Here is a 121,896-nt window from a genome sequence, read left to right as displayed (position 1 = left end):
TATCCATAATGGCTAACACGGTTCGACACACTAGTACTACTACTTGGTTGATCACAAAAACGAAAAATAATAAAAGGCCCTTAAACGTCAAAATAAGGCTATGAAGTAATTGAAGTATATACGTGCAAATCAATTTTAACCGCGGACAGTCCCAACTAAGTATAAAAAGGGTTCATTTTTATCTAAATAAATAAATAAATAGACAAATATGCCCATCTTTATAAAGTGGTAAACAAAACTACAGTGTTGGACCATATTACAAGCTAAATTTGGGATAACTTTCTACCTCCGTGTAGTACTAGGGTGTTGTACCGTGTTACATCTTGCCTGAAGAAGGGGCCTGAGTTGCCTCGAAAGCTTGCATATTGTAATCTTTCTAGTTAGCCAATAAAAGGTGTCATTTTGCTTGGCTTTTCTCTACCTCCGTGTAGAAGCAGTACTAGAAGTCTGTCTCCTAAGGCCCTGACGCAAGTGGGCTCTTCACGAACACCTACGTCATCCGCCTCCTCTCCAAAAGCCCGCCTCTGCTCTTACTCGTCTCGCGTGTATTCAAACTTTGAATCATTGCCAACGCTTTTCTTGCAGCCAATCAGAACGCATGAGACATCTGAGTGACAACAATATCGTCCTTAGAAAGAAGAAGGCGTGGATGACGCACTACGGAGGTGCCCTTAAAAACGGCCGTACTTAATAAACACGGGAGTCTTTATTAAATTTAAAAAAATTTTATGACTACATATCAATGGTATTGAATGAACCTTTCCACTAAACACATCTAGAAGAAAAGAGAGATGCGACGAAGTAAGGCCGATGTGGATCGGTACATAGCCTCGGTGCAGGGTGTTTCTCCGTCACCGAAAGCGGTAAGTTAAACTCCTCGTCAAAACGTGCTGCTGTACGGGTGTTGGTTTGACAGACAGGCCCCGAACCGGAGCATCGATAGCGTGCGTACAAAAATGAACGTTTACCAGAGGACTTCGACAGTTTAGAAGTGTTGTTCGTTTTGGTTATCACGACTGGCTCGACGCGCCATTTCGCTCTTGTTTGAACTTTGCGTGAGCGACCGTGCTTCAGCAGTACTAGTAGTAGCAGGAGCGGCACGAGTAGTTAGTTATAGAAGACGCCGGTATCTCTGAACACCAGATCGGGGATAAGAGAAAACAAATATTCGGTCCAGTTTAGTTTTTGGAATATGGGTGCAAATTTTGTGACGGTTTTTTTTTACCAAAAACGAAACTTATGTAATAATGGATTGTGTCCCTTGAGGTTGGTGTCACGCAATACGAAATCGTGACATTCAATAACGAACAGGGCAGCGGTGCTTACTGCCGTGGTCCAGCTTGATTTGGCCACTTAGCTCCCTGCATGATTAGAAAGCATGAGATTAGTACTTTGGCGATTACGATTAAACTAATCCGGGCCATAATTTGAGGGTAAAGCACAGAAACGCTGTTTACTTAGGCCACCATGCCAACTTGCTTATTTAGATATGCGCTGGCATAAGTGAACAAGTACTGCTTTAAAGGACAGCAGCTGCCGGGATTTGGGCTTTTGATTAACATTTTCGTTGTTTTTATTTAGCTGACGTTTTCGGCGTTTCCATAAGCAGGAATGTCGATTTTTAGTGCAAATAATTGTGGTTTTTAGGAGACACTCTTCACCTACTACTTGTGAATTTTAATTTCCCCTTGAGTTAAGTGAAGTATCTATCTACTCCCCCGAGTTATTAGGTTATATAAACTTAATGATCAATTCCAGGAGGAAATTCGGATGCATACAGCAGCAGAAACAAAACAAGGATTTGGACTCGCAGGACAAATAGTGTCGATTAATAAATGTACATTGTGCAGAAATTTAAAAATAAACTTGGAGTACGTCGGGAGAAAACATCTAATTACCTGATAGCAGTGACCAGAAAATATCCCCAGAGGCGATTCTTAGGAATCCGTGGTGGACTGAGCCTGTGGTTAAAACTGCTCCAAGAGAGCACTTCCTGGATAGGATGGAGAGGATTTTTCAGGATGGCATCCAGTTTTGCCACCATCCATTCCCCAGGGTTAGCCCTGGGATTGAGCTGACTTTCCTGATACGTTTGTTCAGGGATTGTGCATCTTTTGACCTCAAGTTGCTTCCCCAGGAAACGGTAGTGTAGAACACATTGTGAATTTCCCCTTGGGATTAATAAAGTATCTATCTATCTATGGCTTCTATGGACCAATAGAACATTTCCAGCTTTTTACTGCATACATATATAAAAAGATTTGAGTCTCCTTAGCAAGTACAGTCTGCACTGGCTGTTTTTGTACAGCACCACTGTGTTGTCGGACCAGTCCAGTTTGTGAATGCCAAGGTACTTGAAGCTCTGCACCTCTTCCACATCTTCCCTCTGAATATAATACAGTAATCCCTCCTCCATCGCGGGGGTTGCGTTCCAGAGCCACCCGCGAAATAAGAAATTCCGCGAAGTAGAAACCGTATGTTTATATGGTTATTTTTATATTGTCATGCTTGGGTCACAGATTTGCGCAGAAACACAGGAGGTTGTAGAGAGACAGGAACGTTATTCAAACACTGCAAACAAACATTTGTCTCTTTTTCAAAAGTTTAAACTGTGCTCCATGACAAGACAGAGATGACAGTTCTGTCTCACAATTAAAAGAATGCAAACATATCTTCCTCTTCAAAGGAGTGCGAGTCAGGAGCAGAGTCTGTCAGAAGACAGAGGAAAGCAAACAAATCAATAGGGCTGTTTGGCTTTTAAGTATGCGAAGCACCGCGGCACAAAGCTGTTGAAGGCGGCAGCTCACACCCCCTCCGTCAGGAGCAGAGAGAGAGAGAGAGAAAAACAAAACAGTGAAAAATCAATACGTGCCCTTTGAGCTTTTAAGTATGCGAAGCACCGTACAGCATGTCGCTTCACGAAGCAGCTGCACACAGAAGGTAGCAACGTGAAGATAATCTTTCAGCATTTTTAGACGGGCGTCCGTATCGTCTAGGTGTGCGAACAGCCCCCCTGCTCACACCCCCTACGTCAGGATCAGAGAAAGTCAGCGCAAGAGAGACAGAGAAAAGTAAGTTGGGTAGCTTCTTAGCCATCTGCCAATAGCGTCCCTTGTATGAAATCAACTGGGCAAACCAACTGAGGAAGCATGTACCAGAAATTAAAAGACCCATTGTCCTCAGAAATCCGCGAACCAGCAAAAAATCTGCGATATATATTTAAATATACTTACATATAAAATCCGCAATAGAGTGAAGCCGCGAAAGGAGAAGCGCGATATAGCGAGGGATCACTGTATTTTAATCTAATTATAAATGATGCCACTGTCATCAAGGTGGAGTCATTTAATTTTCTTGGCACAACTAATACACACAGTTTTCATCTTGGATGAAAACATAACTGTTCTTATCAAAAAATCTCTGAAGGTTTTTATTTTTTTTGACCAATATAAAGTGTGTTTTTGAGGCTGTTGTGCTGTAAGGCACCTGTGATCACACAAGCTGGGGAGCTCAGAAACTTGTCTTTTGATTGGGTTGAGACTGTGGTGTTCCCAGATCTCTTCCTATCGGAGTTTTTCAGTTTCAGTTTGCCTTTGGATTATGTAGGATACTACTGTACTTACTGACATTTTGATTTTTTTAATTTATTTTTATTTTGCAATTTCCCTAAATGAAAGGCCCGTAATGCTCCGCCTCATTTCATATGTTGATTGCCGCTTTCTTGACATTATCACTGGAATATTGCACAAGTAGTACTTTAGACGGCGTAGTAACACAGTCTGTTCCAATTCTGCTTTAAGTCGGGCACAGTAATTTTTAAGTAATCAACTGAAGATGGGACATCTGCGCAAATTGTTTGCTTCAGCTTGCAAGGCTTATTGTAATTTAATTGCTACATAACATCTGTACGTTATAACCTATTAGCTGTTCCATGAAGAAGGCCCGTTTTGTAATATTATGAAAATTTTTTTTTGTTTGTTTTTAGTTTTTGGTAACCTAAACTTTAAATTTATATGGCTGGCAGTTTACTGCTAACCTTTTCACAGTTTTAGGTCATCATTGCATATCAACTGATTAAGTCTGGGGGAAAAAAAAAACCTGAGATGTTCTAAACCTTTAGACCAGTAGTGTATCTTGTTAGTTTCAGATGTAATACTGAGAGAAATTCCTAGCAACTGTGTGTTACCTGGCAATTAAGGTCAAGTAAGTTCTGTTTTTACATTTTAGTAAGGGCTACTGAATAACCCAGAAATTAAGCTGAAGTTAACTACTGAAAGTCTGAAATGGAAAATACTGAATAGTCGTGATTTTGGAAAGTTTGTAGTTAAACACTTGCACTTTAAAACAAAAATATTCCTGATATTTATTCTGACCAAATCCTGGCATACTAGTCAAATTTACTGGCAAAGCTGGAACCCTACTACATCTGTGCTGTGCAAAATATCATAAATAAATTGCACTGTTTAATCGTCTGAGATGACTAAATTGCATTGTGTTTCATTATGTATTCGTAAATAGTTCTTCCATTGTTATGTGTCAAATGTTTCATGTACACCTCAGTTATACTAATTAGACACATTGCCAGATTTGGCCCAATAAATATCTCCAGCGCCAAACAGAACTTGGAAAAATTCTGTATGTGTGGGGTCAATGAATTTGAATGTGAATTTAAATTTTAAAAAAAGCTTGAATTTAACGTGAATTTTTTTTTTTCTCCACCTGTGGTTACCATGTAACAGTGGGAGTAAGTAGCATAATTATCATATAAATTCAGTCTTGTAGCCTTTACGGTGTAAATACAATAGGATTTTTCTTTTTCTTTATATCAACAGACTTTGCATTCAGTCCAATACATGAGGTGCTTTCCCGTTGCAGGAACTTTGCATTCAGGACTCAGTGATTTCCTGTATAATATTGGACCTGAGCTTCTTGTGGGCACTGACCACTTTGGTGTGTTGCTTTCCTTCCACTCAAGAAGAGCTCTGTCCTTAATGCTTCAACAAGCTCTGGATTAGTTGGGGGCCCTCCTCACTTATTGCTTTGATGTAGTGCATTGAGCTGCAAACCAGGAAAGTGTCCGCGAAGAGAGACTCCGTGTGAAGTGTGACACATTCGCGGGTTCCGTCACAAACTATGCCGGTCTGAGGAGAAAAATTTGTGCCTAACATGCAAAAACATTAGTTGGTTTTTCTGTCAGAGCCACTTTTATTATGGTCCTTCTTGTTTTAGTTTTTTTTTTCTATTTTTCAAGACTCTGGCTGAACGTGGGATTCCCCACATGCAAAGCAAAGTTTAGTGTTTTTATGGTCACCCAACAATATGCCTACACGATTTAATTTTGTTAATAAAAAAATGAACAGGTTACGCGTGTGCTATATAGTTTTGCACATTAATATAGAAAAAAAAGGCTTCTTTGTGTCTGGTTATACAGAAGCGTAGTGTAAAAAAAGTGTGTGGGTTGTTTTTGTTTTCTTTTTTTTTTTTTTTTTGGTTTGTTTATTAAAGTTAAAGAAAATACTGGGGTGGGCTGGCACCCTGCCTGGGGTTTGTTTCCTGCTTTGCGCCCTGTGTTGGCTCCAGCAGACCCCCGTGACCCTGTAGTTAGGATATAGCTGGATGGATAAAGAAAATAAAAATTGGTAGCGGAATCTGCCAATCTGGTAACATGAAATTGGCAATTGTAAAGGTTTTTTTGGCCCCCTTATAATACCACATGATTCAACACTGGTTAAGCAGCATGTCACTTCTCGCTCTCTCAGAACATCAAGCACTGCTCGTCTCGAACCACCCTTACTTAAAAGAAGAGGACGACATGCATCAAGACTCTTTGCAGTGTTGGCTCCTCAGTGGTGGAACGAACTTCCTCTTGCTGTACGAACAGTGGAGACCCTCACTGTCTTCAAACGTCGTCTGAAGACACACTTCTTTCAACAGCACTTGGACTAAAGTCCCCATACTTTTTTTTCTACCCTTTTTCTAAAAAAAAAAAAAATTTTGTACTAACAACTTACTATTTTCTTCTAGCATGGTTTTGTGTACAACTTGGTCAGCGGTAACTTGTTTAATGACAGTAGATTTAATCCTAGCCTTAAGGACTGAAGAACAGTCGTAGACTACTAAGCACTGTTGTAAGTCGCTCTGGATAAGAGCGTCTGCTAAATGATGTAAATGTAACACAAATGAATAACTATAATCCTCAAAGGAAACACTAAGGACAGAATCTCCACCTGCTATTAAAATTTTAATTTTGCTCACAAAGCTGCATGATGCAGAAAAAAGATGAAAATGTTTGTCTACATTGATCGCTCTCAGTATTATCACATTCATATTACAGTTGCAGTTTCAATTTTTAAAGATTAACCCAGTATAATAGATTGAATAAACAAGGCATTTGTTTGACTCTGCAATATGAGTTATCAATACAAGTTGTAAACAACGCTTTGTTAGTTTTCAGTATAGTGATTAAACCCACAATGTGGCCTATGCATTTGGAATTGCATTGAACAAATACTTGAAAATAAAATGTAGGGCTTTTTTTTTACCTTTATAATATGATAGACTTTTTGCTGATAAAACATCATATACATATGATTGCCATATTATTCCACCACTACAGAAGCGTCGTCTTATAGTCTGCAGCAATGTTTGAAATTATTACTGAGCTGTACAGTGAGATTGCAATGCTACCTGCTATGAAGAGCAAAATTAAATTAAGATCTGGACCTTAAATTCTCTTGCACCTCTTCATCAGCATCTTTGTGTTACAAATGTATCTCTTTAGAAACATATTGTTACAAAATAAGCTTTAAAGTCTGGTTTTACCGTATACTGGGAACTCGTGGTGCTTTCATTTTCCAGAATGTGTCCCTCCTTAAAGTTTTTTTTTTTTTTTTTTTTCTCCCCCCCCCAACTGTAAGCAGCAATAGCTACAGCAAAATAAACGATAATAAAAAAGGCACTTTACGTTCCTTTTAATGAAACGGCACACTAGCACAACTGAACCTCATTTTGCATATCCATGTATCAGGTAGAAGCCCAGATCCTCCATGATGCTGTATGCTGAGACTGCAGTAGGACAGCGAGTGCCCTCCAGAATTGTAAGAGCTGTTACTAGTTTGATGCATCCTTCTGAAGTGAAGGTTTACTTCACTTTTTACGCCTAGGATATTTGTTAAAGCCTGAGCCTGATGTTTTCTCAGCCAGAAATAACTTTTTGTAGAGGTGAATATGTTCCGCAAGGTACCCTACTGATTTGAATCCGCTATCCCACGTGGTGTTTCCTGCCTTGGGGGTTCCTGGCAGGTTTCATGAGGAAGGCTGACTTTACCCACATCACTAGTGATGCAGCCTCACTGAAATACTTATAGTGCTGCCAGGTCTCTCCCACAAAACTGATTACACGACACAAGCAGGTTGAATGTACACTGTTAGGCGTAACCCCTTTTAAAACTTCCTGGTATGCTTTCAGACAGTATGGTGCATTGTCTGTAACCACAACTAAAATGTCATTAAGATTCAGCTGGTTGTTGTGAAGCGACTGAAGTGCTACCTGTGAAAAGGTGGAAAAGTTGCAGCTCTCCATAAAGATAACATTTACCAAAAATTACTAGTCTTCCTGTAATTATGTAAATTATTTCTAATGATTCTTACACCTTAAATGTTTACAGATTGAAAACATGCATCATTAAATATGTAGCTTCATCTACTGCATATCTTAAAAAATAATCACAAAGCAAAAGCAAACTACTCTGCAAGACGCTAAATCCGGGAATTAAACAGAAAAAAAGAGAGAGACCTACTTTTAAGGGCTCGTTGCATCTGAGGGGAAGCCTGCTCTGTCCAGGTTTGTAGGGGCCGTGTTTGTAACAGAAGAGTCAAATGTGGACCTTGCGTGCCTCATCACTGCGAGGGAAAACATTTATTAAATTCTGAAACATCGTTAATTTTTAAATGGGTACGATGGTATCCTGGCAAAACTTGCAGAAATGTTGAGATTCATTAAAGTCACCGGAATATTATTGTGTCCTCAATTTTGAGGTTAAGCTCGTGTTTTAGTATTTTCAATGTACAGTGGAACCTCGGTTCACGAATGTCTCGGTACACGTACAAATCGGTTTATGACCAAAACTTTTGCCTCCGTTCACGACCACACACTCGGTATACGATCAAGCCAGTTTCCCTTTCGGTTTGTACATGTTCAGTCTCTCCCTGTGCATTTCCTGTGCAGCGAGCAAGAGAGAGACGCGCACACACACGTAGGCAGCGTGAGAGAGAGGAGGCTGGATGCATAAGGTAGGAAGGCAAGTTGAAGAATGCACCGGGCTTGATTTTGTTTTCACTTTTTCTGTTTACAGCGTGGTTTGTAGTGTGCATTGTTGCAGTGTTGCTTTTCTTGGTGGTTTATTAAATTACAGATTTTTTTCAAATGTTAATTTTTTTCCCTGTGCTTAAAACTCATTAAAAAAAAGTGTTTTTAGCCAGTGGTTGGTAGCGCTATAGCGCAAACTATTGCAGTGTTAGTTTTCTGTTGTTCAAGGTTTTCTCAGTGTTATTCAATGTTTTTACATTTAGTTTACTATTACGCTGTGCATTCTATAGTTTAGTTAACTATATTTGTGCTTAAAAACTTAACACAAAAAAAAATATATGTTTACATACAGTTCGTATGGTCTGGAACAGATTAATTGTATTTACATACAATCCTAGGGGGGAAATTGCTTCGGTTTACGACCAGAGTTTTGGAATGAATTATGGTTGTGAACCGAGGTTCCACTGTAGGTGTAGTATCCAATACTGCTCGCTTCGACATTTTTGTCTCATGCAACCAGCTAATTCACGTGCCTTTAATGAGAAAACATGCAGGAAACACATACACAAACAGAGGCACTACTGGATTTCTACACTAATTCCGTTCACTTGAAAAACAACAAACTAGAAAAAAGTACCTGAATGATAACTACTGATTATTCAATTGTTTAATTTATTGGGAAGTTTTGTAACAGTCACCCCTTCCATCTCTAAATTCTGCACATTTCCTTTTTTAAATATAAAATCCATTTTATGCGTTAATTCCTGATTCCGTCCTTGTTTTCTGCATCGCAGAAATCATATGACCGTACTACCCACAGAAAAGTTGAAGAAGCTTAAAGATGGCTACAAAAAACATTTGAGATTGTATCATTACCAAAGGTCATGTAAAGTATCATGGAAAGTTGCATTTAACAGTAGAATCCCTGAATCCTACAAAAATATTCCGAATGCCGGACCACCTTAAATTCCTTTGCACCTCTTCATCAGTATCTGTGTTTTGCAAATGTATCAATCAGCACTGGCACCAGGCAGCCTACTCACTCATGCCCCACTGAGGCAGCAGAGTTTTTGTGGTAGTGAGGTGTCTGGAATTGTATAGGGCAAATAACACTGGTCTACAAAAAAATATTTTTTGTTTACTACTGGGATCTTCAGAGCAGCTATTTATTAAGTTTTTTATACTGATTTCATATATGAAATCGTAATTAAGCTAGCACATCAGATTTTTGAGATGCACATCACTGCCGTTTTGACACTTTTGAATATCAATATATCAACACAATATCTAGAGTTTCAACTCTGTCCCACCAAAATTTTTTGTGAATGTGTTTATTCTGTAAACAAACCAGAAGACGATACCATAGACACTTTAAAACATGTTTGTCAATTTACCTCAATATAAAAGCCAGGTCAGTGTGCTCAAAATTGTCTGAGGCAATTGCTTTTGCACTTGTACTACACATCCATCTCTCTTTGCATGAACCAACAGTAGTCACCCATCATACTCAGAGTAAATTTTCTCTATCGGTTTTCCATCACCTTTGTATCTTGATGAAATCTTTCCCCATGCTTATCTCTGACATCGCTTAGATTTGGTGGAAAAAAGTCGAGAGGAGAATGTAAAAAAATGCATCTTCAGTGACAATCTGGCTCCTGTAAGCTAATATACTTTCAGCACATTCTCCACAAGCTAAGCGTAATTCTCTGCTCTGTGACTGTCAAGAAAATTCTGGACAACCTACACGAATGAGGGTGCTGATTCAGTTGGCTTCAGTTTCCTTTTGAACTTGTCATAAAGCATCAGTTCATGGATTTCAGGGCCAACAAAAACACCTTCCTTAATTTTGGCTTCACTTCTCTCGAGACCAAACTTATTTCTTAAATGCTTAAATTACTAAAAAATGGGGTGTGCTGGATGAAAAACTTTTTTCAGATTTGGAGTTGGCAAGTGAAATTTGTTGAAGTACAGGTGAAAGAATCCCAGTTGCAAAATGCTTGTTGACCAGTGTAATATATCATTATTTAGAATACATACATTTCATATGTTTTGTGTAAGTAACAATCTGTGTAAATGTAGGATAACAGGAAAGAAATGTTGAAACTTCTTGTTATGTGCAAAACGTGTGCTTTTATTCAGGAATATAATCAAAGAAAGTGGCAAACATGTACACAGACTATTACAGACATGAATCAAATGTATGTTTTTGTTATAAAATAGTAATAGTAGCTTACTACTCAAAATGGTAAATGTGAGGAGGACTCTGGATCAAACCCGCAAACTCTTGTATACAAGACGGCAGTTGTTACCTCTGTGCCAGCCAAGCGGACATACCTACTTTGTGTTGATTGACATTTGGGCTTTGTATTTTACACATTAACAGCATTGTATTCTTGAATAGAAGTACACTTGTTTTGCACTTAGGTCTTCACACATTATACCGTCTTTTTCCGAAATTAAGACATCCCCTGAAAATAAGCCCTATCGAGATTTTCGGAACTTTTTGTAATATAAGCCCTCCCCCGAAAATAAGCCTTAGTTAAAATAATGTGAAAAAAAGAATTCGTTAAAAAATGCTGTTGATTTATTAAGTATGTTTAGCTTCCCTAATACTCGTATTTCAGAGAAATGTTTGAATAAAATATTCCGAGAAATTCAATGTTTACCTCTACAGTTCGTTTCAAATTAATTCTTGGAATTTATCTTAAAAAATACAACATAAGGCAGCATGAATACATAAATATTGTGTCCGCTCTGCTCTGCTGTGTTGTACTGCGTCGCGCGTATCGCAGAGTATGGTCGAATGAGGTGGGGAGGGGGTGGAGGGGGGCAAGCATATGCGGAATGCGACGGAACGCGTCGTTGGCGCACACTATAAATAATTGTTCGTTAAGGCAGCAGTCTACATTGAGCGACAGTGCAGATACAGTGTTTGTTCATTTCAGTCTTGTAAGTCTGATTATTTCCTCATACGTAATTTTATTTTTTATAAAGTGAATAATTTTTAACCGCAGTTAAATGAGTACAAAACGAAAGAGCTATTCCGTCGAGTACAAAAAGGGAATTGTGGAAGACTCAGGGGTGTAAATCTTGATTTATGACGATGTTCCAGAAGAAGATGACATGACTGTAATTGAATCAATTTTAATTTCTGTATTCTGTGTAAAATAAATAAATATTAAATAAAAATATATAAATATACTTTTATTTTTGTCCTCCCCCGAAAATAAGCCCTAGTGCGTATTTTGGACCAAAAAAGAAAGTAAGACAGTGTCTTATTTTCGGAAAAAGACGGTACACTTCACATCAGTATTTTGTCATTATTACATGAAAAAAGGTTCTGGTTTAGCAATTTGTTCAACATTTATTGCCTCACATTTCCTGTCATCCTACATTTACACAGATCGCTGTCAACATGGAACACACAGAAAATATATGTGTTCCAAAATAATATATTATTCGCCCTATACAACATCCAGACACTGCCAGATAAAGTGACTTCAACTGAGAATTTTGCATCTGACTTGACTTCTGGTACTGGTGCTGATAGACACATTTGTTAAACACAGACACTGATGAGGAGGTGCAAAGGAATTTAAGGTGACCCAGCATTACAAATATTTTTGTAGGCTTCAGGGATTATGGTGTTAAATGTAACTTTCCATAATACTTTGGTAATGATGACAATCTCTGTTTTATTGCACCATCTTTAATCTGTTTGCACTTTTCTGTGGATAGTTTCTCCCACTGTGCTCCAGGTATTGAATATCTGCAGGATTCATTTACCAACAGCAGATTTCAGTACTTTCCAAAGATTTTCAGTTGAGTTAAGATCAGGGCTCATTGCTAGCCAGCTTAGGTTTTTTTTTTCCCTCCATGTTTAAAGAGGAACACATTTGGAAAATGAGAGCACCAACAGTCTCTGATATACAGTACAACCAGACTTTAAAAGCATATTGTTACAAAATAAGCTTTAAACAGTTAATTTCAATTGCGATATCCTGAATTATCTTGGAATTTACTAATTCAACAGTACATACAGTAGGTATAGAAAAGAATCACCCCCTTTGAAATATTCCCATTTTTTTTGCTTTACAGCCTTAAATGAAAACACACACCAATATTTTTTGCAGCTTTACTTACTCAATGCAATCTATAACATTCAAGTGAAAGAGATTACAGCTACAGTTCAGAAGAATTAACAAAAACAAGAAATACTGAGATTCATAAAGGATCACCCCCCTCCTAAACAATGTTTGTAAACTCAATCAGGTGTAAGTAACTGCCATTTCCATTGCAGACTATGGTCACTGGCTTCCACCTGTGATCAATTGTAATCGGTGCGATTAGTGAAGCATTAATACAGCTGTTCCTGGAGCATTCCCTTGCTTGGTAGTGCAACTGACAGCAAACAGCTGACTATGGATGGCAAGCCACTTTCAAAAGATCTCCGGGATAGAGTTGTGGATAGACAAAAGGCAGGAGATGGATATAAAAAAATCTCAAAGGCTTTATCAATCCCAAGGAGCACAGTAAAGTTCATAATAAAGAAGTGGCAAGTGTTTGGTACTACTAGGACCCTCCCTGGATCTGGCCGTCCCTCCAAACTGGATGGAAGAGCAAGGAGGAAACTGGTAAGAGAGGCTACCAAGAGGCCAATGGCCACTTTGAAGGAGTTACATGATTTTATGGCAAAGAGTGGTCATTGTGTGTGTGTGATAACAATTTCACTAGCTCTCCACAATTGTGGCTTGTTCGGGAGGGTCACAAGGAAAAAGCCACATTAAAGCTCATTTGAGCTTTGCCAGAATGCACCTTGAAGATTCTGATGCCAAGTGGATAAAGGTCTTATGAGACCAAAATCATACTATTTTGCCTCGATACCAAACGGTACACCTGGAGGAAGTCCAATGCAGCTCACCATCCACAACACATCATACCTACAGTAAAGAATGGAGGTGGCAGCATCCTGTTGTGGGGGTGTTTCTCTTCCGCAGGGCCTGGTTCTCTCATTAGGGTAGAAGGAAAAATGGATGGGGTAAAATACTGTCAAACTCTTGAGGAAAACCTACTACCCTCTGCCAGAAAGTTGAAGATGTGCAGCATGTTCACCTTTCAACATAACGACCCGAAGCACACCGGAAAATTGACCACACGGTAGCTAAAGGAGAAAAAGGTGAATGTCCTCGTGTGGTCCAGTCAGAGCCCAGAACTAATTTCCCATTGAAAATCTGTGGAAAGATTTGAAGATCGCAGTCCACCAACGCTCACACTTCCAATTTGACGACACTGGAACAGTTCTGTAAAAAAGAGTGGGCAAATATTGCTCAGTCTAGATGTGAAAAGCTGATAGAGAAGTATCCCACCAGACTAATGGCTTTCATTAAAGCAAAAGGTGGTTCAACGAAATATTAACAGTGGTAATCCTTTATTAATCTCAGTAGGTCTTGTTTTTGATTTTTTTTTAAATATTTTTTCTGAATTGCAGCTGTGATATTTTTCACTTGGATGTTATAGGTTGCATTGAGTAAGTAAAGCTGGGAAGAATTTTTTTTTGTGTGTGTGTGTTTTCATTTTAAGGCTGTAAAGCAAAAAAAATATATATATATTTCGAAGAGGGTGATTCTTTTCTATACCCACTATATATAGTAATGTTTGAATTTTTATATTCAGTATGGATTTTAAGCAGTGTTTTTCAGTTAGTGCATGGGAAATGTCAGAGTAAATTTAGCACATGCTCAGATAAATAAAGCAGTTTATGATGATTTGATTCTTCATAAACCCTATGCTGAAATCCATCAATATTATAAAATTCCCATCTGTTACACTAAGGATATCCCCACCTCTGCCACCCATTAAAGTTCAAGCCCTGCATTGCATTTTGATATTTAGAAATGCAAATACAGTGGGGCAAAAAAGTATTTAGTCGGCCACCAATTGTGCAAGTTCTCCCACTTAAAAAGATGAGAGAGGCTGTAATTTTCATCATAGGTATACCTCAACTATGAGAGACAAAATGAGAAAAAAAAATCCAGAAAATCACATTCTGATTTTTGAAGAATTTATTTGCAAATTATGGTGGAAAAAAAAGTATTTGGTCAATAACAAAAGTTCATCTCAATACTTTTATATACCCTTTGTTGGCAATGACAGAGGTCAAGCGTTTTCTGTAAGTCTTCACAAGGTTTTCACACACTGTTGCTGGTATTTTGGCCCATTCCTACATGTAGATCTCCTCTAGACAAGTGATGTTTTGGGGCTGTCGCTGGACAACACGGACTTTCAACTCCCTCCAAAGATTTTCTATGGGGTTGAGATCTGGAGACTGGCTAGGCCACTCCTTTGTTACCCGGGCGGTGTGTTTGGGATCATTGTCATGCTGAAAGACCCAGCCACGTTTCATCTTCAATGCCCTTGCTGATGGAAGGAGGTTTTCACTCGAAATCGGACGATACATGGCCCCATTCATTCTTTCCTTTACACGGATCAGTCATCCTGGTCCCTTTGCAGAAAAACAGCCCCAAAGCATGATGTTTCCACCCCCATGCTTTACAGTAGGTATGGTGTTCTTTGGATGCAACTCGGCATTCTTTCTCCTCCAAACACGACGAGTAGAGTTTTTTCATCTGACAATATGATATTCTCCCAGTCCTCTTCTGGATCATCCAAATGCTCTCTAGCAAACTTCAGACGGGCCTGCACATGTACTGGCTTAAGCAGGGGGACACGTCTGGCACTGCAGGATTTGGGTCCCTGGCGGCATAGTGTGTTACTGATGGTAGCCTTTGTTACTTTGGTCCCAGCTCTCTGCAGGTCATTCACTAGGTCCCCCGTGTGGTTCTGGGATTTTTGCTCACCGTTCTTGTGATCATTTTGACCCCACGGGGTGAGATCTTGCGTGGAGCCCCAGATCGAGGGAGATTATCAGTGGTCTTGTATGTCTTCCATTTTCTAATTGCTTCCACAGTTGATTTCTTCATACCAAGCTGCTTACCTATTGCAGATTCAGTCTTCCCAGCCTGGTGCAGGTCTACAATTTTGTTTCTGGTGTCCTTTGACAGCTCTTTGGTCTTGGCCATAGTGGAGTTTGGAGTGTGACTGTTTGAGGTTGTGGACAGGTGTCTTTTATATTAATAACGAGTTCAAACAGGTGCCATTAATACAGGTAGCGAGTGGAGGACAGAGGAGCCTCTTACAGAAGAAGTTACAGGTCTGTGAGAGCCAGAAATCTTGCTCGTTTGTAGGTGACCAAATACTTATTTTCCACCATAATTTGCAAATAAATTCTTCAAAAATCACAGTGTGATTTTCTGGATTTTTTTTCTAATTTTGTCTCTCATAGTTGAGGTATACCAGTGATGAAAATTACAGGACTCTCATCTTGTTAAGTGAGAGAACTTACAAAATTGGTGGCTGACTAAATACTTTTTTGCCCCACTGTACTTGTTTACCTAAATGACAGTTGTGTTACTGCGTGATGGATTTAACAGTATTTTAAAGCTGTTGTTACTGTTAACATTTTATATTGTATTAGAGCAAAAGGCATATTATTCACTTCATTGTGAGGGTACTTTAATAAAAAGCCATTGAATGATGGTGGCTAGTCCTGGGTGGTATGACCAAAATTCTATATCAGATTTTTTCAAAATTATACCGGTTTCACAGTATTCGACTGTATTTTTTTCCCCATGCATGAGTGGATGTTAACCACATTTTCCACTGCAATTACTGCAGAAGACTGGCTAAGAATAACTTATTCAACTGTCATAATTGTACATTATACAAAAAATATTTTAATGTGCAAACAAGTATTAATACAGGTTTGCATGGCCCCATAAAGTGATTGTTTTCAGGGGGTGGCACTAATTAAGAAAAGGAATCACATTGCATGACAGTTGCAGTCAAAATATAGAACCTTTTTATTGAACAAATTTTGCAAACAATTTAAACTATAATTTTGACAACATATTTTCAACCATCCAAAGAGGCATTTAGACTTAGTAAAATAACCAGAGGTGCTTGTCAAAAGTTGTATTGCACTGAACATGTCTTAGAAAAGGAATGAATAGTTAATATTTTTTGTAAACAAACTACACTTTCTGTTAATGTTAACAGTCTGTCCACTGACACGTTAAAGTAACTTTTTAAAAAACTTTACCATCATTAAACTGCATAATATTTAAACTAATAATAACAATAAAATAAATAATAGTGCAACTTCCAGTAATAATACTATTACTTCAAGACTTCAAGCCCAGGTGCATTACACAGTATTCACCAAATAAAAATAAAATAAAACAAGTGCAACTTGGTGAGACATCTTTACCAACTGAACCATAATTAAGGCAAATTACATTAATATGGACCTTGCTTCAAGCTAAGCTATATACATAAATAATAAAACTGAAACTTGCATTTATAATGCTATTTGTGGCATAGCCCTATGGAAGTGTATTGGGGCCACAGTGAAGGAAAAAAAACTATATGTCGAGAATAAAGTTGACATGTTGACTTTATTCTTGACATAAGCGTCAAGATTAAAGTCGACATTTCCACTTTATTCTCATAGTTTATTTTCTTATTAAAGTAGAATGTTGTAAATTTGTGTTGTGTTCCCCGACCCAGTTTTCAAAACGCTACGTGCTTCTTAAAATTGACTTCCTCCGCACTAAGAGGAGGCACAGGCAGGGATTGCCACACAGAATACATTCACTTCATGATATTCCTGCTCTCTGAAAATTTAGAATGCTAAGTTAAATACTTGATATCATTTTCATGATGAAATGCTTTAAAGCAGGTATTAAACATGCACGGTAGTGAGGCGGTAGTTCTGCTCCCTCGCAGTAAGGGGTCCCCAGGTGTACGTTCAGTGTAAACTTTATGGCAGGTGTGACGAGGCTTCAAAAATCTGGATGTATGAATGGGTATCGCACAGGTTTAACTTAAATATTGTGTAAATGTTGGGTTCGTGATCTGGTGGTCGGAGATACGAACACGGAAATCAATGGATGTTCTTCTGAGCGGGCTTTCTTTATTGCATCCATACTGTCTCTATCTGATGTACCAAACCCCCCAGTTCCTATCCTTTTTCTTTCTCCAAATAACCAATCACCACACGATAAACATCTTTGTGAAATTAAAACTAGTTATAAACTTAGACCATGGAGTGTTCAGAACTTGAAAAAAATCTTCATTATACATGTTTAAATATGCCATCCATTCAGGAATGCGCCTATCCTGAAATGTCGGGAATAAAGTCAACATGTCATCACACTATTACACCGTACCCAGGTACATTACACAGTATTGAAAAAAATGAAACAAGTACAACTTGGCTTGCAGTATTATCCAGTAGTATAGAAACGGTATTCACACATTTGAACATAACGGTCCACATCCAACCTTTTAAAACCAAAGTATCTCCAGAAAACAGACATGACTCCTTTTTCCAGCAAAAGTTCTTCTGTGTCATCATGTTCAACTTTATCGTCTGCTACAGCTTCAGTTTCGGAATGTTCTGTCCATTTTCACAGTGCAATACCTCCACTACTGCATGTACTCTGTTAAATGCCTGTTTAGCGGTGTAGCAGTGAAAAAGAGCCCCCCGCACAACACCTCCACTAACGCATGTACTCCATTGTATGTGTTTAGCGGTGTAGCAGTGAGAAAGGTCCCCCTTAAACAGTTTCCTGCTGTGCCACGTTCCAAACGTTGTTTAGGCAATTTAAACCGGTGTCGCGGTATAAGAAAAATCCATATCATATAAAAAAATAAACGGTTTTTAGTATGAACCGGTATATCGTCCTAGCACTAATTATGGCTGGAATTTTGTATTTTGCCATGATATCAAAACGTATCAATTATCATAAAATTACATTGTTATGTTTTGTTACATGGTCTGATTACTTTGTAAAATCACAAATAACCTTATTTCTGTACTTTATTGTGTTGAAAAAAATACCTTCATTCCTTGTGTTAAAAAAAAAAAAATGAAATAAATTAAAATTCAGTGATGCCTGTTTATTTGCTCCACTCATGAGGGAGAGAAATAATTAAAATGTTGTTTTACATAAGTATTGTATTTGTTTCTGCAAAAGCATCAATAGCATGAAATCAAGTGAAAATAACTGAACAGAAGTTAAAGGTATGCATTTTTATCTTGCTTATGCTGAGGAATAAATTTAATCTGCCCAGTTTAGGTACACATGGAGCCAGTGATCATCACAGCAGCACTAAGTTTAAGACAAGAAACAAACATGGTATACTTTCAGTCCTTTGTAGGGCTCAGTTTGTCAAGTATAAGAGTACAGTCAAGACTACATGCAGTCTTGCAACATGTTGAAACCATGTTAATCAATAGCGCAGCAGCCAGTGTTTATACCATGAATCTTTCGGGACTCCTTATTGTGGCTCGTCAGGTGTACACACTTTTCCATCCCTATACAGGGCTCAAACCTCAGCCGTCCGTGCCTGAGACGAAGCCTCTGACGCTGTGCCATAGCGGCTGGTTCGCTTATTTGGCATGGTGAAGATCAGAGTATCTCATTCCTTTTTAAGTCTGAATAGCAATCTGATTATTAGGTGGTTACTTACAAGGTCCAAGGTTTGATCTCCATGAGGGGATGCAAAAGTACATACACCTGACAAGCCCCAATAAGGGTGAAATGCGTGTCGTATACACTTTGTATTTGGCAGACACTGTATCTCATATCTATGATCTCCATGTGTATCACGTTGCTCTTTTTATTTTTCCAGGTGATATTGTACATGGTATATCTAAAATACAAGGGTGCCAATAATATTGACCACAACTGTACAAAGGCTTGGTCTCTTTAAGAACTGCAAGCACCCAAGGCTGTGCTTATTAACCTTTTTATTTTTGCAGTCTAGCAGGTGGTCATATCACATTTTAGAAGAACAGGTTCAGTAACAGTTTATAATCCAAAGTGGTGCCGTGAATATCTAATCTCATTTTATACAGATACAGAATCAAAAATTACTTTATTGTGAACTGCACTTTCTTGTTTGTTTTACTGCATTTTGGTACTAGATGTTGTCTCCTTTTATTTTACTCTTATTTTGATGTTTCCAGTGAACTAAATACAGTATGAATGAAGAATCCCAGTGTTCTGCTTACATATACAAATAAATGAATGCTCACCTACTCAAATGAAAGATAAAAAAGCAAACTATGAAAACTGGTAGAAATGTAATTCAAAATTGTTTTTGCTTTGTTCTACAGAAATCATTAAAGGGATTTTTATTTGCAAAGCTATACTTTGAAGCAAAAGAATATGAACTTGCCAAAAGGTGAGTTCCTGTTACTTTGTTATAAGATTAAATAAACCATTTGAAACCCAATAACCTTTTTATATAAATGCTCAATTTATTTGTGTTCTTTTTCCGTAGACATGTATCTGCTTATCTGGCTGTTCAAGACCGGGATCCAAAAGCTCACAAGTTTCTGGGCCATCTCTATGAAATTGAAGAAAATGTAGAGAAAGCTATTGGTTGTTACAAGGTTTGTGAAAGTTTCAAATAAATTAGACCTGCCAAAGTCTGCAAAATATGGAAGAACCCTCAAGTGAAAAATAACTCATGAGTCTGAATACTTTTTACTTTAGAACTTGGTGCAAACTCATACTTGTTACAAAATGAGCAGCTATGACCTTTAAGTAACTATTCCTCTTTTGTGGCAAGTGTGACCATGGCCTTCAATGCTAGTAGTCTATTTTTGGGCAAAAAAGGTTTTCTTGGGTATGTTTGATAATATTCAAAAAAGGCTCACCATTCATGTTTTTTCATTTTAAGTGAGTTTGGACAGTTTGGTAAAAAAAAAAGCCATTGTTAACAATGAATAATTTTTTATTTCGTACTGTAATGAATTATAGAAACAGCTTTGCAAATAAATTAATCAATGTCTGTACTATTCAATTATGTAAATCAATGGTTCTTAGCTTGTGGTATGTGAGGGGTTACTAATTGGTACGTGAGGAAACACATACAAAAAAAACACAATTCCAGAGCTGCAAGTTTGAGGTCAGCATTCCCATGGAAACCCTGTAGGACCTGAATCCTTTTTTTTTATTATTAAACATAGAAACTTGTAGTCTGTGGATATGGACAAACTGACTTTATTAATGTGGTTTTGAGTGGGCAATCAGAGCATAGATGAACATCTGAGAAAATTCTGTCTAAAATATGTTAAGTATGTTACTACTTTAAGGCATCAATGATAAATTATAACAGTAATCAATACTGTTTCACTCTAAAAGTGCATATAGTTAGTAAAGAATGTCTATGATGTGCATGTCTGCATATAATTTTGTCAGTTGCTGCTGTGAACAGGATGAAAACTTGGCAGGGAGCGGTTGGGAATTAGATCAAAAAATGTGTACTGTGCAGCCCTCTAGCTGCAAATACGAACAAGAGATATTGAAGCTTTTGCAATTGCAGTTGCACATCAATCATGAAAATCCTGCAGGGTTTTCAAGACATTAAAGTTTCATTATTAGCACCTTTTTGTCCACCTATTGACTTTTTTTCAGAATAAAAAAATATCCATTTCATGTTTACTTTGAAAGCACAATGATGCGACCAGTCAGTTGTCCATTACAGTAGTGCATCTGAATGAGGGAGTTGAATAGCCCTGATTTAATGGATGTAGGCTCTGATTGTAATGAACATGGTTATAGCAGTGCTACTCATCCATTTTGTAACCAATGTATTCAGTTCAAAATCTGTGGAAGCAGGTGCGTACACCTTAGATGCCATGGGTGAAGCAGATGGTATTGGACAGATCACCACTCTCGCACAATACCTGTAATTTATTAATGTAAGAGTGTAATCTCAGAGACATGAAGTTAGCAGGATTGCAAAATAACTAATATTTAATTGCTGATATTGAATAGTCAAATACTAAAGTTGTCATTTGTAGTGTTTTTGAAGCCAAACTAATGTTCAATAACTGCAATACAGTACACCTACCAACTTGGTGAAAGCACAAGCAGTACATATTTGGATGATAAAGGAGCAAATGCGATGTATTTTCTAGTTATGACTAATTATTACTGTTGAATCGATATAGAAAAGGACAAAGTCTGATCAGTTACATGAGGTAGCATTAAAGCAGAACTAAGGCTGTTTTACTGGAATGCTTAAAAGTCAAGGTTACTTATTAAAACATTTTATTCACAAAGGTAGCCTTAAAGTTTTAAAATACCAGCAAAAAGGGGGATGATTTGGAAAAAATGACACCATGAGTCTGTTATTTGAAATTTTGAGTTAATCTCACTCGTAACTTAAATTTGTGATCCTTATGGTTTCACCAACTAAAGTCTCCTCCATACACTGATGCAATCTTGTAACAGCACATGTCACAAATCTGGCAAAGTGATATTCTGCCTCACCAGTTATAAAATCAGCTTTAAAGAGTTTGTGTCTTTAATTATTTGGTATTCATTAATTCCAATTTTTTGTATTGGTTTTGAGTGGTATTTTTCATTTACTAGACAGATACAGTAAGTTAATACATTTTTAATATGTGCAAATGGGAAAATGAATTTGGTAGTCCAATCATCATTTCATCATTTGTAATGCTTTCACAGAAATTCACCAAACCCGATAACCCTCCCAATCCCTTTGTTGTTATACCTGGAAATAATTCCTGCCACTCTGCCACACATGAAATTTAAACTCTAAACTGTATATTTTTTGTAAATTATGAAAGTGTGCAAATTATAGGCTTTCTAATTTTAATTTCATACTGAACCACACCTCCGGTGTAAATGACTTGGGTCCAGTTATGTACTATGGATGTTAAATAACATTTAATGTTAAAAGTTTTGTTTGTTTTTCCTTTCTGCCAGAGATCTGTGGAGTTAAATCCAGCACAGAAGGAATTGGTCCTTAAGATAGCAGAGTTACTGTGCAATAAATGTGAACAAGATGGACGAGTAGAATTTTGGCTGGAAAGAGCAGCCAAACTTTTTCCAGGAAACCCTGTCATCTATAACTTGAGGGTGAGTAATATAACAGGCTGGAGAGTCTAAATTCAACAGCATTAGATCACTAATATACATCAACATGAGCACTCTTAGAAACCTGAAAACGTACATCATTTGCCACCTACCAGGATCAGAATTAATTACTCAGAACGTTGTCAGTACTTATAGATCAGAGAACATTAATTCTTAGTCCTTAACTTTATTTGTTTACATTTTTTCCATGAATAATATGTTATCAAAAGTGGATATTACAAACAGACGTGCAAGTGAGACAATATTGGTTCTAGTTTCCCCTGTTAATTGCCTCTCATTGTTAGAGTGCTGCTTAGGGAAAACAGAGAATTTGACAAGAGGAAATTCATTTAAGGGATTTGAATCTTGTACAGTAAATGAAAGTAATGTTCTATAAACCTCAGTTGTTAGCTTCTAATTAAGGATCCTGCTGAAATTTTTTACGTTTTATACATTGTACATGGTTAGATTTTGCTCTTAATAACCGCATCATTATGTCCTTTGACAGCATGTGGTTATTTATTTATTTTTATTTAGCTCACATTGCTGCTTTTATATTTGTGGTTAAAATATTTAAATGTTGAAAGCGGGCAATTAATCACCCAAAACGTGCTAGAGTAATAGGGTACTGGTCCTGAGGAAATAAGAAATAAGCCTGTCTATCAGTGTGGTTCCTCTGCTTTTAGTTGCTGTAGGTTTTTGATTTCAGGTATTTTGGGTATTGACAATGAGTTCAATTGTATCTTTTTTTTTTTTTTTTTTTTTTTTTTTTTTTTAAACTGAAATATGTGGAAGAGGAGAGATGAGTGCACCTAATAAAGCGTTTTTTGATAAAAACACATTATTTTTGTTAATATTTTGAGAGGTCATTTAATTGTAGAAAGTCAGGCATCTTTGATTATAGAATGCTGCATTGGCTGCATGTTTTATTTTTGTTTACCTTCTTTTTTTTTTTTGGTTACCTTTTCAGTGAATCCTCTCCTTTAGTCTTAAATATGCAGCTGGGTTAGTTTCTGTGTGGAATTCAGAACAATTTGTTTTTTTAACTGCTTGTTAGTGATGCACTGCTCAAATCTTGTTTCTTCGCCAAAAGGCTGCACAAAATATATTATTACTGTTGTGAAGGCTAGTGGGCACCACAGAGCCCCAAACACACAAACTCAGTCCCAGGCTCAAATAACTTGTGTTTATTTCAAATACCTTGTAATAACAAGCACAAAACAAGTTGTTTCATCTTTCTTCTTCTCTCTCTACCGCAATGCTCTCCTCCAGTTGAGTGTTGCCTTCCTTCCTTCCTTTCCAGCTCCAACTTGCTTGGACAAAACAGTGTGTTCCCTTTTATTGAAGATCCAGAAGTACTTCCAATGCCAGAGCTTTTTGCCAGTTATAGGCATTTCATGATCATACGGAAATCCTGAATAACTTGGAGTGCATCTCCCTGTAGCGCCCTCTTGTAGCATTCCATTCCCAGTATTATCAGCTGGTTTCCGACTGGGCACCAATATCCAGGGCCACTGCCATCTAGTATCCAGGGGAATAAACATTCCCCAGAGACAGTCCTCCCCTGTCCTTTTTCCTTAATACTGGTCAGGGATGATGCTACAAATCTATGTAGTTGATACGCCTGTTCATCTGCCTGGGGCTCCCCATCCAGGTAAGGAATCTTTCCTGGTCGGGATGTTTGTCCAACCCTCTAAGGAGTCTCTTTTGGGTATGGCACCTTTCTCTCCCTTGGCCTGGCTGCCTGTCTGTCCACTTGGAGCCTCATGTCCGGTTAAGGAACCATCCGTTCTCCTGGTCGGGATGCCTGTCCATCCTGTGTGACACTAACAATGTTTTATGTGTAGCTGTGAAACTAATGCTCATAGTATCATAGTGTACCCAAGATTGGACCTTAGTCTTATTTTTCAGCAGATGTTGTACAGTAATAGACAGCTTTGCAGAAAAAAAACAGCAAATTGTTACTAGTTGTACAGTTTTCTCCTTGTGAGCGTTCTAATTTCTTTCCTACTTTCTCTATTTTAATAGTCTTAAATAGAAGATAATAATAAATTATGTGATATTAGTGGTTGGTTCACCTGCCTTAATAGATCCAGTTCCCTGAGTATGAATCCTGCACCTCCTGCACGTTCTCCGAAAGTCTGTTTGGGTTCTTCTCAAGGTACTCGGTAAAAAAATGTGTTAGGTGGCTTTATGTGGAACCAGACTTGGACTGGTGCCAGGTCCTTGTGATCCAGAATGTTGGTAAGTACTGCTGCCTTACCAGTCTAGCATTCTGGGTTTCAATCCCACAACTGATTCTTTTTTTTTCACAGATGCTACGTTTTTGCATGTTGCTTTTGGTTGTTAGTTTGGAGGCATAAGGGAGTAGCTATTGACATTCGACTTTTGCTACTTGCATTTGTAACCTGCCTTTAATCCATCTACAGGCAAAGTTGCTTGGTGCAAAAGGACAGACTGGATTAAATGAACTGTTTGACCTTCTTCAGTCGGAACTACATGCTCGTCCTGCTGATGTCCATGTCAACATCAAGCTTGTAGAGCTTTACCGTTCAGACCAGAGACTTGAAGAAGCAATCAGACATTGTCGTTCTGTAGAGCAGAAAGGTTTCCTGCTGCACAGTTTGAGTTGGTACAGTTGTGTTACAGATACACTTCAGGTTGGTATTCCTGCTGATTGAAACTTTAGGAATGTGAAAAATGAAACTAAATTTGGTAAGCTGTTAAATCTTTAATTTCTGAGTTATTATTTAGGACCTATATTTATACTGCATAAGTGGAGTTTTTCAGTTTAATATCAACATTGACACATTCGTATTATGGAAATTGCAAATAAATAAAAGTACAGCAGTTTTATTTAGTGCGTGTGTGTATGTATATATGTGTTATGTACTTGAAAAAATGTTTTTGTATGGTGTATTGTAGAAACCATTGGGAAATTCTTATTTTACCGAATAATAAAAAATTTATTTCAAAGAACTGCTACTCAGGATTTAATGTGACATCGTTTTATGTTAGAATGTTAAGAAAGAAGCATGTTGTTTATGGCAACCCATAGATTTCATACATGTTTTCCATTCCAATTAATTGGGAAAAACTAACCTGAATTTTTTTTCTTCCCTTTAAATTCCAGGATTATATAAATGGATATGGCAAAGGGCTACCGAAGTCCATAATTAAAGAACATCTTCTTGCTTACTGTAATGTTGTTCGTCTCTCTTTGTCAGCTAAAAATCTTCAAGAATGCAAAACTGCCTTGCAGAGGTTCAATTTTTTTTTTTATATTTACACCTTAAGATTATCTTGAATAATTGCTTTAACCAGTGTTGCATGTTTTCTATTCCATACTTGCAGGAGAGACACCTGTAGATGTTAATATTACTACATTTTTTTTTTGTAGATTTGATTATGCAATGGCTAATGCCAAGAGTTTTGTAAGTGATCCAGCTGATGATTTATCTGTGGCTTTCACTGAAATGAGGGGTCACTTGTATTTGCATGCTGGCACATTATTGCTGAAAATGGCACAACAAAGTGAGCTTCAGTGGCGTGAAGTTACAGACCTAGCAACTTTGTGCTACCTTGTTGCTTACCAGGTAGGTGCATTAAGGATCCCAGATTGTGAAATAAAGTGTTTAATCAATCGACTGTCAAAATGTAACTTTTCATTGTGAAAATAGTATATTTTACTCCAGTGGTATTAAATATCAGCCAACTTCAAAAGAAATAGTTTCTATCTCATTTTAAATATATACAGTGGGGCAAAAAAGTATTTAGTCAGCCACCAATTGTGCAAGTTCTCCCACTTAAGATGAGAGAGGCCTGTAATTTTCATCATAGGTATACCTCAACTATGAGAGACAAAATGAGAAAAAAAATCCAGAAAATCACATTGTCTGATTTTAAAGAATTTGTTTGCAAATTATGGTGGAAAATAAGTATTTGGTCACCTACAAACGAGCAAGATTTCTGGCTCTCACAGACCTGTAACTTCTTCTGTAAGAGGCTCCTCTGTCCTCCACTCGTTACCTGTATTAATGGCACCTGTTTGAACTCGTTATCAATATAAAAGACACCTGTCCACAACCTCAAACAGTCACACTCCAAACTCCACTATGGCCAAGACCAAAGAGCTGTCAAAGGACACCAGAAACAAAATTGTAGACCTGCACCAGGCTGGGAAGACTGAATCTGCAATAGGTAAGCAGCTTGGTGTGAAGAAATCAACTGTGGGAGCAATTATTAGAAAATGGAAGACATACAAGACCACTGATAATCTCCCTTGATCTGGGGCTCCATGCAAGATCTCACCCCGTGGGGTCAAAATGATCACAAGAACGGTGAGCAAAAATCCCAGAACCACACGGGGGGACCTAGTGAATGACCTGCAGAGAGCTGGGACCAAAGTAACAAAGGCTACCATCAGTAACACACTATGCCACCAGGGACTCCAATCCTGCAGTGCCAGACGTGTCCCCCTGCTTAAGCCAGTACATGTGCAGGCCCATCTGAAGTTTGCTAGAGAGCATTTGGATGATCCAGAAGAGGATTGGGAGAATGTCATATGGTCAGATGAAACCAAAATAGAACTTTTTGGTAAAAACTCTACTCGTCGTGTTTGGAGGAGAAAGAATGCTGAGTTGCATCCAAAGAACACCATACCTACTGTAAAGCGTGGGGGTGGAAACATCATGCTTTGAGGCTGTTTTTCTGCAAAGGGACCAGGACGACTGATCCGTGTAAAGGAAAGAATGAATGGGGCCATGTATCGTCAGATTTCGAGTGAAAACCTCCTTCCATCAGCAAGGGCATTGAAGATGAAACGTGACTGGGTCTTTCAGCATGACAATGATCCCAAACACACTGCCCGGGGAACGAAGGAGTGGCTTCGTAAGAAGCATTTCAAGGTCCTGGAGTGGCCTAGCCAGTCTCCAGATCTCAACCCCATAGAAAATCTTTGGAGGGAGTTGAAAGTCCGTGTTGCCCAGCGACAGCCCCAAAACATCACTGCTCTAGAGGAGATCTGCATGGAGGAATGGGCCAAAATACCAGCAAAAGTGTGTGAAAACCTTGTGAAGACTTACAGAAAACGTTTGACCTCTGTCATTGCCAACAAAGGGTATATAACAAAGTATTGAGATGAACTTTTGTTATTGACCAAATACTTTTTTTCCACCATAATTTGCAAATAAATTCTTCAAAAATCAGACAATGTGATTTTCTGGATTTTTTTTTTCTCATTTTGTCTCTCATAGTTGAGGTATACTTATGATGAAAATTACAGGCCTCTCTCATCTTTTTAAGTGGGAGAACTTGCACAATTGGTGGCTAAATGCTTTTTTGCCCCACTGTATAAACAATTTTTATTTTTTTATTTTTTTTTCCACTGCCTGCTATATTAAGAAGAAAAAGTACTGGTTCTTGGTTAAAAACATATATTACAAATGAATCCTTTTTGTTTTAATTGTTTTTCTAGTTAGCAGCTTGGAAAATTCCAAATTGGTGGATAATGTAGCTTGTCTGTGTCATTCTGCACCGAGTTTGTGCTAAGATATATGGAGGGTACCATATGATTTTTGGGTATGCTGCAATTTTTGCTTCCCACTGATTTGGTGATTTTGTTAACCAAGTATGTAATACTTTGCTGTTTTCCATTTATTTCCTTTTGTGGCTTTGTTTCAATTTTTTACCATTAAACAGTTGTATCATTTTATTTTGTAAATTTTTTTTTTTTTTTTTTTTTTTTTTTTTTTTTTTTTCCCCCACCTCAACTTTCTTTGGTAGTAAAACCTTAAGCGGCATTTGTGAGGTCTGCAAAAGTAATATGCATAGTTTGATTTTGTTTGTGGAGAGGTGCATCTTGTTGACTTTAATAAGGAAAACTTTGAAAGCCCATTGAGGGTTGTTTTATTCTAACATGTTGTTCTTTGAAACTTGAACTATCGCATGAAAACAAACCACTTTTAGCTTGTTGGTATTCCCAAAATCTACTAATAATAATCTGAATTTAACCACTTCTCTTAGCTACATCAATGCAAAAAGTAACACTTGTGCCAGTGCCAACCTAGGGGCTGTCTGCGGGGTTATATGGCATGAGAAAGCCATGGTATTTTAGAGTTTAATTATGCATATTCTTGGACATAGGACATTTCCTAAATGGTATGCATATTCTTTTGGTGTTTCCTTCATAATATCTAATGCTTTCAAGGATAGGCATTGGCTCCCAAGGCTCCCAAAAACCATGCTTTAGATCTAATCACTTTATGGTTTAAAAAAAAAAAAAACTGCGTTGACACATAAAAACCTTCATCTGCATCTTTTGGTAAAGGCTTTTTATAATTTTTCTGGCTACTGCTCAGCAGAACTCTCCTACTTAATCTGTCAAACCACATCAGTCTATTCAAATAATGCTTGTCTTACTTTTTGTAAGACTTTTTGTAACTTATTGTTGGAGAAAGTGCATCAGAATTCTTTATTGGATTACTTGCTTTTGTCTCCCAACTATTACTTACTGCCTTTGTCTCCCATCTGACCCCCGCTGTTAAATTTAAATCCGAGTAAATTAAAGTACACCAGTTTTTAAGCCACTTACTCGCAAGGTGTCCTACTGTTTGTGTCCGTTGCAATGCATGCAGTTTTGCAGCTCAAATGTCATGGATTTTAACATTGTACCTTGGTGCTGTCTGATGAAAGATCTTAGTTTTCTGTGCTTTAACAATTTCAATTTGGAGTACCAGAAGCATTTCTCAATGTACCACTGAGTTCTGTTATGTTGCACCTGCATCTCTTGAAGTTTCATGTAAAGACCCCATATTGTAACACCCAGCCCCAAGAAATTTACATGTATCACACTGGTTGGGTTGCAACACAATATTGTTGGAGGTGGATTGGGGAGGGGGATTTGGAGGGGGTTGGTATGTGGTAGGTTGTGTTTGAGATGTTTCAGCTTCTTACTTGTCCACAGTATTATCAACCTAAATCCCCCGAAGAGATCAACTGTGCTGTTGGGATGGGCGTGTGTGTGTTATACACACAGGTGCATCTTATTAAATTAGAATGTCATCAAAGTTTATTTCAGTAATTCAATTCAAAAAGTAAAATTTGCGTTAGATTCATTACACACAGTGATATTTCAAGTGCTTATAAGCTTTTCATTTTGCTGGTTATGGCTTACAGGTAATGAAAACTCAAAAATCGGTATCTCAGAAAATTAGAATATTACAGAAGACCTATAAAAAAAGTTTTAATACAGAAATGTTGGCCTACTGAAAAGTATGTCTGTGTACACATTCAATACTTGGTTGGGGCTCCTTTTGCATGAATTACTGCATCAATGCAGCGTGGCATGGAGACGTTCAGCCAGCGGTAATGTTGAGGTGTTATGGAAGCCCAGGATGCTTTGATAGTGGCCTTCAGCTCATCTGCATTGTTGGGTCTGGTTGGGTCATCTTCCTTTTGACAATACTGGTTTAGGAGGTGAGCTTGCTGGCCAATCAAGCATGGTGATACCATGGTCATTAAACCAGGTATTGGTACTTCTGGCAGTGTGGGCAGGTGCCAAGTCCTGCTGGAAAATGAAATCAGAAGGAAGCATGAAGTGCTCTAAAATGTCCTGGTAGATGGCTGCACTGAATGGATTCTATGCCTCTCCACTCATCTTCCAGACTCTGGGACCTTGATTTCCAAATGAAATGCAAAATTTTCTTTCATCTGAAAAGAGGACTTTGGACCACTAACCAACAAGTCTATCTGTCTGTCTGTTTTCTCCTTAGCTCAGGTGAGACACTTCTGACGTTGTCTCTGGTTCAGGAGTGGCTTGACACAGGGAATGCGACAGTTGTAGCCCATGTCCCGGATACACATGTCTGTGTGTGGTGGCTCCTGAAGCATCGACTCCAGCTGCAGTCCACTCCTTGTTAATCTCCCCCCAAATTCTTGAATGGGCTGTGCCTCTCAATCCTCTCAAGGCTGCGGTTATCCCTGTTGCTTGTGCACCTTTTTTTCCCCACTAATATGCTTGGATACAGGACTCTGTGAACAGCCAGCTGCTTTAGCAATGACATTTTATGGCTTACCCTCCTTGTGGAGGGTGTCAATGACTGTCTTCTGGACAACTGTCAAGTCAGTAGTCTTCCCCGTGATTGTGTGGCCTACTGAACCAAACTGAGAGACCATTTAAAGGCTTGGGACACCTTTGCAAGTGTTTTGGGTTAATTAGCTGAATGGAGTGTGACACCATGAGTTACAATATTAAACCTTTTCACAATATTGTAATATTTCTGAAATGCTGAATTTTGGGTTTTCATTAGCTATAAGCCATAATCAGCAAAATGAAAAATACATGCTTGTAATATATCGTGAGTGTAATGAATCTATATATTATGACTTTTGCTTTTTGAATTGAATTACTGAAATAACTTTGTTTTATGCATGTATATACATTTTTTATATATGATAAAGAATGTGTGTGTGTCCTTTTGCAGCTCCTTAACTATATAAGCAGAGTAGTAGCTGTTTGTTTTTGGGTATGTAATTGTTTTAGTTGTGTGTTCATGTATTTTTTTTCCTCCAAGTTGAGAGTGTCAATTTTTATGTATCGGATTCACTCCTCAGCCTCCCTGGAAAAGTCTATTCAGGGGTCCTGGAGAGGAGGGTCCGTTGGATAGTCGAGCCTCGGATTCAGGAGGAACAGTGTGGTTTTCGTCCTGGTCGCGGAACAGTGGACCAGCTCTATACCCTTAGCAGGGTCCTGGAGGGTGCATGGGAGTTTGCCCAACCAGTCTACATGTGTTTTATGGACTTGGAAAAGGCATTCGACCGTGTCCCTCGGGGAATCCTGTGGGGGGTACTCCGAGAGTATGGGGTACCGGCCCCCCTGATAAGGGCTGTTCGGTCACTGTACGATTGGTGCCAGAGCCTGGTCCGCATTGCCGGCAGTAAGTCGAACCTGTTTCCAGTGAGAGTTGGACTCCACCAGGGCTGCCCTTTGTCACCGATTCTGTTCATAACTTTTATGGACAGAATTTCTAGGCGCAGCCAGGGCGTTGAGGGGGTCCAGTTTGGTGGGCTCAGGATTGGGTCACTGCTTTTTGCAGATGATGATGTTCTGTTTGCTTCATCAGGCCGTGATCTTCAGCTCTCTCTGGATCGGTTCGCAGCCGAGTGTGAAGCGGCTGGGATGAGAATCAGCACCTCCAAATCCGAGACCATGGTCCTCAGCCGGAAAAGGGTGGAGTGCCCTCTCAGGGTTGGTAGCGAGATCCTGCCCCAAGTGGAGGAGTTCAAGTATCTCGGGGTCTTGTTCACGAGTGAGGGAAGAATGGAGCGTGAGATCGACAGGCGGATCGGTGCAGCATCCGCAGTAATGCGGGCATTGCATCGGTCTGTCGTGGTGAAAAAGGAGCTGAGCCGCAAGGCGAAGCTCTCAATTTACCAGTCGATCTATGTTCCTACCCTCACCTATGGTCATGAGCTATGGGTAGTGACCGAAAGAACGAGATCGCGAATACAAGCGGCTGAAATGAGTTTCCTCCGCAGGGTGTCTGGGCTCTCCCTTAAAGATAGGGTGAGAAGCTCAGTCATCCGGGAGGGGCTCAGAGTAGAGCTGCTGCTCCTCCGCATCGAGAGGAGTCTGATGAGGTGGCTTGGGCATCTGATCAGGATGCCTCCCTGGTGAGGTGTTTCGGCCACGTCTAACGGGGAGGAGGCCCCGGGGAAGACCCAGGACACGCTGGAGGGACTATGTCTCTCGACTGGCCTGGGAGCGCCTTGGGATTCTCCCGGAAGAGCTAGAAGAAGTGGCCGGGGAGAGGGAAGTCTGGGCATCTCTGCTCAAGCTGCTGCCCCCGCGACCTGACCTCGGAAGACAATGGATGGATGGATGGAGATTCAATAAATAAATGCAGCACACATTCATATGCCTGTTTTGTTACTTGGACAAAACTATTTGTTGGGTTCATAGCTTAATCAATAAAATAATGGATTTGATTGGTCATTTAGAAAAGTCATTTGTGGCATCACTAGACCTTCTTGTATATATATAATATATATATATATATATATATATATATATATATAAATAAAAAATATACACACACAGTACTATGCAAAAGTTTTAGGCAGGTGTGAAAAACTGCTGTAAACAAAGAATGCTTTCAAAAATGGAAGTGTTAATCATTTATTTTCAAACAACAACAAAATGCAGTGAATGAACAAAAGAGAAATCTAAATCAAATCAATATTTGGTGTGACCACCCTTTGCCTTCAAAACAGCATCAATTCTTCTAGGTACACTTGCACACAGTTTTTGAAGAAACTCGGCTGGTAGGTTGTTCCAAACATCTTGGAGAACTAACCACAGATCTTCTGTGGATGTAGGCTTCCTCACATCCTTCTGTCTCTTCATGTAATCCTGACACACTCAATGATGTTGAGATCAGGGCTCTGTGGAGGGCCATACCATCACTTCCAGGACTTCTTGTTGTTCTTTACGCTGAAGATAGTTCTTAATGACTTTGGCTGTATGTTTGGGGTCGTTGTCCTGCTGCAAAATAAATTTGGGGACAATCATACATTTTGCATGATGGATAAGTATCTGCCTGCATTTCTCAGCATTGAGAACACCATTAATCCTGACCAAATCTCCAACTCCATTTGCAGAAATGCAGCTCCAAACGTTCAAGGAACATCCACCATGCTTAACTGTTGCCTGCAGACACTCATTATTGTACCGCTCTCCAGCCCTTCAACAAACAAACTGCTACAGCCAAATATTTCAAATTTTGACTCATCAGTCCAGAGCACCTGCTGCCATTTTTCTGCACCCCAGTTTCTATGTTTTCGTGCATACTTGAGTTGTTTGGCCTTGTTTCCATGTCGGAGGTATGGTTTTTTGGCTGCAACTCTTCCATGAAGACCACTTCTGGCCAGACTTCTCTGGACAGTAGATGGGTGTACCTGGGTTCCACTGGTTTCCACCAGTTCTGAGCTGATGGCACTACCGGACACCTTCCGATTTCGAAGGGTAATAAGCTTGATGTGTCTTTCATCTGCTGCACTAAGTTTCCTTGGTCGACTACTGCATCTACGATCCTCAACGTTGCCCGTTTCTTTGTGCTTCTTCAAAAGAGCTTGAACAGCACATCTTGAAACCCCAGTCTGCTTTGAAATCTTTGTTTGGGAGAGACCTTGCTGATGCAGTAGAACTACCTTGTGTCTTGTTGCTGTGCTCAATCTTGCCATGACATGAAACTGTCTTCCACAACCTCACCTTGGTAGCAGAGTTTGGCTGTTCCTCATCCAGTTTCAAGCCTCCTACACAGCTGTTTCTGTTTCAGTTAATGACTGTGTTTCAACCTACTTGTGACATTGATGATCATTAGCACCTGTTTGGTATAATAGTTTGATCATACACCTGACTATAATCCTACAAAATCCCAGAATTTGCAAGTGTACCTATAAGAATTGATGCTGGTTTGAAGGCAAAAGGTAATAACACCAAATGTTGATTTTGGTTTAGATTTTTCTTTTGTTCGCTCACTTTGCATTTTATAAATTGATAACAATAAACAATCATTATTTATATTTCTGAAAACATTCTTTGTTTACAGCATTTTTTCACACCTGCCTAAAACTTTTGCACAGTACTGTGTGTGTGTATATAATATATATATAATCTAATTTATATAATATAGGTGTGTGAGAGAGATTTTATATATATAATATATATATATCTATATCCATCCATCCATTTGTACTCTGCTATTGGTGCCTTCTTCTGATTGAACAGCATGTCTGTTTCTGTGGTTGGGTCTGAGCCTGAGGTCTTTGGTGTTTAACCATGCTTTATATGCTTAGCAATTAGTTTATTTAGCCATTTACCCAAAAACCCAGTGCTTTTCCTTCTCTGTAGTTAGTCCCATGAAAGGAAGCAAGAATATCTGGACCGATCTGATTAGTGTTCAGCAAGCTTCTGAAAAATTGACTCCATTGGCAGACTGATAGCATACCGGTTCCTGCTAGGTGCAGTAGATTTCATAAATTACTTTAAAGCCCATTGTTCACACTGTAATAGTGTATGAAAAAGTGTGAATGGGAACTTGAATTGGAAAATGCCTTTCATAGTAAGCTCAATTTGCAGTGTGTGCTGCCACAAGCCCTAAACCCACTTCTAAACAAAGGGTGTGATAAAATATAAATCTATGGCACAAGTTTTTCCATAGTTCAAACTTTTGTTTTAATAGACTGAAAAAAAATTTGTTGTTTCAAACTGCCTTTATAGTTTAACAAAATATTTTGTGATCTCATATCAACATGTTCTCCATTTGGTATAACAAAGCATTGTTCCTTTTTTCTAGTTGTAGTTAAGAACATAACAGAAATTAAGTCTTTTTGCCAGTTAACTATAAATGTACAGCTCAATAAACAGCCACATTTGGGATCAAAGGCCAGACATTGTGAGGGGCAAACAAAAATAAACAAAATAGCTTTAACAAAGAATTGATAACAGCCAAAACCAAAAGATTTCCTGTTTAAAGTAATCAGTGACTCCTTAAAGATTGTGATTCATTGATCTCGAGACAAAACTCCCTTTAGTATTAGTACATATATTTTTATAGATAATGTAACAATACAATCTTCTTTCAAAATTTCACCAAATTCTAACTCTCTTCCAGATATCACGTCCAAAGACTAAGCCAATTAAGAGTGATGAACCTTCTCAAAAACTGATGGAATGGTTTGCATGTGATCGACAAAGTCAGTCAGGTAATTTGACTTATTTATAATAAATTGCAATTTTTCAAATAATCCATTTTGGGGTTTATCCTGCTTTGCACATCTAGTTCTTTAACTGTAGAGGAAAGGTTCTAAAGATTTTTAAAATACTGCTACATTAATTGTTCTGATGGAATACATTTTGAATTCCTGATAATTCTCATTGTAGTTTATTTGAAGGAGTAGTATTGGTAATTGGGCAGTGCAATGCCTTAAAAGGTCACAACATAACCATCACCTGTGTGTGTGAGTTGAGAGGTGCTTGTGGATTACAAATACTCTACCCCTTGCACCACATATAATGTCTACACAACTGTTGATGTTGGGTTCTTTAATTCGCACACTTCCTGCTGTGAATATAGGCATTTTCACAGTTACTTCATTTGGACCAATTTTTTCAAACTCCTGGGGTGATTTCCAGAAAAGTCTGTTTCTTTAAGATAGATGTGAAAACTCTCACTCGAGCCAACTAAAACTGTACCAAGACATTTTGCAAAGGGTGGTCTCAGTGCAGTACCCTGGGTGCGATACACATTGGGTATGAAAGTGGTCGACACAAGACCAATCTAACTACTGTGTTTTACATGAGTGAAATTGTGCATTCTGTGGTAGTTGGGGAAATCTCATTCAGAGCCTAATGAGTCAAATTAACATGGAACATTTAAAACAATTAAGATACATTTGTACCTGACATTTTGTGTAACACAATTCACATAACTTGCACAATTACCAGTCAGTCAGAGCAAGCCAAGCACCTGATCCATCTCATCTGTTCTCTCTAATGCACAGACAACAGTTGTAACTTCATTTGTGATTTGGTTTGATCAAAACACACACAGAAATGTTGAGAAACAAAACAGCAGTGCCCTATGAGACTGATCAGCAAACCACCTAATCCTACCATACTGTATTAAAGTGATGTGTGCAAATGAGGTGGGGAGTCCTCAATGTACATACTAACTTTGATGTAATTAAATGTTAATCAAGCAATCAAAATGCAGACAATCCAAAATGAACATTATGTACAAATATATACAAGAATTAAGACGGCATATGATTTGTAAAACTAAATTGAGGTTATGTTCATATAGTGGCTACTGAAAAGTAAATACAAAACATTTGTATATTTAAGACACCTACTACATCTACCACCCTAAAACTGAAGCACATGCTCTCAGTAGAGCTGGATTTCTTTTGTAAACTTGCCTATCTTCAAATGTGTCCTTTTCGTATCAGGTGTACTAATGGTTAATTTTCATGCAGTCTACTTCTTTGATAGTGGGTGTTTTGTTCCTACACATGTTTGGTAAATTAACCAAATAATTAGGTGAAAATGCGGCAGTGCATCAACACAATTCTGGAAACTCCATGATATTTTTTGGGGGGGGGGGGATGGGCACAGAGAAATGTTTGATATGGTCACAGTATGTTTATTGAGAGGTCTGGTTGCATGAAAGGTTGCAGTGTAAAGCACAAACGGGAAGTTGAAACAAAGAAATGAGTCCTCCCATGATTTGGAACAAAGCAAATGGGACTGGGTGTGAAAATACCTTATGAGTGCTTGACAGCTTTCTTGCCAGCACCATTTGAATAGTCAAGTTTCTGGTTCTATTTCCAACTTTAATTTAACAGTACAATTTACTGTTCTAATTATAAACTGCAAAGAACAAAAGTACTGTCAGCATTTTGGAGCAGTGTGTCAGGCAGAGTAAGGATTATGAAGCTGGAAATTGGAGGTGTGATGATGAATGTTGTTAGTGCATATGCACCACAAGTTGGGTGTGCAATGGGTGAGAAAGATTTTTGGATTGAGTTGGATGAAGTAATGAACAGTGTACCCAAGGGACAGAAAGTGGTGATTGGAGCGGATTTCAATGGGCATGTTGGTGAAGAGAACGGTGGAGACAAGGAGGTGATGGGTAGGTATGGTGTCAAGGAGAGAAATGAAGGTCAGAGGATAGTGGATTTTGCCAAAAGGATGGACATGGATGTGGTGAATATGTATTTTTAAGAAGCGGGAGGAACATAGGGTTACGTACATGAGTGGAGGAAAATGCACACAGGTGGATTACATCCTATGCAGAAGAGTTGATCGGAAGAAGATTGAAGACTGCAAAGTGGTGGCAGGGGGAAGTGTAGTTAAGCAGCATAGGATGGTGGTCTGTAGGATGACGTTGGAGATCAAGAAGAGGAAGAGAGTGAGGGCAGAGCCAAGGATCAAGTGGTGGAAGTTGAAAAAGGAAGACTGCGAGGTTGAGTTTAGGGAAGAGGTGAGACAGGCACTGGGTGGCAGTGAAGAGTTACCAGACAGCTGGGAAACTACAGCAGATGTGGGAAGGGTGCTTGGTGTGACATCTGGAAAGAGGAAGGAGGAAAAGGAAACCTGGTGGTCCTGAGGAAACACAGGAGAGTATACAGAGGAAGAGGATGGCAAAGAAGAAGTGGGATAGTCAGAGAGATGCAGAAAGTAGACAGGAGTACAAGGAGATAATGTGCAAGGTGAAGAGAGTAGTGGTGAAAGCTAAAGAAAAGGCGTATGATGAGTTGTATGAGAGGCTGGACACTAAGGATGGAGAAAAGGACCTGTACCGATTGGCTAGACAGAGGGACCAAGCTGGGAAAGATGTGCAGCAGGTTAGGGTAATAAAGGATAAAGATCGAAGCGTACTCGCAAGCGAGGAGAGTGTGTTGAGCAGATGGAAAGAGTATTTTGAGAGGCTGATGAATGAAGAGAATGAGAGAGAGAAGAGGTCGGATAATGTGGAGTTAGTGAATCAGGAAGTTCAACGTATTAGCAAGGAGGAAGTAAGCATAGCTATGAAGAGGATGAAAAATGGAAAGGCCGTTGGTCCAGATAACATACCTATGGAAGCATGGAGGTGTTCAGGAGAGATGGCAGTGGAGTTTTTACCCAGATTGTTTAATGGAATCTTGGAAAGTGAGAGGATGCTTGAGGAGTGGAGAAGTGGTGTACTGGTGCTGATATTTAAGAATAAGGGGGATGTGCAGGACTGCAGTAACTACAGGGGGATAAAACTGATGAACCACAGCATTGAAGTTATGGGAAAGAGTAGTGGAAGCTAGGTTAAGAAGTGAGGTGATGATTAGTGAGCAGCAGTATGGTTTCATGCCAAGAAAGAACACTACAGATGCAATGTTTGCTCAGAGGATGTTGATGGAGAAGGCCAGAAGGAGTTGCATTGTGTCTTTGTGGACCTGGAGAAAGCATATGACAGGGTGCCTTGAGAGGAGCTGTGGTATTGTATGAGGAAGTCTGGAGTGGCAGAGAAGTACATAAGAGTTGTACAGGATATGTACGAGGGAAGTGTGACAGTGATGAGGACTGCGGTAGGAGCGACGGATGCATTCAACGTGGAGGTGGGATTACATCAGGGATTAGCTCTGAGCCCTTTCTTATTTGCAGTGGTGATGGGCAATTAGACAGACGAGATTAGACAGGAGTCCCCGTGGACTATGATGTTTGCTGATGACATTGTGATCTGTAGTGATAGTAGGGAGCAGGTTGAGGAGACCCTGGAGAGGTGGAGATATGCTCTAGAGAGGAGAGGAATGAAGGTCAGTAGGAACAAGACAGAATACATGTGTGTAAATGAGAGGGAGGTCAGTGGAATGGTGAGTATTCAGGGAGTAGAGTTGACGAAGGTGGATGAGTTTAAATACTTGGGATCAATAGTACAGAGTAACGGGGATTGTGGAAGAGAGGTGAAAAAGAGTGCAGGCAGGGTGGAATGGATGGAGAAGTGTCAGGAGTGATTTTTGACAGATGGATACCAGCAAGAGTGAAAGGGAAGGTCTACAGGACAGTAGTGAGACCAGCTATGTTATATGGGTTGGAGACGGTGGCACGGACCAGAAAGCAGGAGACAGAGCTGGAGGTAGCAGAGTTAAAGATGCTAAGATTTGCATTGGGTGTGACAAGGGTGGACAGGATTAGAAATGAGGACATTAGAGGGTCAGCTCAAGTTGGACGGTTGGGAGACAAAGTCACAGAGGTGAGATTGCGTTGGTTTGGACATGTGCAGAAGAGAGATACTGGGTATATTGGGAGAAGGATGCTAAGGATCGAGCTGCCAGGGAAGAGGAAAAGAGGAAGGCCTAAGAGAAGGTTTATGGATGTGGTGAGAGAGGACATGCAGGTGATGGGTGTAACAGAAGAAGATGCAGAGGACAAAGATATGGAAGAAGATAATCTGCTGTGGCAACCCTAATGGGAACAACTGAAAGAAGTTGTGCTGTATCCCGATTGATTCTCTTTAAATAAAACATTTCTCTTTCAGGGCATATGCTTCTTAATTTAGGCCAAGACAAGCAAAGTTACTTCAAGGAGGTTGTAGAAGCTTTTGGTAACAAGAATGGACCGAAGGCATTATTTGAAACACTCTTTGGAAGTTTTTTTCCTCCTGATACATCTTTTATTGCCAATGATGATATCCAGAATATTGGGGTGCAGGCTCCAGATTTCGGAGAACTTTCCAGATGTGATATTGGTATGAACACAACTTATTATTCACTTTTTTTTGTTTTGTTTTGTTTTTTTTTAAGAAAAAAAAACCCTGTTGTATTTGTTAGATGTTTGTACTTCCCATAGTTCAGTACTACAAAAATAAGGTTATAAATAAGCACTGGAGTGCCGTTTTTTTTTTTTATATATATAAACAAAGAAAACATCTAATATATCAAATGGTTCTTGCTAATTTTTTAAACATGTTTGAGTATTACAGTTCATTCAAATGCGTCTGAAAACAAAATGAATTTGCAGTTTTAAAGCAGACTTGACATGATGCCACATCTGACCTCCCTCACCCATCTGGGTCTCTGACCAACGCGGGAACTGGTACTTAATGTTTACAGCTGATTCCTTCAACCAAACCCCCAGTCACCAAAAAAATAAAATTTGTTTGTGTAGTGGTGTTATGCGCAGCAAAGTCCTAACATATAAATGACAAGTCCTGGTGGTATATTACCAAAGGGTGAAAGGAGCACTAACTGCTGCACAGTAGTTCCAAACTGCTTTGCTGTAGGAAAAATGAGCAGTATGATAACAGCTGCATGACAATTCAAAAGTGCTGGGCGGCACGCAGTAAAAAGGTCACACCTATACAGTTTAGATGAAACGTAGGCTCAGAAGCTTATTGGCATTGTTCTTGCTACACATGTGCATTACTCACCATGTTTGTAGCTCATTCTCTTTGTAAAGTAACATTTTATAATCAAAATGCAGCATCATTGGTGGAGACTGAAAGCTTGGTGTTGCTAGTTGTGGATGTTGCTGTGCACAAAAGTATTAATTACCTACAGGATATGTGTATAAGGCTATATGAAACCTAAATAAATGTTTAGACTTTGGTCCGATCCCCAACATATCTCATTATGTATATACATTTCAGATTAGGGATGTTCAGCCTGTAGATTAACTGTGTTCTTCAAACCTTAACGCTCATGTTTACTATCTCACCCCTCCATAGGATCAGTTAGCATGTATGATGGTAATTTACAGCACCTTACTTGGTTGGGCTTACAGTGGACTTTGATGTCTAAAACAGCAATGTACAGGAATTGGTTAAAAGAACTGTTTCCACGATTACCCCAGGAAACTTCAAAGCTCGAAACTAATGCTCCTGAGTCAATCTGCCTGTTAGATCTTGAGGTAGGTATATGTAAAAAAGATGTTAACACCATTTTTCCCAGTATAAGAAAGATAGATAGAATAACTGTTTTTTTTATTTCAATTTCACAGGTTTTCCTCTGTGGTGTTGTATTTACATGTCATGCACAGCTGGAGATGAGTTCCAAATTTCGCTACTCACCACTGTCTCCCGAGCCTCGATGCTGTCCTTTTCCTCTCATGAAGCTACTTTGTACAGACCAACAACGATCTTGGTGGGATGCTGTGTATAGTCTCATTCATAAGAAAGCACTGTGAGCAAAAAATTTGTGTGCCTTAACTGCTCGATCTTTCTTAAGATGCTAATATTTTTACTTTTGAAGAGCCATGTTTATTACAAATGACTTTGTGCATCTTGTGAAGTGTCTTGTGTTTAGCATTGAACTGGGGTAATTTCTAGCATAGACGATAACAGGATATTACAGAAGAGGAAGAAGTTTGTGGTTTCTTTTCTGCATTTGTACATCTTTTCTAATGTCATGTAATTTTCCAACCCACTTAATCCAGACTAGGGTTGCAGTTGGGGGCTTGAGCCTTTTCCATCTAGCAAAAGGGTGCAAGGCAGGAACAATCCCTAGGCAGTATTCCAGTCCTTTGCAGGGTGAACACACACACACACACACACACACCCTGTGGTTTAGAATTGCCATTCACCCAACCTGCATGTCTTTGAACAGATGGATAATGCTGGAGCTCCCAGTGGAAACTGGGAGAACAAACTCGATGCAGGGAGAATCTGGAACGGCTGTGTTTTAGACGGCATTGTTACCTCCTGTCCAGTTTTAAACTTGCCATTTTTGAAGGCAACTTTCTCGGCATGACTCATTAGCCTTTACACCTTCTCTTGCATCTCACATTCACACTTTACCTTTTGTTGCATCACCAGAGCCAAACTGACTAATCACTTTGCTCAGACGGACTGGACACACGGATGTTTTTTATTATATAGTAGATATCTGTGCGTGTGTGTGAAACGTACTGTACATTTTCCACATGAACACCCCATTATGTACATTACAGAAAAACTCCCTACACACAAACCTGCTCCCCACCCTGTTGCATAGCAGCCAACCTTTCCTGCTTCTTAATTCAAATAAAAATAAGACATACATGCTTCAAGTGGTAGCTATTTCTTATATAGCCCAAAATCACACACAGAATGTCTCAATAGGTTTTAACAGACCGTTTTTTTCCACTACCCCCAAGCCTTCCTAATAAGAAAAGAAGAAAAACTCCCAAAAAAAAACCTTGTAGGGGAAAGGCAGTCCAGAGAGAGACCCCATTTCACATAGGTTTAGTACACATCGAGTGTTAAATAATAGGTTAAATACAATACACAAAACGAAGGAGCTAGATGGCCAATCCTTTATTGCCATGTCAGAAATACAGTACAGACTACTTTATTCTTGCAGAGTGCTTTTCGCCAAACGCAAATGCAGAACGTCGCAATAACTCATGACAAAATGTAAGAATAGATTTGTACCACTCACTACAGTAAATACAGTTATCACATACAGATAATTACAGATTTGTTAAAAAACATCAATATCAAATTAGGAACTAATTAACATAACCGATAGACTTATATAGTTGTTTTTCATTTTAATTGTAGAATCACTGTCCTATTGTAGAAAAGGAGTTAGATGAGCCAGACACAGAGTCCAGGGGACCTTGGCCAGCAAGCCGCTTTAGTCGTAATAGACATTTCTGCAACTGAGTTAATGCTGTGTTGGCCATTCTGATGAAAGGACCCTTCTACTCTAGGATTCTAGTGCTAATTTATCTAAGATGACTTTTCCATGACAGGCAAACAACTTGGCAGAAGAGCAGTGGCATCAAGTACCATATGAAGATAATGAGAAGAGAAACGGATGTGGAGTTTGGAGTTTATTTTCTTACTCCAATGCATCTTTAGGATTGTGATCACCAAAATTATATAATTGGGAAGAGTGTTTTGATATTATGATCCCCATCTTATGACTCTAATTGCCTACACGTGACAGGAAAGAACTCCAATGGATTCCCCTCCCCTAACTCAATAACTGGCAGAATTATCTAAATAAAATGTATTATTAATGAATGAGACAGTAAATCATTTTCTTTTTGTATTTCATTCGCATGAGTTTGCTTAACTTTTTTTTTCCTTTTCTCAAAGTGATATAATGTTTTGCTGCGAATTGTCCTCCTAATCACTACTTGCCACCTTCTGTTATTGAAATAATCCTTAGCCAGAAAAATGATAACTATTAGCTCAAAGGTTTTTTTTTTTGTTTTTTTTTTTTTCCCCTTGAGTTTTAGGTTGCATGATTTAGAGATCTTTTATTTCCGATTTTTAGGCCCCAAATAGAATAACATGCAGTGGTACAAACAAGGAGTGCACACACATTCTGTCAATTTTTCATGGAGCTCAGGCTTTTTCTTTAAATGTTTAACCACCTGTCTGTCAAAAAAGATTGACAAGTTTCTCAAAGAATTATTGTAATTTCTTGGGCTTGCAAGCATACACATTTTTAGATGGTAGTTATTGTATTGGTTTGTCCAATATCCTTTGCAAAGATGTGCTTTTCATCATTTGCCTTGCTCATTAATTTGGGGTGGCATCAGTATCTTCTATAAACCACAGCAATGTCAAATTTTCTTTTGGTAACAGTTCCCTTATTAAATAATGAGAGCGGTACAACTGCCATATTTGACTTTATATATAGTAGACTAAATGTACCAAAGGCTTCCATGGAGCAAAACATATATGAGTGTGTTGTCCTTTGTAGTTTTATAAGGAATTCATACTTCCCAGTACACTAGGTGCTCAGTTTGAGACACATTTCTGCTTAGCAAACATTGAGTTAAAATAAAGGTCTGCTTTCTGATGTTCATTGGGAAAACAAAATTCTGCCCTGTTGCTACAAGGTGGTGACATATAGTCAAGTCAAATGACTTTGTTGTCATTCCATCTATACACCGTATTACAGCATACAGTGCTAAAAAATACCATTCCCCAGGACCGTGGTGTAGCATATACATAAACATGACAAGTGCAAGACATATAAAGAACTATACTAAAATTGATAAATAATAAGTGAATAGTCTTGATTTGAAATACTAAGGAATAAATGACAAATAGTTAAAAACAGTAGTAAGAAGTGTAAGTAATGTACTGCATACAAGTAAGCCACTAGGAGCAGATCTGAGGGCAGGGGAAGCCCAGAGGTTAGAGTCTGGACAGCCAAGGTGTAGAACCTGGCAGAACTGATTTGAATGCTACAGTACCATCTGCCAGACAGAGGTGGGACAAATGCCATATGTTGTGAGTGGTCCTTCTCAATTGTGTAGGCTTTGCAGATGCGTTGCTTTATAAAGATATCTTAAATGGAAGGCAGTTTGGTCTTTTCTGCTGTGTGCACTGTCTAGTGTAGGACCTTCTTATCGGAGAACATTGCACCTCCCAAACCAGACCTTGATACAGCTGGTCAGAATGCTCTTAGTGATGCCCTAGTAAATTGTGGTGAGTGTGTTGGAGGTAGGCTTGCCTTCTTCAGATGTCGGAAGAAGTGGAGACGCTGGTGTGCTTTCTTGCTTATGGAGGTAGTGTTAAGTGACCAAGTAAGGTCACCTGCCAAGCAGTTTGGTGCTCTTGACCAATTCCACCAATGTGGTTTGAACAGCATGAGCCTTCCTGAAGTCAATAATCCTCTTTTGTATTGTCCACATTGAGACAGATTATTGAACATTCATCAGTCCACCAATGTTCATATCTCTGTTCTGTAATCTGACTCAACCCTATTGCTGATGAGACCCACCACCATAGTCCTCTGCAAATTAATGCTAATGTACACAGCCATTCAATCGTGAGTCAGCAGACTGAACAGAAGTGAGCAGAGTGCACAGTTCTGGAGGTCACATGGGTTTGGAGTGATGGCACTGAAGATATGTCCAATAAGGACTGTCTGGTTTCTCTCTGTCAGTTAGTTCAGGATGTGATCCAGTTGCTAAAGGAAGAATTGTAGCCAAGTAGACTCGACATCCCTATGAACTTCTCAAGGATAATGATGTTGAATGTTGAACTGAAGTCAGAAGTGTCTCTTTAGTCCAGATGAGAAGGGGCAATATGAAGACCAGTGGATATGGTATCTTCAGTTGAAATTTCCGGGCAATTGGCAAACTGGGGTGGGTCATGTGATGTGGGAAATCCAGCTTTCAAGTTGCTCAATAATAGCCTCTTACAGCACTTCATGATGACAGTGCGAGTGCTGTAGGGTGATAGACATTTGAGCAGTACAATACACATTATTACATGTGCACTTCACTTAGCCTTTTAAAATATAATCGCCTGGTAAATGTCATCTTGCTAGTCCATGTATCAGCTATGTGATATTGGCAGCTGAATTTAGATGTCTCACGATGTTATCAAATAAAATAATTGACTAAAGTCGGCTTTTCATTTTTTAGACCTGGCATGGCAGTCAAACTAAGGCTTGTGATCCAACTGGAGATGAGCACTTTGAGAGCTGGAGAGAAGCATGGGTTACAGCCAGCCTTAATCATCAAATGGGCCAAACATCTCCAAGAAACGGTAAATCACAAGACTTTAACTTGCATGTATAATTATCTTACTAGCTCTGATTCCTTTAGTCACATTCTGATGTAATTTGTTTTATTTTTAAATTCCGCTTATTTGCCACAGTATAATTGTATTGGAATGTAACAAATTAACATTTGAACATCAAATTAATCCTTTTGTGCCATTTAGCATTATAGCATGGCAAAATCACCATATAGATTTTTAAATGATGTATTCTTTTTCTGAAGAAGTGATGCAGTGTGATTATAAAAATCTGGAAGTAATAGCACGAATAACTTGCAAAAAATTATTCTCTAATTTTAGCCAGCTCTAAGTCATAGACAAAGCATTTGATCTGTATAAAACAATAGACATACCAAATCATGACATTGTCAAAGAAAAGGCAAATTGAGCAAAAAACAATTTTTAAAAATGTGAGTAGTAAGGAAATTACATATGATGTTCTTAGTATATGACTTGAGTGTTCCAAAAAAGTCACCTTATCTGCCATTGCAGAAAAGATATTAATAACTATACACTTCTTGCGTATGCCAAGCAAGTCTACTATATGTAATATGCTTTTGATTAAAATTTAGATAAGTACTAATGACCACTATTTTGTCTAGTTAAGAGTTTTAGTTTTTATTCAAGTTTTTGTTTCAGCAATGCCCTTTTTAGTTAAATTTTTTAGTTTTGTATTACTTGCCAAAAATGTCCACACTGACAGTTTTACTATTTTATAAAAAGTTTTCTTTATAGTTGTCAAATTGTATCATTTATGTTGTACCTGACAACATAACGCATACAATTTTACTGTCTGTCACAGAACTCTGTTTTCTCCTGTATATCTGGCAGAATCAAATAAACGTGCTCTGATGTAGTTTGTTACCTTAACCTTCAACAAGTTTAAGCAAATATTTAATTTCATAAATGCTTTTTTTAAGTGCATTTGCATGTTGTGCGTAAAGCATCCTAGTTCAAAAGCCCATTTCTGTCTCTGTCCACGTGAAGCGAACAATTTTGCCAGAATACTTCAATATAAGTTTGTATATCTTGAGCCAATTGTGCTGTACGAAGATTTAAAATTTCAAACTTTCCATATTGAAAAGTATTAGTGAATTTACAGAATTGTCTGTGTTAAAACTGAGAAATGTTCTGTGTGATTTCAGCTATGGATTAGTTTACGGTTTCAATTTTACCTTTATAGCGGTTGCTGAACATGTTTTATTTTTCATATTTTTCTTGTACTCGTCTGACAACCCGTCAAATCCCCTAATGCAAGTGAGTCAAACACCGGGCAGATGGAAGGGAAAGGCAAATTGTGTAATCATGTACAAGCCTGAATTGATTGAACTAATTATCTGCAGAAAGTTATTGTAAAGAATACTCGTATGTTATTTTTGATAATCTCCTGATGTGGACTGTATGGCTGGACTATATGTCATCAATCCATTTCGAAACTTTGAATTTTTTTTTGTTAGGATTTTTTTTAAAGCTACCATTAAATTCATAAATTTGATATAATCTGGCCTAATGGGAGCACATCGTTTTTGAAAATAAAAGCAGGCCCAAAATAAATTTTTGTGGTACAACATATAAAATGTCATGGTTCTCTGAACTACAATTACCACAATGAACAATGGATTTTTTACTTGTTAAATAAGACTGAAGTCGATTTAAAGCCCTGCCTGAGAGACTTGTCCTTAGACACTTTAGTCAATGGTGTCAAATCCTGCAGTCAGGTCACATAGAACAATAATAGATATGTGGCCTCTATAATTAACCAGCAAGTTATTTACTACTTCAACCAGTGCAGTTTCTATATTATGATATAAAATCTGACTGAAACTTCTAATGAGTAGAATGTTTATTTAAATAGTAATTTAATTGCTGGAAAACTTTTTTTTTTTCCATATTTATGACTGCATGGGTTTAAATATTTAATACATATACTGGCAACTTACATGTACATTGTGTAGAAAGACTAGTGTGATCAAAATTAAAAATACAAACTTTTTTCCTTTTAGTTCTTTTTTTGAGGATTTTTTTTTTTTTTTTTCATTTTTATTTTAGTTAACTACCTTTTTTTTTTTTTTTTTTCGTTAGCAACATTTTGTTTCAGTTTTGTTAAAGGGAATACCACTGCTAATGAAAAATGTATAATAAAGATTTTATGTCTGTTAAAGGGATTTGGCCTTCACTCATTTTATGACCAAAGGGACTACATTGGTCGAAGTGTTCATTATTGGATGATGACTCTACCACTACTGGAGCAAATAAAGGGAAAAAGGAGTATTCCTGAGCCTGTGAACCCACTGTTTATGCACTTTCGCTCTAAAGATATAAAGGTGTGTTGTTTACTTTCAGTTACTTGACTTCTAAATAAGCTTAGATAACTTTTTTTGACTAACTTTAGAGGGACCCAAGTAACCACTTGTCAGATAGGCTTCTGTGATGCTGGTGGTCACTCTGTTGCAGAAGTCGGTGAATGCTGTTGGAAAGGATGTTCATTGCTCAAAAGTCAGCTAGGCATTGCAGTAAAGTGATTTTTAAGCAAGAAAGCAGTCCTGGGTGAAAAAAGAAACTGTCCTTGCCCAGAAATAATTTGTAAAATATATTTGGAAGATTCTGCAAATTTTTTTCAACATTTTCTGGTCTGATGGGCCTTATTAACTGGTCCGCTAAGCCAGCCGTATACAGTGCCCTCCTGTGGCTGTTTGGAACAAAGACACATTTTTCCTTTCTTTACCTCTGCTCCCTAGTTAAAAATTACAAATTAAACAATTCAAACGTGATTAAAGTGCACATTGCAGACTTTCATTTAAGGGTATTTGCATACATTTCGGTCACACCATGTAGAAATAACACTTTCTATGTGATTCTCCTGTTTCAGGGCATCATAATACCTGAAAAAATTGGTGCCACAGGTGTTTGATTCCAGGTGTAGTGCATTGCTTCATTAGTGCATCAGTGAGATACCTAGACTTGCTTATACCCTTTGAAAGATGTAGTTGCTATTCTTCAACATGAGGATAAGAGCAGTGCCAATGAAATCCAATAAGCCATTATGAGGCTGAAAAACAAGAATAAAATAATTAGATCTTGGTAAAATTTTAGGATTACCTATATCAACTGTCTAGAATTTCATTGCACACTGGTGTGCTCAATAATTGCAAAGGTAGGCTAAGGAAGACCTCTACTGCTGATAACAGAATAATCCTCACTGTGGGAAAGAAAAAACCCCAGACGCCTGTCCAACAGATAACAAATAGCTTTCAGGAGGCAGCTGTGTATGTGTCAGAGATTACTATCCACAGAAGACATCATGAACAGAAATAGAAGTCACAATGCAGGATGCAAGCTACTAATTAGCCATAAGAACAGGATAAACCTAATACAGTTAGCAAAAAAGATATTTAAAAGATCCTGCAGAGTTCTGGGAAAGGTCTTGTTGTCACTCTGATTCAGGTTCGTCTGTGTCTCATCTGTTCACAAGACCAGAGTGTGGAGAAGGAAAGGATTTGCCCAAGATCCGAAGTATACGACCTGATCTGTTAAATGCGGTGGGGGTGTTGTGGCATGGGCATGCATGGCTGCCATAGGTACTGGCACACTTCATTGATGATGGAACTGCTGATGGCAGTTACAATTTGAATTTTAAACTGTGGAACAGAGGGCTAAATCAAGGAAAAAAGTGTCTTTGTCCCAAACATTATTGAAGGTACATCGTGTCACATAAATCTAATGCTGTATATCACCCAGGAGTTAATATCCTCAATGTAAAATGTGATGTGTATACTTTCCACAACAGAATACCAGTATGATCAGGATTGTTGCAAGATAAATGCTATGCCATATACATTGATGACAGAGGAAAACCTGCTTCACTCTGCCTGAAATCTTAAACTACACTTTTTCATTTGGGCAATGAACATAATCACGCTGCCAGTATACTGGCATAAAAAGAAAAATATGCATGTCCTTTGAGTGGAAAAGTTAGAGTCCTGACATTAACACCATCAAACATCTAGCTGTAATAGCTGAATGATGGTACAACCAAGCACTGAATGGGAGATGCTGACAATTTGGTTTTTTGAGGTTTCTTTTTTTTTTTTTTTGTGGGGTAGCACTATGATAGAGCATGATTTACAAATATAAAATTCCCATTCAAATTGATCAAGCTTGTGATAATCATTTATGTGAAAGGTACTTGCATTAGCATTAAATGAGATAATTTCCTTAGATGTTTGCAGTTAACTCACTTTTATGTATACAGTTCTCCAGAATTGTTTTCCTTTGAATTTCTGTATATTCTTTTTAATGTACATCTCTCTTCCAGGAAGCTGATGTTGCAGATTATGAAGAGCAGGCACAAATAGCTTTCGCTACTCTGTGTGATGTGGAAGGAAAGATGGATGATGCCATAGCAGCAGTTGAAACTATTAAAAGTGTTCGTTCCTACTATTTTCTTGCTCTTGTGAGTAGTAAAAGGTTCTTAAGGTTCAGAAATTGAAGCACCCTGAGTAGTGTTTTTAATTGAGAGCTTTTGTTTAGATTTATCAGAGGAAAGCAGAAGAAATTGGAAACCGGGATGATGATGACGACGATGAATGCCTTCCTGTTTTCCTGCAAAGGTCAAGAAGTTATTTATCAAAAATCTTGCAAGAATGCAGCACAAATCCTGGAGAAATTGAAAAAGTAAATTTTCTTAGTCATTCTCTTTTCCATTGCATTAGTGAACAGATTAAATTATAATGAAGGCCATATTGGTCACAGTTGGCAAATGATATAACTTTAGTGTTGAGTCTGCATTTTAATTCCCTTTGTCTATTTTAAAAATGTGATTTCATGCAAATATAAAATCTGTTTTAATCTTGTTTTTACAAGCTCCCTGTATGTATTGAGGGTATTGGTCAAAAGCTGCAGGATGTGAATCAGCTTCTTCAGGAGTTTGGTGAAATGGCTGATACAGAGGATGAAATGGCAATGGAAAATGTCATTAGAAGCCCAAGCCACACCTCGGAGTACGAGATCACTGCTCGAATGAAGTCTTCAACTCCATCACCAACAAAGAATATATCCGCTACCCTAAAGAGCCCAAAGGTTTTTTTTTTTTGTTGTTTTTTTATTTGGTCTCCAAACCCCCCCCCCCCCTCCCTTTTGCATTTATTTATGCATAGGTTTACGGTTGCAAGTTTCATTGACCATAGTTTTTGCAGTTCTCTCCTCAGACGCCACCACACTGGGCTGAAGATCAAAAGTCTCTATTGCAGATGCTTTGCCAACAAGTAGAAGCCCTCAAGGTAAATGTGTGTTTTGTATTTATTTAATACTAGCTGTCCCCCACATATAAGTGAAACAGGGCAAACTTTAAATATCAATGTGATTCTGGCCAAGCGGAAAGTAGGTATGCTTCAAACATTGGCACTGTTCAGCTCTGACGGGAGAGCGTCCCCTACATGGGGAGAAAAGCATGTGGCAGTGATGTCTCTGTTAATCAGCAGCTACCCTGTAAAACACACATAGCTCTGATCAATATCTCTCTCTCTCTCTGAAAAATATTCCTTTATAATCTGTAGATAATGTCCGTTGAACAAACGGGTATCGCTAGCTAAGCAGAGGCAAGGTTTTGCTGCAACACGTGGCGAGAGGTACACCGACTTGAATGGAGGCTGGCACTTGAGTGAGGAGGGCCTTGACCCACAGCCACTCTCTGATTTGCGCAAATAAATTGGTACTGCACAATGAGAGAAGCCGCAAAATCAAATGGAATGTTCAAGCAAATTATAGAAAAAAAGATCTACACTATATATATATAATATGAAAGTTTGTTTAATGAACATTATAATATTTTCTAATTATTGGCTTAAAGCAAACCGGTCATAGGTTGACCACTAATGCTGAAAATGTTCAGAAACTGTAAGAAGCAAAAAAAATGAGATCCAGTCAAAATGTTACTGAGGTTTGAAATATAAAGGTAGTGTCTTTTCATAAGTCAGTGTTTTCTCTTATGAGCAAAGCAACAATTCATTCTAAAAAAAGAAGGCACGTAAATAACTGAGAACTGTGGTTCTAATTATGACTTAAATGCTTAAAACTCATAGCAAATAAATTTGGAGTTCATTTTGACATCATGACGTCAAGGACAACTGTGTGTCCCCACTACTACAGCTTTCTAGCCTTTCTGGAAAGAATATGTGATTTGCATTATTTTGAATGTTTGTCCAACAGGGTTAGTTCCTTTTGGTCAGTGCCAGAGTTTGTCATCTTTGAATCCCTTTTAGAACCCTTTTCAACTGATCCATTAATCAGCATTGTGACTGGAATGCTACAGCTTACAGCTATTAAATATATTTTTTTTATCCTCAAAGTAGCTAGCTTTTGCTGATATAACAGCCAAACACACACATCACATTCTTTCTATAAGGGAAATCAAATATTGATCAGAAATATCTTTTCAACACTGTTGCAGAAGTTCCTACAAATATGTTGCACTTATAGGTTGCTTTCCTTTTACCCTTCTGTCCCAATTCATACCAAACAAACTCAATAGTGTTTAAGTCATTCCATGTTTTGTAGTGCACCTTCTTGTTTTCATTTAACATAGTTCTGACATAGTCTAGAGGTATGTTTTGGGTCATTGTCTTGCTATAGGATGAACTATGGCACAGGAGACAAATTCACACTGCTGCATGTACTCTATGACTGATTGACATAGTATGATCGAGCAAGTAGGAATTTTTAAAGGTCAAGGCTTCACACCACCACTATCATGAGTCTGTTATGCTAGCTCGTGGGCACGTTTTAAGAAGTTGAGTTTCTTTTTGGACAGCCCTCATATGTGGTGTAATAATCTAGAGCCATTCATATACCAGCCAGCCTGGTAAAGTTTACACATTTAATTGATAAAAAGCTTTAAAACCCCCTCATCCACACAAGGCAAAGTCCGTGATTAAAATAAAATAAATACACTAATATAGGGGATAAATAGGTGATCTAAAATAGATAATGTGGAAATGCCATATTTTTAAAACAATCTGCATATTGTGACAATGATTCTTGTATTCCAGTGCTTCGAAGTGTAGTTTTATAGGCCACCAGGAATTCACAAAATCCCTATTAGGTAATATGCATAAAACATGTAAAGTTGGAGGTAGAAGTTAAATTATAATGTTAGGTATATCTGCTTGGTCACAAATTTTCAAGTATGAGCATAGTACATTCCCCTTGCAGTGCATGTGTGTGTGTGTGTGTGTGTGTGTGTGTGCACATGGCATGCAACAAACTACAAATACTCAAAACCACTAGTGAAAATGTAAGTTATACTAGCTGACCATCTGGAACTTCGAAACATCCCAATGAACTTCTAATTGCCCAAATAGTGCATTCATTGCACTAAAATTGAACCACAGACATGGACTTTGTGTTGAGAACAGCTTAAGTTGCTTAAGATTCAGTTTGTCTTGCATTTCACCAACAACCCCATCAAAAAGAAAGATGCAGGTAATGTACCTTATTCAGGACTCCATGAGCAACTGCTCAGTCGACACAAAGTTGAACCAGTGGTACCCAAGGATTCTGTGAAGAGACACAGTAAAAAAGGAGTCCAGTGTTCGTCTCGGGTCACTGGATAGCGTCCATGTCTCACAACCATATATAGCAAGACAGGAATCACCAGGATTCTAAAGACATGGATCTTTGTCCTCTTGCATAGATATCAGGAGCGACACACACCTCTTTCTAGCAATCTCATGACCCCCCACCTATGCTCTCTCAATCCGTCAACTGACTTCATAGGAAGAGTCACCAGAGAGGTGAATGTCAATGCTGAGGTAACTAAACCTCTCGACAAGGTTGACACTCTCTCCGCAGACACACTGCTGATGGATGTGCCTAAGAGGTCATTAAATCTTGGTTTTTATCCAGCACACTCGCAAGCCCAGGCACTCCAATTCCAACCAGCTCTGTACAAGGTTTAGTTTACTGCAAGCTAAATACTCATTTAAAATTTTGTAATTTTCTTGAATATTTATGGTTTTTTTTTGTCTTTTATCACACCTCAGAGATGAATGATTACAAAACTTGCCTCCTTTTATGAGAAGAAACCAAACTTTTGGTTACTATAAAACTCCCTTATACTCCGCATGAAGACATTGTCAACAGATTTAGTTGTTTAACATTAGAACGGGTAATAAAAATAATTCATTACATTTATATAGCATTTTTCTCACTACTCAAAGCACTCAGGTACGATTATAAGATATAATACTTTGACAATGGTTTAATTGTTGCTGAAGGTACTGGTTTCAACATGTCTGAAACTTCTGTGCTCTTGAACTTTCATGTAGTCATGTAATCTATCGATGAGCGGTAGTTCTGCAGGTAGAAACAGATTATTAGAGTGGCCAGAGGATCAGGATCAGAACAATACATGTTGAGTGCTGAAGAAGTACTTAAACATGTACCCTTAGTATAACTGTAGATCCAAGAGCGTAGCATTGGCGTTAAAGAATCTGTCAGAGAATAAAGCTCCTTTATAATGAAGTAGACCTAAAACTACTATGGTACTTGTGCCATTTTAAGTACCTGTCTGCTGTAGCGCTGTGGAAGTTATTACTCAACCTCCCTACACGCAATAATAATTTGTCATTTGATAGTGTGTATATTGTGGAATGCACGCTTATTATTCATGAGTTTGGTAGCATCTGCTTTAGCCTGTATTGATGGCCCCTTTAAGAGGCCATCAACCCCTAGCCCCCCACCCTAGTTCTGCATTCTGACATCCATGTATAAATGCGTGAAAACCAAATGTGTGACTTACTGTGTACGTGCCTGTGTTTTTGTTTATTTTGCAAGTACTGGTGTTTTTGACTGAAATATTTTTGTGTGTATCTGTTAAATTAGAATGAAGTTCATGACTTAAAGCACAACACTTCTGGTACCACGATATCTCCTCGTCCCCGAATTTATTCGGAAAGCTACTCCCAAGATGGCATGGCTGATGGGTTCACTTCAGCACAGAGCTTCCATGGTGCACCTTTAACAGGTAACATTAAGGTTCTTGGGAAAGTAAAAATCAAGAATCTTTCAAATGTTTCGGGTCGTGTAATTTAAAAGCCCTCTAAGGATAAAAACTGGCAAATGTTTCTAGATAAGCTGGTCTTTCTAACAGCTCTGTCTGCAGAGGTGATATCTGAAGGGCAGTCAGTTCCATAATAAATACTTAATTCCCTGGCTTGAAAATTGTTAATTATTACTCTATGGAAAATTCCGCCTTGATTTTTTTAATTTATATATATATTTGGGGTTTGTGTATATGTGTATGTATGTAAGGGTTATAGAAAGAAAGAAAGAAAAATATGAACTATGTTCGAGTTACATGTTCTAACTCAATCTTTTTTTTACATTTTTGTGACTGAGATTAAGCTCTAGAAACTTTCCTTGCTCAGGGTTAGCAGCTGCTGTTTGATTTGACACACATAGCAGCATAGTTTTAAGTGATAGAGGGATCTTTTTGAGAACAAGAGTATTTCTGTGTACCTAAGCAATTAGAATTCAAAACACTGTTAATATAACTTTTAATTTGTGTATTGCAATAGCCTTTAGAAAGAAATGTAGATGTAGCACTATCAACACCAAACCCCCTGCACCCATGTCAACACTTCATGGGCAGAACGGTGGTGCAGTGGTAGTGGTAATGCCTCACAGTAAAGGAGGGACCAGGGTTCATGTCCTCTCTTCGTGGAGTATGCATGTTCTCCCCATGTCTGTGTGGGTTTCCTCTGCGTGCTCTGGGTTCCTCCCACAGTCGAAAGACGTGGTATAAGTGAATTGGCCATCCTAATTTGCCCCTAGTGTGTGGTTAGGGGTGTGTGTGTTTGCTCTGAGATGGAATGGTGCCCTGTCCAGCTTTTGTTTCCTACCTTGCGCCCTATGCTACCTGGGATAGGCCCCAGCAGACCCAGTGACCCTTTTCAGGACTAAGCAGGTTAGAATAATGATTGACTGAGCATTTCATCCATTGAAACTTTACAAGGATGTTTTTCTGTGTTTTTTTTTCTGTTTGTGACTCCAGTGTTGGAGCAAGACTTTGTTGTCCTCTTGATTTTATGCTACGATCCATCTGGGTCTAGCTGAATATTTACACCAGAGTTGAAAGGTTTGTGTACTTCTTTGTTTAAAGAGAGTAGAATCTTAACTGATCAAACCACATCTCACATTCTGGGCCTGCAAGAAGCAATCCTTTATACATCTGGATCTAATGGTTAGAGATTGGACAGTAGATTTCCTAGGTAGTAATTTTTGAGTCTAAGAAATTCCCTTTATTTTAGTATCAAACTCTTCAGATGTATCTGCAAGAGGTTGAGCCTTGGGTGGTTAATGTTTGGACTATGTGTGGTAAACTTTTTAGAAGCATCTAGGGGAGAATTTTTGCCCGCTGTAGCTTCCTATTTGGGGGCAAATGGGACAATGGCAGAAGAGGACATGGTTTTGTTTTAAAAGCTCAGCAAATTCATATCTTGCTGACTGTTTTCTTGGAGAAAGCTCAGTTTGCCACTGAAAGGCAGGATAGAAAGGGAAGCTTCCCACTACTGAGTACACTATGATTAGCAGAGACTCGTGGATGGTACAATAAGTTCTCATTAGAGACTAATATTTGCATATGTTTTAAGTGCTTGCTTTACTGTACATGCTTAAGTTTGAATTTTTGGTACAATACACCACAGTGTAGTTCATGTCAGTAAGGTTTTTTGGGTTTTATAAATCAAGCAATCTGTGACTTGTTGTGTGTACATGTTATATAGCCAGTGGGTGCTGACCATGTTGTTGGTTTCTTTCTTTCCCCCCCTCCAGTTGCTACAACAGGTCCATCGGTATATTACAATCAGTCTCCTGCTTATAGTTCTCAGTATCTCCTCAGGACGGCTGCTAATGTTACTCCAAATAAGGTACATTTTTAAACTGTAGTTAAAAAAAACAAAAAAAATCATGCTTTTTGTTCTGAAAGTTTAAAAAATCATGATGTAACTGGCCTTTTGTCTTTCTCTTTGAGCCTTCTTGTACTAGAGCTAAACTATTAAGCTGAGCATTCACTTATTTTTTTCTCTCTCCCCTCCCTGCCAGGCTGCAGTTTATGGTATAAACCGCCTTAATCCTCAGCAGCACATGTATGCTTACCAACCACCAACTCACACACCACCTCTGCAGACTTCCTCATCCTGCATGTATACTCAAGAAGCTTATGGGACTTCATTGCGATCCAACAATCCAACAAACATACTGTCTCCTTACAGTGACCACTCTGTTCCTCAAGCTAGCACCAATCCACAGCTGCCTGAACCTGGTTACTTTACAAAACCACCTACAGTTGCACCAGTTACTAAGCCTTCTGATGCAAAGATTGCAGACTTGGGAAAGATAAACTTTGGGCAGCAAATTCCATCAGAAACACCAAAAGCCGGTGGTTTTGGAACCCCATCAGTCTCTCAGTCTGCTTCAAGTGCAACTTTCAAATTCAACTCTAACTTTAAATCAAATGATGGAGATTTTACTTTTACTTCTCCACAAATAAGAAACACCAGTGAGAGTCTCTTGGAGCTTTTGACTTCTGAAATGCCTTCTAAATCAGAAGTCCATGTAACACCAAAAGCCACTTCCAAGGACTCTGTGTCTGGACAAGGAAATCTCTTCAGTTTCGGTAATAAGCAAGTATCTGATTACTCTTTCTGTGATCTTGCCCAAAATACAAGTAACATTTTTGGCAAGAGTGATCAAGTATTCAGCTTTAAAGATGCTAACAAATCTACTTTTCCAGTGTCTGGCACTGAACTGGAGGAAAAATGTCCTGAGAGTGATCATGAAATTTCACGCACTGAGGAAGAAGAAGATGGGCCTCATTTTGAGCCAATTGTACCTCTTCCGGATAAAGTGGACGTTAAGACTGGAGAGGAAGATGAGGAAGAAATGTTCTGCACTAGAGCTAAGCTGTTCCGTTTTGAAACAGAGGTGAAAGAGTGGAAAGAGCGTGGTATAGGAAATATAAAAATTTTAAGACACCGCACCTCACAAAAGGTCCGAATACTAATGAGGAGGGAGCAAGTGCTGAAAATATGTGCTAACCATTACATCATGCCAGACATGACACTAAAACCTAATGCTGGCTCTGATAAATCATGGGTATGGCATGCTATAGATTATGCAGATGAAATGCCAAAATCTGAGCAGTTGGCTATTAGATTTAAGTCTGCTGAAGATGCAGCCCTCTTCAAAGAAAAGTTTGAAGAAGCACAGAAATGTCCAAGTAAAAGTGCATCACAGCATGAAATCAAAAGTGTTAAAGAATCTCCACAGAAAAGCACTGTGATTCAACCTTTTGTAAAAGAGAGGGGATTTGGGGCCCAATTTGCAAAGAAAGAAGGTGACTGGGACTGTGATGTATGCTGTGTAAGGAATGGCCCCACTGCTGTATGCTGTGTGGCCTGTCAAAGCCCTAATCCTCAAGCTAAGTCACAGCCATCCAGCAGTGGAGCAGAAACTGTTAAGTCCACAGTGTCATCATCTGGTTCATTTGGTTTTAATTTTGGGGTGGGTAAAGTAGGAGGAAAAAGTGGTAACCTCTCTGGTTTCACTGCTCATAACATTCCCTCTTGTTTTACATTTGGAACAAGCAGTAATACAATTAGTGTGCAGCCTGAAGGCTTTGGTGTTCAGTTCAAGAATACAGATCAGTGGGTCTGTACTACATGTGCACAGGGAAATGAAGCCACTTCTGACTGCTGCTGTTCTTGTCGGAATCCAAACCCAAAGAATAAAGGTTCAATGGCTGCCCCAGCCCCATTTGTTGTTGGCATTGAAAAAAGTGCACCACCTGTATTTGCAGGGTTTGGTGACAGATACTTTAAGGATGGTCAGTGGGACTGTACTACATGTTTAACACGAAATGAAGCAGTTGCTAGCAGCTGTGTGTCTTGTCTGAGTCCAAATTTAAACAAACCTGCAAAGGAAACATTTGGTCCTTCACCTTTTGAAAAAGGGGTTGCACCCAACCTCAACAAAACGTCAAAGGTACCTTTTGAAGGAAACAAAGTGTCTGCACAGAGTAATCTGGCTGCACTGTTTGGAAAGAAGGAAGGACAGTGGGAGTGTTCCACTTGTTTGGTTGTGAACGAAGCCACATCTTCAGCTTGTGTTGCCTGTCAGACACCCAATCCTAAAGCTGGTGATGGGAAATCTGCCACGCCATCTGCAAACACTTTGGCTTTTGGTTCTAGTCCGATATCTGGGACTGGTTTTAAAGCCAATTTTGGAGGTGGCAGTATCGTCAACAGTGGTTTTAAGTTCGGCATTAGTGACAAAAGTGTACCTTCTTCCTTGAAATTTGAGGCACCCTTTTTTCAGTCAGGGAGCACTCCCAAAAGCACACCTTTTACATTTAATATGCCTTTTGAGACTACAGGAAACTTTAAGTTTGGGACTGAAGAACCCGCTAAAGAAGCTGAAAGCCACCCACCTCCATTTGGCTCTGCGTCTCTGTTCCTGAAGAACTTTGCTGAGCAACAGCAAGAAAAAGAAAAGGCTGCAGGGTTTAGTACTGGAGAAAGTGTGACCACAGATCAAAGAGAGATTGAAGACAATCCTCTGTTTGCTGGAAAAGCCAATACTTTAACTTTTGCTGATCTTGCTAAATCTAGTGGAAGCGGTTTCCAGTTTGGTGAAAAAGATCCTAATTTCAAAGGCTTCTCTGGGGCCGGTGAGCAGTTGTTTAGAAGTGTGAAACCTGATAAGCTCGATACCTCTGTAGAGCAGCATGATGAAGATGAAATGTATAATACCGAGGATAATGATGACATTCAGTTTGACCCAGTAGTCCAAATGCCAGAAAAAGTGGATTTGGTTACAGGGGAGGAGGATGAGGAGGTTCTGTACTCACAGAGGGTTAAATTGTTCCGGTTTGATCCAGAAACAAGTCAATGGAAGGAAAGAGGGGTTGGCAGTCTGAAGCTTCTGAAAAACCGGACAAATGGAAGGCTAAGAGTGCTCATGAGGAGAGAGCAGGTATTGAAAGTTTGTGCCAACCATTGGATCACTACAACTATGAGCCTGAAATCTCTGTCTGGCTCTGACCGGGCTTGGATGTGGCTTGCAAGTGATTTTTCTGATGGTGATGCAAAACTTGAGCAGTTGGCTGCAAAATTTAAAACCCCAGAGTTGGCAGAAGATTTCAAGGTTAAATTTGAGGACTGCCAGAGGCTTCTGTTAGACATACCTTTGCAGACACCTCACAAGCTGGTTGACACAGGGTCGTCTGCTCTCATTGAAAAGGCAGAAAGGATGAAAAGTGATATCAAAAACCTAAAGAACATTTTCACAGAGATGACCATAAAGAAAGAGGAGGACGGCAAAATAAATATTTCATCTGAGAGCAACACGTCTGGCTTAATAATTAAGCCCCATGCTGACAGCACAGGCCCAACATTAGAGTGGGATAATTACGATTTACGTGATGATGCACTAGATGACAGTGCTGCTACCTCTGTGTATGCCTCGCCAATCGCTAGCAGTCCGGCACGAAAAAGCTTATTTCGATTTGGTGAATCTACCACTGGTTTTAACTTTAGCTTTCAGCCTATCCTGAGCCCTTCTAAATCCCCAGTGAAACTAAACCACAGCGGTGTTTCAGTTGGTACTGATGAGGATTCTGAAATTCATCAAGAGGAGGACACCCAAAACTTTGAGCCAGTTATCCCTCTTCCAGATCTGGTGGAAACTTCTACCGGTGAAGAGAATGAGCAAGTAGTGTTTATTCACCGAGCCAAGCTTTACCGATATGACAAAGAGTTGGCCCAGTGGAAAGAGAGAGGAATTGGAGACCTAAAAATCTTGCAGGATTATGACACTAAGCAAGTACGCGTCATCATGAGACGAGACCAAGTCTTAAAACTCTGTGCTAATCACTGGGTGACAGCTGATATGAAACTTGAACCTATGAAAGGGACTGAGAGAGCTTGGGTTTGGAGTGCTCTGGATTTCTCAGAATCTGATGGCAAAGTGGAGCAGCTAGCTGTCCGTTTTAAACAGCAAGAAGTAGCAAATTCTTTCAAGGAAATATTTGACGAAGCTAAAACAGCCCAAGAGAAAGATTCATTAATCACACCAATGTCATCAAGAACACCAACTCCAAGAGAGTCTCCTTGTGGTAGAGCTGCTGTAGCGGTGCTAGAAGAAACAACCCGGGAACGGACAGACCTGCCACCACCCGTGTTTCCCTCACTGGTTTCCCCTCCTAACTCTGACAAAACATCCAGCCCAGACAGTGCAGCAAAAGCTGTTGTCTCTCCACCCAAGTTTGTCTTTGGATCAGAGTCACTTAATAACATTTTTAAAAGTACTTTCACTTTTGCTTCTGCGCCCTCGAAACAACTTTTTGGCTTCAGTTTCACTCCATCTAAGGACCAGGGTGACGGTACATCAACACCCTTGAAAATGTCGGGGGATGCAAAAGTCTGCAGTCGTCCATTTTCTTCTCCGGCAAAGAATGTTGTGGCCTCCGCATCTGGGGATCCAGGCAGCACTTTTAAGATTCCTGAAAAAAGTAAGTCTTGGATAATTTATGCAGAAGCAACAATATACCCATCGGGTACAATTAGATTATTACAGTAGGTAACTGCTGTCTTAAGCTAGTATGTAGTGGTTTGGCGGCAGGCAAATGGAAAGCATAAATGTATGTTAATTTTTCGTTCAAAAAATGAAAGACCTATTTTTGTGTTGTCAGGTTACACATTTTTTTTTCTTCTCTACGGTGTTCTCGGGAGAGTCTTATTTTTATGTCTTGGTATGCTGCGAGTTGTCATAGGAAAAAATCATTGTGGTGACTTTTATAGTATCGAAAAGAAGTCCGACATGCCCATTAACAGTATGACATAAATATATTCAGTACATAAAAGGTGTGTTTGTAATGTTCAATCAAAATACTTAATGATCATTATCTTAATCAGCTATACATTTTAAACCTTCTAAATACACAATTATCATTATCCAAGAATATACCTCTAATTCATTTTTGTGCAACTTCTCTCTGTGGGCACAGAATTGGGGCACTTACACATTTTTATAATAAATTGTATTAAAAGTCAATTATCAAGCCATGCAACATTTGTATACGTAAGCACAAATTACATTAAATAAACAAACATACTGTAGTGAATCAAAAGTCTGAAAATATTCTGTTAATTTTAGATGTGGCCAACTAATAACAGAGGAGAGGAAAACCAACTTCCATTAAAAACCTCTCTTGTCCATGGTCCGTAATAATAAATCACAGTTTTGGTTTCATCACACATTCTCGGAAACTTTACATTAAATGATATCAAACTGCCTGTCAATGCAAGGCAGACTGCAGAATTATTGCGTGTATTATTCACTTCGAACCTCGTGAGAGGCCTTGCAATTATCATATACCATTGACTGTGAAAAACATCACCTAGAAAATACTAAGTGATACATCTAATGCTGTATTAGTATGTTCACCATTTAAACTGAGTAGCACTAACCAGCTGGTCTGGAGTCTTTATTTTACAATGTCGCATCATTCAAGTGACACATCATTAGGAAATTCTGTCGTTTTCATGTCTGTGTGATTTATGCAGGTATTCATTAAATAAAATTCACACTTGTACTTACTTGTTTAGATCTGCTTACGAGGTGGTGCAAGTTAGTACACAACTTTATTCCCCTTCGCTGCCTCCAAGATGCACACTGCAATAGCAGTTAATGTTATGCAAAACTAATCTTGATCCACTGCTAGTTGGCAGTTCAAAAGCACGTTACAACAGAGCTAAACCCAACAGATACTACATATTTATGGTTAAAATTAAGACAAGATAATCCTGGGTTGATCCAGTGCTAAATGCATACTGCAACTGACCCACAACGTCCAAAATTGAATAGAATTTTTGTCTGTTGACGTGCTCGTGCTTCTCTTCTGTTCTGGTCCTAACAAAATGCCTTCATAATTTTGCAAAGCATATACCGTAACATTCTCAGCTTTTGTATATATTTTGTAAACTCTAAACCCAAAAGATGTGTGTTCAGTTTTGAATTATTTTTTATTCCATACTTAGCTAAATTGAACAGGAATATATATATTCTTTGGGGAGTTTCTGTCCCTGTATTGTAACCAAACAGATCTTCCAATTTGTTTTTAGCGTAGAGTTTTACAATTGTGCAGATATTGAAAGACTAATCTCTAAGTCAGTAAATAGCACAGAGACATGGACTTTATACAGCCCTATAGATAACATATAGTTCTGGCTGGTTGTATCAATATGAACTGATTGTTTCATTTGCAAGTAATCACGTAATGGAAGAAATGCTTGTGGACCAATTTATATAAAAGAAGGCAGAGGGCATCTTTTCATACTATGTGAACATTGCAGTTTATGTCCTCTTACACTAGTAAGTGAATTATTAAAAAAAAAAAAAATAGTCTTCAACATCATGCAGAGGTAGTCAGTGGGCCAGCAGAAGAACCTTGTGGCTGGAAGATGACTACCTCTCTGCTTTTGTCAACATACTGAACCTTCATGTACTGCTGTGTTCTTTTGGGGCTTGTTCACCCAAAGCAAAATGTCTCCTGGTTTATGATCATCTGACTCTTCTTACCATCCATTCCTCTCAAAAGGATGTGTATAGCTGTGTCATTCGTAATTATTTTTTGTGCGTATCTTGTGAAATTGACTTACTTTTGATTGAGATTTGTCTCATTTTTTGAGCTATCTCTAACTGATTATAGTTTTTGCAGTTCCCATAGAAATGCTGATCAAGGATGATGAATAACTGTTTTTAACCTATTTTCCATGCTGACTTCTGCATGTTAAATACTAACCAGACTTTGAGGTACAGCTAATTAATGTGATACTGTTTTGCCTTATACCACGTGCACTTGTGTATAGGCCCCTTAAATTAATCAAGAACTTTATTTGTACATTTTTTGACTTTTCTATCTGTTGTTGAGCCAACTGGTGATTTAAACCTGTTTATTCTTTGTATTTTGTATTTAAATATCCATGATAAGCCTGACTCATTTAATGATGGTCAGTCCAGAATCTTACATCTAAGCATGGTGACAACTCTTGTGTTCTCATTAGATTTTCTTTTTGACAACATGGATTAATGATGTATGTTTGCTACAGAACTGTTTTTTTACTAATGATTTTTGAGATCCTTAGCCTGTCAGTAATCCAACCTTAGCTTGAAATGTATGAATTTGTCACAGTTTCACAAAGTAGTGATGGTTTTATGGATTCAATCTTGGAACAAAAGATGCTAATATATAATTTCCTGAGAAGCACATTTTTTTATATCCTGTGTTAAAAAATCTTTGGGGAATGAGTGGTTACATGGCTGGTATTCAGTCTGCTCGTTTTCATATGTTGTATTATGGAGTGCATGTCCTATGTGCTTTATTCTGTCCCTCCTCCCTGCTCTAATTAAATTTTTAAAGAAGGTTGTAGTCTGGCTCCCTTAGCTTCTGACCCACATCATTGTTTTTTAGGCTTGGATTTTAGACTTTTCAAAGATAACCCAATGGCTTTTTGGACCTGCACATCTCCCACAAAGTTTGAAGCCAAAGGTACTTTGTCACTGCACTGTGTGTACTGTGACACACCTTGCTGGGCTTTCACTCACAAAGCATCCTGACTGGATGGTGTGCGGTCTTTAGTTTGTGCTAGTGCCTAACCTGCTGCATGCAGCTCAGTTTTGTTAACTGTTCCAGACAAGCAGTGCGTCAGCATTTCTTTACTGAATGTGTGGTGGATATTGGCTTTTATAGTTAAGTTGATATGTTAATTTCTTTGCATAGTTTTAGCTTAGAAACCTGATTTGTAAGTCTTTAAGAGATGACAAAAAATAAATGCCTCCCACCCATTCCCTTAATTCTATAGTTTACATGTTAAAGTTTATAACCAAAGGTTTCTGCATGCTTTTGTATACTAACCTTCCTAGTATTTTTTTTTTTCTGTAGATGTTAGATTGTGGGTTTTTTTTTTTTTGTTTAGTGAGCAGATAAGTAGTCTTTTACAATACATTTTTATAATGCACTTTTGCAAGGGTCATTCCATGTCAACTAAATTATTAGACCTTGAAAGTGGTCAGTTCTGGTAGATTGCAGAATTACATTAGATTATGACATATTCCAAACACAATGTCTACAATGCCATTGGCAGAATGTCAGATTTTGGTAAATGTGTAATTTCTCCAGATCAAAGGTGGTTTACTTTTATAGGCCCATCACCAATTTGTAATAATTAAATAATTGTGTTAGTCTTGTGATTAGTCAACTAATCAAAAAAATAATAAATAAATTGTCAGGGAAAATAGTAATTTTGGATTACTTCATTAAAAATCTAAGATATCAACAAGCAAACATAAAAAAACTTTTATTATTAGAATATCTACACTGCATTGTAAAGTACAAGAAGGAATGCAAACTCAATCTTCTCAAATCAAAGTAATTTCAGTTTACAAATAAACGTTTGATTACAAAAGTAGTGTAGTTTGGATTTGGTATTATAGGTGAGACCTGCTTAGCAGTAAAAATAAATGCAAAAATGCATGATCAGATAGTGGAGTTTGAATCTTATTTCAATAACACACAAACCTATAATCTGTTTAGCAGTCCAATATTAGTGCAAAGATCAGTTTACATTTGTACACAACTTATCGATTCAAGTAAAACTTCAGATTATATAACAAACTAATCTGATCAACACACAAACCTTTTATTTATTTGTTTGTGTTTTTCCCCACCCTTTCTCCATTAGCCTGTCTCTGAATGTGCCACATAAAGCTGCCCTGAGCCATAGAGACATCGGGGGTCTACATGCTCTGCAGTCAGACTTGCTCTTTTCTTTGACACAATATTCCCTGCTACTAAAAAAAGGCATTCCAAAGGAGTCACTGGGATAGACAAGTATGACTTTGCCAATAGAGCCAAGATGGGAAACCTTAATGAATTTTTCTTCCACCCTTTGAGTGGGCTCTTATGTTTTGAAATGGAATGCTGTCCAAAGTACAACACTACCTCATTCCTCACCTTTCGCTGTCCACAGCATTTACATTGGCATTGCCTTCCACACTACTTAGCTAATCAGTCTAAATCAAGTAAATTCTGTAATAAGGACATTGGATTCCCCTGTGGATCTTGTGATTGGACACTGACTGAGTCATTCTATTTTACACTTGCTGGCTGAAGAGGGTTTACTTGAAATGCAAGAGCTTATACTTTTAGGACATCCTCTGGTTGTAAGAAATTGACTTTCTGGAATCGTGGGTCAAGGGCAGCAGCAGTGATGTACACATTTTTACCATTATCCCTGAATGTGGTTTCCCTGGCCCACCTTGATACCAAGGGACTCAGGGTGTACTTTGTGTGTACTTGTAGAGGCCCTTTATTAGTGGAGGTAGAGCAGAACCAGTGACCCAAGACCCAAGTATGGTGGCTTGCTCAAAGGGCTTTCGTACATGCTCCAGCAATTCCAGTAGGCTCTACTCATCACTTTTCAAATCCAAGTAATGCTTCCCTCGTTGTGTAATCCTTTGGGCTATATAATCATAGGGGTTGCAGTGACGGGTCATCTCTGCTGCAAGAGGCAACTTACCATATAGTAAGAACTGTTCTACCTAAATGCTGCATCTTGCACCAGTTTATGCTTTTGGGTGTTTCTCACTGCTGCTGCTTTGCTTTCAACTTGCTGCTGGCCACTGGCACTTTTCTCAAAATGTTCTGCAAGACATTTTGCAGCCCTCCAAGTGTCTTGCTGATCTGAGAAATACTCCAGAGAATGGTTGACCACTAGTTGAAGTATATGGCCAGCACAATGGTGAGATGTAACTTCATGCTTCTCTTCCAAGACCCTTGGAGCTGCTACATTACTGCTTTATCTTGTACAATAGCCAATACACTTTTGAGGGAAAAACCAAACTTCTCTGCTGTCTTTTCCATCCAATATTTTGTGCCATGTGATCTTGAATTGGCTTTGTGGTCAGGCTATATGAAGTCTGCTCCCTGTCCTCTCTGAAATGGCAGGTGATAACAAAGTATGCCTTTGTTGAAATACTGTGGCGAGTGTGATTTATTTATTTATTTTTATTTAATTTTTTTTTCTTCACTTTTTTCAGTTCTGCTTTCACACACTCTCTGTTATCCTTACTTTTTCCATCAAATTTGTAAAGTAGTGCCTGGAGGGTAGTGTATGCTCCGAGTGAAACCTTCACACTTCACAGTCGCAAGGGTTTCATGTCCTTGATAATCATCTGAAAGATGCTGTTGGAGAGCTCAGCAGCAATCTGTGGTGTATATGTGGTGTTTTTTTTTTTATTTTTTTAAAGGAAAACTCAACCACATTGCTTTGCCTTGTCCTTATAAAGAAGTATAAAATCAAAGCATATTAGTGGCATATTTTACAATTTCTGTTCACGTCCATGTCACTGGAGTTATATATGTGTATGATTTATATTGATAATAGCTAACTAATATAAAGTGAGAGTGAAGTAACCTCTCATAAACCTCGCAATAATCACTACCTAACAATATGTTCTCCTGCTTAATATACGCAATTTCAGTCACATCATACGTAACTTTTAGATAATGTTTTATTCTCCCTTCTCTTAAATAATTGTACACTTCCTCTGGGGGCGGGGAAAGTCTCAGAGGCAGCCTACTAGCCAGCTAGCAGTGATATACCAATTGGAACTTACAGAACTGTCTTGTCTGCATCTTCATAGAAAACTCAGTCAGTCATTCTCCAGCCCGCTATATCCTAACACAGGGTCACATGGCCTGCTGGAGACGATTTAGGATCACCAATGCACCTAACCTGCATGGCTTTGGATTGTGGGAGGAAACCGGAGCACCTGGAGAACATGCAGACTCCACGCAGGGAGGACCCAGGAAGTGAACCCAGGTCCCCTTACTGCGAGGCAGCAGCGCTACCACTGCGCCACCATGCCGCCCTAGAAAACTCAGGAATTCGGTATTTGGCTTTTGCTTAAAGTTCTCCCGTACTTCAGAAATCTGCGGTCTTTTACATAAAGGACCTGCAGATGAACTAGGCGCTGCCATGTTGATCTCTTGAAAGATGATAAAAATGCAATGTCTTGACGTATGCCACACCCTCTGGTGTATTTAAATAATCGATTATGTTGACATGCCATAACAGTACTAATTGTGTTCCAATTATATTTTCAGCTTTTGCCAATAGTAGTAAATTGGTTTTAATTATTGTAATTCATTTGGCGCTCAAACTCTGAACAGCTATTATGCATTTCCTTTAAGCAGGAACTAAAGGGGCTTGCCTGTGTTTGATCTACATATAGAGTATCTCTGATTAAAAGTGAAAGATGGGACCCCTTTCTCCTCAAGCTACAATGTAAAGAGATGTTTTGCAAAAAATATTAATATTGACAGTACAAATTTCAATCCATAGTGATATTGACAGTACAAATTTCAATCCTTAGTTGTTTCTCCAGTTCATTTAAAATTATTTTGTTTTATTAAAATCTGTAAATCTTGTTAACCTTTTTTTGTCACTGTAAGGTCCTAGAGTGGCACTGTTCCCCTTTATACATTTTATTATATAGACCATAAGAGAATGTCCTGAATCCTATACTCTTGCCACAATTTGAGGTTTGAGTGCTACTTTAGTTCAACACTTCCCCCTTTTTTCTTTTACTTTCTGTAACCCCAAGCAACTGTAGTACCACAAAAGGTATGAGAGAAATTTACACATTTATTCACTCATAAATTAAAAATTCCAGTTGTTTCCAAATATAAGCACCGAAAATGTTTTAGTGCAATAATAATACCAGTACCACCTTGTTAGATAAATTGTACCAAGTGTGTGTCAACATGTTTGTATTCTAACTTTTTGATCCAGCAAGCCATCTGCATGGGGCCAAGCAGTATGACTTGTCTGAATATTGTCGCTAAGAAAGATGGTCTTAGGATGGAAAATGAGTGAGAGAGCTATAGTTGTGTTTTGTCCCATCCCCAGCCAGATCGTGCATTCATCTCCTCCACCTGTATTTCTCCCAGGTTATTTGGCCAGTCAATTCCTGTTTTGCATGCAATACTTTTATCTGGATGACTGGTTTAAACATAAAATGAAAGTATAAAAACCATTTTTTACAAAATAAACAAAACTAGATATTACCAATTTTACCATGGTAGGATTAATCAATGTGATGTGCATGAGAATAAGAAGCTCTGCAGTATTGCATTTCTTGCAAATTGTTGAACTGAAATGACCCTAAAAATGTACGTATGCATGCATTAAACTATTTTTTGGGGGCAATTTTGTTCATTGTACGTTTAACAGAGTGTGTTTTGCCTTGATGTAGCTTGTATGTGTCAAAGGAAAAGTGTTGTAACAAAGAGAATAACAATAATGCTAAAGACCGGATCCTATTAGTCTTATTAACAATACATTAACTATGTTTTTTTTTTTTCTCCCCCCCCCTTTTGATCCCTCAGAAACAGATCCCATTAAACCAGTGGCTCTTTCATGGGATGATGTGCAGATTGTCTTTGTCCGAACTCCAACCGCTGCACAGCGAGCTCTAGCAGAAAGCTTACTGCTGCCTCCAACGTTTTTCTGCTACAAGAATGAGCCTGGCTACGTTAGCGATGAAGAGGATGATGGTATGGTTCTTTATTTTTAAACGTGCTCTTACTAGTAAAATTGGTTTTATTCATACTCTGAGTAGATCAGGCCTGTGTACAGAGAAATTAGAGATCACTGTGCTCAGTATTGAGTTTCCCTGAAAGGAAGGACTAGTAAAAAGTGTTCCTTAATTTTAAGAATGCTTTCTTTCAGTATTTTGTGTACTTCTCAATTATGCCATTGAATTTAAAAAATAGATTTGCATCATTGATTCCTCACATTTTTACTAAAATTGTGTTATGATGTTTAAGGAAAATAATGTAATTTTTCAAACAGACATGAAGCTTTTTCATCTGTGGTATGCACACTTTATTGGTATTCATTTATATGATTTAATTGATTATCTGGTATTTTGTCCTGCTGAGTCCTATAGTGACCCTATTTTCCCCTTTATACTCTTTATTATGTACACCTTAATAAAACGTCTTAAATCCCATACACTGCCACTCTGGTCTGGTAATTTGGCACAGTCCCAATCCTTCAACCCCCTCCCCCTTTCCCTTCTGTATCTATAACCTCAGGTAATTAGACAGAGTAAACGAATCAGGTAGGACTTGAGATACACATTTAATTATATATTGGTAATGTACCCAAAAAGTAAATGTTAGCAAACCATAGCATTACAGCCTAGGTAGCAGTGCATCTTGCATTCATAGGCAACTGTCAGCTTATCTTCACTTTAATTGCTTTTCTACCACATGGCCTTTGAATGGAGTATTGAAACAAGCCATATACCTCGCTCAATATGGCTTCAGAAATAGTTATCTACATTATGGTCTTCACGGATAGATGATGAGAGAGAGAGAGAGAGAGAGAGAGAGAGAGGTAAAGACAAGATGACCAACTTTATACAATTCTTATCACAAATCACGAGCCAATGGGGTGTCATGGTACAGAATGGCCTTGTGATGGTGAGGGTCAACTCCCAGTCTTATTTTTGGAAGCCTCTTGAACCTGACAGTGTCAGTACTGTAACTGAGATGAGCTTGACAGATGAGGACAAACACACACATTACAAGGGGATGGTTAAAATGTAAACAGTGCTTTTGTTAACAAACAAATCAAACAAGTGTACAAATAAATAGTGATGGTTAAAATCTTCTTAAATTCTTGGGGGTTGTGCCCCTTGCTCACTTCACTTGCCAAACCCCGGGTATGGGTAACCGGATGTACAATGATTTGTTTATGGCAGCAGACTCTGGACAAACCAGGCATATTAATTCTGTTAGGCCTCAGTGCAGCATCTGACACTGTCAGACATGACATTCTACTGTCCAGAATGGAAAACATGCTGGGTGTCTCTGGCACTGCCCTCCAGTGGTTCAAGTCCTATCTGACTGATAGGCAAGAGTTTGTTAGTCTTGGCAACAGAAGGTCCAACACAGCGCCAGTCATACAAGGAGTTCCTCAGGGCTCTGTCCTCGGCCGTCTTCTCTTCTGTATTTATATGCTTCCCCTTGGCCATATTATTCATAGCTTTGGACTGAGTTATCATTTTTATGCAGACGATACTCAACTCTATTTCAGTGTTAAAAGTGCAATTCATCAGAGCTTTCTCGGCTCACAACCTGTCTCATTGAAATTAAAACCTGGATGGAGCAGAGCTCTTTAAAATTAAATTGCAACAAAACTGAACTCCTGCAAATTGAGACTAAAGTGCAACTTAATAAAATGCGCTCCTTCCCAATCAATCTTGGCGGTGATCTCATCAGACCTGCCTCTACTACAAAGAATCTTGATGTCATATTTGATTCCTCCCTTTCTTATTCCGCTCACATAAATCATATTAAACATTCTTACTTTCACCTCCGTAACATATCCTGTGTTCACTCCTTCCTCTCCTTTTCTAACACTGAGAAACTTGTCCATGCTTTTATCACATCCCACATCGATTATTGTAATTCCCTACTGGCAGTTGCCCCTTCTAATCCAATATCACAGCTCCAGCTTATTCTAAACTAAGCTGCAAGAGTCCTTACACGGACTAGCAGCAGCGAGCACATCACACCCATCCTGCTTCGCCTTCACTGGCTCCCTGTGTCTTACAGAATTGAATATAAAATCCTACTAATAACCTACAAAGCCTTAAACGACCTTGCGCAAAACTACATCAGTGACCTTCTCCATCACTATGTGCCTGTCCACCCACTAAGGTCCTCTGATTCTGGCAATCTTTTTGTGCCCCACAAAAATCTACACTCCATGGGTGACAGGGCCTTCTGCTGTATAGCGCCCAGACTCTGGAATGACCTACCGAAATTAATCAGGTCAGCTGACTCCATGAATTCTTTTAAAAAACAACTCAAAACTCGTGTGTTCAGGAAGGCTTTTAGCTCTACCTGACTTTGTTACCTTTCTTTCTGTTTACCTCTATGTCAAGATGCTCATGTAACCTGTGTGTTTGTGCTAGACCATCAGTTATGTTGTCTCTTAGGCTTTTCTCTGAATTTACTATCTTACTCTTCTTTATTTATCTGGTTTAGTACAATGCTATACACTGTATACCCTGCCGTTCTTTCTTAAACTCTGTGAAGTGCCTTGAGCATGGGAAAGCCGCTATATAAATAAAATGTATTATTATTACAGTTTAAAGCGATTATTTTCATGGGAACTGTTACATATGCATAATAGAACTAACTATTTTACTTTACAGCGAGTAATTAACCTAGTTAAAGATAGTAAAACTCAATAAATTGAAAGAAATTTGTTTCACGTTGCATTAGAGATTTGTTGAGTTAAATGTTTTCATTCTGTTTGGCTTTGAAATTAACATGCAAATACTTTTTAAACTTGCACTTTTACTGTAACACTTCAGTAAAAACAATATTTAGAATTAACTTTTCGTCAATATCGCATTGAATTTTGATTCCATGTTTGGACTTGCATCGTGACAATGCAACGTATAACTGCCAGTGAGTGATTATAGTTTTTCTCTCTAATAAATAAACGACTTTTTACATTACAGTGAGTAGTTAGATATTTACTGTGTTTTTCATGCCTTTTGAATTTTACTACTTTCATTATCTTTAACCTGCTCTGCATGTGAATCGTGCCAACGTTTTTGAACCTGTTTACGACGTTCTACTTTGTCTTATAATTTTTGTCTTTTATTTCCGTCCCCGCTTGGGCCTGCTAGGTTTTCAATTCAGCTTGGTCTGGGTGGTTTATTACTGTCCTTATTTTCCGATTTGTGCGCTTAGATTATTATTGTTCTACAGTGCATCCGGAAAGTTTTCACAGTGCATCACTTTTTCCACATTTTGCTATTATTCCAAAATGGATTAAATTCATTTTTTTCCTCCAGAATTCTACACACAACACCCCATAATGACAACGTGAAAAAAGTTTACTTGAGATTTTTGCAAATTTATTAAAAATAAACAAATTGAGAAAGCACATGTACATAAGTATTCACAGCCTTTGCCATGAAGCTCAAAATTGAGCTCAGGTGCATCCTGTTTCCCCTGATCATCCTTGAGATGTTTCTGCAGCTTAATTGGAGTCCACCTGTGGTAAATTCAGTTGATTGGACATGATTTGGAAAGGCACCCACCTGTCTATTTAAGGTCCCACAGTTGACAGTTCATGTCAGAGCACAAACCAAGCATGAAGTCAAAGGAACACGCGGCACAAATCTGGGGAAGGTTACAGAAACATTTCTGCTGCTCTGAAGGTCCCAATGAGCACAGTAGCCTCCATCATCCGTAAGTGGAAGAAGTTTTAAACCACCAGGACTCTTCCTAGAGCTTGCTGGCCATCTAAACTGAGCGATGGGGGAGAAGGGCCTTAGTCAGGGAGTTGACCAAGAACCCAATGGTCACTCTGTCAGAGCTCCAGAGGTCCTCTGTGGAGAGAGAAGAACCTTCCAGAAGGACAACCATCTCTGCAGCAATCCACCAATCAGGCCTGTATGGCAGAGTGGCCAGATGGAAACCACTCCTTAGTAAAAGGCACATGACAGCCTGCCTGGAGTTTGCCAAAAGGCACCTGAAGGACTCTTGGACCATGAGAAAGAAAATTCTCTGGTCTGATGAGACAAAGATTGAACTCTTTGGTGTGAATGCCAGGCATCACATTTGGAGGAAACCAGGCACCGCTCATCACCAGGCCAATACCATCCCTACAGTGAAGCATGGTGGTGGCAGCATCATGCGGCAGGGACTGGGAGACTAGTCAAGATAAAGGGAAAGATGACTGCAGCAATGTACAGAGACATCCTGGATGAAAACCTGCTCCAGAGCGCTCTTGACCTCGGACTGGGGCGACAGTTCATCTTTCTGCAGGACAACGACCCTAAGCACACAGCCAGGATATCAAAGGAGTGGCTTCAGGACAACTCTGTGAATGTCCTTGAGTGGCCCAGCCAGAGCCCAGACTTGAATCCGATTGAATGTCTCTGGAGAGATCTTAAAATGGCTGTGAACCGACGCTTCTCATCCAACCTGATGGAGCTTGAGAGGAGCTGCAACGAGGAATGGGCGAAACTGGCCAAGGATAGGTGTGCCAAGCTTGTGGCATCATATTCAAAAAGACTTGAGGTTGTAATTGCTGCCAAAGGTGCATCAACAAACTATTGAGCAAAGGCTGTGAATACTTACTGTATGTACATGTGATTTCTCAGTTTTTTTTATTTTTAATAAATTTGCAAAAACCTCAAGTAAATTTTTTTCATGTCATTATGAGGTGTTGTGCGTAAAATTTTGAGGAAAAAATGAATTTAATCCATTTTGGAATAAGGCTGTAACATAACAAAATGTGGAAAAAGTGATGCGCTGTGAATATTTTCCGGATGCACTGTGTGTATAACAATAGTGTCCATAAAAGCTTCTTTAAAGGATTAAACAGAGGACTTTTCATAAACGACTTAAAATGAGGAAAACATAAAACTTTGAGAGCCGAGAGCGGATGAAGTGTGTCTGACAAAAGCATTCACACAAATGAGAGGTGATTGGACCATGGGCATGGTTGAATAAGGTTGAGAGGAATGTGGGACTTGAAAAAATCTCCTAGCAAAAGTCTCGTCTCGCAGGACTTGAAATGATCTCTTTAAAAAAGTCTCATCCCAGGATTTCCTTTTATAATAGAGAGAAATCCATAAAACATCCATAAACTGTTCAGAAGAAACAAAGATAAAATCCCAACGCAAGTAAAACCACAAACACCTTTAAAAAGGTAAAAGCTGTGTACAGGTGTATTAGCACGGATGCTTCCTTCTCTACAGAGATGTCTCCTAGACTCGCCCTCAACAGATCAGTCAGCCTGATGAGACGTTGCACTGACAGGCACAGCCACACCTCAGTCCAGGCTCTCGACATGAGTGCATCCTTCAGCGCATCTGCACCATGTCGCTACAAATCATACTTCACTCCTAGTCTCTCTCACTGCCTCTCCTCAGACTTGCAAGGGAGTCTGCCACGAGGAAATGGGTTTACTGTGGCTACCTGTAGTCCTCAACTCAGTCAGGCCTCTTCAGCCCTGCTCTTCTTCCCAGCTGCCTGCCTTCAACCTCTCGAATCTGCTCGCGCACCTCCTTCCACCTCCATCATTACACTGCATATGTCAACCTGTCTTTTTACTGTTGCTCGTTCTTCCATCTCTCTTGTTCTTTCACTGGCCAGTCTCTAATCGTTTTTTCTTTTTTTCCTTCCCTCTGTCCTGTGCAGCCTGATTTTTCTTTTATCTCAATGAACGCGGCCCCTGAATGAATCTCTCATTTGCACGTGTATGTGCATGCACCCAGGCACCTCAATCAATTTAGAGAAGCACAGCTGACAGACCTCCAATTTGAAACCTATCATAAACGGCCATACTTCAGACCAATACACTAGTTTACCTGCCTTTTCCTGGGCCATTTACCAATGAAAGTGCTCAGGTTCAACTCATTCCCCAGTTGCTTTGTTTAGTCAGCCTTCCAGAGGGGGGGTGATTTGTAGGTTAACACAAGTCCAAACATTGTCATCTTTTCCAAACCAGTTTGATACATGCTCCATTTACCTCCCAGCTTCCCTAATTAGTGGATATTTCAAGTTTGACACACCACTGAACTTGTACTTTGCTTAATATTGACTGATTGTTACGTAGAACAGGAAATTTAAAAGTATAATTTAGGTGCCAATGTCACATTTCTATCTAAAACCATTCGCTAGGTCACTGAATTAACTTCAATTCAGACATCTGTGATATTTTTGTGCATGAGTTTGACTCCTAAATATTAAGGACTCCTAAAGTAACACAGAAAGTTTGTTTCTGCAGTGACTCCTAAATATTAAGGACTCCTAAAGCAACACAAAATTTGTTTCTGCAGTGGAAATTGTGTACTGTTCTGCGATGCAGTGTTTTTTTTACTTACAGTGGGTATAGAAAAGAATCATCCCCTTTGAAATATTCCCTTTTTTTTGCTTTACTGCCTTAAATAAAAACACACACAAAAAATATTTCTTCCCAGCTTTACTTACTCAGTGCACCTATGACATCCAACTGAAAGAGATCACAGTTGCAGTTGAGAAAAATTATAAAAAATTAAAAACAAGACGTACGGAGATTAATAAAGGATCACTCCCAATGTCAATATTTTGTTGAACCACCTTTTACTTTAATGACAGCCATGAGACTGGGTGGATACTTCACTATCAGCTTTGCACATCTAGATTGAGCAATAATTTCCTACTCTTTACAGAAATGTTCCAGTTCGGTCAAATTGGATTGGGAGCGTTGGTGGACTGCTATCTTCAAATCTTTCCACAGATTTTCAGTAAGATTTAGGTCTGAGCTCTGACTGTGCCACACAAGGACATTCACTTTTTTCTCCTTTAGCTACTGTGTGGTCAATTTTGCTGTGTGCTTCGGGTCGTTGTCGTGTTGAAAGGTGAACATTCTGCCCATCTTCAACTTTTTGGCGTAGGGTAGCAGGTTTTCCTCAAGAATTTGACGGTATTTTGCCCCATCCATTTTTCCTTCTATCCAAACAAGAGCCCCAGGCCCTGCGGCAGAGAAACACCCCTACAACAGGATGCTGCCACCTCCATGCTTTACTGTAGGTATGGTGTGTTGTGGATGGTGAGCTGCATTGGATTTCCTCCAGGTGTACCCTTTTTATGTAATTGAGGCCAAGTAGTTTGATTTTGGTCTCATCTGACCATAAGACCTTTTTTTCACTTGGCATCAGTCTTCAAGGTGCATTCTAGCAAAGCTTAAACGAGCCTTAATGCGGCCTTTCTTGAGAAGTGGCTTTTTCCTTGCGACCCTCCCAAACAAGCTACAATTGTGGAGCGCTAGTGAAATTGTTGTCACATGCACACAATGACTACTCTTTGCCATAAAATCCTGTAACTCCTTGAAAGTGGCCATTGGCCTATTGGTAGCCTCTCTTACCGGTTTCCTCCTTGCTCTTCAATCCAGTTTGGAGGAACGGCCGGATCCAGGGAGGGTCCTAGTATTACCAAACACTTGCCACTTTTTTATTATGGACTTTAACTGTGCTCCTTGGGATTGATAAAGCCTTTTGAGATTTTTTTTTGTATCCATCTCATGCCTTATGTCTGTCCACAACTCTATCCCCAAGGTCTTTTGAAAGTGTCTGTCCACCCATAGTCGGTTGTTTGCTGTCAGTTGCACTACCAAGCAAGGGAATGCTCCAAGAACAGCTGTTTTTATGCTTCACTAATCACACTGATTACAATTGATCACAGGTGGAAGCCAGTAACCATGGTATGCAATGGAAATGGTGTTTAGGGGTGGGGGTGATCCTTTATTAATCTCAGGATTTCTTGTTTTTTTGTTTTTCTTTTAATTCTTCTGAACTGTAGCTGTGATATCTTTCACTTGGATGTTATCGATTGCTTTGAGTAAGTAAAGCTGGAAAAAATATTGGTTTGTGTGTGTTCATTTACGGCTGTAAAACAAAAAAAAATTGGAATATTTTGAAGGGGGTGAATCCTTTCTATACCCACTGTAAATTGAATTCTCTTTGAACATGTATAGTGTAAAGCAATCCTCTGAACTATATATTATATTCACAGTACCACTCAACTCCAACTGTTACAGTGTTTTTTAAAAGTACGTTTCTATTGCTCTATGATGAAGTATCTGTATAGTTGAAAATGCATTAAAATCTATATGAATATATAATCAGTTGAAGCATAGTTCAGTGAATGATTTTATTTTAGAAAGTGAAATACCCTGTGAAACTCAAGGTACAGAAATTATGAAATGTTAATGTTTGCCAGTGACTGGCAAAATTAAGTACATGACTATCTTATGGTGAATCTGTTCTTTCTCACATTTTATTTCATGGCATTCTTTTGAAGACTCAGCATTACATTAAAATTGTACTCTCCATACTCCAGTTTTTCTGTTACATTTGAGATACTCGATGGAAGCAAAAATGGTGTACTTAATTTTAATTTTAATCTACATCTTTCAGATGAAGATTATTTGACAGCAGTGAGAAAACTGAATGGAAAACTATACTCGGATGATGTAAAGGCAAAACAAGGACAGGATTCTCAATGTAAGTCGAAATACGAAGTTCTCTTGTAGGCATTTGTATAGGTGGCCTAAATCAAATAAGAAGCCTTAGTATTCTCTCCTGGGTTATTGTTTTGTCATGTTAGAGTCATTGGGTGACCATATTTTTCCTAGTATACTGTTTATTATGTAGACCTTAATGAAATGTCTCAAATCCCATACTCCTACTGTTATAAAGTGTTCATTTCTTAACCCCTTTCTACTTTTACATTTATAACACCAGGCAATTACACTAAGCTAAAGAATAAGGGAAAGACTTGCTCTTTTAATTATTATATATATATATATATATATATATATATATATATATATATATATATATATATATATATAATATAAAATTCACTAAGCCGGAAAACAAGTAGCCACCCATGGAAAGCACACCGGAAGGGGCGTGGATTCACTAAGCCGCCGACAAGTAAGCCGCCAATGGCGCACGCAGGAAGGAACCACACCCACCAACTCTAAAACCATTGGATTACGACAACAACTCGCAGAGCCACGCCCACCAACTCGGACGCGTCGACTGGGAAAAAACGCTGTCATTTATCTTCATCTGGGCTATAGTACACATGTACCTCTGAGCCTCGTTGACTTTTCGCTTACGATGCACGACCGCGTGCACCATAGCAAACTGTTTTACACGCTACATGCAGCAATTCGTTTCCGCGACAAACATGCATCTTCTTAGATGTTCCTGCAGGAACAGGGAAAACGTTTCCCGCCCACCAATGCAGGGACCATGTAAAAAGAGGCATGTTTGTCACGGATGTGAATTGCTGAATGCAGCGTCTAAAACAGTTAATAGGCTACAAGAAAATTATGAAAGTACGGGCGCATTTTTTCACACAAGCTGTGTGTGGGTGGGTTGGTGTTAGTTAGTTAATTAGTTCCTCGAAGGATTTCAACATTTAATATGCACAAGCAGTAATACTACAAAAGCAGCCCAAACCAGAAAAGACGGCTGGCAAAAAATGGCCGATAAATTAAACACGTGTGCATTGTACTTGCTGAAAGCAGCGTTACGGATTCTGCAAATGTTCATTTTTTTCCCTCTGCTTAAAAACATTTAAAAAGCGGCGTGATTATGCAACGTATACTACACCGCGGCTTGGTGTGCAGCGTTTATAACTGTTTGTCGTGGATAATTTGCCTTTTACTATATAAACGCGTGTGCATTGTACTTACTGAAAGCAGCGTTACGGATTTTGCAAATGTTCATCATATATAATCCACCAAGTCGTCCGACCGTGTGGGCGCATTTTTTCACACAAGCTGTGTGGGTGGGTTGGTGTTACTTAGTTAATTAGTTCCTCGAAGGATTTTAACATTTAATCATCATCATATATAATCCACCAAGTCATCGGACCGTGTGATACAAACGACAGAGCACCGCCCATGAACTCAAACCGCTAGAGAGACACGCCCACCAACTCTAAGAGCACCAATTCTATACGCCTGCCCGCCTGACAGTTACCAGCATTCACCGCAATGTGCTGGAGTGTAAAACCATCACAACTATGATAGTTGTATCATCAGTTGAACTATCAGACACTCTCTATATCTAAGAAGATATATAGATACTCATTATATTGATATATATTATATAGATACTCATTCATCCGGCACGCGTCCACCCACGCTCTCAAGGCATTCACAGTGTCTGCTCATATGCTCGAACACAACAACTCGCCACACACAAATCTTGCTTTATTTGACTCAACATGGGAAACCTCACCCTGCCCGGACACGGAGAGGATTAACAGATTGATAGCTCTTTCTCGAATTGTTCCCCGCAAACGAGGAATACCCACTGAGTGTGGGTTATACGCTCCCTCTGAATACGTTCCTGCCCTGTGTACGCTCCCCACCCCCCTTCTACTACCGTGGTCGGGTGACTTGGTGGATTATATATAGAAAAGCAGCCGAAACCACAAAGGACAACGTGGCTCAGAGGTGCACAGACAGCGACTCAGGTGAGGAGTTGGGGGCAGCAAGTCTTTGATAGGCTGCAACAAAATGATAAAAGAACCGGCGCATTTTTTTTCACACAAGCTGGGTGGGTGGGTGTTAGTTAATTAGTTACTCGAAGGATTTCAAGATTTAATATGCACAAGCAGTAACACTGCAAAATTAGCCCAAACCTGAAGAGACGGCTGGCAAATTAAACGCGTGTGCATTGTACTTACTGAACGCACCGTTACGGATTTTGCAACTGTTCACTTTTTTCATTCAAAGCGCTATCCACACAGGGAGGAATCAGGAAGCGAACCCAAAATCTTCCACGGTCTCCTTACTGTTAACCAGAAACACTACCACTGCGCTACAAGGCAGAAAATGCAGTTAAAGAATGCACCGGGCTCAATTTTATTTTCACTTCTGTTTGGACAACTGTGTCGTTCAGGAAGTGTGTTCGCCCATCAATACATAATTATGCGGCGTATGCTACGCTGCAGGTTGGCTAGTGTACTATATTATAGGTGTATACCCAAGATGTTGAAGTACAAATATGAGTGTTGGCAATCACATCTAGCAATGAGATTGTATGTAGTTTAAACCTGCGTCCAAATTTCTAGTTACACTTTCTTCTTTCTAGTCAGCTCATTTTTGATTAGCTGTCTTCAGGTCATCATCTCCATAGGGCCAATTACCCTATCTGAGTATGGCTGGCAAGAGAGCGGTCTTTCCAAGATGGTGGAGAGAGGATGAGAGAGACTGGACCAGTGGTAGACAGTGGCCCTCCTTATTCAGTGACCACAGTTCTCAACCAGCACACCTCAGTCCTCCAGGCCCTGCTTCATATCAATTCTTGTTTCAATAATAATAACTGAAGATGCTAACGTTCCATCCTGCTAGATTGCCCTTTCATGTTAGACTAGCTGACCAGTGTATTGACTAGCTAGAACTTATAGACTCTCCTGCACTGAGTTATAACATAGCACCCTTACAAACTGGTTGCAGCATTCCTTTAAAACTTCAACTTGCCTAAATCATTTTTTTTCTATCCTTAATGATAAAAATAGTAAATGTTCATAATACCATTTTGGGTGGTTAGCTATTGTGTCCTGTAAAGCTTCAGACCTATTCATTGTTGTCTCACCATCAATTCATTTCTACTTATTAAAAGAAATAAGAGCTTGGCATTACTCAAAAGAGAATTAAAAAGTAGAAAGAAAATATGCCCTTGAAATATGATGGCAACAGTTTGCATCTTTGCAAGTTTAAAGGATATCAAAGTTCAGATTTCTTTCTGAGAGAGCAGATGTGAAGCTAAAGCAAAGCTAAGAGTTTTTTTTGTTTGTTTTTTTAAGTGTTAACTTTCATTTTTGTTGTTATAGCAAAGGTGGTTTTCATTAAGAAGTTCTTCCTCTTTTATAACCTGAAGTTTAAATTGTTAAAATGAGGAAAAAATTAGATTGTTTTACACATCCATTTTTAAATGTCACACTTTAGCTTCTCTGGTATGAACACTGCTAATGGTTACAGTGTTTAGAAATTAAAACAGCTATGTTTGTTTTGTTTTTTTTGTTTTTTTTTAAGCTGTCAAACCAATTTCTGAAAATGAGCAGGACTCTGATTGTGTCATTGTTTGGGAGAAAAAACCAACACCAGAAGAGAAGGCCAAGGCCACAAGCCTGCAGCTTCCTCCTACATTCTTTTGTGGAGTCAGCAGTGATACTGATGGAGAAAAAGATGAGTCAGATTATGAATCGGAAGTCAGCAAAGTTAAACAGTCAAAGGTCAGTACTGATGTGTGTGCAAGTTTTGAAATACTTGTGAAATGTCTGCTGTACTGTTTAGTACTGTATTAAATCATTGATCTTTGTGAATGTGTACTGCACACTGTCATTAACATTAAGTGTATGGTAGGGTACTAATAGGCAACACTGCATTCTTTTATGAATAATGGACACATCTGCTTGCATTTATGTAGCTAAAAAATATAGCTTTGGGAATACCACTTTTGATTACAGTAATCCCTCCTCGATCGCGGGGGTTGCGTTCCAGAACCCCCCGCGAAAGGTGAAAATCCGTGAAGTAGAAACCATATGTTTATATGGTTATTTTTATATTCTCATGCTTGGGTCACAGATTTGCACAGAAACACAGGAGGTTGTAAAGAGACAGGAACTTTATTTAAACACTGCAAACCAACATTTGCCTCTTTTTCAAAAGTTTAAACTGTGCTCCATGACAAGACAGAGATGACCGTTCCATCTCACAATTAAAGAATGCAAACATATCTTCCTCTTCAAAGGAGTGCGTGTCAGGAGCAGATAATGTCAGAGAGAGAAAAAAAAAAGCAAACAATCAAAAATCAATAGGGCTGTTTGGCTTTTAAGTATGCGAAGCACCGCCGGACAGAGCAGCTGCAAGGAAGAGAGCAATGTGAAGGTAGTCTTTCAGCATTTTTTAGAAGAGCGTCTGTATCCTCTAGGCCACAGGTGTCAAACTCTGGCCCGCGGGCCAAATTTGGCCCGCCGTGTAATTTCATTTGGCCCGTGGGGCAATATCAAATTAACATTAGAGCTGGCCCACCGGTATTATACAGCGGCGGTGTTGCTGTAACACCGCATTCACTGCGAATACTACAAATCCCATAATGCTCTGCGGTTGTTTTGGCGCGCCAGCTTTGTGTCAGTAGATTTCTAGCAAGCAGCGTTCTTTCCAGACGTGCTGCGGCCCAATACTACAACTCTAGGTGTCACTGTTTTACCCCTACCAAAAATGACGAAAAGGAAGGGAGAAAACAGAACTTTTCGGGACAGGTGGGAGACAGAATATATGTTTACGTATCTGAAAGACAGACCTGTTTGTCTCGTTTGTGGAGCCAACGTGTCGGTACCTAAGGAGTACAACCTTAGGCGACACTATGAAACGAAACATCAGGACATGTACAAGGACCTGGACACGACTCAAAGGAGCCAGAAAGTAGAGGAGATGAAGAGAGGGTTGGTTTCACAACAAAATATGTTCAAAAAAGCCACAGCACAAAACGAGGCTGCTGTAAAGGCGAGTTATATCGTGGCAGAAGAAATCGCCAAATCAACCCGATCCTTTAACCCTTTAACCGCCAACTCCCTAAATATTCCCCAAGCCAGGCGAAATCTGAACAATTTTTGTTTTTTTACTTTTTTACATTTTTTTTACATTTTTTACATTTATTCAAGCAGTATTGACCACTAAATGTTGTGCAAGTTGCCAGTGTATACACGAAATCTATAAATGTAACCTGAATTCTCAGCTAAGCAAAACATCTTGATACCAAACCGTGCCCTTTTCAATGGTAGATACTGTCGAAACTGTAAGCGGCCCTTCCACAACAATAAACTTTCATCAACTGCAACTGACGGTCCTGGCATGTAGGGCAACTGAAATGCTTCAAATAAATGATCAATCAAAGGACGTAGCTTGAACAAGTGGTCGCGGTTTGGATCTTTCTTATCTGGCTCGTTTCTGTTGTCATTCAAATGAAAGAATTTCAGCAGCAAAGAGAATCGGTTACGTGTCATGACAGCTGCAAAAATAGGTGTTGCATACATAGGATCTGTAGACCAGTACATCTCAATATCTGGTTTTCTGATTATTCCCATCAACATCAAAATCCCAATGAATTTTTTCATTTCGTTTTCATCAGTGTCAAACCAAGCACGAACACGGGAATGTGGAGGTAAATTGGGATTTTTCTCAATAAACTGTGCTGCATACAGATTTGTCTGATGAACAAAATGTCTAATCAAATCAGGTGACACAAACAGCTCATAAAACTGCTCAGCAGTGTAATTGTTTACATCAACAATAAAGCCACACGTTCCCTCAAACGAATGCAGAAAAGGTAGTTCACCACGGGCAGCAGCCCAGCTGAGATGCTGGGGATACACCCACTCAGCGCCGTCATCCGATGCGTCTTCATTCACAATATCATGCAGCGCACGTTGCTGCTCATCACTGTCACTAAAATCTTCTTCAGAACTGCTACAATCATGATCAGAACTGTCCAAAATCGCCTGCAAAGCCTCACTTGAAGTCAGTTTACGTTTCGCCATATTCACAGCTGTTACATGCGAATCACGTCACATGACCGGCCAAAACAACCACAGACTTGTCGAAATACAACGTAGTAATAATACCCACGCCAAACCGTCAGTTATACTACTTGCCAGGCATTCATATAACCACAGGCAAATGTGCCGGATAATTCCGGCAGTATGGCGTTAGCATTAAAACAGCGGTGCCGGATATATCCGGCAGAGGGCGGTGAAGGGGTTAATGAGGGAGAATTTATTAAAAAGATAATGCTGAAAGTTTGTGACCAAGTGTGCCCAGAGAAAAAACAGGCCTTTTCAAACGTAAGCCTGAGCAGGAACACAATAGCGGAGCGCATATGTGATCTTGCCACCAATCTGCATGACCAGCTGATGGAAAAGGGGAAAGATTTTGTTTCTTTTTCCCTCGCTGTGGACGAGAGCACTGACGCGTCTGATACTGCGCAGCTGTCAGTCTTCATCCGCGGTGTCGACTCAAAAATGTGTGTTACGGAGGAGCTTTTGGGATTTAAATCCATGCATGGCACAACCACAGGGACGGACATTTTTGAGGAGGTTTGCAAATGTGTAACTGAAATAAACCTGCCGTGGGATAAACTCGTGGGATTAACCACTGATGGTGCGCCAGCGATGAGTGGTAAAAAGAATGGTCTGGTGGGCAGGATGCGTGAAAAGATGCGGGAAGAGAACTGTGCAGGTGAGCTATCGGTTTATCACTGCATTATACATCAAGAGTCACTGTGTGCTAAAGCCCTAAAGATGGAACATGTTATGACCACAGTAACACAAGTTGTTAACTTTATAAGAGCCAAAGGTCTGAATCACCGCGAGTTTAAGTCTTTTCTGGAAGAGTTTGGTTCGGAACACACAGACGTGCCGTATCACACAGAGGTGAGATGGTTAAGCCGCGGAAAAGTACTGAACAGATTTTTCGAGCTGCGTGAAGAAATATGTCAGTTTCTGCAAAGCAAAGGGAAGGACACAGCAGAACTCCAGGAGCAAAAGTTTATGTGTGAGCTGGCCTTTCTGTCTGACATCGCAAGCCATCTTGATGCGCTGAACCTGCAGCTACAGGGGCGGGGCCGCATCATCACCGAGATGTACTCGTCAGTGAAAGCTTTTAAAGCTAAACTCTGCCTGTGGGAGAATCAGCTGCTGCAAGGAAACCTTGGCCATTTCCCCTGTTGCCAAACCATAAATACGCAGATCTCTACCGCCATGTGCGCACAGTTTGCTGAAAAACTCAGTGTACTCGGCGCTGAGTTTAACCGACGATTTGGCGACTTTGATGGTCAGAAATGGAGATTTGAACTGCTTAGTAATCCCTTCGCAGTCGATGTGGAAAAAGCACCAACTAACATTCAAATGGAGCTGATTGAACTCCAGTGTGATGACACGCTGAAGTCAAAGTATGATGCTGTTGGCGCCGCACAGTTTCCACAACACATCCCTGACACAATGCCTCAGCTCCGCACCCAAGCTGCTCAATTGCTCTCCATGTTCGGCAGCACTTACCTATGTGAGCAACTTTTCTCCTCAATGAAGATGACGAAAACATCTCACAGGGCACGTCTCACTGATGAACACCTTCGTTCGATAATGAAGGTTGCCTCAGCTCAAAGCCTTAGCCCCGACACTGATGAACTAGCATCCAAGAAAAGATGCCAGGTGTCTGGCTTGAACACACCATGTTAGATCAGTGTGTCGCAAACTGAACAGTAAAAAGGCCTGAATGATTGATTTATGTATTAGCCAGTGGAAAAAGTTAATGTTGATATTTAGCAAATTGAAAAGAGGCATTCATTTTTTATTTAAATGTTATTTAATATGCCATTGATGTTTCTTCGTTTGTTCTTTGACAGTTGATTTTGCACTATTAAGTTAAGTTAAGCTATAAGCATGGCTTGTTCCATATTCAGTGTTAAAGCAAATCAGTGTAGCAAACTGAGCAAAAACATTTTATTCATGCACTCTTCTCTTGCTACTTCAAGGCTTGAATGTTTGATTCATTCATTATTGTTATTTTGTTTTCAAATGTATTTATTAGCCTGTGGAAAAAAGTTTATTTTGATATTTACCTCAGAAGGCTGCAAATAGAAAAGAGGCATTCAATTTTTATATTTAAACATGAAACTCGGGTTTGCATGTCATTATAAAGTTATATAAGCCTTGCTTGTTCAATTTTCAACGCAAAACTTGTTTGGGTGCCTATTAAAAGGTAATTTTTTTCAACCTTGGCCCGCGGCTTTGTTCAGTTTTAAATTTTGGCCCACTCATTATTTGAGTTTGACACCCCTGCTCTAGGCCATTGTGCGAACAGCCCCTCTGCTCACACCCCCTCCGTCAGGAGCAGAGAATGTCAGAGAGTGAGAGAGACAGAGAAAAACAATCAATCAAAAATCAATACGTGCCGTTCGAGCTTTTAAGTATGCGAAGCACCGTGCGGGAAGTATATCGCTTGACAAAGCAGCCACATGTAAGCCCAGCAAGGAAGGGAGCAATGTGAAGGTAATCTTTCAGCGTTTTTTGAGGAGTGGCCGTATCCTCTAGGGGTGCGAACAACCCCCGTGCTCACAATATATTTGGGGAGTTTTATTTAATACGTAATACGCGCTCTGGTTGGGTAGCTTCTCAGCTATCTGCCAATAGTGTCCCTTGTATGAAATCAACTGGACAAACCAAATGAGGAAGCATGTACCAGAAATTAAGACCCATTGTCTGCAGAAATCCGCGAACCAGCAAAAAATCAGCGATATATATTTAAATATGCTTACATATAAAATCCGCGATAGAGTAAAGCCGCGAAAGTTGAAGCGCGATATAGCGAGGGATTACTGTATAGCTTTACGTCATCTTGGGTCATAACTGCATTATTGCAAAAATATGAGTGAAATGTAGTTTTAGAAAAGTATAAATGTTAACCATAACAACCTGATCAGTGTTAGTAAAGATTGATACCAATCAATAAATCTCTTCTCAACCTCTAATTTTCCTGCTTAACACATCATTTAGGCATGGCATGTGGCCCATTAATGACTAAAGTATTTAAGTGAAAAGTACAATGTTGACTTTTAAATTTCCTTCGCTGATGACCTAGTAAAGTAATTTACTAACATTCTTCAAATTCCAGAAATTTGGGATTTACTTTCTGTAACCTTTGATTTGTTATTCACTTTATTTAGGAGTGGGCATAAGTGTAATTCCAAATTAGCCCATTATAATAGACCGCATCATGTGAAATAACAGTTTACGTTACAGTTACACTGTATTTAGTTCTCCTGCCTTAACAAATGCAGCATCCTGGGTTCGAATTCTATGCTCCATCAATGTCCATTTGGAGTTTGCACATTCTGAACATGTGTACATAGGTTTACTCTTGCAGCCTCAGGACCAATGGCAAACTGGTAGTGAGTGAATATGAGTGTGTGCATGTATGTGCCTATGATTGACAGGAGGTTTTCTGTTTTAAGTATTGGCATACCACTTGGGGTCAAAAGATACCATTTGGAGTCCTACAGAATATTTTTAATATTGTAAGAAATTTTATAAATGAGCATCATTTGTTTAGTACTTTATGCTTGTTTGGCTAGTAAATAGTCCTCCTATTCCTCATAAGATCAATAAAATGGCATAACATGGTAATTTTTCATCTTATGTTTTAGGAACTGTGCTCTTCAGTCACTCAAATCTCAAGCAGAAGTGACTTAAGTCATGCTATAAGTCATGAACCACTTTCAGCTTCCTTTAAGACTGAAGGACTGCAGGAAAAGCTGCTTAGTTCTAGTGACAACAAGCCAATAGATTTATCTACCAAGAAAGAAAATGAGGCAGATTCTACAATGCAAGGTATGCAATAAATTAATGTAACTTGTAAATTGAAATGTTTAATTGATAAACGTGTTCAAGGGGATAAGAAGACCTAAGTAATCTTGCCTATATTTTATTATTTTTTAATTAGCTTTCAAAGAAAAGAAGAAAGCAAATAACATTGTCATATAAAATATAGTAGTAACCCACTAGAGCCTATCCCTCCCCAGAGCTATACAAGGGGAAAAAAAACTAGAGTAAAATTTAAATTAATAAAGCATGTAGGTCACTTACAAAGCCCAGAGGTTCACAAATTAAGTTGGATCGTACATTTGCTGTCATCCATGACTTAATCATGGAAACCGTGTCTCAGCATTCGCTAGTAGTTTGAGCCCCAGTACACCATTGATCCATCACTGCTGAGAGTTCTAAAAAAGAACAAGGTTATAAAAAGAGAACATCCAGTTAAAGTAACATCAGATTTTTCTGTACTATTGCTATAAAATGCTATTGATGGGGTGGGGGAGTAAAAAGGCATAAGAAGTAGAATGCTAGGTGAGCAAGGGATAGAGATGGAATGGAGGAGAATAAGAGATGGTGTAATTGAGGCCCAGAGAACTGCAATAATGCGATGTTCCTGGTACATGTGGAAATAGTGCTCCGCCCATTAAAGGAACACTGATAACAGATTGAGTCGGAAGCTGAACCCATCAGGAAACATTTTTTTAGAACAGTGATAAATCTATGAATAACTTTGGATGTGTTGATAATTAAAATTTCTAGAGGAATTTTTGATGTTTTTCAAAATTCTGTTCCAGCACAATAAAATTGATAGGAACAGGTCAATTATCCACATCTGAGTGACTGGGACAGATATAATGATGGAATCATGAAGGTTGGTAAACAAAAGAGAAAGTATGTTTGCTGAAGAGGGATGAAGAAAAAACATAGTCGTCTTACAAATGGTTGGGAATGGGGGCAAAAAAAATAATCATCTCCACATGTCCTGAGAGTAGCTCTAATGTGTAAAAAGTAAGAAGGAATTTTAATGTTTCTTTACAAAAAAAAATAGAAAGAGGCAAGCCCAGTTCTGTCAAACAAATCAGTTTTTAGATACCTCTTGAATCCTAATTTGGATAGAAGATGGTTTACCCACCATTGTTCTCAGTTATTTTAAAATTGTTCTGTAAGGAGCAGCCAGTGCAGAATAGAACCAAGGTGTCTTTCTACCCCGCGCCAGAGAGACACAGCATAATTTGTAAGAGGACTCTATTCATCTGCTCTTTTTTGTTTTTAAACCAAGTAAGTAATAACTGCTGTAAATTATAAAGAGGAGCTTTTTCTGTAAGTAGCCAGAATAGTGGGGAAAGTGAAAGATTTAACCATAGGCAGACTGGACATACGTAAAACATGCCCAGTGATAGATAAAAATCAGGAAGAATCCTGGCTTGAATCAAAATGGAGTGTTTGGAAGCTGGTGTTTTAGCACTCAACAGAAAAGAACTCATGTCAGACATGATCCAATGCCAAAATGAAGGAGGTGGGTGAAGCATTGACAAACAGTTTTCAAACAAGAGGGAATGTTCATTTCAATGCTTGCCAAACAAAACTAAAAGGGGAAAGAGTGAGGTTATTCCAGGACAACCTTGGTTGTATTACCATATTGATCAAGAAGTGGAATTTTGACTTTCCAGTATTATTTAATTAAGGTTGTAATGGTAATCTGTAAATATTTAAGAGTCAACGGGAATAAAGGAAGGGAAAAATTAAAGATTGACAAGCACACTTTAAAGGTGGCAATGTGGATTTTCTCCATGTAATTTTAAAGCCTGATAAGGATTTTTAGGTCTGAGCTAGTCTACAAATTAGCACATATTGAGAATGTCATTAGTATATAAGGATACCTTATGGCTGTATTATGAGCCAAAATAGGTGTGAAGGTATCAAATCCACATAGATTTAAATAATAAAAAGCAGTGGCGATAACTGACATCCCTGTCTAGCACACCGAGCACAATCATAAACTGATTTAATTGGATTTTACCAATATTTATCCATACATGTCACTCTCTCAACTGTCCGAAATCAGTTACAATCCATCCATTTAAAAGCCTTTTCTGCATCAAATAAGAAAAGCACTGAGAGCAAAGGCACCATTTTTAAAATGTGAAAAAGCCAACACATGCTGTGAGCTCCGTAACAAGATGCCACAAAACCTATTTTGCCAGTGTGAATTGGTTTCATCACAGATTTGAGCCGGAGAGCTAGAATCTTCGCTAACACCTAAGGGACAGCAAGTAGAGCAAATTGTGGAATCTTGAGGGAGTGATACAATGGAGGAGATTTTATTACAATCTATTAACATTGGAGTGAGTCACGTTAATCATTTAGAAAATTAACCTTGGATACTTGTTGCCAGAATACTAAATAATACAGTACTGTGCAAAAGTTTTAGGCAGGTGTAGAAAAAATGCTGTAAACAAAGAATGCTTTCAAAAATGGAAGTGTTAATCATTTATTTTCATCAATCAACAAAATGCAGTGAATGAACAAAAGAGAAATCTAAATCAAATCAATATTTGGTGTGACCACCCTTTGCCTTCAAAACAGCATAAATTCTTCTAGGTACACTTGCACACAGTTTTTGAAGGAACTCGGCTGGTAGGTTGTTCCAAACATCTTGGAGAACTAACCACAGGTCTTCTGTGGATGTGGGCTTCATCACATCCTTCTGTCTCTTCATGTAATACCAGACACACTCGATGATGTTGAGATCAGGGCTCTGTGGAGGGCCATACCATCACTTCCAGGACTTCTTGTTCTTCTTTATGCGGAGGATGGTTCTTAATGACTGGCTGTATTTTTGGGGTCATTGTCCTGCTGCAGAATAAATTTGGGGCCAATCATACGTCTCCCTGATGGTATTGCATGATGGATAAGTATCTGCCTGTATTTCTCAGCATTGAGAACACCATTAATCCTGACCGAATCTCCAACACCATTTGCAGAAATGCAGCCCCAAACGTTCAAGGAACCTCCACCATGCTTCACTGTTGCCTGCAGACACTCATTATTGTACCGCTCTCCAGCCCTTCGACGAACAAACGGCCTTCTGCTACAGCCAAATATTTCAAATTTTGACTCATCAGTCCAGAGCACCTGCTGCCATTTTTCTGCACCCCAGTTCCTATGTTTTCGTGCATACTTGAGTCGCTTGGCCTTGTTTCCATCTCGGAGGTATGGCTTTTTGGCTGCAACTCTTCCATGAAGACCACTTCTGGCCAGACTTCTCCGGACAGTAGATGGGTGTACCTGGGTCCCACTGGTTTCTGCCAGTTCTGAGCTGATGGCACTGCTGGACATCTTCCGATTTTAAAGGGTAATAAGCTTGATGTGTCTTTCATCTGCTGCACTAAGTTTCCTTGGCCGACCACTGCGTCTACAATCCTCAACGTTACCCGTTTCTTTGTGCTTCTTCAAAAGAGCTTGAACAGCACATCTTGAAACCCCTGTCTGCTTTGAAATCTTTGTCTGGGAGAGACCTTGCTGATGCAGTATAACTACCTTGTGTCTTGTTGCTGTGCTCAGTCTTGCCATGACATGAAACTGTCTTCCACAACCTCACCTTGGTAGCAGAGTTTGGCTGTTCCTCACCCAGTTTTAAGCCTCCTACACAGCTGTTTCTGTTTCAGTTAATGACTGTGTTTCAACCTACGTGTGACATTGGTATAATTGGTTGATCATACACCGGACTATAATCCTACAAAATCCCTGACTTTGTGCAAGTGTACCTATAAGAATTGATGCTGGTTTGAAGGCAAAAGGTAGTAACACCAAATATTGATTTGATTTAGATTTTTTTTTTTTTGTTCGCGCACTTTGCATTTTGTAAATTGATAACAAACAATCATTATTTATATTTCTGAAAGCATTCTTTGGTAACAGCATTTTTTTCACACCGGCCTAAAACTTTTGCACAGTACTGTACATCTAGCGGTATACCATCTGGACTGGGAGCATTCTTTTTTGTAAATAAATTTTAAAGCAGATTTATTTTCTTCTGTTAAAACTGGTTCCTTTAGCAGGGTATCATCATTTGGAGAGATGTGGTAAATGAAGTGTTTTGAAGTGCCTAACAAAAAGGGGTTTACTGAAGGTGCTAAATTGGACACAAAAGCAATAGTCAGGCTTTGACTATGACCCTGAGTAGCTAACGAAGCAAAATTTGGATCCTAAATGGAGTTTAGTTAAAATTATAATGTAACCAATTGTATCATAAATAAGTCGCTTTGGATTAAAGGCGTCAGCCAAATAAGTAAATGTAAATGCCTCATGGCTGTTGATTCTCAGTAAGACCTTGGAGCACTCTGGTTTAATGGACCAGTGTCTAGAAGTGCTCCAGGACAGTGTCTCATGATGAGTTGGGCTGGATAAAACCATGTGGTTACGTTAATTTCTGTCACTGTCTCCATTGAGTCCAGAGTGAGTCATAAAATACTGTTGATCTTCCTGACCAGTTTAGGCCATTTTTTTTTACATCGTATGAGCTGGTTTTACTCTCATTTCAGACCACAGCATACAATAATATACTAATGGTAGTAGACTGGTAAAGCAGTTTTGATGTATACATTAAATGCCTCAGTACCCAGTGTACATAGATATGCGCTTTATGTGAACAAATGAAACTGCTAAGTTTTCAACATGTTAATGTTTTTCTCCTCCCTCCTTGCAGGAAGCACATTCATAATCGGGTCTGCAGCTACTTGTGGGTTTTCATTTGCGGACTTGGCCAAAAATGCAAGTGACTTTGCTTTTGGAGTACAAGGTGACCTTCAATTTTTTCTAATGCTAAAAACCGGAATCCGTTTACTTGTATGTTTTGAATATTGTTGTTCATTTTTTTTTTGTGTGTGCATGTGAAGGGTTGGAAGTATTTTTTCCCCACCAGCTGTTCTTGTAGCCAGATAAGTGAGGTGTTCTCTGATACCTGGACTCAGAATGAAGCTCTTTAATGGTCATTGGAGCAGTTCTTGGCATGAATAAGATCCAGTGACCCTGACAAACAAAATGCAGCTTAAGAAATTTTTTTATTTATTTATTTTTTTAATCTCTTATGGCCTCTTTTAAGCTTGCTAGATGCAGCTTACTCATCCTAGCTCTTTGCCAAAAAACAGCTGGCAATAACTCTTGTTAATGTTAAAGCAAAAATTTAATTACTTGGACTGCATATTACTCAAAAGTTTTGCTTGACCTGTTGGAAAAGTTACCTAATTTTATAACTACAATTACATTCTTATTATATTTAAAGGTTAATTTTCTGATTGCTGGGATTTTTTAATTTCCTGATGAATCATTACTTCAGAAATACTTTCTTCTTCCACATAAACTGGACATGTACCGCCATTTTTCAGTTCACAAACTGCAAACAAAATAAGTATACTCATTTTCCATTTTTGCCAAAATATGATGATGGGTACATGCTATGTAAAGAGACAAAGGTCAGTATGTGGCATGGCAACTAAGGCTGTGAGGTTGGCCATCACAATAGGAATAGCCATGATCCTAATGCATTAGACCAGAATTCTTCAAACTTCCTCTCTTTGCCATCTTTGTGTAGGCTATGTCAATCAAATACTACTTGGATATAAAATTGAGCCGGTCTTTCTTTAGCATCACTGTTTACCTCAATTGGGTTTGTTTTCTGAATGTGCAAGTTCACTCTTTGAACACGGCATATATTTGAGTGCAATTTTATCTCAAGTTTCATTTATTTTTGTTATAAGAATTGAATTTATTTTTAATAGTATGCTAACAGTGGCACACCATTTACTCCGTTTTTATTTTTTTTCTCTTCCTTTGGTGATGCATGGTAATTTATGTGTGTACCTTTTCAATTAAAAAAAAAAAAAATAAACAATTAGCTTTGGAATATGTGCAGAAAATATGTGCATTTTGTTGAAACTGGCAAAGTGTATACTTGTTCAAGTCCTAATTCTGTGTTTTGAAAATAGTCAACTTGTGAATGGATTTTGCGTTAGTTTTGTTTTTTGTATTCTTCTGACTATTGTTGACATTTTGAGTTTGTTGTGCCTTACTTTTTATTCTTGTCACCCTTATCAGATCCCAACTTTTCATGGGCAAATGCGGGAGCCTCTGTCTTTGGAAGTTCTAACATAAACAGAAATGAAGAGGATGAGGAGGTCAGTGATGATGAAGAGACTTCAGCTAATGATGAAATTCACTTTGAGCCAATCGTGTCATTACCTGAGGTAAGTTTGTACAAAGCTCAGCATGAGAATTTTTAGTATGAGAGATTGATTTTACATAGTTTGTTTTAAAGCTGGGGGAAATTTACAAAAGGAAGAAAAATCAGGGGAAAATTAAAGCATGGTTTTGTGACATCAGAAATTAAATAATATAAAATTTAAAAAAAAAATTAAATTGTACTTATCTTTTAATTATTAACCAGCTTAAGTCTCTATACACATTTGTAAACATACATTTCACACAGCAAATGTCACCAAGCTAACAAAACAATTTTCTGATACATCTGCTCTGACTGTCTGTTTTTAGAAAAGCAGCTTTTGAATCATTGAGTAAATGAAAATATCCGGAATTATCTTGGTATTCACGGAGTATAATATTTGAATGTACTTGTTTTAGTATTGATTTCAGACAGCTATTTATTTTTAAGGTTACTGGACAGAATTTGGGCGTTTGATGTGGTTAAACAAGTCTTTAATTCAGTTGCTACTGAAATGCATTCAAGTGGACTTAACTTCTACAGCTAGCGCCAAAAATATTTTAAATATAGAAGATTGTGTATGTAGTAGTTGCTGCTAAACCAGAGTTCAACAGTAATTTTTGAGATCCTGCCTTTTACAACAGAGAATATAAAGGGTTTTGTTCAAATATTTTGAGTTCAAAACTTGCAAAACAAAATATGAGCATCAAGCTTTATGTAGATACTGTATATACTGTACAGTGGATTCAGAAAGTATTCAGACCACTTCTTTGTATTGCAGATTTAATATTAATTGAGTACATTTGCTATTTTAGCCTATCAATCTGCACTCAATAACCCATAATGACAAAGTGAAAACATGTTTTCAGAGAGATTTGCAAATATATTAAAAATCAAGAACAGATCTTTTTCACAGAAGTATTTACACCCTTTACTTTCAGTGTATGCAGTTTGCTTTAATTGCCCTAGAAATATGTCTAGAACTTCATTGGTATCCCTTTCTGGCAAATTGAGCTAATTGGTATGTGTTATATTGGCACCTAATTTATTCTTTCCTCTTTTATGCAGCTAATCCTGGGATTTTTGTTATTTTACAGGATTTTTGAGTTCAAGGAATTAAGCTGATGTTTCCTGGTTATGAATCTTTGCAACTTTTTCCCCCTTTCATTTTTACAATTTCATACACTCATGTATGCATGTGTCTTCATACGGGCACAGCCATTTGTTTAACTGTTGCATGGGTTACCACCCAGATATGCACAGCATATTATTTCATGGGGGCTATGGGATAAAAGATGGATAGTTAGGACACACCTCTATCAGAGATTGTGGATATCGCTTCTTGTTCCTGCAGTTTCAAAACTCTAATCTAATTTAATAACAGCTTTTCGATCTCCTTTTTGACTCTGGATTTTTGCTTCATGTTTTGTGGCTTTTGTACTGCTAGTTATGATCTTTGCTTGCCCCTCAAATATGTCTATTCTCTTGATTCCTCTTTCTTAACTGTAAGGTATTGAAAATGAGAGACTGTAAGTTTTTTTTTTTTTTGTTTGTTTTTTTTTAATTTGATTTAATGCAGAAATCCACATTACTAGAGGTACATGCTGCATCATAATAGTTACAATTAAGATAAAAATTTAAAAGCACCCTGTGTGTGAACACCTTGCTATTTTTCTGTTTGTTCCTCAAATGAATTAGAACAGCAAATGCTGATTACTACAAATGTCTGTGTCATGTTTTTTCCCCTTCTCTCATCAGCACACCAACCCCTACCCCCCAACATACACACACTGAAAGACTGACCTTTCTTAAATTTGCTTTAAGGTGGATGTGAAGTCTGGAGAAGAAGATGAGGAGATTCTTTTCAAAGAGCGAGCAAAGCTTTATCGGTGGGATCGAGATGCTGCTCAGTGGAAAGAACGTGGTGTTGGTGACATTAAAATACTTTATCATCCCCAAAAAAGGTACTACCGTGTGCTAATGAGAAGGGAGCAAGTCCTGAAAGTGTGTGCCAACCACATCATTACTAATTCAATGGAACTAAAGCCTTTAAATACATCAACAAATGCACTTGTCTGGACAACAACCGACTATGCAGGTGAGGCTTTTGGCACTGGATCCCTTTTGCTTCTTTCCTTGGTGGCTTATTGAGAGCGATCAGATTTTACTGATTGGAATTGATTACCTAAAAAGTATTCCAGATGTTTATATGTAGAAACTAATTAGATGTTCTTAAATTTATGATATCATATCTTCCTTTTAGTGCTTTTTGTCAACATTGCTGTTGTTGGAGCAGAAGGCTATTTGTCACATAGTGCTTGATCATTTATTATTGTAATTTAGTTTTTTCAAAAATTATCATATCCTCATTAGCACACTATTTTACTGTAAGGAATGTAAATGACTCTATACAAGTAAGTTGTATCTGACTGTAAAATTGAGTTCAATCTAATGTTGGATAGGATAAAATTAATTTAAAATGTTAACATATTTCAAAGTTAAAAGAAAAGAGAATAATATGAAGATACTTTTTCTAGAAGTAAAGTATTTAAGTTTACTTTCACTTTCCATTAGATGGCAATGCAGTTTACTAGTGGACTTCTTCTCCTTTACCATCTGTTGGAGTGATTTTCTCATTATATGGGGCAAAAGATGCGCTTACCTTGAACTGTTTAATGTCTTACTGTTCACAAATTGCATTTAATTAGCATAGTGATTAACATTTACAGAGTTTTTTTTTTGTCCACTTACCTATGAGTCTAGTGTCAAAATCTTTTACTTAACTTAAAATGTTTGTAGAAATAAGTGATATTATGACCTGATTTATGGAATAGTCTAATACAACCCTGATTTTCTACATTCATTCCTGTGCATTGTAGCATAGTATGCGCCTTTTGATATGCTGGTAAATTGACTTGTGAATATGAAGGATCACAGGGCTGACAGTAAAGTATGTTATATTAAGAGACATACGACTCACTTAAGCCATATTTTACCATTTCAAAGTGAAGTTATTTCAGTAGGCTACATTGTAGACATGAATAACCACTTTGATGCTTTGTAAATGTTATTAAGCCCAAGAGCAGCCTTTGTTAAGGTCTTGTTCCCTAATCACGTATTAGTGAGAAGTACATTTTTTGCAGTGCCTAAACTTTACTAACCTATTTAAATATTTAATTTTTTTCTTTTTTGTTAAGACGGAGAAGGAAAGGTGGAACAGCTAGCAGCAAAATTCAAAACTTCTGAGCTGACAGAAGCCTTCAAAAGAAAATTTGAGGAGTGTCAAGCTCAGCTTTTACATCTGGACTCTGCACAAATGTCACGAGTAATGGAATTGTCGAGGGAAAGTAATCCAGTAGTCTATTTTGACATAACCATTGAAGACAAATGTATTGGGCGGATTACAATGGAACTTTTCTACCATATTGTTCCTAAAACGGCAGAAAACTTCAGAGTTTTATGTACAGGAGAAAGAAATTTTGGGTATAAAAACTCTGTATTCCACAGAGTCATTCCGGACTTTGTTTGTCAGGTAAGTAATTCACTAAGACTAAACCAAAGTGCTCTTTTAAAGAAAAAGGAAAGCACAATGGTGGTTTTGTGATACATCTGTACAATATGAATGAAATTGCAGCAAGTGCACATTACTGAATTGTGATTTATGCACATACAGGTTTTTTTTTTTTATATAAACCTTGAAGATATATTCCATTGGTAAGGCAGATGTGTTATATTAGAAAGACATAGTAATGTGTGTAACAGAAGTACTGTCAACAGTGAAGCTGTGTTGTGATATAATTCAGCATATAAAGTGGATTCAGAAAGTGTTCAGACCCCTTTATTTTCTACACATTTTGCTATGTTGCTGCCTTGTGCTAAAAATCGCATTGATACAAGTATTCAGACCCTTTCTTCAGTACTTAGTTTGAAGCCCCCGTGCCTGTGATTCTAGCCTGGAGTTGTCATGGGTTTGATGCGTCAAGCTTCACACAACCAGATTAGGGGTTTTCTGCCATTTTTCCCTGTAGATCCTCACAAGCTCTGTCAGGTTGGATAAAGACCATCAGTGAATAGCTGCTTTCAGGTCTGTCCAGATATGATCAATTGGATTCCGGCCTGGACTCTGGCTGGGCAACTCAGACATTCCCAGAGGTTTCCCTACGTACTCATTAGTTGTTTTTAATTTGTGATTAGGGTCACTGTCCTGTTGGAAGGTGAACCTTTGGCCCAGACTAGTAGCGTGTGGAACAAGTTTTCATTAATGATATCTTTTACTTTTCTCCATTCAGCTTTACCTCAATCCTGTCTCATCTTCCAGTTCCTCCCACTAAAAACAAACTCACAGCATGATACTGTCACCACTATGCATCACCATTGGAATGATATTGCATAGGAAGGTCACGAGGGGTGCCTGGTTTCCTAAAGACATCCTTTCATCACACTAGAAAATCTTGTTTCTCACAGTCTGAGCCTTCAGGTGCCTTTTTGCAAACTCCAAGTGGACTTCCATGTGTCTTTTACTGAGGAGAGGCTTCTGTCTGACTGCTCGGTCATAAATCCCAGATCGGTGAAGTGTTGCAGTGATGGTTATCCTTCTGTAAGTAACTCCCATCTTCACACAGGTTCTGTGGAGATCAGCCAGTCAGTTTCTTGGTTATCTCTCATATCCAGGTCCTTCTCACATGATAGCCTGCTCTAGGATGAGTTGTGGTTGTTCCAGACATCTTCCATTTTAGAATTATGGATGCCACTGTGTTCTTGGGAACCTTCAACAAACCTGCAGATTTGTTTTTGTAGTTTTCCCTAGATCTGTGCCTTGAAACAGTTCAGTCTCTAGGCTCCACAGGCAATGTCTTTGACCTCATTGTTTTGGTTTTCATCAATCCTCTATAGATGGGTGAGTGCCTTTCCAAATCGTGTAGAACAAGTTGACTTTGACCACAGGTGGCATCCAAACAAATTATAGAAACATCTCCACTATGATCAATAATATGGGATGTACCAGAGACAAATTCCAAGCGTCATTGTAAAGGGTCTGAAAATGTGGGGCAACTGGATATTTGTTTTTTTTTAATTTTTTTTAGTATATTTACAAAAAATTGAAAAAATCTGTGTTCACTTTGACTTTCTGGGGTACTGAATGTTCCCTGATGGGGGGTGGGGGGAGGGGGGGATAATGATCTTAGCACAATGGTGCAACAGAGCAAAATATGAAAAAGTGAAGGGGTCTGCATACTTTCTGAATCCAAAGTATTTTCTATTCATCTAGGGGGAGAAAATGTTTAAATATATGACTGCAACAAGTAATGTTTTGTGAAAATTCCTGCAATGTCCAGTTGTGTGACAACTGTACGGCTCTGTGATAGAAAGTGTTTATGTACTGTAAAGCTTTTACATAACAAAAAAAAATTCTTTTTTGTTTTTGGTAGCTTAAGTTTTGGCTACTAAACCCTTAATTTAATGTTCCTTGTTTAATTATTATTCTTTAATTTTTCAGGGAGGTGATATCACAAAACAGGATGGATCTGGAGGCAATTCTATCTATGGGGACTCTTTTGAGGATGAAAACTTTGAGGTGAAACATACTGGACCAGGCTTGCTGTCCATGGCAAATCGTGGCCGTGACAGCAATAATTCTCAATTTTTCATCACTCTGAAAAAGGCAGAACACTTGGACTTCAAACATGTTGCTTTTGGCTTTGTCAAAGATGGGATGGAAGTTGTAAATGAAATGGCAGCATTTGGCACTAAAGATGGCAAGCCAGTTAAGAAAATTGTAATTTCTGATTGTGGACAAATTAATGTGTGAGCCTCGCAAGTTTAAATAGGTCAAATGTTAAAGTTATTTAAAAAAATTGATTTCTGTGTATAAATGTAAATTTATGACCATTTTTTATGTGTGATTTGGACTGGGGTAAGTGCATGTTTACAAATAAAACAGAATTACTGGCAAATGTGAGGGTTAATCCTGATTTTAAATATCAAAAATCTGAAACGTTCATTTGTTTTAAAGGGGCATACTGTCGTACTTCCTGGGCTTTAACGTAACAAGGAAGAAGTCAGAAGTTCTTTGCGTTCTGCCTTAATGTAATATTTGTTTACAGTAACTTACATTTATGGAATTCTAGTCTAGAATTAATAACCAATTTATTATCTACAGTGACCAAAAATGGCAAACACTGGATTTTGTTTTTTGCAGTACAGTGCAAACAGAGCACACATCTCCCATGGCATAGTTGGCCATGTGGGCAGTTGAACATAAAAATATTGTTGGATTTTTGACAACAATTAATTTTTGACATTGATTAATTAACAATGTCTGGGTAAAGTTTTGCTTCAGACAGTGAGTGGGCTGTCACCCAAACTGATGCATATAGCACATACTTTTTGTAAGTTCAGTATTACAAAGCAGAAGAGTTACAGTTAACAAAATAAATTAAAGGCATTGCATACCAAAAAAAAAGTATAAATGTATGTGTGCATTTGTATAGGTATGTGTCTCCAGCAGAGAGCACTTTCTCCTTAGAATGTGTTTCTTTTTGCAGAATTGACTAGAACCCAAATACTTTTTGTACCTGGCGGAAAATAAATTACAAAAGAGAGAAATATGGTAGAAAAGAGATGTATTTAACTTGCTTTAACAGGTAAGATTCATTCCCAGAAATATAATGCATAACTCAATATACATACATTTTTAGGCTGGAGAGAAGCATTGGGACATCGCAGCAAGTGGGAGAATGCTGACAAATCAGATGTCCCATCCACCAGCGGGAATGTCTGTGGCATAGTGACGCTTCTGATGTCACACTGGATCTTCGTCATTATAAACACAAAATTACATATTCATAATATTAATGTCAGAACTGACTGGTTTATTAATACCTTCATTAACACTGGGTTCTGTAACTTAATTGGTTAAGCAGGCATTAGCACTTCCCAAAACAACCTGCTTGTGTCCTTCACATGTTTTCTGCTTATGTCCCCAACCTGACTTACAGCTGTCATTTGTCACTCTTACTCTCACTCTCTTGCTCTCTCTCAGCTGAATTGCCTGGATTTGTGAAGTAAACATCACACAGTATGTGTACATCTTTTTTTTTCCAGAACCAAGTCAACACAGATGTTAACCACAAAATCGTGTACAAGCTGTCATTGAATTTGTAATGCTGAAGAGCAATATGCCTTCAGAAATGTATTTTTTGTCTAGTAAATCTGCACCAGTACAACTCCGCTTCATTGGCTACAGTCTAAAGGTGGGCTGCAGAATTCCAGCATGGTGGGGTGTCCCTTAAAGGTGATTCATTGCAATGAGCACCACAAGAAATCATTTCCAAAGAGCGATGGTGCCTTAGATGGCAGACTCTAAATTTTAAGTCAACTGAAACGATTCTTCATGAATTTTCAGTGCGAGTCAAAACAGTGGAATAGTGATGATTCTCCAACACTGAAGAAATTCAACATTCAAGCAAGTGACAGGAAGATATTGTACTCCTGCTTTGCTTTTAAGATGTTGAGGACGTAGTCTGTATTGATTTCATCCCTTTAAAGGCCCTTGTCAACTGACAATATTATGCTGATTTGCTTTGACATAGGCAGTGGTTGGTGAGGGGTAAAAGCCTAAAGGAAAGTACCAACCATTCTTCATAAACGTAGCCGTGCTCATATCTCACAGGGTTCAAACTACTCTCCAAAACTGCCTTTGAGGAGATGTCATATCCATCCTAATTCTGCAGAACTGGCATTGTGTGACTATCAACTGTTCTCAAATCTGAAGGACAGCGTCCATAGGCTGAGCTTTGTTAATAATGAAGATGACAAGATCAGGAGCAACACAACATTTAATACAAGTGGTATGGAAAATGTTAACAAGTGCCTTAGTGTTCACAGGGTAGAGTCATGGTGAGAAAAAGACCGGTCTTGTTCAACTGCGGTTTCTTAAACTTTTTTTAATCACCCCTCATGGATATATAAATATTTAAATATACAGTAATCCCTCCTCCATCGCGGGGGTTGCGTTCCAGAGCCACCCGCGAAATAGGAAAATCCGCGAAGTAGAAACCATATGTTTATATGGTTATTTTTAGAATGTCATGCTTGGGTCACAGATTTGCGCAGAAACACAGGAGGTTGTAGAGAGACAGGAACGTTATTCAAACACTGCAAACAAACATTTGTCTCTTTTTCAAAAGTTTAAACTGTGCTCCATGACAAGACAGAGATGACAGTTCTGTCTCACAATTAAAAGAATGCAAACATATCTTCCTTTTCAAAGGAGTGCAAAGCAAGCAGTCAAAAAAAAATCAATAGGGCTTTTTGGCTTTTAAGTATGCGAAGCACCGCCGGTACAAAGCTGTTGAAGGCGGCAGCTCACACCCCCTCTGTCAGGAGCAGGAAGAGAGAGAGAGAGAGAGAGATAAAAAAAATCAATACGTGCCCTTTGAGCTTTTAAGTATGCAAAGCTCCGTGCAGCATGTCCTTCAGGAAACAGCTGCACACAGCCCCCCTGCTCACACCCCCCTACGTCAGCGCGAGAGAGAGAGAGAGGGAGAAAGTAAGCTGGATAGCTTCTCAGCCATCTGCCAATAGCGTCCCTTGTATGAAATCAACTGGGCAAACCAACTGAGGAAGCATGTGCCAGAAATTAAAAGACCCATTGTCCGCAGAAACCCGCGAAGCAGCGAAAAATCCGCGATATATATTTAAATATGCTTACATATAAAATCCGCGATGGAGTGAAGCCGCGAAAGGCGAAGCGCGATATAGCGAGGGATCACTGTAGTTTGAAATGCATATCATTTAAAAAAATTGTCTATAGCTGAAGATTTACATGGTAACTGTTTGGAAATTAAAGTGAGATGAAAAACTTTAAAAATACTCCCGCAGATACTATATTGTAATGTTGAGTCTTCAGCAATGTCCTCTTAAATGTTTTCAGTTTGATGTTGAAATGTGAGATTTTTAGGTTTTGTTTTAAATATAAAACTTTTTTGATTAGAGAGAATCAACATTATGGTGCCCTGAAATGGGGGAAACCATGTACTGTACATAAAGTGGTGTCATTTCTACATGGTGTGACCAAAATGTATGCAAATAGCTTTAAATGAAAGTCTGCAATGTGCACTTCAATCACGTCTGACTTGTTGGATTTGTAATTTTAAAATAAGAAGCAGAGAAAAAGGAAAAATGTACCTTTTGGTCCCAAACATTTTGGAGGGCTGAAGCACACTCGTTTTAAGTAACAAAGTAAATAAAACTGATTGATAAACACAAGAATTGTAGAAATATAACTGCATATACTGTATATGTTGCAGGTAGACTAGACAGATTAACATTTAACATTAGATGGAGAACAGAACTGGCACCCTGTCCAGACATTGTTCCTGGCAAGTGCCCTTTGCTTACTCGGTTAAGTTTCAGCTTCCCCACATCCCTTCTCTGGGTAAGTGGGTTTAGAAAATGGATGGACTGACAAAGTTGAAACATTTTACATTTTTTTGTATTATCTTCATCAAAGAAACATTTTTGTTAATTTTGTCACAAGGGTGCTGACATTTCCTTAAATCAAGGCAGTACATTCAAGCAAAAAACATACAGTGGAACCTCGGTTCACGACCGTAATTCATTCCAAAACTCTGGTCGCAACCCGATTTGGTCGTGACCCGAAGTAATTTCCCCCATAGGCTTGTATGTAAATACAATTAATCCTTTCTGGACCGTACAAGCTGTATGTAAATATATATATTTTTAAAGATTTTAAACACAAAAATAGTTAATTATACCATAGACTGCACAGCGTAATAGTAAACTAAATGTTTACTTAATTGTTCTGGTCACTCCAGCTCCTTGATCGCACAGCTGGAGCGACCGCTTCCTTCTGCCCCACCGAGTGTCGGCCAAAACACCCCAGCTTGGGCTTTCTGTCTCGCTCGCTCGCTCACTTGCTGCACAGGGAGAGACTGAACACGTGTGGAAATCATTGGCGCACACGAACTTGTTCGTCACCCGAGTGTGTGGTCGTGAACAGATGCAAAAGTTCGGCGAAATTTTTGGTCATAACCTGATTTGTACGTGGTCCAAGACGTTCGTGATCCAAGGTTCCACTGCACATGCACAATTTGGTTGTCATTTAAATAGCCACTTGAGGGTCTGTTTGCTGGCAGAGATGATATGACGTATATTTTTATACCATATTTTTCTCTTTTACAAGTAGAAGTGATCTCTCTCAAGCTAAATTTGAAGTCATAAACTAATCTGTTTTCTATGGAATGGTCCTCTATTTTAAGGTTAGATGGCGTGCAAGAAATAGTAGTCAAGATGAATTTATCATCTTCATTGATTATTAACATATTTAACTTAGATGTGTCCTTAAATCTTTTGAGAAAAAAAAAAAAAAACAACCCTTTATTGGAAATTTTATTAACATAATGCATCAGTTTGTAGGGCTAACACATCTCATCAGGGTCCCTTCTTTGTCTGTTACACAGACAGCTGTCTACACCAGCACATCACACCTCTGCTCCATCGTTTAGAGGCCCCAAGCACCACTTGTCTATTGATGCCCTTAATTTTGTGTCCCATAAGTAGGTAAGCCCAACTTTGCAGTCCTAGTCTACCCTCCCGGTAAGCTTAACTATTTCTTATTGTTATTCCTTAAATAGTTAAGCCGACCTGACTCCTGAGTAATGCTGTGTTTCATTTACCATGGAAGTTGGATTTTGGAACTGGGAATGATGTCACATCTGAGTTGAATGCATTTCAGCAAAACCATACGGAAAAGCAATATGGAAAATATACCAGTAGATTAACAATGCGATAAATGGTATTTTGCACAACCAAATAATCATAGCAACATTTGCACAGATAGAACTTGGACAGTACCGTGTGTATGACTGATTTAATGAGACATAAATACAGTATAATACTATGGCTTTTTGTAAAGTTCACGGTGTACATAGTCATTCTGGATTGATGTCATTATTTGAAGTTGGACAAACTTGGTGCTTACAAACCAGCTCCGAGTTGGAAATCTGACGTGTGGGGATGTTCCAGGTAAAAATTCTGACTAGTAACTCAAATTCTGACTTCCCTCTTAAAATGGAATGCAATGTTACTCTGTGAGGTGCAATATAGGAAGCACCCTTTAGTAGAACTCCGATTCCATCACAAACCTACGCTCATAATTTTAGAGTTCTGAACAAGTTTGTGATGATGGAGAAGAAGCTGGAGCAAAGGGCGAGCACATGAAAACTCTAGACAGTCTGTGACACGCTGAGATCTGAACTGAGGAGCTGTGAAACGTGTGATAACCACTGTGTCACCTGTCTGATTCTAGAAGAAGTTGGAACTTTTTTTTTTTTTTTTTTTTTGTTCTTTATTTCGTCTTATATGATTTCTCGTATTAGAAATTTGTTAGTTTTCGCATACCCCTTGGGGACAGAGCGCAGGGTCAGCCATTGTACAGCGCCCCTGGAGCAATTACAGGTTAAGGGTCTTGCTCAAGGGCCCAGCAGAGTAGGATCTCTTTTGGCAGTGACGGGGATTCGAACCGGCAACCTTCAGGATACCAGCGCAGATCCTTAGCCTCAGAGCCACCACTCCACCCAAACTTTATATATAACTAGCAAAATACTCGCAGCGGAGAAGTAGTGTGTTAGAGGTTATGTAAACATATATATACACACACACATATCAACATATATATACACATACATATACACACATATACATATACACATACATACATAGTGCGTTGTAACACGGGCTGTGATTGTTACATGGGAGGGAGATGACAAATCACAGCTTCCCGCTTTCTAATCGGGCCTGTGATTGGTGCTTTGACTGATGCCCAGATCCCACAGTATGTCCCCTTAGGAGAGGCGTTAGGCAAGTGTAATTGAATAGCGGTGCTGCAAGTTTAGCTTTACACCTGTTTTTAAGGCTTATTGACTGAAAGGGGCTTTCATGAAAAAACTTAGGGCTTTGCTACAGGATACACCCTCCACAAGTTAAGGAAGTAAAAATAAAGGTATATATTTCTGTTTTATTTAAAGCTTTTAAGTTTGTATGCGGGCAGTATGGTGGTGCAGTGAAAGGTGCCAGTTAGGAGATCCGGGTTCGCTTCCCTGCGTGGAGTTTGAATGTTCTCCCCGTGTCTGTCTGGGTTTCCTCCGGGTACTCCGGTTTCCTCCCACAGTCCAAAGACATGCAGGTTAGGTGCATTGGCGATTCTAAATTGTCCCTGGTGTGTGAGTGTGTGTGGGTGTGTGCGCCCTGCGGTGGGCTGGCACCTTGCCCGGGGTTTGTTTCCTGCCTTGTGCCCTGTGTTGGCAGGGATTGGCTCCTGTATTTAGGATATAGCGGGTTGGATAATGGATGGATGGACATTTGTATGCATAGCCCCATTTACCCGTTTTCGTTTTTTTTCATTCTTCAGTAATATTTCAGCAAACCCGGAGCTTGTCAGTTCAAATCCTGGTACTGACACCACTGTGTGACCCTGAAGAAGTCACTTCACCTGCCTGTGCTGCAAAAAACAAAAGTAATGTAACAAATTGTACCTCAGATGTTGCAAGTTGCTGGAATAAAGGCATAAGTCAAATAGATAAATATGTATTATACACATAGGAACTATTCATTTATTTTCAGTTAAGTCATCTGCAGCAAACCTTTATAAATGAGGGTTTCTCCTTTTTAGATAGTGCAAACTGTTTCTTCTTCATTGAGGTTTTCTCTTGGAGAGCTTTTTTCATTTCATTGAAAATTAAAGCAGCAGCTGCCAAAATATGTAGCTTTCTTATTAATTTTTCAACATTGTGTAAAATAACTTTATAAAGTAACATAAAAGGTTTAAATACTGGTTATCCTTTTACACTAAAATATTACTAAAGAGATACAAAGAAAGTAAAATGCATATGTTGTTTTTCTTTAAGGAGATTAAATATTACTGAAGAAAGAAAAAAAAAACTAAAACAGCCAAATGGGGCTATGCATACGAACTAAAAAGATTTAAATAAAACAGAAATATATACCTTTTATTTTTACTTCCTTAACTTGTGGAGGGTGTATCCTGTAACAAAGCCCTAAGTTTTTTCGTGAAAGCCCGTTTCAGTCAATAAGTCTTAAAAACAGGTGTAAAGATATTGACAATAAGCTACGCAAACACACCAAGACATGCAATCGTTTAAATCAAGGCGCGAGTCGAAAAACACCATCCCATACTATTAGTTAATGATTAACACATTTCTATATGTATTGTAAGCATACAATACAACTGATAATATGTTGCGCTTATTTATCTGGTGTACCGACATTTTTGCTTGTTTAACTGCTGAAATCCAACGTGGTTTGTGCCCTTCAGAATGAAAACAGTTTGCATTTACCTCTTTAATTAAAGGCGAGCTTTTAAGCCTGAGAAATCACCCCGTAAATGCACACGTTTAATTGCACATGTGTTAATATGTATGCTTACACACTGTTTCTTCTTCATTGAGGTTTTCTCTAGCATGTAGATCGGAGTAATTACATTCACGGCATTCGTACTGTGAATCACAATCTGATTGTATGGGTGGTTACCTACCAGGTAACGCTTATGGTTGGCCAGCAAGTCAGCTAACATCAGAGATAAAAAAGAGAGGACACAGAACACAGCCCTGAGGGGACCCTGTGCACAAGGTCAGTGGTCCTGACTGACATTCGCCCATCTTCACTGTCTGACGTCTGCTCCTTAGAAGGTCAGATTAGAGACACATCGCATAATTCACACTCCTACCGAACATACAGTGCATAAGTTCTGGTATGATTACGTTAAAATCAGGACTGAAATCCACAAATAAGATCCTGACAGAAGCAGCTCAGGTGTCCAAATCCGGGGTCTCCAACTCTGGTCTCGAAGGGCTACAGTGGCTGCAGGTTTTCATTCAAATTTTTTTTTTAAATTAGTGACCAGTTTCTGCTGCTAATTAACTTCTTCTGCCTTCATTTTAATTGACTTGTGATGTAAGACTTGGATTCCTTAATTGTTTTCATTTTTCCTTAATTAGCAGCCAAACAATGAGATACAAAAACGATGACCAGCTAACACGTGTCCATCATACAATATCTGAAAATAAAGAAAGGTGAAGTTCTCGGTAATATTGATCTGCTCAGGTCCACAAAGCATTTTGATGGTGCTCTTGAAAATTTGAGTTTGACTTAGCTGGATGTCTGTTGGCTCACTCAACTTCTCACTTCTGTTTAAGGCAAAAAAAGAAGCAATTCAGATGACTGAATCGTAACAAACAAGCCAATTAAGAGGAAGACCGAAGAAGTTAATTAGCGGCAACAAATGGTCACTAATTAAGAAAAGGCTTAGAATGAAACCTGCAGCCCACTGTAGCACTTCATGACCTAAGTTGGGGACCTCTGCTCTAAGTGTTGCAAGATGTAGTGGAGAATCGTGTGACAGACTTGAGATGCTGAAGAACCAGATGTTGAAAATGACTTCATTATTGCAGAGCTCAATGTTATTGGCCTGTCTTCACCTGAAGGTCACCTGGTGGCTTCTTTTATTTTATTGATTTGATATACTTTATTAATCTATCTTTTCACATGAAGCTGGTCTGAGGTCTGAGCGTCAAGTCTGCCATTGTACAGCACCCAGGTTAAGAGCCAAACAGAGCTAATGTTTGGAGCACTGCCTTGACATGCTATACTGTAGGTGTTCTTCCCACGTGCTGGATTAGATGACCACATCATCCAGGTAGGCAGCACTATAAGCATTGTGGATCTGGAGCACTTTATCCACCAGACCCTGCAAGGTCATGGGGGCCTCATTCAAGCCGAATGGGAGAACACGATACTGGCAGTGTCAGCTAGGAGTACTAAACGTGGTCTTTACTTTTACAGACTCTGTTAAAGAAATTTGCCAGTACCCTTTCCTCACATCCAGTGTGGTCAAGAATTGTGCCTTGACAAGGTGTTCGAGGAGGTTGTCCACTTGCAGCAAACTTGGGGACTTGATTAAGCCAGCAGAAGTCGTTTCATAACCTCCAACTTCCATCCAGTATAGGGACAAAGACAATAGGACTAGACCAAGAGCTGTGGGATCCCTTCTTGCAGTACTGGCAACCTTCCAGATACCAGCACATACTGTTATCCTCAGAGCCACCACTGCACACACACATTACTTGCTCCACAGACTTTACCAGAGAACATTCAAGATGGTGCCTTTGCTGTCACTGCTCCCAGCATTGAAATCTCATCTGAGAAGCCAGTTTTATTTCTTTTGATTCTGATCCTACCTTTTCTAGTGTATCTTGTATTATTATTTGTTGTAGTATTATTGTATGTATTTCTATATCCTGTTTACTGTGTTCAGCACAGCTGTCGTTTTAAATGTGCCTTGTAAATAAGAGACAGTACTTGATTTTAGGGTGTAGTGCACAATATTTAGGAGAACGTGATTTATGGACTTTACACCGAGTGCGCCAGTACTGTAAATGGCTTTGTTAGGCTCTGTTTGCTGACTGGGCTCTGCTGCATGTGAACATGAGATAAGAAAGACAAACAGTGCAGGGCACAAAAGCTGATATTCTTTATTTTTTTCATCTAGAGGCACAACAAACAAAGACTGGAAGGCGACTGTCGAGGGAAGAGGCATCCCTTTGGATCTTTCATTTTTTCTTTGGTCTCACACCAATCACAGAGTCAGACAAGATGATGACCAGTGGCTACATCTCTCTTGTTTTTCTCCTGACCTTCGCTACTCTCATATTGGCAGGACCTCTGCCACCTCCTCAGGATGCTGATCCTAACAGTACCGACGTACAAGACTCGGCCGCTTTCGCAGTCGAGTCCTTCAATTACTTTTCCAAAGAGGAAAACCTGTACAAAATTGTGAAGATAGTAAAGGTCCAACAAGAGGTGAGGTGGAATTTCATTTTTCTCTCCCTTTCCCCACTTTGCGGAGCAGGCAGTTTGCTTACACCCATACATCACGCAGTTCGGGGGACCAGAAATCTGTAAGTGGGTGAACTTTATTCTGAACCTGCTCTCAAATTTAATCATAAGTAATGTGTGTGAAAGTGAAGCTGACATGGTGAGAAGGCCTCCATCCCTTCTAATATCATCTTTGATATGCCAAATGTACTCATGTCACCAGTGGGCAAAAACCCAGCAGCCTTTTTCTTTATTGTACCTCCTGTGAACATACCTGGAACAAGATGCAGTTTCTGTGTGTTTTCACTCCTTGCACTTACATATTTGGCTTACGCCTTTATCTAAGACAAATTCTAGTGTATGAGATACAATCAGTTACATTTCTTTTTTTGTTATTTCCCCAATTGGAGGGCAGGCTGTGTAGTCACATGGTGTCAGAAGTGGGATTTAAACCCACAACCTCAGGGTTTGAAGTCTGAAACCTTAACCACTGCACCTCACTGTACTTGCCACCACTGGGGGAAAAATAGGTAGCAGCTGTTTCAGTTAGTCCTGCTTTTTTATAGCAGTATTGTGATTTGTGGGGAGTGAGATGAATTTTATCTCAGTTAATAAATTATTGGTTATGCCTCTGGCGTTGCCAGTAATTATTAAATCAGTGTTTCTTAAACTATGGGTCGCGGCCCAGATGTCTATAATTGGGTCACATTGAGACGTGAATTACTCCAAGGAGGACCAAACAGGTGACATTCAGTTTCAATTCTCTAAGGGAAAAGGATATGATAGTCTGTAATGACTCTCTAAGGGGGAATGGCACAACGATCAACCGCTGGTCTATGGAGATTATGGGTTGCAGAGACATGCAATAGGCAAAATTGTGTCACAGAAAAAAAAAAAAGTCTAAGAACTACTTGTTACCTTTGTCTGTTGTAGGAGGGGGTTCTCCAGCCATTAGACTTGTATCAAGGTAAGTGAAGTCGACTCGTTTCAAGAAACACAAGAATACAATTTAGTGATTAAACAAAACAATTATAGAAATATAACTGCATATATTGTGTGTATATATATATATATATATATATATATATATATATATAGGGCGGCACGGTGGCGCAGTGGGTAGCGCTGCTGCCTCGCAGTTGGGAGATCTGGGGACCTGGGTTCGCTTCCCGGGTCCGCCCTGCGTGGAGTTTGCATGTTCTCCCCGTGTCTGCGTGGGTTTCCTCCGGGCACTCTGGTTTCCTCCCACAGTCCAAAGACATGCAGGTTAGGTGGATTGGCGATTCTAAATTGGCCCTAGTGTGTGCTTGGTGTGTGGGTGTGTTTGTGTGTGTCCTGCGGTGGGTTGGCACCCTGCCCAGGATTGGTTCCCTGCCTTGTGCCCTGTGTTGGCTGGGATTGGCTCCAGCAGACCCCCGTGACCCTGTGTTCGGATTCAGCGGGTTGGAAAATGGATGGATGGATGGATATATATATATATATATATATATACACACAGTGGAACCTCGGTTTGCGAGCATAATTCGTTCCGGTAATGTGCTCGTAGTCCAAAGCACTCGTATATCAAAGTGAATTTCCCCATAAGAAATAATGGAAACTCAGATGATTTGTTCCACAACCCAAAACTATTCATATAAAAATGATTAATACAAAATATAAAGTAAAAATACATCAAACAAATTAACTTGCACTTTATCTTTGAAAAGAATCATGGCTGGTGTTAGTGAGTTTCTAAACTCTTGTGGGATTCCACCCAATGAGACGACACGCGGAAGAGCGTCCCAAAGCAATCGCAGTCTCTCAGCGCTGTGGCAGTTCTCCGTAAAAGCGAATCCGAAAAGATTGCGGACATGCTATAAGCACCTGCCGTCGATGGGTGATACAAGGAACATTATAAATGTGCAGGGCCCTGCCTGACTGCTGTGTCTGTGTATAAATAACCGCGCTGTTGCCGTTTCAAGCTGAATAAAGCTTGTGTTGCTAAAGTATTGAGACTCAGCTTTGTGTTTTAGGGTGCAAGACGGGGACTCACATGTCACAGCACACACATGAGCGCACGCGAGCACACACACACGCGCACACAGTCACAATGCTAATACTGTAGTAAACAGTATACGCTCGTACGGATGTTGACTATATGAGTGAGGCACGCTGACTCAGACGGAGAATAGGAGACGATTGCCCACAATCCTGCAGTTTTGCTTTGGTTGTCAAATGCGATTGAGACAGGAAGTGCTGGGCAAGGGCGGTTGACACAAATGAGAATACTGTGGAAAGCACAGGAGGAACACTGTGAGTTGCCTTCAAAACATGAGAAATATAATTAGGTCCATAAGTATTTGGACATTGATGCCATTTTTGTCTGTTGTTCAAGGTTTTCTCAGTGTTATTCAATGTTTTTAAATTTAGTTTACTATTACGATGTGCATTCTATGGTGTAATTAACTATATTTGTGCTTAAAAATCTTTAAAAAAATATATTTACATACAGTTCGTACCGTCTGGAACAGATTAATTGTATTTACATACAATCCTATGGGGAGAAATTGCTTCGGTTCACGAAAAAATCGGTTTACGACCAGAGTTTTGGAACGAATTATGGTCGTGAACCGAGGTTCCACTGTATAACATAGGCTTTTTTGAGTATTTAGAGGTCTCCTTTATCTGGCACAGATTTTACGGAACCAAGCATTTATGGGTGATGTCCAATGTTGTAAGGAGTTCCTGCTTGGGTGATCACCCACACTAGGACCTCTTTACCTGTACCTCAAGTGTATCATCTTGGAAGTTCCTTTGTCTATTATTTTGGTTCCCTTATCCTTTTTATCCATCCATCCATCCATTTTCTAACCCGCTGAATCCGAACACAGGGTCACGGGGGTCTGCTGGAGCCAATCCCAGCCAACACAGGGCACAAGGCAGGAACCAATCCTGGGCAGGGTGCCAACCCGCTGCAGGACACACACAAACACACCCACACACCAAGCACACACTAGGGCCAATTTAGAATCGCCAATCCACCTAACCTGCATGTCTTTGGACTGTGGGAGGAAACCCACGCAGACACGGGGAGAACATGCAAACTCCACACAGGGTGGACCCGGGAAGCAAACCCGGGTCTCCTAACTGCGAGGCAGCAGTGCTACCACTGCACCACCGTGCTGCCCTTATCCTTTTTAGGATGACATTTTGTTTTCATGGACAGGACTATAAAATGGTGAGATCACAGGAAACAGCCATTCATGACAGTACAGTCCCAGATACGCTAAGTACCAGCACTCTTGGGTTAAATCACCCATCCACACACCCACAGGGTACATTGGAAATTGTTGTCCCATTGGACAACCTGCCGTGTGCCATGGGTGCTGCCAGGGGGACCAGCAGGGGAGAGCCAGAAGTACTGTCGCTGTTCATTGCTGTGGCACCAGAAGTACTTCTGGGTCCAGGATAAAAAGGGCCACCTTACCTTAGGCTGGGAGAGAGGAGGTGGTGGATGACGAGGCTTGCTTGGGAGGAGTGGAGGGTGAAGTGAAATCATTGTGTATTCTGTTAAGTCAAAGGTCTTTTGAACTTGGAATTTGTGTTTGCGCTGTTGTGTCTGGGGTTTGGGGTGCTGTTACACCCCTGGTGGTCACTGTATGAATACTAGATATAGCTGCTTTAAAGCACCCCATTTGTACAGCTTTATCTGAAAATGGATAGCATCCTCGAACAAAGAGAATTGCTAGCTCAGCATAAGCCCCTCTGACGACACATCACTAACGACGTGGTTCACTATCCTAACGACGGTCCACCATTGGGTCCCGTTCTATCAAAAGCTTTTTCTCCATGAAAACATTCGATAAATTTTTTTCCGCAGTGACCACTATAAACTACATGGAGTAAGTAACATCTAAAAACAAACATCATTTTTGTGGTTGAGTGTTCCTTTAGTAGCACCCAGGTGTTACGTGCCCATTTCGCTTAACGTTTGGCGCATTGTGAATAACGTCGGCTTGACATGACCTATCTTGTCACGCTCAGGGGCTGATGTCCATGTTGTAACCACAGAAAAACAAACTCATTTTGGTCTTTCTTCTCTAATGCCTTCTTCCATATCTGCCACTTGGCACTTTCCAGATTGTTGGAGGAGCAAAGTATACGATGGAGGTGAATCTTGGAAGGACGAGATGTCTGAAAGAAGAAGACAGAAATATCGAGTCCTGCCCTCTAATGGCTGATCAGCCCAAGGTATATTTGGCCCTTTGAATTTTGATGAAGTGTAGAATTCGGTTCTTCTTCTTATGTAGCACACATATTATGTAGAGTAACAAACAAACAAGTAAATATATTTACAATACAACACACAAAGCCATGCAATCTAGAATATAAATATTTATTGTAAGAGGGACCAATCTTATAGCACTTCACTTGCATACAGAGAGAAGATGACAAAAATGGCATCAATGTCCAAATACTTATGGCCCTAATTATATTTCTCATGTTTTGAAGGCAACTCACAGCGTTCCTCCTGTGCTTTCCACAGTATTCTCATTTGTGTCAACTGCCCTTGCCCGGCACTTCCTGTCTCAATCGCATTTGACAACCAAAGCAAAACTGACCAATCAGACTAAAGCCAATGTGGCCAATCAGATTGCTTGGAAGAACCAGACAGACAGACACAAGAACACACACACACAGTAACATTTTGTTATATAGTAGATAAACCTTTGGGTGTCAACAGGCTTTACAGAAAGTCTATTAACCTCCTTGGTGCTAGAACTCATTGTCACTTTGGCTGTTGTAGAAAAGGCGCTATATAGGCGCCTGACCCGGCACAGAATGACACAGAGGCACGTATGAAACACAAGGGCTTTTACACAGTCCCAAAAGCACTCCTTTTCCACACAACAACAATACACTCTTCTCTCCCACCACTCCTCCACAAGCTTTGTCTCCTTCCTCCCAACTCTGGCTCCTTGAGTGGTGGTGGCTGGCCCTTTTTATACCCCACCCGGAAGCGTTTCAGGTGCTTGACCACCTGCTCCTAATTGCATTTCCGGGTGGGGCTGCAGACTCCATGCAGCTCCCCCTAGCGGCCATCCGAGCTCCCAACCAGGCTGTGGAAGACTCCATCTCCCATGGAGCCATGCGCCAGGTTGGAGAATCATCGTCCGCCAGGGAGGCTGCCACCAAGTGTGCCGGGGGAGGTATTGAAGTGTCCATGGCTGCTCCCCCGGAACAGATGCAGCAGGGGCGTCCCTGCCGGGCACGGGACCCAGCTGTCCTTTACATGGTAAAAAAGGCGCTAAAAGCATTATTCACTTGGGCACTGGTATAGACGTGTCTCGAGTAAAATCCGAGGATTACTCGGGCTGTGAAAGTGTAGAGAGTTACACGAGACATGCCTACGCTGTTACCTGGAGTAAGGAGTCCGGGCCGAGCGTTACCTGGGTAGCGGTGTTGACGCGTCTTCTCCTAGCTTCGTAATGGCGTCTCTTAAGAAACGCCTCTCATCAGCAGTGACGACGAAGTGAATCCGTCTTCAGGCGGTGAAACTGAAAGCTGAAAGTGATTCTGGGAATCTACTGTTCATATTATTATTATCAGTATTATTATTATACTTTCTAAACTTCTGACTTTGTACTTTTAGTTTTTTGAATGTTTTACAGTTGAAAGATGAGATTTAATAGAAATGTTTTTCAAACCAAAAAATGGGCTTTTTACATTTTTGGGTTTTTTTTGAGATGTAATGCTAAGTAGGCGCCCACTCCATCTTTGTCCTTTTTCTTAAATTGAACACACGTTTTAATGTGCAATCTCAGGCCCTAGATCATGGTGTATACCCTTATGTCACCATTCAGTGAAATTCTTTATGTCAATCATCACAGCAGGATACCAAATCAAGAAGCGTTAGTTAACAGACATTCACTCTGATTGTCACAATTAATGTCCAAGGACAGGCATGATCACCCTCACCATTAGCCCTGAGAAGAAGGTGTAAATCCCAACTTAAGAGACCCACTATAGCGTCTTCCTCCTCATGGTGTGGCTCTGATATTTGGTACCATGTAACGAAAACATACATTTACGAGATGTGAATAACCTAAACCAAAGGCCAAGAGGGAGGTTTAAGAGGTGAGGAAGCTGCATCTCCAAGAATGAACCCACTCACAAAGCCTACAGGGCCTAAGGGGTCTCCCCTTTCCCAGGAGGAGATGCGCAGGTTACTTGGTTCTCTTTCTAAAGTTGCAAGCTCGACATGAAGGATGTTGCTGACTAAACCTATTTTGTACTTTTTTTGTTTTCTGTCCCATTGCAGATGTTGCAGTGCACCTTTGTCATCTTGACGGTACCATGGAGAAATGAAAGAAGGCTTCTTCAGAGCTCATGCATGCCAAAGAATTAACCGGCAGTCTTCACTCTATGACCAAAATGAGTGCAGTGTGCAAAACTGGCATATATATACATGTGACACATTTTCATTTGTCCATATAATAAATTACAATTTCACTTTATTGTGTAACTTATCGACATACTTGGTTTAATTCAGAGTCAGTAGGGCCGAGGCCAGCAGCCTATCAGAACCAGTAAGCAACTTCTGGCTGAGGGGATTGGGCCCACCAAGCTCAAGCTCCACATTTATGTAGTACTAGCTGTGTAAGGCCGTGGTGTAAAAAGCCCTGTTGAAATCGTCAGAAAGGGCAGAGTCAGCCGTTTTGTTTTGTGGATGTGCTCGCCCCCCTCTCGTTTGTCTTTCCTCGGCGGTTTCACTTTGGCAATGGAGTCGCTTTCTTTCAGCTTCATGCTGCAGCCTCGTACTTCATTCTTCTTCTGACTCGTTAACTTGTGGCCGCCTTGCTGGCTCTTTCAGCTTCATGCTGTAGCCTCGTATGTCTTCCTTCTTCTGATTCGTTAACTTGAAGCCGCCTTACCGTGTCTTTGAACTTCGTGCTGCAGCCTCGCACTTCCGGGCCGGACAGACAGACAGTTCTACGCGTAGACATTTATATATAAGATTATAAGCAGGATTGAAATGAAGGCCGGTGTCACCCTCCACAACTCCAAGTTAAAGAGCATCTCGCATTTGACTCCTGTTGCCTTGAGGGTGCCCAGTTCCCTAAAGATATTTAAAGTATTTGTTTAATTGTAATTCTATTATATGCTAAAGATTATTTTGAAATGGTGTGACCTGCTAGCACGGCATCCATACTTCTCCAGGCGGCTCAGACTGAGGATGGAAAAAAGGGGATGGATGTTATTTACGTCACAAATTGAACAGTATTACTGACATCTCCAGTACGCTGTGTTAAAACAGGTAGTCCAACTCCGTTAAACACACTCACTAATATGGATCAGTCTAGTAGATAGATACAGTACTTTATTAATCCCAAGGAGAAATTCACAAAAATTATAAAAATAAAAAATGTCCTGGACACTTTTTACTACTTGTTACTACTAGTAATGCACAGGCAAAACATACAAGACTCATACAGTTGGCACTGCACGCCAGAAATGCCATGCAGAACAGCATGAACCAAATATGTGTGCTCACAATGCTGACGACGGCACTTCTTTAATGGTGCTTACCAGGATTAAAAGCAATAAAGCCATAGAAGACATTCTTGAAGGGCGGCACGGTGGCGCAGTGGGTAGCGCTGCTGCCTCGCAGTTGGGACACCTGAGGACCTGGGTTCGCTTCCCGGGTCCTCCCTGCGTGGAGTTTGCATGTTCTCCCCGTGTCTGCGTGGGTTTCCTCCGGGCACTCCGGTTTCCTCCCACAGTCCAAAGACATGCTGGTTAGGTGGATTGGCGATTCTAAATTGGCCCTAGTGTGTGCTTGGTGTGTGGGTGTGTTTGTGTGTGTCCTGCGGTGGGTTGGCACCCTGCCCGGGATTGGTTCCTGCCTTGTGCCCTGTGTTGGCTGGGATTGGCTCCAGCAGACCTCCGTGACCCTTTGTTCAGATTCAGCGGGTTGGAAAATGGATGGATGGAAGACATTCTGGAAACCCAATCATCACCTCACAACATGACAACAGCTCTATAAAAAAGAAATGTCAAAAATAATAATTCTTTACCTTTATATGGGCTTTTCTCTCTACTCAAAGCGCTTCATCCACCTGTATGTGGCGACGGCAGCCATTTTTGTGCCAGTGTGCTCGCCACACATGAGCTGTTAGGTGGTGAAGTGGTGAGAGAGACAGAGATAGCCATTTAAAGATAGGGGATGGTTAGGGGGCCAGAATGACAAGGCTGTGGTGGGCAAGTTAGCCTGGACCTCAGTATACGCCCTGCTCTTTACAAAGGATGCCCAGGGATCTTTAATGACTACAGAGAGCCACGATCTTTGATTTTACGTCTCATCTGAAGGACGACGCGATTTCGTACAGCACAGTGTCCCGTCACTGCACTGGAGCATTGGGATCCCCATTCAGACCACAGGGTAGCCTCACTAACATCTCTGCCAGCAGCAGCCCAAGCTTTTCCTAGATTAGGGGTCCCCATCTCCAGTCCTGGAGGGCTGCAGTGGCTGCAGGTTTTCATTCTAACCCTTTTCTTAATTAGTGACCTGTTTTTGCTGCTAATTAACTTTTTTGGAATTAATTTTAAACTTTTTTTTTTTTAAGATTTGTTCCACTGAATTCCTTCATCGTTCCTCTGAATTGCTTCATTTTTTTCCATAAATGGCACCCAAACTGAAATGAAATGTGAAGTGAGGGAGCCAACAGCAGACCAACTAAGATCAGGGCCTCAAACTCCAAACAGTTGCTTAATTAGGCGCCGAGTCTTGTTGTTAATTAGACCCCCTGTTCTTTAATTCCATGGCTTGTTGCTGCTCTCATTGTACAATAGCAGACATTTCTGAAATAATTGCTTTTCTCTTTTCTAAGAGCACTGGTCAAAATTTTTGTGGACCTCAGCAGAGACCTTCACCTTTCTTTATTATCCAATATTGTATGATGGTCACAGTTTGCTGGTCATGATTTGATTCATTTTGCTAATTAAGGAAAAGGAAATAATTAAGGGGTCTGAGTCTTCAAGAACAAGTCAATTAAAATTCAAAATAAGTTAATTAGCAGCAAAAACAGGTCACTAATTAAGAAAAGGGTTAGCATGAAAACCTGCAGCCACTGCAGCCCTCCAGGAGCAGAGTTGGGGACCCTGTCCTAGATGGTCTCCTCTCCAAGTACTGGCCGGGCCCAAACATGCTTACCTTCAGGTGGATGTCCTCTGTTGGGGTGCAGGTGGTATGGATGCTAATAATGGCTGTCAAATTTTCTCTGCAAAAAACATTTCTTTGAGAATGCTGGAGCAATGCTTGACCTGAAAAACGTGCAAAAAAACGTTAAAAAGCTAAAAAAAAAAATACTAAACAAACGCTTGAAATTTACAATGCTCATTCGTGAATGGGCTCTAAGGATCTTGATCCAAATTTGTATTTTCCCATCTATTTTGATAGCCAATGTCTGTTTCTAGTACAAATTCTGCAACAGCTGCACATATTTTCCATCAATGTCCAAGTCAGCATTTGAAAAAGCTTGTAGTGTTTGACATTAAAGGCTTTGGTAGGCAATATATATACAGTACTGTTCAAAGGTTTTAGGCAGGTGTGAAAAAATGCTGTAAACAAAGAATGCTTTCAGAAATATAAATAATGATTGTTTATTGTTATCAATTTACAAAATGCAAAGTGAGCGAACAAAAGAAAAATCTAAATCAAATCAACATTTGGTGTTATTACCTTTTGCCTTCAAACCAGCATCAACTCTTATAGGTACACTTGCACAAAGTCAGGGATTTTGTAGGATTCTAGTCAGGTGTATGATCAACCAATTCTACCAAACAGGTGCTAATGATCATCAATGTCACACGTAGGTTGAAACACAGTCATTAACTGAAACAGAAACAGCTGTGTAGGAGGCTTAAAACTGGGTGAGGAACAACCAAACTCTGCTACCAAGGTGAGGTTGTGGAAGACAGTTTCATGTCATGGCAAAATTGAGCACAGCAACAAGACACAAGGTAGTTCTACTGCATCAGCAAGGTCTCTCCCAGACAAAGATTTCAAAGCAGACTGGGGTTTCAAGATGTGCTGTTCAAGATCTTTTGAAGAAGCACAAAGAAACGGGCAACGTTGAGGATCGTAGACGCAGTGGTCGGCCAAGGAAACTTAGTGCAGCAGATGAAAGACACATCAAGCTTATTACCCTTCGAAATCGGAAGATGTCCAGCAGTGCCATCAGCTCAGAACTGGCAGAAACCAGTGGGACCCAGGTACACCCATCTACTGTCCGGAGAAGTCTGGCCAGAAGTGGTTCATGGAAGAGGTGCAGCCAAAAAGCCATACCTCCGACATGGAAACAAGGCCAAGCGACTCAAGTATGCATGAAAACATAGGAACTGGGGTGCAGAAAAATGGCAGCAGGTGCTCTGGACTGATGAGTCAAAATTTGAAATATTTGGCTGTAGCAGAAGGCCGTTTGTTCGTCGAAGGGCTGGAGAGCGGTACAATAATGAGTGTCTGCAGGCAACAGTAAAGCATGGTGGAGGTTCCTTGAACTTTTGGGGCTGCATTTCTGCAAATGGAGTTGGAGATTTGTTCAGGATTAATGGTGTTCTCAATGCTGAGAAATACAGGCAGATACTTATCCATCATGCAATACCATCAGGGAGACGTATGATTGGCCCCAAATTTATTCTGCAGCAGGACAACGACCCCAAACATACAGCTAAAGTCATTAAGAACTATCTTCACCGTAAAGAAGAAGAAGAAGTCCTGGAAGTGATGGTATGGCCCCCACAGAGCCCTGATCTCAACATCATCGAGTGTGTCTGGGATCACATGAAGAGACAGAAGGATGTGAGGAAGCCTACATCCACAGAAGATCTGTGGTTAGTTCTCCAAGATGTTTGGAACAACCTACCAGCCGAGTTCCTTCAAAAACTGTGTGCAAGTGTACCTAGAAGAATTGATGCTGTTTTGAAGGCAAAGGGTGGTCACACCAAATATTGATTTGATTTAGATTTCTCTTTTGTTCATTCACTGCATTTTGTTGATTGATGAAAATAAATGATTAACACTTCCATTTTTGAAAGCATTCTTTGTTTACAGCATTTTTTCACACCTGCCTAAAACTTTTGCACAGTACTGTATGTATATATAGAGCGCATCACTTTTTCCACATTTTGCTGTTACAGCCTTATTCCAAAATGGATTAAATTCATTTTTTTCCTCAGAATTCTACACACAACACCCCATAATGACAACGCGAAAAAAGTTTACTTGAGGTTTTTACAAATTTATTAAAAATAAAAAAACTGAGAAATCCCATGTACATAAGTATTCACAGCCTTTGCTCAATACTTTGTCGATGCACCTTTGGCAGCAATTACAGCCTCAAGTCTTTTTGAATATGATGCCACAAGCTTGGCACGCCTATCCTTGGCCAGTTTCGCCCATTCCTCTTTGCAGCACCTCTCAAACTCCATCAGGTTGGATGGGAAGCGTCGGTGCACAGCCATTTTAAGATCTCTCCAGAAATGTTCAATCGGATTCAAGTCTGGGCTCTGGCTGGGCCACTCAAGGACATTCACAGAGTTGTCCTGAAGCCACTCCTTTGATATCTTGCCTGTGTGCTTAGGGTCGTTGTCCTGCTGAAAGATGAACCGTTTGAAACTCCATTTTGGAATAAGGCTGTAACATAACAAAATGTGGAAAAAGTGATGCACTGTATATAGACTAGGGGGCTCTGCCCCATGTTCACTTCGCTTGCCAACCCCCGTGCGGGCCTTATGCGCTAGTCCTTTCCCAAATATGCCGCTTGCCACAAATCATGCTATGCTTTTGGATGAACATGAATATTAACTTTCTTTGATATCTCCATCTTTCGAAACTATTATTGATGACAATTTGTCGCATGTTGATTTATTATATATGTGAGTGTGATCTTTCAAATTCATATAGAAATCCAAGAAAACTTCTTTGTGTTTTTCAGATAAATTTCGTGTAAAAGTGCCATAATTTTGCACATATGGATTTGTATCCATTATTGGCTGTAGAATTTCTAATGCATCCAATCATTTAACTCTTTCGATTTTATGTTGCATCACTTCTCTATGAACATAAATATAAACCTGACCAAATTGTGGTTTCTTTGAAATTAAACTTGTCGTAGCTTTAATTGTTGCGGGACCACAGATTCTCATATCGTATGGTCTTGAATTGTGTAAATCTACGTTTTGAGCATTGATTGTTGAAAATGCGAACAGATTATTGTAGATTCGGATATTTTGCCTGTAGTGTTTGTGGA

At 39.3% G+C, this 121,896-nt stretch overlaps 2 protein-coding genes across 6 annotated transcripts; both read left to right on the top strand.

Moving 5' to 3' along the window:
- The first annotated feature begins 640 nt into the window (after positions 1-640).
- On the top strand, positions 641-99,645 carry ranbp2 (RAN binding protein 2). Of its 4 annotated transcripts, none has more exons than XM_051927206.1 (30): positions 641-863; positions 19,551-19,618; positions 19,718-19,829; positions 22,177-22,329; positions 24,756-24,986; positions 25,460-25,590; positions 25,727-25,922; positions 35,001-35,091; positions 39,399-39,608; positions 40,587-40,768; positions 40,859-41,040; positions 45,233-45,356; positions 47,531-47,692; positions 49,684-49,821; positions 49,899-50,042; positions 50,232-50,447; positions 50,576-50,647; positions 54,249-54,390; positions 56,199-56,293; positions 56,469-60,936; positions 63,898-63,975; positions 68,884-69,045; positions 77,490-77,576; positions 81,134-81,333; positions 87,303-87,486; positions 92,180-92,272; positions 93,568-93,716; positions 95,516-95,789; positions 96,889-97,223; positions 99,189-99,645. In XM_051927206.1, exons 1-30 carry the CDS (start codon positions 792-794, stop codon positions 99,498-99,500), a joined length of 9,063 nt encoding a protein of 3,020 aa, XP_051783166.1. In that variant the 5' UTR covers positions 641-791; the 3' UTR covers positions 99,501-99,645. The 4 variants fall into 4 exon arrangements, with proteins under 4 accessions (XP_051783166.1, XP_051783165.1, XP_028656735.1 ...); XM_051927205.1 differs by having other exon boundaries at positions 50,564-50,647; XM_028800902.2 differs by lacking the exon at positions 63,898-63,975 and having other exon boundaries at positions 50,564-50,647.
- A 9,583-nt stretch (positions 99,646-109,228) lies between these two features.
- On the top strand, positions 109,229-116,103 carry LOC114651469 (cystatin-like). 2 transcript variants are annotated; one of them, XM_028801333.2, is made up of 4 exons: positions 109,229-109,591; positions 110,540-110,573; positions 113,726-113,836; positions 115,908-116,103. In XM_028801333.2, exons 1-3 carry the CDS (start codon positions 109,385-109,387, stop codon positions 113,824-113,826), a joined length of 342 nt encoding a protein of 113 aa, XP_028657166.1. In that variant the 5' UTR covers positions 109,229-109,384; the 3' UTR covers positions 113,827-113,836; positions 115,908-116,103. The 2 variants fall into 2 exon arrangements, with proteins under 2 accessions (XP_028657166.1, XP_028657165.1); XM_028801332.2 differs by lacking the exon at positions 110,540-110,573 and having other exon boundaries at positions 109,245-109,591.
- The last annotated feature ends 5,793 nt before the right edge of the window (positions 116,104-121,896 follow it).

The sequence above is a fragment of the Erpetoichthys calabaricus genome, chromosome 4 (genome assembly GCF_900747795.2).
Source record: "Erpetoichthys calabaricus chromosome 4, fErpCal1.3, whole genome shotgun sequence".
Lineage (NCBI taxonomy): Eukaryota > Metazoa > Chordata > Cladistia > Polypteriformes > Polypteridae > Erpetoichthys > Erpetoichthys calabaricus.
Note: the sequence above shows the minus strand (reverse complement) of the source record. Positions and strands in the feature narration are given on the sequence as shown.

What these genes read in the sequence shown, in the direction of transcription:
- ranbp2 (XM_051927205.1), top strand. Translation starts at nt 792, where the DNA reads ATGCGACGAAGTAAGGCCGATGTGGATCGGTACATAGCCTCGGTGCAG. An exon ending in ACTTTCCAGATGTGATATTG is followed by an intron (nt 39,609 to 40,586) that starts GTATGAACACAA and finishes ACCCCTCCATAG; the next exon opens with GATCAGTTAGCATGTATGAT. An exon ending in CTAATGTTACTCCAAATAAG is followed by an intron (nt 56,294 to 56,468) that starts GTACATTTTTAA and finishes CCTCCCTGCCAG; the next exon opens with GCTGCAGTTTATGGTATAAA.
- LOC114651469 (XM_028801332.2), top strand. Translation starts at nt 109,385, where the DNA reads ATGATGACCAGTGGCTACATCTCTCTTGTTTTTCTCCTGACCTTCGCT. An exon ending in TAGTAAAGGTCCAACAAGAG is followed by an intron (nt 109,592 to 113,725) that starts GTGAGGTGGAAT and finishes GGCACTTTCCAG; the next exon opens with ATTGTTGGAGGAGCAAAGTA. An exon ending in TAATGGCTGATCAGCCCAAG is followed by an intron (nt 113,837 to 115,907) that starts GTATATTTGGCC and finishes GTCCCATTGCAG; the next exon opens with ATGTTGCAGTGCACCTTTGT.